Below are 101,628 nucleotides of genomic sequence, written 5' to 3' on the forward strand. Positions count from 1 at the left end.
CCCAGATAGTAAGGTTAGGAGCAGCAGTCAGACAGCAGGGATCCTAAACTTTTTAATTTTAGCTCATCCAATGGCACAGATTTGAGTCTCCTTCAGAATCATCATTGGAACCTGTTCGGAGCAGAGAGCTAGTCTATACTCCAGGACAGGTAAGTTGTGCTGCTATTTTTTAATAGTCATTTGGCAAAATTGTGATTTCTCGCATATGGGGTTGCCATGTTATCCTTAGTGCAACTCTTCAGGGATCTCTATTCCAGAATACAGTCATTTAGGCACCAAGGCGTATCCTGAGGACAGATCTAAACTGGAGAACTTCTGGTTTTAGCACTTAAACTCACTGGTGCACTTCTTACTGGCTCTGCATGCATTGATATTCCATCACGCACCTAGTCTCAAAGCACCAATGAAAAAAGCACTGGTTTCTACTACTAGATGTTTGGAATATGTCTTTCAATAAGTCCATTAGAGAAGTGATACTTGTGCATTTAAGTTTAGTGTTTAGCTTGCTGTATGATCCCATGAGGGTAGACACAGTTGTGAGTTTCCTGAGTTCAGGGGGCTATGTTGTACTGTTTAGCTGACGTGACTGCAAATCTCTTGGTAAGATTTCTATGTACCATTCCCTAATCTTTGGTAAAGGTTCAGAATGCAAGTGTAGGAATATATCTAAGGATATGAACAGATGGAACAGGCCAGCAGAGAATGATCTGAAATCCTTATGTGACTGCAAAGTCAACTCATTGCTCCAGAAATGTATTTTCTTCTCCTTTTAATGTTACGGGTTCACTTAGATTATAAATTCTTCAGGGCAGGGACCATCTTTTTGTTCTGTCTCTATAGAGTCTAGCACAATAGAATCCCTAGTTATGACCAGCCTCCCACATGCTATGGAAATAGTTAATGAGCAGAGTGGAAAGTGATTGATTTTTAAAGTATGTAGTTTCATAAGACTAAACTAAGTACACATTCACTCCAAGATAAAAGGAAATTTAGAGCCAAATGGTGCAAGATTAACACGTGTACAGAGGCAAAGAGATTGCACCTGTTCAATTCATCACTCGATGAACGAGCTCCATCTGGTGCACAGATAGGTTCATTGCGACCCTTCCTCAAAACCTACATCCAGTTCCTGCAGCTGTAGCCCACATGTCCGACAATACTTTCTGCTTAAAACTGAACCTCTTAAACCCAAATGTAATTTGGGCCCCAATCCTGCAAGCTGCTGTGCACGGCTGGACCCTTATACCATGCAGAGGCCTTCTGTGCAAAGCAGCTTGCAACCCCCCCAGAGCTGTTTGTAGGACCCCGGCCTTAATGAGCAGTAAGGGACAGAGGCTAGGATTTTAGGAACATGGCCAGAGCAGGGAGAGAAGAGGAACCTCAGAATTTGGAGCATCACTAAACAATGCATATGCATAAGAATTTGCTAAAGATGCAACACAGATTGCAGGATGCTGCTAGAAAGGTGTCGGTTTTGAGTGTATTAAGTGTGTGTACCGCCCTGTGGAATCTAACCATCGTGTGTATATATAACCCTCATTTGGAAAAAAACAAAACAAGACCAACAGAGTAGTAGAAACAAAGCAAATTCAGGTTTTCCACTGGTAAGTGACTTTTTAATTGAAAAACCACTTGTTGGAAATTGCAGAATCAAGTATTACAGCTTTGATGATATAAGAATAGTGTTTAGCTTGGACATACTGGTGGAGAATAGATAAACACTTTTCACATGATGTTTCTCCCTTTATATTAAACCCTTGGAACAAAGGCATTATGCAAATGTTACTTACGATACAGACAGCTTTTTCACATCCTATGTAGTGCAAGATGCTTCAATTTCATACAATATTTTAATCGTACACAAAATATGCAACACCACATTTTAGATGAAATATCAACATCTGACAGCAAGAAAACTCATTTAGCTAAAACAAAACAAAAAATAGCGAGTATTTATTAGACGTTGGAACACTGAGCTACCTGAATTGTCTTAATACGTGGGGGATCTACCCCATGGCATTGAGTGTAAACAGCATTTTGAAAGTTACAGTAAGTTTAAAAGGGGCTTTTCTAAATTAATATCTTAACATGGAAGGAAAATGGCACATTTCACAGAGCTATACTAGAGGCATAAATATCTTTTAATCACTGTGGGTAAATATCTATCCTTGGATCAGATGGGGGGGGGAAAACCCTCCTTTCCTGATCCTCAAGCTAAGAAATACTCAATGGACAGATTCTGATCTACAGAAATGCATGCTGCAGCTGAGAGTTTAGAATCTGCTGTTAAATGTATTGGGTCTCTTCTGATCACTACCCAAATAGCTAATTAAGCAACCACTCATTATTAGGTTCAGTATGCCCTGAATGTATGAGACCCAAGATCACATGCCTTCAAAGACCTGAGAAAGACAGGCATTTCTGTACACCACCACTCTTTGGAGGCAAGTTATTAATGTAATTTAAGGGAGAGTAGTGTGGCTAGCTAGGTCAAACCCATGAGGTAATACTCAATTCTAGCATTGTGGCCTTATTGGCCATTTAAATGCCTCCGATTATCTAGATCACTTTATTAGCGTTAATAATGTACAGGGGCACAGCGTGAGAGGTGTGAACGTTGTCTTGAAATAGTTTCACAGCAGTGGTCTTAGTGTTCTTTCTGAAATATCCATGCAGTGTTGTGAAAGATAAATTTTGAAAATATCTGATAAAGTACAATTCATTATTTTATAACCAGCTTGCATACCTTTTCCTATTTATACACCTATTATATACACCAACATATATAGGAATTCTTGCTAAAACAATTTTACCCTTACCACTTGCATGAAGATTTACCCTCCTTTTAAAGCTTATGATTGATTTGGACTGGAAGGCATTAAGCTTCAGCAAACACTATGATTTTATGTATAGTACAAATCATAATTACCCCACCCAGCCAGCAGGACTTCATTTGTCTAGGCTTTCAGCATTCCCTTTATTTCCTAAAGTCTACTGCAGGGGTAGTTTCTGTAACTGTAGCCTCAACATCCATAAGGCTCTGAATTATTCTGTGATTCAGTACTGTGCAGTTTGCACTAAAGATTATTCCCCGCCCCCAAAAGGCATGATGCCAAGTAATAAAAAAGGGGGGGGGGAGGGAGTGGGAAGAGGGAGAAAATAACAAAGGGACTTCCTATCTCAACAGCCCCATACAAAAAGGGGGGGGGGGGGAAACGTATCCTTATACCGCACCTCCACACCATTTAGTTTTGGTGAGGATGAGTGAGAGAAGAAAGGGCAGGAAGTATTATCCAGTGCAAGTGATGACCAGCTGCCATGAAGGTGGTCTGTAATCAATTGCTCTCACTGTTGAGAGAGAGCATAATTTCAAGGGCCCTGCTTTTCAGTGCATCAAAACCAAAATATCAGGCCCTGTAACACACATCACCTTGCTAACCCAACCAGAGAACAAGTGGCTGAATGGCAATGAGTGTCATCTGTACACAGGCCTTACAATATCACAGCAAGAGGTTCCAACCCTAGTTTAGCTGAATTTTAGCATCATCACATGAGTAGGACAAAGGGAGAGTCCTCATTACTTTTGTTTAAAAAGGCATTGGAGCTACAAAGATTAAGTGATCACTCGTGGCCGGGTGCTTTGTTTGGCTTTTACAAAGAATAAAGACCTGAAAAGTTTTGAAAAAGAAGTTCAGTGCAGAGAAAAGCAATAAGTCCTTTAAGTTTAAACAAGCTAATATGGGCTTTGGAATGTTTATTCCAAATGTCTTCTTATAAAAGGGGAGCCAAGAATTAAGTCAGCTCTCTTTTAAAAGGCCAAAGAGTACCAATCAGGTTATTTATGGGCTCTACTAGAGACATGGGGAAGAGGAAGAGAATCCAGTCTCTAGTGCAAATAACCACTTATTTACATAAGTGCACCCTCCCCCATACAGCGAATTCCAGCAATCTCAATATTGAGATATTCTAATCAAACATCCCCTATGCTAGGGGAGGTCGAGCAGTTTGTGTTGGGCATAGAGCTCCTCTGTGATTTTATAGACTTCACAGATATAGGGCAAAGCATCCCCCAGCATAGTCACCGCCTCTTCAGCTGTGCCCACATTCATGGTTTCAAGGAATGTATTTCGAGTGGGTAAGGCACAAAAAGCCACCCCGGCAGCCTTGCGAATAATCCAGGGATGATAGTTAGCCAAGGAAGCATTGTACGTCTCTGAGCAGATCACAGAGGTTTTGGAGTTGTCTTCGCCAGTCCTCAGTCCTTCCAAGAACATCTGCAGCCAGTGAAGGGCTCGGTGGAGGCGCAAGAAGGTTCTGCAACCTGAGTTAGGGTGCTTGGATCGCTGTTGGAGATCAACCAGGCCATTAGCCAGCTCATACTCCACCATGGATTGAACGGTCAAGTACTTTTCTCGCTGGTCACTATTACGGTAATTCTCTATGATCTCTATTTTGGTCACTGCGTCTTTAGAAATGAAGGAGAAAATTGTGCCCAGGCAGTTCAGAAACCTACAATCAAAACAAAAAATCAATTGTGTTATGTGACAGAGTAAGGGAGCTTGAGAAATGATGCTGAAATGGTGACCTTACTTAAGTGGTTAAGAGTTAGATCAGTCTTAATTTTATATCAGAAATTATTGGACAGACCAGAACTGGTAAACATAGATTGAACTTAAATCTAAAATGGAATATATGTAAGAATAAGGTGGTAGTCATTTTTATTTTTATTAAAGGTAATGTAGTAAATAACAGGAACAGGCTTACAAACAAGATAGTAGTGGAGTCAAGTGTCGGTAATATAAAGTAAAACTGGTTAACTACATAGAATGTAATATACTAACAGCCACTTTGTGCCTAGTACTAGTCACCTACCTTTTTCAGGGATGATCAAGAGGCAGTGTTTCAGTGTTAGGCTTGGAAGGATTAGATTTTTAGTGGTAGACATTGATAAACATTGATTTCACACAAACTGATGAAAAAATATTTTCATCAACAGTCAAAGTTTACGTATAGGCAAAGTAAGAAAAATGCTGCTTGAGAACTTTGAGTTTGATGTAAGGAGATTTACTTTGTTAAATTGCAATACCATATGTCAAAACAGTTATTGAGATTCAAAAGCTGAAACTTTGTCTATTGTCATTGAACTGTCTGACCCCCCCCCATAATTTTGTGCAACTGCAAAAATTTAAATTGATAAAATTTATTAGTTTGAAGCATATTTATCATAATTAAAAATATCAAAATTGAATTCTGTCATGCCTCATTATGCTTCACCTCTAGCTTAGATCACAAGAGCAGGGGCTGAGGCAAGTGGTTTGCATTAAACTCATGTAAAGTGTGTAGTATGGGGACATTAGAGAGACAAGGTAGGTAAGTTCATATCTTTTATTGGATCAACATCTGTTAGTGAGCAAGACATGCTTCTGGGCTACAATGAACTCCGAAGAAGTGGGCTGTAGTCCATGAAAGCTTATGCTCTAATAAATTTGTTAGTCTCTAAGGTGCCACAAATACTCCTGTTCTTCTTTCTTCAAGTTGGATGGAGCGTGAGGGCAGTTATCCTCAAAATGTGCCAAAGACGGGGACTATGCTCCCTAGGACAGTTACCTGACACTGGTTTTACAGTGCATTATAACATTTTCTTAACTATCAACCCACCTTTGTCCTGTGCCTGCAGTAGTGTTAATTTCCCACTTCTTTTTAAGTGGTCTCCTGCAGCCTGTGAGATCCTTATGCTTAACAATCTGCTCTCGCTGATACCTAACTGGGACACTGGTTGCCTCCTCCAGTAAGCGCTTGAAAGCTTTGCTCTGCCTACACCCCAACAACAGGCCAGTGCAGCGCTGGGGCTAGAGGCCAGGCTGGGCAGGGAGGCTCCTCACATGTCTCCTCCAGTACTTCCGGGAAGGGCGTGGCCCTCTGCCACGTGACCACAGACGCTAGCTATGGGCGGGGCAGCGAACCCAGACAGCGCCCCCAGCGGCCCACTCGCTATCTCCCCCGCTGCCCTTAAACAGCGGGGCGGGGCCTCGCGGGCGGCCGCTGAGGTCTCGGGCCGGCTGAGGCCAGTCACAGCCCACGAGCCCCCCCCCTCCCCTTACCGGACCAGGCCTTTCCAGCCCGCCAGGTACGGGTCCACGCGGACTTCCCGCTGCTCGCTGACGCAGGCCGTGAACGCCACCAGCACTTCCCGCAGGGAGAACGTCTCCGCCCCCGCCGCCATGTTGAACCGCTCGAGACTTCCCCGGCTCCCCTCAGCCAGTTGCTTCCGCTTTCCCGACTGCTGCCCCGCCCTCTCTCTCCGCAGCCAATCGACGCCCGACGCTCTTGCTCCAGCCATTCACCGTCTTCCTCTCCGGGCCCCACGTTGCCTTGGCCAATCGCAAGTAGGGAGACGGGTGGTGGTTGGGGAGGATGATAGTCGCTGCCCATTGGCTGGCGCTCGCTGTGGACGTGGTGAGAGGCTATACCTGCGTCACGTGATAGGGGAGTGACACCTCCTCCAAGTCAGGGGACGGTGCTTCGTTAGGGCTGTCGCGCATGCGCAGATATCACCGGGGGAGCGGGCCTGCCAGAAGTAATGGCAACGTGAGTCCGTTTGGGAGCCGCGAGCTGGGAGTGAGCGGGGCCCGTGCCCGGGGGAGGAGTTGGGGGGGTTCAGGGGGCGCCGTGCGGGGGAGGAGGGGAGTTGGGGGAGGGTCAGGGGGCGCCGTGCAGGGGGAGGGTCAGGGGGCGCCGTGCAGGGGGGGAGAAGGAGGAGGAGTTGGGGGGGTCAGGGGGTGCCGTGCGGTGGGGGGGGGAGGAGGAGGAGTTGGGGGGGTCAGGGGGCGCCGTGCGGTGGGGGGGAGTTGGGGGGGTCAGGGGGAGCTGTGCTCGGGAGAGGGGGAGTTGGGGGGGGTCAGGGGGAGCTGTGCTCGGGAGAGGGGGAGTTGGGGGGGTCAGGGGGAGCTGTGCTCGGGAGAGGGGGAGTTGGGGGGGTCAGGGGGCGCCGTGCTAGGGGGAGTTGGGGAGGGACAGGGGGCGCCGTGCTGGGGAGAGGGGGAGTTGGGGGGGGTTAGGGGGTGCTGTCCCGCGGGGTACGGTGTGTGTGTGTGTGTGGGTGAACGGGGGTGCCATGCTGCGGGTTAATTGGGACACTTTTGTTTTGATCATTTTTTCGGATCCCAACCTTTTAAAACTTAAACTGGTTTTTATATAAATAAAATTTTGTTCCTAAAAGTTATTTTGAAACAAAACAATCAGAACGTTATATTCTGGAAAAAAAAGAAGGATGTTTTTGTTATTTCAGGATATTTTGATTTTATTAAAACACTTCATTTGGTTTTTTTAAAAATGTCAAAAATGACAACTTTTTGTAAATATTTTGATTTTGACTTAAATAACGTTGTTTTGTTTTGAGGAAAATTTTCCCATCAGCAGTGGTGATAATGCAACCTCACAATTTCCCGTAATGATTTATAAAATAGGGACTGCTCTGGAATCCTCGAAGCAGAGCTAAAGAATGTACTAACTGCATTCAGACAATTTAAGGTGTTTTGTTATGTCCTGGCTTAGAAGTTAATTGAACTAAATTCATTCTCATCTTTGATCTAATAGCAATTTGCATTGGGAAAGGGATGCAGAGGATGACAGTCTTAATTTTTTTAAATTAACTCACACTGCAAAATCAAGGCTGTAATAGGGAGTTTGTCTGCAGTTTGTTAATAAATGAATGAACTTAGAGTCCAGAAGGCTGAAAACCTCACTCTATCTGGCAGGATCAGCCGCAGTCAGGCTTCCCACATACAGCCATGCCAATGTGCATCCCCTCTCACCTGGGCAGAAGCCCTCTAAGGACCAAGTCCATGGCCCAATCAGTCCTGGACTGAGCGACTATAAAACACTCTAATAATGTTAGGGTCAAGGAAACCAGTTTATGTTTTCGCAGAACCTAAGCCTTGACTATATTGGGAGCAGGCATGCATTTTTAGATGACACTAAGAATGTGCTGAGTTACCTGACCCTTTTCTTGTCTGTATTCTTGTCTCTCTCTAGGAAGCCATGGGGCCCCAGCTGAGCTCTTCTCTGTGATATTAGTAAATAAACAGATCAGTGGTTTGAAGAAAGGCTGGATCTTCTCTTGTTTTCAGTATCCAGTTATGGTATCTCTGAAATAGCCTGCTATACGGCTAAGGTTCAAAAAGTTCTTCTCGGCTTAAAATGCCTGAAATAAAAGTCACCCCCTTGGGTAAGTTCAAACCACAAGATGGAGCTGAAATAGATAGAAAAGTAGAAAAGGTTTGGATGCTGTGACAGAGCCCTAAAGGAATTAAAATTAGTTAGAAATAACTACAATATGCATAGCAAGAGATTCATGCTTCTTTCCACGTTTTAACATAGAATAGCTTGTTATGGTCTTATACTTGCACTTATGTGTTACTACGTTATATTTATGTAACTAGCATGCAGCATTCAGATTTGACTCCTCTCTTTAGGCGATCTTAATCTTGCTTTGCAAACGAGAAGACGGAAAGAGATGTTGCTAACCTTGCTTTCGGATGTTGAAAGGATTAATTCATTTATATTTATAAGCTGCCATATAGTGCAAAATATTATTATTTCCTCTTTTCCTTTTGAATTTGGCAAACACTGTTTTCCGACCACTCCAAAAGTGTTTTTACTGAAGCTGGATTATGCTGTGAGCCTCTTGTTTCCTGCGTGGTTTTGCTTCAGCATACATATTAGCACAACCTGTGCAGAATGTTAGCTTATTTAACATTGCTATAGGACCAGTGGGGGACATTGTTCTGTGGAGTACACACATTCAAAAATAGCTGCTGTTAGTTTGTATAGCTATGTTTCTGTGTGTAGTCTGCATACAGAGGATGTTCCTGAAAGATGATAGCAGTTTTAGTGATAAACTGTTCGATGGTATCTTCTTAAATATATCATCAGAAATGCTTTTTGCTAAGGTATGTCTTTTGGTCTGAAACTAACAAGCCAGGTGCTAAATGGAGAGCTTCACTTTTACCAAAAGATGAGACACTGTGGCATAGAGGAGTGACTATAGGAGAGGGTTTAGATTTCTAATCCAGCTCTGCCAATGATTTACTGTGTGCCATTGGGCAAGTAATTTCCTCTGTCTGAGTCTGAGTTTCCGCCTTTCTAAAATGAGGATAATGATACTTGCCTATTTAATAGGGGTGTTGAAGTTTATCTAGCCAGTGGTTTCCCAGAGCTTCAAATGTTTATATCCTTCTAAAGGTTTAAGAGGTTATATAGACGGGTGATGCAGCTGCCTTTGTTTGTCTCTTGCTCCAGGGGCTGGCCAGGATGTGGGCCGGAGCTGCATCCTTGTGTCTATTGCAGGGAAAAATGTCATGCTAGACTGCGGGATGCACATGGGCTATAATGATGATGTAAGTATGGCAGAAAGACCGAATGTTGGGTGCAGATTCTTTAAGGTTTATCTGCCCAGCCTTTTCCAGTATTGCTTCTGGTTCTGTGGGTGCCTTAGCTACCTAACCTACTTGGCCAGCTGTACCAAGCTTCATTTAGAAATTGTTTGAAGAATCCAGCACGTTTTGGTGCACTCTTAGGTGAAGGCTCACTTTCCTCTGAAACCTTAGGTATTAACCGCTGCTGGAGTTATAGTACCACACTTGATGGACCAATATCCCCTCTGGCAAATGCTGAGTTCCTGAGTCTTCCCCATATATGTTTGTGTTCTGTAGTTCCACCTCCCAGCCGGTGTGTGGGCTGCCTGAAAACCTTAAAAGAAGCTCAGCAGGGCAATGAGTGCTGCATTTCAGTGTCATTTCACTTTGTCGGGGGTTCTCAAACTTTTGTACTGATGACCCCTTTCACATACCAAGCCTCTGAGTGCAACCCCCCCCCCCAATTAAAAACACTTCTTGATATATTTAACACCATTATAAAGGCTGGAGGCAAAGCAGGGTTTGGAGTGGTGGCTGACAGCTCGTGACCCCCTGAGGGATCCCGACCCCAGTTTGAGAACCCCTGCTCTATGTAGCAGGAGGCTTCCTGTGTGCTTAAAACATAAAACCCATCATTAGTTTGGTACTGGGATGAGCTTTGTTACCAGCCAGTTGATTGATGATGGGACCCAAACCAAGACCTGCAGCATGTTTTCCCCCCGACTCTGTTGTTTTGGCTCACGATACCTGAATGTTGTTGGCGTCTAATAGAGAGAGGAGTGAGCTTAATTCTTATGTGCAGATAACAAAACTCGGAAAACACAGTACAGAGCGAACTATCAGCTTTAGCAGAACTCTATGAAGAGGTCTGAAACCTACAAATGAGAATTATGGTGAAGATAAAATGGATTAGCTATCTTTCTTCTCTGACGATAACTTAATTACTTATTTGCAATGTCGAAATAAACCCTCCCATTGGCAGTTTTCTCCTCCTCCTTCTTGGCACTCTCTGCATTCATGTCTTTTATGGGGTTTAGCCTGTAGCGATCCACCTTACTGGTGACGCCAGCATTCCCTGTTGTCCTGCTGGAGTTCTGCCCTGTAATAAGATCACAGTGCATTCCTAATGCGACATGGGTGGCTGACATTTGTTTTTAATGTCATGTTTTGAATTCAGTAACCAGCTTTGTTTAATATCTGATAACCTGCTTTTGTGTCTTTTAGAGACGCTTTCCTGATTTTTCATACATTACCCAGAATGGAAGACTGACTGACTTTCTAGACTGCGTAATCATCAGGTAAGAAAACTGCCTGCCATCTTATAATTCAGGTGCAGAAGGGGAAAGCACTGGAAAATAATTCTTCCACTTTCCCCTCCTACGTTAATAAACTAGTCACCCTTAATGGCTTGCAGTTCTATACTGCAAAGATTAGATTGCACTTCTGCTCCATGCAGGGATCTCTCTGTGTTTTACATGAGCTAATGCACAGTCACAAGATCTGTGTGTTAGGTGACGGCTATAAACATCTAGCTAAGTGCCTGTGGGTCATATCTTCCATTCTGGATGTTCCTTCACAGCCACTTTCATTTGGACCACTGCGGAGCTTTACCGTATTTCAGCGAAATGGTTGGCTATGATGGACCCATATACATGACGCACCCCACCAAGGCCATCTGCCCCATCCTGCTGGAGGATTACAGGAAAATTACTGTGGATAAGAAAGGGGAGACCAACTTCTTCACTTCCCAAATGATTAAAGATTGCATGAAAAAAGTGGTAGCTGTCCACCTTCACCAGACAATCCAGGTAATATGACTCACCCCGGGGAACTCTCAGAATAAATCAATTGGACTGTTGAAGAGGAGGGAACAGGGTCTTCCATTGCTACACTTCCGTAGTGCCTGAGATACAAAAAGGGGTTAAATGATGTGCCCAAGGTCAGACAGTGAGTCAGTGACAGAGCAGGGAAAGGCGCCCAGGAATCTTAATCTCCTCCCCTCATACTCCTGCCCTAGCTAAGAAGCATTTTCACTTTAAGCTTGTAAGATATTGTGTTTCTTGTCAGTTTCCCTTTGCAGCCAGCTATGTGCTCTAAGGAGCTTGATACAGAAGGAAAAGGACTAAACCTAGTCAATTTCCTCTGCAGCCCTTCCATGTATAAAGGGGGTGGAGGGTTGTTCCTCACCTAGCAAAGACCAAAAATAGGTGGAAAAAACAAAGTGCATATAAAAGGAAAAAGAAAAACAAGCAAGAGACCAGGGTGGAGAGGCAGAAACGAGAAAGCAGGGAGTCAGAGACACAATACAAAATAGGAAGAAGGTGAGACAAAGATTACCCAGGGTCCTTTTAGCGGCTGCTATGGAAGCATCTCAGGAGCTAGTGCATTTGTCTTTGGGGGTAATCAGATCCCTTATTTGTTCAGGGTAGTACTGCACTAGAAGTTGGTTCTGCCCTATGGTTTCCTCTAGCGGGAGTGTGACTTTTGGTATAGAGGGTGCTGCCTCTCAAACACAGGGGATGGGAAGAGGACAATTGTATTTGGGAAGGGATCAAAATTAGCAGTGAAGAAACAGAGTAATAAAATCAGCTGCCATCAGTGCTCATAATTCCCAATGCATGAATTCTCTTTAACCGCTGAGAGAGATGTCTAACATTGGCTATATGGTTTTGTCTCTGTAGGTAGATGATGAGCTGGAAATCAAGGCGTACTATGCTGGCCATGTGCTGGGAGCAGCCATGTTCCAGATTAAAGTTGGCTCTGAGTCTGTGGTCTATACTGTAAGTATACAGATAAATATTTATAGACCTATACATCTCCTTTGTATGGTATGTGTCCAGTTAGCGTTCAGGTAGTAAATGGGTTTTCTTTTCTTCCATTAGGGTGATTATAACATGACGCCAGACAGACACTTAGGGTAAGTAGGAAGCAGAGAAATTATGAATTTTAATGAGTGTGATCCATACATGGGAGATCTTAACCTGCAACTCCTGTTAATGTATGGGAGTTTATTACTGGTGATTCTTTGTTCTCGGATAAGAGACTCAGTCACTTAGTGCCTTCTCTGTTGACTAGATAAATGAAGTTTTCAATTATGGAACTAAATAGATTTAAAATAATTCCTCAAGATAGACTCTGAATGCACTTCTGCAGTATTCTTCTTCTCTCTGGTGTACGGTCATGTTAATCCCCTTTTTAAGACTGCACAATAATTGGGTTTAAATGTTCCATATATTTTCCTGTCATGGCATCTTTTATAGATGTTAGCCTTCTAACATAATTCAGATCAATGCTATACATTTGCAGTGAGCCATGTTTTCTTTTATTACTTGCAATAATAAATGTTCTATCAGTGCTAAAGGAGAAGGATATTAATGTGTATGAAAGATTTTAAATGTTGGTGATCTTTAATAAAATGTAACCTCTTAAATTAGTCTTCAGCAAGTAAATGAAAACTTGTGTCTCAAAAATCTGTAGTGTTAGTCTCCATATTGTGGACTGGATTCATTTAGCAAGAGACAGTTACAATGTGGTCCAATGAAGTTAAGATTCTTGGCTCTGCTCCTGACTTCCTGTGTGACCTTGAGCAAGTCACTGCACAGTGATCTGGACAAACTGGAGAAATGGTCTGAAGTAGATAGGATGAAATTGAATAAGGGCAAATGCAAAGTACTCCATTTAGGAAGGAACAATCAGTTGCACACACACAAAATGGGAAATGACTGCCTAGGAAGGAGTACTGCGGAAAGGGATCTGGGGGTCATAGTGGACCACAAGCTAAATGAGTCAGCAGTGTAACGCTGTTGCAAAAAAAGAACATCATTCTGGGATGTATTATCAGGAGTGTTGTAAGCAAGACATGAGAAGTAATTCTTCCGCTCTACTCCGCTGATTAGGCCTCAACTGGAGTATTGTGTCCAGTTCTGGGTGCCACATTTCAGGAAATGTGGACAAATTGGAGAGAGTCCAGAGAAGAGCAACAAAAATGATTAAAGGTCTAGAAAGCATGACCTATGAGGGAAGATTGAAAAAAATGGGTTTGTTTAGTCTGGAAAAGAGAAGACTGAGAAGGGACATGATAACAGTTTTCAAGTATGTAAAAGGTTGTTACAAGGAGGAGGGAGAAAAATTGTTTTTCTTAACCTCACAGGATAGGACAAGAAGCAATGGACTTAAATTGCAGCAAGGGAGGTTTAGATTGATCATTAGGAAAAACTTCTTAACTGTCAGGGTAGTTAATCGTTGGAGATTTTTAAGAGCAGGTTAGACAAACACCTGTCAGGAATGGTCTAGATAATACTTAGTCCTGCCATGAGTGCAGGGGACTGAACTAGATGATCCCTCAAGGTCCCTTCCAGTCCTATGATTCTGTGATTTCTGGGCCTCAGTTTTCCCATCTATAAAAGAAGGATAAGGAACATCATTATCCCTATATTAAAGTGCTATATATTATCTATTAGATGGTCTCTCTCTGTTTTGTTTTAGAGCTGCCTGGATTGATAAGTGTCGTCCGGATTTATTAATCAGCGAATCCACCTATGCCACAACTATCCGAGACTCCAAACGCTGCCGAGAGAGGGACTTCCTGAAGAAGGTCCATGAAAGTGTAGAGAGAGGAGGGAAGGTATGGTATGTGGCATAAGCTAATTGGAGCATTTTCCAGTCTGTAGAAAGCATGGGCATCCGGTGGGTCAGTAGGGCCGTATTATTGCTAATATTTGAGCTGACTTCTTACACAGCCTGATGACAGCTCTGTTGCTCCACCAAGCAAGTTGGTGGTTGGTTTTTATTGCTAACCTATGCTAGAAAGGGCAGGGTATTAAGTGTGTGCTTTTGTTTTTCTAGTGGAAGGGAAATGCCAAGGTTACAATCTTAACTCTCTGTAGTTCAAAGTTACAGAGAAAGTCGTGCCTGAGACACAGGCATATGCATTTTGTGCTCTAAACTAGTCTCTTAGTCATCTAAATTTAGAAACTGAGACTGTCAAAATCTTTACTCTTAACCAATAATTTCTAGTGCTCTCAGCTCAGTATTCCGTGCCCCACGATTAGACCCTTAGCAGATTTTTGCTGTAAAACCCCAAATATATGGAAAGTATTAACATACAAAGAGGTACCTACATCCCCTTCTGAAACACTTTACAAATGTTTGCATGCACTGCATGTAGCTTCCCCCTTTTATTTGTTCAGTTCTTTTCTAATAATGTCAATTTGAAATAAACAACTGGTCTTGTTATCTACATGACCACCAAAGCACATGGCACGTAGCGGTGCTTATAATGTCAATAACATCTTAATGCAATTTTTAACTATAGTTGGATTTTGTGGGTCGGCCTTAGGCACGTGTTTGTTTCTCGCTCATTCAGAATTTTGGTCATTGCCTCCCTCTGTTAATAAAAGACAACTTTCTGTAGCCAGTGAGAGTATTTTCCCAATAAAATGTGCCTTAGAGCAGTCCTACTTAAAGGTGGATGTTGTATCTGCATTATAACATAGTTTAGAGCCAGATCCCAATGGTCAAATCACTGGATTCTCAAATAATGGAACTATGCTGATTTGCATGAGGATGTGGCCCTTAGTTCCTGAAGTTTGGATTAAATTAATCGCTGATAAAATGGGAGGTGCAGTCTGTATGGCAATCGCATGTTTACAGTTTTAATGGTGTTGTCTTGGTTAAAAGGTACATTAGTTCATCCCTAGTGACTTTGGTCATATACTTAGTTCATTTATTGTTCTGTTCCCAGTGAGGGAGAAATCTGGAACTGCTTATGGAAGGGAAAAGTGAGTCCTCTGAGAACAGAGGTGGCATACACATAGATCTCCCACCTAGAGACTCATCTTAGAATTAGCTGATGATTTCTATGAAGTTGTCACTGAATCTGGAAAACCAATCCGTGTAATGTAAGGTCCTGCGAGTTGGCAGCAAGCATCAGTGAAGAGTTTGACAGCAGAAAATATTAGAGACATGAAACGACGTGTGTGAAAACTCTCCAAGGAGGCAGCTGTGTGTACGTTCTATGTTCGACTCTCACGCTCCTTGTCCCCTGGAGGGCTAAAAAAGTTACTGCTAGGACGTAACTGCTCCAGTGCGGCCTAGGCAGTCAAGATGAAAAGTGCTTGGCACAATATAATTTTCCATAGACAATGCCAGAAATGTGGTTTTGTTTTTATTTACAGTATTTTATTGGAAACTTCCTTGCAGTGCTAAACAGAACAATGTGATCCCCTAGGTCTCCATAAAGCATGTTCCCTGTTATATTGCGAGAATCCAGGGAGCCTAGGCTGTTGCTTTCCGTAAATGTGCAATGTCTCCTCTCCTTAAGAACAAATGATGAATAGGGAAATAAAAAGCAGCATCAGGAAGATCGGCCCTCTGTGGGGAGAGTTTGGAAAGGAGGGCACGTGGAGTTCATCTATAAAATGGAATGTGCACCCACTGTGAGCAAGTGCAGGTGTTTGTGGGCACCAGTGGGGCACATAATCTTTGCATGGTGTTTGGCAGTAGTATAGTCTAACTCTGCACTTTAATTGCAGGTTCTTATCCCGGTTTTTGCTCTGGGACGTGCCCAGGAACTCTGCATCTTACTGGAAACTTTCTGGTAAGAACAGCCTCAACTTTTCCATTTAAAACACGTATTTATTCCCCTCCCCTCCTACACTTAGTGCTCATTTTTTCCAGGATTCTGTGGTGTCTGTTTGTCATGCACAGTCTTATATTCATCTCTCTGCCTTGCTGACCTTCTGCCACCTCCCCTAACTGGCAACCCTGGTAGCCCTTGCCCACACGCACTGGAATCTTGCCCAGGGCTGGCTGCATCTGGTCCCAAGAAACAGCTGTCTCAGCTGTATTCCAGGTGCTCTGTGTCCTCGCTACTTTCTCTAACCACTGCCCCGCTCGATACCCATTAATGCAACATCGGAAACATCCGAATCCCTCGCGTCAACACCGAGACCGACGCAAACCTCCCCCCGCAATGTTGGGAAAAGCTGGATGGGAACTTTGTGGCTCGAGTTCAGCACTGACATCCACGAAGCCCAAATTCAGACAGACGCACGCCACAGACACAGATTAAGGAAACCGGCTGCCCTGCAAAGAATCTGGAATGTAAACCTCTTGAGTGCCTGTATCTGCCCATGCTGGCTAGTGTAGGATTGCTCCCTGTAGTATATTTTCTAGTGCTTTTGTCCCTCCACCACTTGGACACTACTCTAAAATATCTTGCTCTTTTGAGTCATGCCTCATCCTGTCCCCAGACACTCAGTCTAAATTTTCCCTTTCTTTATTTCATACCATCCCTCTGGCCTTGCAAAACTTTCTGTGTTCTGGATAAGAAACTTTTTTTGGATGGCCGAATAAAATATTGAGTCTTTTTCATGAACATTGTCATGGTAAGGATCAGAAAGGAGAGGCTGTGTCTGGGTTGGAACATGTACATGATGATCTAAAGCTGCCTTACTCTTAATTATACCCCATAGCTTCATGTTTAACATTCATCATTGGTTAGATAAGTCTGGACCAGCTGACAAGGAGAATTGGATTATCTAACATTAATGTGACATAGTGGTGATATTGACTTCCTATTTCCCCAGGTAAGTATATGCATGGAAATCTTAAGTCCCTAGAAAGCAACAGAGGGTCCTGTGGCACCTTTAAGACTACCAGAGGTATTGGGAGCATAAACTTTTGTGGGTAAGAACCTCACTTCTTCAGATCCAATACTTCTGTTAGTCTTAAAGGTGCCACAGGACCCTCTGTTGCTTTTTGCAGATTCAGACTAACATGGCTACCCCTCTGATACTTAAGTCCCTAGACTAATTCTTGAGCACACAAAGGGGAACGCCTGAGAGGTTTTTGCCAGGATTCCACTTAAGCAACCACAACTGACTGACTGACTCTTCTCTCGCCCCAAAGGGAAAGAATGAACTTGAAGGCCCCAATTTACTTCTCCATGGGACTGACTGAGAAGGCCAATCACTACTACAAGCTCTTCATCACATGGACTAATCAGAAGATCCGGAAAACTTTTGTCCAGAGAAACATGTTCGAATTCAAACACATCAAGGCATTTGACAGGGCTTTTGCCGATAACCCTGGGCCAATGGTACGTGGAGGTTAAGAACGTGATAGGATTGATGTGCACGGGTAGGAGCTGTTTTAGTGCTGTTTTTTGCCTGGCTTAAGGAAAGCGCACAATTTACATAATACCTGAGCTCCTTGCAATTGTCAATGTATTTTTCACAGCATCTCTCTGAGATAGTGAATTACTGTTATCCCCATTTTACAGATGGGGAAACTGAGGCCCAAAGAGATTAAGTAATTTGCCTAACGTCACATAGGAAGCCTGTGGCAGACCTGGGACTCTAAACCCAAATCCCTGTTGAATTACATTTTTTTTTTTTTGGCACTAATAAATCCAATCATATGCAGCAATAATGAAGCTTTTGTCTTAAACATAATAAAAGGAATAAACATATTACAAGAACTACCTTCCAGTGCATTAAAGTTAAAAAGTATTAGAAAATTAATCTAAAAATGGCGAATGTTAAATGCATTCCTCTGCATTGATCCAATCTATAGTTCTTATAACCAATCCCTTTAAATTAAACTCATGAAAGTGACCCTTTTAAAAAAAAAAATGTTGTTTTCTTGCTATTGATTTCGACAGATTCCTTTCTAGTTACCTCCCAGTAGATCACTCAGAAACTATCATGGTACTGCCGGCTAATCAAAACTCTTGAAGGGTTTATTAGGAAATGTGAATTTTGAAGTATTTTGTTTTATGGAAAATTATGGAGATCTTGTAAGGCACAGTTTGAAAAAATTTCCTCTGCCTCCCCCTTCTCTCTCTCCCCCCCCCCCCCCCCCAAGCCCCACAGCTGTAATGAGTCTAAACTGTACTGTATATTAATTGGTACTATATAGATTCATAGATGGAACTTCCCTGGTTCTATTCTTACGTGCTCTCTCCATAATCTGGGACACCTGTTTTCTAATCATTAGGAAAAATGAATCTGTGTGGCAGCTCCTAACACTCCTCTTTTGAAACCTAGGTTGTATTTGCAACCCCAGGTATGCTTCATGCCGGACAGTCCCTTCAGATCTTCAGGAAATGGGCAGGGAATGAAAAGAACATGGTAAGAAATTCTGTGACCTTGAATGATGCTTCATATTGATGTATGGGGCTACACTCCAGTTGTTTTAGAAATAAACTCTGCCTATATTGGCAGGAGAGTCTTTTGCATGCATCTTTCCTTTATCAGCTGTTATCTAAACGAGTCATCAGTTAGTAATAACCGCTGACTGACTGACCTTATTTAATTAAAGCATGATTTAAAAATGCTTTTTATGACTGGCACATTGCATTTGGATCAACGCTGGGCTCTGAAATTAGTGGCTGTTTAGCCATTGGCTTCACTTGGGCCAGGATTTGTCTCTGTTGGACAAGGACTCACCCTTTGTGTCTTTGGGGAACAGATGCAGCTTGATGGTTTAATTACTGTGCATGAACATGATGCATTCAGTTCTGATGGCATGTCTACATTCCAGACTTCAGTCGACCTATGTTAGATACCACATTGTGCTTCAATTAGGGGGAAAAAATTAGTATTAACTTCTTACATGCTGCTGTGATCCATGCGTGGGGACGCATTGGTCCATTTATTTCAGTGGGGCCGCCTTATCGAGTATCCACACAGGTCAACTTTTACAAAGGGAACACTGGCTATGAAAACCGTCGATGGTGAATAGCTGTGGAACTCTGAGCGTTTCGCAGAGTCACGCTCTGAAAGTTCAGCCTGCTCTGGTGGCCTTGATGGGATATTGATATCCTTATTGAGAGAGGGTTTGTGTACAAAGGCTGGCCGTGACCTTTGAAACCCATAAAGTGACATTCCTCAGGTTTGAGACTGGAACCACTTACTGAATATTTAGAAGGTCTTTTAAAGAAGCCTTACTTTCGAAGGAATCCCATGAAACTGACCAGGCCCTTATAGTCGGGGAGAGAGGGATTCCCTGAGGAATTGACATGGGTACAGTTCTGTTAGCTCAAGTTTTTGTGACTGTTAAAATGTTGCATTGTTGGCAGTAGACTCGGAAAGGATGAGTGGTGCAAGATTTTATGTTATGGAAATGTATTTTCAGCTGTGCTTATCTGTTCAAAGCTGTCTGTTTACCCATGACTAGTAATAACCCTTGTTTAGTAGCATGTGGATTTTAACAGAAGCCGCCTTTTTAATTTAATCTTAATGCTTGTGTCATACTCAGGTCTTTATCATGCAAGATGCTGAGGGGCATAATTGAACAGAATAGATTCAGTAGCTTCTAAACCAGGGGTCGGCAACCTTTCAGAAGTGGTGTGCCGAGTCTTCATTTATTCATTCTGATTTAAGGTTTCGCGTGCCAGTAATACATTTTAACGTTTTTAGAAGGTCTCTTTCTATAAGTCTATAATATATAACTAAACTACTGTTGTATGTAAAGTAAATAAGGTTTTTAAAATGTTTACGAAGCTTCATTTAAAATTAAAATGCAGAGCCCCCGGGACCGGTGGCCAGGATCCGGGCAGTGTGAGTGCCACTGAAAATCGGCTTGTGCGCCGCCTTCGGCACGTGTGCCATAGGTTGCCTACCCCTGTTCTAAACAAAGAGTTGTGGTAGACATGTCGGGAACCATGGAAACTTGCCATCAGCGTTATACAGGTGGATGTGCGGCTAGTTCTGTCCCAAGAGAACAACTTACTCTAGCTCCATTCAGTGTGCAAATGCTACATATTTGTCTGGATTCCTTCCAGGTCATTATGCCAGGTTACTGTGTGCAAGGAACTGTGGGTCATAAGATCCTGAGTGGACAGCGGAAGCTAGAAATGGAAGGAAGACAAATAGTAAGTTAATTTTGAAAGGGCACCGCTGACTTTCAGGGGACTTGCACATTGCACTGCCCTGTGTCGGTGAAAATCTCTCCCTGTGTTGATATACATTTTAGCCGAAGTGATTGAACTAGTTCCTTTGGTGGCACTGACAATGATTTGCATTCTGCTGCCATCCTTCCACATGTGGACCCACAACTACAGTCAGTGGGAGTTTGGCTACGTGGGCAATGGCTGAACAATTGCCCCATAAATCTCTTACCCTGCTGAAATCATTGTAGCTGGGGCCCAGAGACTTTAATGGATGTTTACTTCTATATGGAAAAGTACATAAATCACCTGTACCCCGTGAGGTAACTGTCACATAGATTCCTGCTGAAAGGGACATTGCAGCTGGTAATCAACATCCTTACAAGGTGATTTTCTTTGGGCAAAGCTGAGACAGGGGTCGCTTGCTGGAGGATTTGAAGTCTTTAAATCATGATTTGGGGACTTCAATAGCTGAGTCAAGGGAGAGAATTCTTTCAGGAGTGGGTGGGTCAGCTTTTGTGGCCCGCATCATGCGGGAGGTCAGACTAGATGATCATAATGGTTCCTTCTGACCTTAGAGTCTATGAGGAAGTGTATCCAGAATTATAAAGTCTGATCCTGCAAGATACTAACTGCTTTCCTTGTATGGTGCTGACTTTTGTCAACTGCCCCTGAAGTTAAGGATCTGGCTGTCTCAATTGTCCCACTTTCTGATGTAGGTGTCTTGCTCACTCCAGTTACACGCAGATGCTGAGAGCTCTGGTTTAGTTACTGCGTGGCTTGTAAGTTGTGAACAGGCAAAGCAAGTAGTGATGGGGGATGGTCTGTGTTTGCTTCTCCCCTTGGTCCCTGCAGCTGGAGGTGAAGATGCAGGTCGAATACATGTCCTTTAGTGCCCATGCTGATGCCAAGGGAATAATGCAGCTGATTCGCCAGGCCGAGCCACGCAGTGTTCTTCTGGTTCACGGGGAAGCAAAGAAGATGGAGTTCCTGAAGCAGAAAATTGAACAGGAATTTCGTATGTAAGGTGTTGGGCTCTGGAGGGTGGTGGGGAGGATTAGGAGTGGAAGGGGGAAGGATTAATTATTTTTATAGTTCATGTAGTTTGGCCAGGACGTTAAATCTAGTTGAATAACATGTTTTGATTGGCTCAAGTACTGAAAAGTCCCTGTGCTGGAAGCAAATGGGTAGGATGACTCTCCAGATGGCATGGTTTGCAGTGAGCCCCTGCTGCAGGTTTAATGATCTCTGGGGACCAGTCAGATGCAGTGTAGTCAAAGAAATGGAGAGTTATTGCATGTGTGCATGTATAAACAGGGAGTTAGTTCTGTAAGCTGTGCCTCTTGGACTCCTAAAACCAACGGAGACTGGTGGGGAAAAGTTCTTTCGTGTTTATAATTCTATACTACGGACTTAAGTTACAGTGAACAAGACTAGAGGAAAAATAAAAACCTTTTTTGAAAGCAGCTGACTTTAAGGCTAGGGGGAGAATGATCAATAAAGAGATCATTGTGTATCACTCTCGGGATGCTTATTCATTGGGTGCATTTTCCCAATAGTTTCAGGTGACTTTTGCATTAACTTGTTTTTATCATGGCTGTAAGTTCTGCTGCAGCCTGGGATCGTTTCAGCTCTCGCATACTCTCCAAGCCTCAGGTTGGGTGGGAGTTCCCCAAAGGAAGAAACACATGCTGCTACATGAAGTGTTGCTGGTGATTCAATAAGTAGCGTTGTTCCCTTTGTGGGAATCTGTGCTGTCTTCCACGGGAAAAGTAAAAAAAAAAATAAGGCCGTGGCTACTTGTGACTAACAATCCCATGGAATTTACCATGATTAGGGGTGTTAACTCTGGTCTCCTGGCAAGATTCAACTATACTGGTTATTTGAATTACTCTTTCAAGTTTCAGTTGACTATAATGTTCTTAGTCCTTGTCCCAAATTGTTGTAAAGGGTTGCTGTTAAACACCTGCCATGTTCCACTCTAGCCATGGGTGCAATGATAGTCCCCGTATAAAAAGTCCTTTGGGATTAGAAGCTGTATATGGATGTTTCTTCAGTATTGTTTGGCTTTTAATACAGATGTGAACTGTTACATGCCTGCAAATGGAGAAACCACTACATTGTTCACCAGCCCCAATATACCAGTGGACATTTCCCTTGGATTGTTGAAGAGAGAGAGTGCCATAGGTAATACACCAGTTAACAATGACTTTCCCCTTTCAGGTACTGCAATTCTAGTACATCTTATGTTTTTACTGCTGAATGTACAATTATGCATGGATTTGTGAGAAGGGGATGTTGTAGACACATTTATGTGATCTCCCATATAATGGAGCTTCATAACTAATCATTGGTTGAAAGAGGCTTCCAGTGGGATGACGTGGATTTCACCTGCCAATTTATCCTCATTCAGAGCATATTCACTGTTTTTTAAAAGCCCCATGCAGGAAAGTCACAGAGACACAGAATGGGGCTGCCCTGCTATTCATCACTAATGCACCCTGCAGAGAGATGACATGTCAGTTTGCTTAATGGATAAAAATGCATACTTCAGTGGGCCAGTTCCGCCCCCACTGGAATTACAAGATAACCTGGTTTTAACACCCCCCCCCCCCCCAAACTTCTATCTAAAGCAAGGAAGCGCCATGTGCTGCAAGATCGAGAAGAGAAAGTCAAAGTTGCTGAGAGTGATTTGCCTCATCGCCATGGAGTTGCTAACTGGTTTAAGTACATGGTTTGTAAAGGGTCTCTGCCCAGGTTATAAGACCATAGACTAGACCTACTGCATTTCAGTTGAGGGGCTGGCAGTTCAGACCCTCTTCTCACCATGGCCGTGCAGTCTGTTAGATCCTAAAGTGTTTTACTATGTTTGTATGAAAGATAAGCACAAGAACATTAATGACTTTGCCCTTCTTTTCTGTTGGTCCCACTCTAGGTCTTGTGCCGGATTCCAAGAAGCCAAAGCTCATGCATGGCACATTAATCATGAAGGATAACGTAAGTGAAAAGGAGATTACTCTAGTACAGGGATTCTCAAACTGGGGGTCGGGACCCCTCATGGGGTCACGAGGTTATTACATGGGTGGTCGCGAGCTGCCAGCCTCCACCCCAAACCCTGCTTCACCTCCAGCATTTACAATGGTGTTAAATTTATAAAAAAGGGTTTTTAATTCATAAGAAGGATCACGCTCAGAGACTTGCATGTGAAAGGGGTCACAGAGAATCTCGGTGTTGTGCTCAGTCCTACAGCTCAGCAGTGACCACTCTAAAGTGTTGTGAGGCTGTGAAGGAAATCCAGATGTATGAGAATTCCCAGCCTCTCAACTGCCAAGGTTGGTAGAGATCAGAGCAACCCAGAGGCGTGGCACTCTGTCTCTGGAAGAGGACACTGGAGCCATAGCTAACCACTCCACGGAGCCACTTCCAATCAAGTTCTGCTTTTTGTCATGCTCTTGACTCCTGCTGCCATACCGGATGCATTTACCGTCTGGTCCACGTCAAGAGAGCTTATCCTTCGCCTCATGGCTGTGGTCCAACTCACTCTCGTCATACAGGAGGGTTGTGCCAACTTTTATCCATAGAGCAGCTGTGCTTGAAGGCAGGTTTGGAAAATGGGGAATGTATAACAGATAGAGGTGTTTATATAAATAAATCTGTGTACACACATCTAGCTAGCTGCTGCTGGTGGTGGCATTGTCCACAGTGTGCTAGGCCATTTAAAAAGGCAGGGTCCATGACCCAAGAAACTCTGTGTGGTTGTCCTTTAGCTCTATAGAGAGCTACCTAATAATGAAAAAAGCACTCTGGAGCAATGTGAACGGCAGCCTGCGATTAATGGATTTCTCCCTTCCCTTGGCAGAGCTTCCGCTTAGTCTCTCCCGAGCAGGCACTGAAGGAACTGGGTCTTGGGGAGCATCAGCTGCGTTTTACCTGCCGAGTCCACATTCAGGATCCTCGCAAGGAGCACGAGATGGTGCTTCGAGTCTATAATCACCTTAAGGGGTAAGCGTGCCACAGGCTGTTTAACAGCTGCTGCTCCAAGGGTGGCCTTGCTGTTCCAAACCAGCTGTGTGTAGCTGGGGAATGTTAATAGGTGACAAAGATTCCAGGGACTAAAATGTAGATAATTCCGCTGGCCCAGCCCCTGAGGATTGGTTTATGCAGACGAATAGGAACCAGAATTTTTTACTTCAGGATTTTGCCTGTCCTTTTCAGACAGGTCAGAAATCAAGCCCTGTGGAACTATATGACTTTCTAATGATTAATATTCAAAGTCTTGCCTTTTTGTAAGTCCTGTTCTGCCCTCCTCAGCTGCTGGGTATTGGCTTACGCTCCAGCCAGGGAGTCTGTGAGGTGCAGGCGTTCTCTGTACTGATGCACCGTTTGTAGGAGCTAGGTCTGTGTAGTCAGATGCCCACTTGAGTACAGAACAGGACTGCATAATATACCTTCCATCTTCCTAGAGTCCTGAAAGATTATTCTGTTCAGCATCTCCCTGACGGATCTATCATGGTGGAGTCCATTCTGATCCAAGCCACAGCACAGTCAGAGGACCAAGGAACCAAAGTTTTGCTGGTGTCATGGACATACCAGGTAAGAATAAATGTCATGTCGAAGACACACATTCACAAAGTGATTCCGGTTAGCTCTGTTCTAACTTGGGCCTGTGGTGGGGGTTGCAGTTATAAGAATCCGTTTCCAGAGGAAGTGGGTTAGTGCAGCGAGGGAACAGAAAAGAGCTACTCCAGCTTTGAGTTTGTTTGAAAAGTCCCACATGAGCCACTTCGGCTAGGTCTGTGCGGCATGTGGGAGGTGTAACGCCATGCCCAAGCTGCCACCGACACAGCTGTTTTTAGTGCACTAGCTCACGCTGAGCTAGCATGATCGTCTGTCTGGGCTGGGAATCTCACCTCTCAGTTGCAGTGTAGACACCTCCTTAGAGCTTGTGGAAACAACGTCTTAGTACAGGGGCACTATAGATTTACACCCCAGCATGCCATGCCATGACTCGCTGGAGTCACCTCCTTTCCTTAAGCTTTCCCCCTAATAAAACTACCTTTCCAGGAGCACCATCTCCTGAGTCTACTCCCCCTGTGGGCACTGGAAACAAAATCATCAACCACCCTAAAATCGATGGCCTTACTTATTTTTGGCTATTTCTAGTATCCTGGCCCTAGTCAGGGTGGAGTACTGGTAGCAGAGGGAAGGTTGGAGCGGGGGTTTGTATGAACAATTTGAGGTGTGACTAGCATACATATCATCAACAGTCTCAAACTTGCTGACTAGCAAAAAGCTTGCCCTAGCAGAGTCACTCATGTTTAAGTTCAAGGATAGAGTTCTCTAGTGCCTAGGTTTTGTGGGTTTCCAAAGGCTTTTCTTTAGAGGGGAAATGTTTTCCTGAGAGCAAAGCAAAAATCAATAGTCCTTTCTTTGCTCTTAAGAAAAGAGACATCTGTTGTCTCAGGGCCCCCGTACTTTGTTACTGCCAAGTCTGCGATTTTGGAAGAATAAACTCCCATTTGTCAAACTATCAGAAATGGATTCAGGCCAAACAATTCTGAAACCGTACTAATTTTAGGGGGTTGGGGATCTGGATTTTTGGTTTAGTCCTGTCAAAAGAGCAGCCTTTGGTGTGCTGCCCTAAATGAGAGAGTGGAGTGGGGGTGTTGCCACCTGACCTATTTCTGATGTCTGTGTATAGGATGAAGAACTGGGCAGCTATCTTACCTCCCTATTGAAAAAGGGACTGCCACAAACTACAGCTTGAGTGACGCAGCAATGGGGAAAATGGAACTTCAGAAGCCTTCCAAGTTCACCTCTGTTTTTTATATTATCCAAAGCATGTAAATACTTAAGTTCTTTTTTTTAAATAAAGACAAGGTCTATTGTAAAATATCCTGCAGTAGAGAGTATTAAACTATTCAGACAAAATTTTGCTTTAGCAGCACTGCTATCCCCCACTGGCAAAGTCAGTCACAAATATCAATTACTGGGCAAGCTGTTTGTATCAAGTTACCTGGAGCAGCTTCGTCTGGTATTCCTTGTAGAGCAAGGTAAGAGATTTTCAAAGTCTCTCCATTCACATTTATTTTTGTAATATTAAAAAGAACATTCTGATGCCAGCACTTTGCTTTTTCCACATACGTAAGTACAGCACAGGACGATGCTCCTCTTAACAGCGTTTTAATTCACCCGGCCACCTTTTGAAGCTTGTGAACAAAATGATTCAATTATTTTGTTGCTTCTGCATTGAACGTAAGGTCAGCTGTCAACTTTAACAGTACAGAACACTGATAGGGGGTTAGAACTTAAAAATAGGCCTGAGGGATTAAAACTAAGCATAATATTTAAGCAGTTACTTATCCATTACCGCATATGCATACATGGCTGTGAACAATAGGAAGAACATCCCTCAGATATAAAGCAAAGCTAACTTTCACAGTGTTCAGCAAAGAAAGGGACAACACCGAGGTACTTGGCTATTCCCATTTTATAGATGGGCAGATATTCAATGTCCTGCAAAGCAACTGGATTAGAACCTAGCCCTCTGAGTCCCAGTCCTTTGTCTCAATAGCAGTTAAAGGATGCAGATGATGAAATGACTGTCAAGTAGTCGGTGTACCAAACCGTACTGGTGCAGGTCCATTAGTTTGGATCATTCATATATCATTTGTCAACTATTAATAAATCAAATATTTCATACTATACACAGACTGAAATTGTTCTTATTCTACAAAGATTTTAAATAGCAGAAAGCCAGTTGCTCCGTTTACTTTGGAAATTAGCCTATAATGTCACCACTTTCCAAACAAAGGATTTTTTTTTGTATTGCTTAATAAGTAACACTGAAGTGGAAATATTGCCATACATTCTTGACACTCTTCAGTTTTCAGAGCTGTTGATCCCAACTAAAGTCCTATTTATACACAACACAGGCATCTCTGCTAATGTGTTGTCTTTTATCTTCATGTAGTCTGCTGTGCCAACGCTTGCCAATTAACAGACTTTTGGAGGGGGCGAGGGTCGTAACAGACTCTAGTTTCCTAGGAAGTGGACTGACACCACCAACAAATTCAATTCATAGTCCCTGCCCTAAAGAGTATGTGTATACAGCACCTGATCTCACCTGAATCCTCCTCCTCCTCCAAGTTCGGGTGGATTTGAACCCGTAACCTAAGGGTGAATCACTTACTGACCTTGTTTTAAAAAAGGCAATTCATTCAATTGCTGTGTTGGTGGTCTTGTTGGCTTGCTTTTATAAGGATAGTCATTGAATTTTCTGTCACAAATGGTATAAACCTTGGTTTTGGATCTGAACTTGAGGCCGAGATGCCATGGCTTGCTGGAAGACGTGAAGTAGTATAGGATGGGGTTCAGGCAGCAGTTGAAACTGACCAGGGCCAAAGTGACCCGGCGCATTTTGTAAATTAAGTTGGTAAACAGGCAACTTTGGATGAGTTGGACCCTCATCAGGAAGTGGAGTAGGTGAGTGAGATGATAAGGAAGGAAGCACAGGATGGAGATGAGCAGGATCAGGTAGATGGTCCTCAAGGCCTTCTTCTTGTGAATGCTGCGTCTGGTGTGGGCGATCCGCTTGGCGATGAGAGGGTAGCTGATGAGGATGACGGCAAACGGGATGACAAAGCCAAACAGCAAGGCACAGACATTGTAGGGCATCATGCGATGGGTCCAGCTAGTCAGCGAGAAGTTCTCAAAGCATGCGGTCTTGTTCTCTGTGCCCTTGTTGTGAAGGGGCCCCCCAAGGATAAGCGGGATCATGATGCTTGCAGCAACGAGCCAAAAGACGGTGACCACTATCCTGTAGTGGGTGACTTTGATCCGGATGTAGGTGAAGGGGTGCAGCACGGCCACGTAACGATCCATGCAAATGCAGGTGAAGAAGGCAATGCTGACGTAGATGTTGATGTAGTACAAGGCCCCAGTGATCCTACAAGCCATGTCTCCAAAGATCCAATCGTTCTGGTTCAGGTGGTAATGGATTTTAAAGGGCAATATACAAACAAACAAGGTATCTGCTACAGCCAAGTTGATGAGGTAGATGTAGGAATGCGAGGTGTGCTTGACCTTGCAGGTCAAAAAGTAGAGAGCCAAGACATTTTCTAGCAGTCCCAGTACAAAGACAATGCTGTAGATGATAGTGAAGAGATGGTACTGGAAGTCTGCTTCCACACAACAATCAACTATGGTTGCATTCGAGTGTCCCCTGGCCATGGTACAGGAAGTGTTTGCCATGCTTTCTGCTGCAGGAGAACAAGTTCTGTGGGGAGAGCCTAGATTATCCTCTTTTTTCCAAAGCTGCAGGAGCTCTCTGTCCTGGGGTGAGAACTCGAGGTGTGGTGTTACATCAGCCAGCTCTGGTTAAAATGCAGCTAAAGCTTCTACGCTCGGTAAACCTAATAAGATAAAAATAAGCATTAGTGTAGTGGGGAAAGACTTTCCGTCACGTTACAATCAAAAATATCCCCTAAAACAGGAGACGGGTTGAGATTAAGCAGCTGCAGCCCCCAGCTCGTTTAAGAGGCAGCTGGAGGAGACCAGTTACAGGAGCAAGTATAGAATATGTAAAGGGGGGACATGTTTAACGTGCGATGGACTGAAGAGTTAAATACTGGACTGTCCTTCAAATGTAGCACGAGATGGTTCCTTGCAGTGAGCAGAGTGACCCCTATGTGAGTAGGACTTCAGTTATTGCAGGGGTCTGACAGGTTCGGTACCATTTACTGCCCTGGGCTTGTTTCACCAGCGTACTGACTGTGTGTAACTCCCTTTGCAACGGTTCTAAATGGCAGGCAGGGGAAAGTCTTCCAGTTAAAACGGATGAGGTTTGATTTAAAGCCCAGAGCCAAATCTAAGAACTTCGGGCTGGTGCCAGGCTATTTCCCATGAACGTGCTGCATGACTTTAGCGCAACATTATCAGAAGTGGCCCCTCGTTCTGCATGCCCAGCTTGGGACAGGTGTTCAGCACTGGTGGAAGCCAAGCCCCAGTTCTCTGAGATGAGGCATCCAAGTCTGAGCATTGGACTGGGCCTAGCAGCCCTGGCTTCTGTTCCAGGCAAGTCAAGTCACCTCTCTGTGCCTGTTGCCCCTCCTACCCTTTGTCTTAGACTGCAAGCTCTTCAGGGCAGGGGTTGTTTCTCATGACGTATCTGTACAGAGCCGAGCACTAGCTGCTACTGTAATACAAATAACCTCTTGAAACCATTGGGATACCACCTCCCCGAGGAGTGAGGGTTCATGCCGTGTTTGTAAAGTGCTGTGAGATCCTCTGGTGGGAGCCCCTAGGAAAGTAGATGTAACTATTCATTATACATTAAAGGGGCACAGTCAGTCTCCTCACACTTGTACTGTTGTCACAAGAAGTACCAAAGATTATTGTAACAGATGGGTGGGGGGGAATAGTTTCATTTTGGCACTACAGGGCGAAGAGCAAGTCTGACTACACAATCTGTTGGTAGGGGGAAGGGAAATAATTGCAAAACCACACTGTGGCCAACCATGCCTCTCAACTATGGTGTCCCAGGCAAGAGAATTTCACCAGAGCAGGATCTAAACGCGCAGCGACAACTCTGATTTGACCCTGTCCCTGACAAGAAAAAGAGCGACCGAGAAATTGCAGCAGGCCTAAAACAAACACACTGACTCATGCACACAAACGAGGAGGTTGCAGTGGTCTTAGATGGAGAATTAGATCCGAGGAGCAGCCAGGGTGATCTGAATAAATAAGAGTGATGTCTGAGTGGAGAGGATACTAGCAAATGAAGTAAGCGGTGGGGTTTTGAATAGGCTGTAGAATTTGTCAAGAGACAGTAATTTTACTGACCACTAACTGAATGACGTGGAACAGAGCAGACTGAGTCAGTCAGCAGCGATAGCACCACGTAGGAAAATACAGGTTTTTTCCATAAGTGACATTTTGCTGACCACACCAACCCACTCAAATCAAAGGAAAATCTCACGCTCTCCCTTCTCAAGCAGTCTTGGTGTGAGACTTGACTAGCCAAGGCACAAAATCTACTTGCCCGACATCACCATGATGAAAACAGAGACTAATATTCTAGTGGTCTGCTGAGAGTACAATCTTGCACAGCTGTGCTAAAGCCACCATCTAAGTAGGCATCAGAAACCAGGTCTGCCCCACTGAAAGAGGATGGCAGCCTTCTCAAGCCTCACAAAAAGGAAGTGAAATGTACGGCTGGAAGGGATCTCGAGAGGTCATCGAGTTCAGCCTGCTGGGCTGACTTGGTAAGACGGGTAACTCCATTTAGATGTTCCACTCCCTTACAGTGAACCTGCTTTGGATTAATTATGGCAAAACGAGGATAAGAGAGGGAAGAAAACTCTGAGGACATTCCATCATCAGCTCTTTACAAACAATTTAGCATCACAATACACATCGGAAGTAAATAAATTTAAGTATCTTCATTATACACCAGGGGGAAGAGGTAGTAGCAAAATGACTCTCCCCATGTCACAAAGCTAGGAGAAGCACCCAGTTCCCCAGATACTGTCAACTTCTCCCTATTGTAAATAAACTAAATTGTTTACTCATGGTTCTCCTATTACTCTAAGGCCCCCATTCCGCAAGTAAATCAGCGTGCAGGACCAGCGCCTACATTTCTTTAAAACCCCAATTCTTTCTGCTGTATTTATCAAGGCCATTTTACTTCCTGCATTTCAGCTCGGATAATAAATAATAATAATAAATTAATGGAGATCTCCCATCTCCTAGAACTGGAAGGGACCTTGAAAGGTCATTGAGTCCAGCCCCCTGCCTTCACTAGCAGGACCAAGTACTGATTTTTGCCCCAGATCCCTAAGTGGCCCCCTCAAGGATTGAACTCACAACCCTGGGTTTAGCAGGCCAATGCTCAAACCACTGAGCTATCCCTCCCCCACACCATTGTGAGATTCACTTGCCAAGCTCTCCAGGGTGGAAAATTTCTGGTTTGCAAACCCAGTAGTGAAGAGGAAAAGGTCTGTTGGATTGGAAAAGAAGTTTCCATTATTATTAATGGAAACGTTTCTGTTAGTCACAGGATAAATGCACATTTTTACAAAATTTGAATTTCAGATCACGTGATTTGTAAAGCACCAGAAATGCAAGTATTCCCAATGTCGGGGTGCAGCATCCTAGGCAGATTACAGCCAAGTGGAAGGAATTAGCAGCATAAGATATTTAAAGCCCACCCCCCTCCCCCCAAAAATAAGTTACTATGTCAGCTGGAGCTAGTAAGTTATTTTCACACATTTACCAGGGGTGTTGCAAACCTAATTCAGCCTGATCAGTTGGAGAGGGGCTTTCCAACTTGTATTAACATGTAAGCATTCCTTTAAAAAACCCAGACACTCACTGCCAGCTGCCCTCGTCCTGTGCCATGCGGCGTCTCATGACCAATCAAGAAAGGGAAGTAAAAGAAACAAACTCACCCACCAGCCCCAGGCCACTATCTCACGCGAAAAATGCAACGAACACGCTGGATCCTCTGAAGACGCTTCACAAAGCAGAGGCTTGATGCTGAGCTCTCCTGTCGAAAGTGTAGCACCAGAATGAAGTCACCTTGCAAAGCATATGGCAAAACCCTCCCACCTTGCTCTGCAGTGAGAAACCACAGGAAGTGCAGAGGTAGGCCAAGAGTTCCAGTTCATACTCGGACTCGGCCGGTAGGTGAACAGAACATTTCACATCATGCCCAGCGTGTCACGTGAAACTACAATGAGATGAGTTTCAGTTTTGCCAGCAAGTGAAAGGCACAGTCCCATGTTCATTCACAACTGCGACAGGCACCTGAGCTACTACGCAGCCCTAGGCCTCCCCCTTAGCTGATGCTTCCAAATCATGGGCCAGTACTTGACTTTAGCCTGAGCCTAAATCCGATTCATTTCACTTGTGATTTTATTTGTATTTTAACCAATGCTTTTCCTGGTAAGGAGAAATGGCAATGATGCGGCAAGGTTTAGGCCACTGGTTAACGCCTTTCCAGGGAAACAGCTGCCTAAATGTGATTGATCGTGTCCGATTTCCTGTGTGTCTGTATCTATGTGGAGCTCAGATACCCAGGTGAGTCCAAAGCAACATGAAAGCTGGTCCCTTAACTGTTCTGCAATACGTCCAGTCTCTACGGTAACGACAGGGTGAGTCCAGTGCTCCACAAGCAGATGCACGAAGCCGTTGTATAACATCAGTCGGCACTGCCCCTACTGAGATACCGACGTTCACCTTCCCGACTGTGTGAAAGGGATTGTGTGGCATTTTCCGGGGCTCCTGGGAACTGCCAGTGGCACTGTTAGTGCTAAGAATGCAGCTCCTGACTCACCCGTGTGCAACCAAAGAAAGTGAGTAGGAACCAACCCGCTATGTATGAAGGGAGAGAATAAAATGGAAAATTCTTACCTCTCCTTCAGTGGGTGGAAGAAGTGAGTCCACTGGTAAACCTGCTACCGGCAACAGTAAAGGGCTGAAATACTTCACCATCACCAGCTCACAACCCTGCCTGTCAGAGTTAATGCACACTGCACAATCTTGCAACTAAGTATTTTTCATTTGTCTGAACAGGTTACCGGGTATCTAGTCCAACCCCCCAGTAACAAAAAGCACCCTCCGACCCTTGAGGAGCTGACTGTAGGGCTCTGAACACCAGCTCTGCAGTCAAGGAGAGAGCTTGTCACAGGGTCTTAGAGTTCAGTCTCATTTCCTGTATATCACAAGCCGCCGCTACCCAGCAACCAAAAGGAAACCAACTATTACAGCCCCCTGGAACCTCGATTTTGTGCCACAGGCAGAGAATAGGAAGGACCAAGATGCACTGATGCCCAAAGTCGCCGCAAATGGCGGGGAAATGATTAAGTGAAATAGACCCTTATAATCTTGGCAGGTCACCTGCATCCACACACTGCAGAGGAAGGGGGGGGGGGAGGGGAAATAGCCACCCACAGTCACTGACAATTTGACCGTCTCAATAATTGCAACACAGGCACATGAGGACGAGGAGCTAATTCATAAAGTTGACATTAGGCACCTTCAATGTGCACCAAACATGATTTTTGCAGCAGGACCCGGCCAAGCACTAGTGTTTAACTGAGCGATATGTTCGCTTTCTTTTGGAAAAACCACAACAGACTGACGTTTGCACTAACCAAGCCATAAGACACCGCAAAGCTTTAGAAGTAGTAAAGCAAAAGGCAGAGCGAGATGATGTTATATAAGAATAACGCCTGCTTCAGTCTCTCTGCCTAAAACTTTTGCCACAAAGACGAACTGTTGCAGAATATGCACAGCAAAACAGGCCCCCCTCCAGCACACCTAGGTCTGGTTTTTAGCTCCCAGTGATGTCAATGCTCAACACCTCCCAGGTACTCCGCTGCCTGTGGCATGGGCCTTTGCAAACAGAGTCCCCCTCAAGGAAGGCTGGGGTTTTGGGGCCATTCACAAGCCAGGCCAATTAACACACAATATGATGCTGACTGTATCAGACCTAGTCATAAAATAGGCAAAACTTGAGGTTTAAGTGTCACAAAAAACAATCCTGTTTAATTAAAAAGTATCCGTGTTCTCCATCACGCTATTCACGTGTGCTTTGTGCATGATAAGCCTGCTCTCAGCCCCACGCATTAATAGCTGTAACACAGTTGCAGCAAAATGTCCTATTATCAAAAATAATTTGCTAGTCTCTAAGGTGCCACAAGTACTCCTCGTTCTTTTTGATAATCCTTGAGCGTGTCTATTGTTCTAGCAATTTTTTTCTTAAACAAATAGATCTTCTCTGGCTTTTGCAAATGAATAAAGGGCTATTATTACTTTTCCGCAATTTTCCATGTCTTGTCCACAACTCAGCTGCAATTATTTGACAATCATCCCGCAATTCAAGTTGGGCTTTCATGATACATACATAAACGACTGTCTCCTGCTGGTCTGCAAGACGACAGGGATTACAAAGAAGAGGGGTAAAGAGGAGACAAAGGTTTGCCTACTGTGGTCTGACCCCATTCTGCGTCTATGCCCAGGGGAAGTGACGCCCCTCCACACACACAGCTCCCTTCCCTGTATGTTGGTGGAGGCAGGAGGCGAGGGGAAGACAGTATGTGAGCGTGTAGCCAGTGGTGTGACCCAAGTAGATTAGAATCTACAAACCAACCAGCTGTCCGTCGCCCAGAATTACCAATCCTTCCAAGCCTCTGGGCACGTGGACAAATGACGTGGCAATGTCTCTAGCCACAATCAATGGGGTTTATTGAGACCCGGCCGCGTATCAGCATACAAAGCGAGTTCTGGAAATCTCTGCGACATGGCCCCCACCAACCGAGTTCTTTCAGGCACAGCTGCACGTCTCACAGGGCCGCTATTTTGCTGCGTTATCTTCTGTGTCCACGTCTGTGAGGAGAAAAAGGGAAAACATTGATGTGGAAAGAAAGAAAAACCCAGCCCCACCTGAAAGCACTTAAGTTTGTGTTTCTTCATTTCCTGCTTGGGCTCCGTCCCCACAAACGCGGGCAGATGGCTGGGTGGCTCGGCAGCCAGCACTTCTTGGGAGAAATGCCATTAGAACAGGCCAAAACTGCAGCGTTTTCAAGGCCCGCCTAAGAGCTCTGCTTTGTCTCCAAGCTGGTTGTGTGGCTCTTTGTTTCCCTGCTTCTTGTTCCCCGAGTCCTGCTCGGGCACCTCCAAGAAAAATCAAAGGAGGCCTCGTCTGCTGCTGTGGGGGATGAAACCTAACCCCAGTTTAACAGAGCCTTGGGGAGCCTTGATAGCTTTAGCAAGCCCTGGGTGCAACGGAGTGGTCCCAGGGAGGGCTGGTGGGGCTAGCTGAGATGGACGCTCTGTGTTTGTTAAGGCCCCTTCATACCAGCTCACCCCGGCCCTGGTGAATCGCTGGCTAATGAGGAGAGGAAGATTCTACCAGGAGCTGCAGAGAGAGGAAGTGGCTCTCACGGAGGGCACTCCAGGGAGATGGGGGCCCCAGAGAGAGCCTGTAGAAGGTGAACCTTTGACGTCCATTTGTCCCCACCCCACCTGTAGAAGGGAATTGAGTTTTGTTTATTCATTGCAGCTGCCATGTGCCTGGGGACAGCTCGGGGGTCCGAAGGCCTCTCTCTACGCAGCATAGGATCACCAGTTACACAAGCTTCTCCATATCGCCACCCACCATCATTTGTGTCCTCAACGCTGACCTGGCCAGGTAGGGCACAGTGCTGTGTAGCTGTCAGGACACCTGGGTTCTACTCCAGGCTTCTGCCTCGGAGCCCATGTGACTATGGGCAAGTCAGTTTTGCCTCTCCGTGCCTCAGTTTCCCCATCATTGGCAGTAATACACGTCTTTATAAAGGGCTGTGAGAGCGATGGATGAAGTAGCTCCAGTAGGTACTTGATTATTGTATCATTTCACAATGGTGGCTCACATCTGTCACTACGGCAACGCTCGCTAGGAAGTAATTCGATGCCCCCATCCTTCTCCCTTGGAGCGGATCGCTAATCTCATCAGAAGCAGGTACGCGTGTTTACGGCAAAGATTTCATTGATTCCCTTTAATGGGACACTAACACAGAGGCTGTATTCGATTTAGAAATAAGATCGTCTTTGCCCCATCAAGACATCACATTCTGCCTGCAATAAAATCGCTTTTATCGTTCAAGCCAGTTAATATCCTCCCTCCCTACAAGGGATATGAATTTTGGATTGTATGAATTCATAATCTTTTAGGAGAAACAAACTGGCTTTTTTTTTTTTTTTTAAACTTCCTTAAGCAGTACCCGAAATAAACAGCTTAAAACAGATACCACGTCTCCGATCACAGGGACCCCCTGGATTTCTGTCTCCTGTTCTGGACAGGTTAAGCAACAGGCCTTATCATTACGGGTTCTGTGCAAGAACAACCCAGTGAGAGGTGGGAATGAAGATGCGAGCAAATTCTGAGTATCTGGCTGGTGCCCACCACCCTTCTCAGCCCGCTATTAAACATTTAAAGAGGGTAGTAGCTCTACTCGTTACGTGCAAGAGACGAAGTCTCAAACCCTGGGTTCTGTTCCTGTCTCGGGGAGGGCAGGGGACCAGGTGCCAGAATTATTGGATCCTAGACTTCGCTCAGCCACTGATTTGCTCTGTGACCTCGGGCAAGTTGCTGCACCTCCTTTGCCTCAGTTTCCTCATCAAAACGGCCATAATACTCCCGTGGGTATAACGAGGCTTCATTAGTTCGTCTGTACTGACACAGCCCCGTTCATCCAAGAATCTCAAAGCCCTTTGCAAACTGTATGATGAATGTTTTACCAACGGAGAAAACTGACCAGGAAACGCACCCGTCCATGATGCCCCATTGCAACGAGCGCCCATTACGACTTCGGCACTCAGTGGAACGAATAATGGCGAAAATGGTTTTGATAGCAAGGCTGGGGCAGGTGACTGCTGCCTTCAGAGGCAGATCCGACTCCACTGAAGGAGTCTTGCGATGCTCGGGGTTCCCTCTGACTGGCACTACATGGATTCACTTACCAGCGTCGTCATACTCCACAGATTTCAGGAAGAGTCCAGCTGCTGGAGCCATGGTGTTCTGTGGATAAGCCAGCGAGTCTCTAATCTCTAATAGTTCCTTTATGTGATAAGGAGCCAGCCTGCCTTGGCCAACTGCTACCAGAGCCCCTGCCATCCTTCGTACCTGAAACAACAGAGAATCCGGCTTAGAAATACCGCCCCGTTGTTGCCCTTGTAAAAAGCAGACGTGAAAACCCATCTGATGCTTTCACTGTGACCCAGCAGGGCCCAGGGGCATGTAACGTTCCATAACTACGAGGGCCAGGGAATTAGCCTATGGAGCGATGCTTCACGCCCTGCAGTTCAAGGCAGCATGCCCGGTCCCTGTCACCCTGGGAGGAGTCCTGCCAACACACACTGGTTGAGAAGAAGTGGCCTGAGAGGGCCAAGCAAATTCCAGCACTGGTGACCGGTAAATTAAGCCCCTTGCTCAAAGGAAGGTCAGATAAACCAGACCCCGCAAGAACGCGTTGTCTGTCTGGGGCCTCTTCTGCAGGTATTTTTAGGGCCACCACTGGCTGTGGCATCTCCCTGCCAAGCCAGCTGCGGGAAGCTCCCATCACTCATCCCAGCTAACTCTGTCCCTCTGTCTGGACCCAAAGGGCTCTGGGTGTCTCCTGAGAGGGGCTGAGTGGGAATTAAGGGGACTCGGGCGCTTGGAGGAGATTCCAAGCTCCGTGGTCTATTCTATGCTGGGCTTCTTTACTGAGAGCCAACCCAGGGGCTCCATCACGGCACAAACCCGCTGGGAGTGTCTACACTGCAATGAAACACCTGCAGCTGCCCTGTGTCCGCTGACTTGGGCTCATGGGGCTGTAAAACTGCAGTGGAGATGTTCAGGGGCAAGCAGGAGCCCAGGGTCTGGGACCTCCCTCTCCCCCCATCACGGGGACTCAGAGCCCGGGCTCCAGCCTGAGTCCAAATGTCCACACTGCAATTTTGCAGCCCCACAGCCTACCCTCATGTGCCCGGGTCAGTCACGCCTGCTTTAGTGCGGTGTAGACGTACCCAAAGAGAACCAGGCCGAGACCCAGTCACCCCAAAGAGCCCTGACTCTCTGTCCATAATGTGGCAGCCTGGAGCTTCCACATCCCCCAGAAGCACCCCTTGGCCTTGCTCTTTTAACTCTCAGGGTCTGTCTACACTGCAACGCAACCCCAGGGATAGAGAACTCGAGTTGGCCGGCCCTTGGTTTGTTAACCTGGGACTTGAGCGTCTACACCCATTCGTAAGCCCAGGTTAGGAATCGTTGAAACCCAGCCTGGGGCTCCAGCATCTACATTGCATTATGCAGGTCTGAGTCCAGCCAGGCATATCCCAGACTTCCTAGCGCCCTCCCACAACGTGGCCACTCTTGCCCCTTGTTCATGGGGCCGTGCGGGAAAACTGGACTGCTCACGAAACTTGACCGTTCAGAGGACAAAGTCAGCCCATGGGATTGTGGGATACTCCCCGATCATGAGTCCGGGGGGGCTGTGTCTACACTGCAAAGCAATAGGGCTTGAATCTAGGCTTGGAGCCTCCACCCCCAAGGGGTCCTGGGACAGAGCCGTGTGTGTGCACGGAAGAGGGGTTAGGGGTGCAAACCCTGGACTTGCATTGCAGTGTAGACATGCCCTGAGACCCCGCCTTTGTGACACCCCCTCACGCATGGCCCCTACTCCCCCAATCCGCTGGTGAGCTCCAGCAGCTGCCCCCTATCTCCAGCCTGCAGGGGGCAGGGCATGGCCATGGTAGGTGGTAGCTCTGCTGTGATTTGCCTGCTCCATGAGTCTGCCCCGCTCAGCGGTGCCTGGGACTGCAGGCAGCAGTGACAGCGGCCACCAATAACACAAATCAGCACAGTGACCTCTAGTGGTCAAAGGAGGAGGGGTGAACTTCAGACAAAATTCCTGGGCCCTCTGCATTATATCATGAGAGCCTTCCTTGCAGTGATACTGAGAGTGCTGGAGACGCTGAAACTTTCTGCTACACAGCAACGCCGCCTCTAACTGGAGCGCACGCGTGGGCAGAGAGAGCTGAGCAGAGGCGAGGAACAGCAGCACCCACACATCCCTCTGTGGTAGGAAACTAACGAGCACGCGACAGAGCTGGGCTTTCAAACTCAAGTTATGCAACCAACCTGGTTTCCAGGCGGGGGAGACTCGGGGGCTCGTGTCGCTCTCAAAAAGCCAAAAACAAGTGAGTCAGACGAGGAAGAAATGCCCCCGCAGCCGGGAATTTGATATTTCAAACACCTCCTCTGATCTGCATAGAACACCTCCCCACTGCCACTTGCTACTTTCATCCACACCGAGAGGACTAGAGAGCTACATGGAGAAGCTTGCCCTCATGTCCATCACCTAAGCATCTAGGCTAACAGTTGTCCTTTCCCGCTCTGTTCCTGGAACCGAAGGTGCTGCATGGATGCCACTGGCACTTGCATCCGTCGGTGCCTCCTGTCCCAGGATGCCCCAAAGTCAGCAGCCTCCTACGCCAGAGGCACGGAGCATCTCTGCAGACAGGCCGTGCACGGACTGCTGCCTGACAATGCCCGCCTTGCAGCAGCTGCATCAACACGAGCAGCCACCGCCTGACAGCTCCTCCTCAAAAAGGGCACAGCTACCAACATGGAGGAGAAGCGAAGCTAAAAACTAGAGCACCAAAGATGCGAGTAGGAATGAGGTCTGCCTACAGGAGGCGCTGTCACTCGTTAAGAGAGAGGATCTGATAGAGCGTAAGCTCTTTGGGGCAGGACTGTCTTTTTCTTCCATGTTTGAACACGCTGGGGTTCTGGTCCATGAAGGCGGCTCATGGGCGCTATGGTAATACAAATAATTAATCATCACACTCATAGGTCCAACCCCTCAATCCCCTTAAGCCAGCTGTGATAGGGCTTGGGATGGCCTTTGGGTTCCATACGGCTGCTAGGAAGTGAAACCCATTGTTGTGTTTTTCAAGGCACTGACTGCCAAGCAGCTAGTTAGTTATAGACGGGAGCTGGACAGGCGTCACTGCTAGCAACCAAGCAGCAAAACCATCAGCAACAGCTGGGCCCGTATCCTCTCCAGGCAAAGCTCTGGTGGGGCAGGAGAGTGGGCACTGGCAGTGATCCTGTTCAAAGCACGCAGTGCAGCCGGAGAAAGGAGACGACGGGATTTCACAGCTCCCACAAGAGTTAATGCACAAAACGGAAACAGTCCACCCATTGGCACTAGCATCGCATCAGCCAGTGCCCCTTTTAAGGGGCGTGGGCAGAATCAAAGGGGGAGATGGGGCGGGGCGCTGACTCTGCCGGCGGGATGCTCAGTGCTTTCCGAACATCAGGCCCTTTGAAGGCACCTCAAAGTGGGCACCCCGGAAAGCCCCAGGTTGGCCTTTTCAAAGCCCTCTGCTCTGATCCCACAGGCAGGCCCTGCGGCTCCCCTCAGGCCGTAGGACATGGCAGTCCCCGCCCCAAAGAGCTCATGGTCTAAAAGACAAGCCGTAAGAGATGGACGAAATTAACAAGTGGGTGGTGCAAGAAGCCAGCCAGCAGCCGAGCTCTCAACAGGCCCAGGAGAATGTGAGCCTGAGTGAGTAGCCATGGGCCATAATCCCCATGGTTCAGTCAGCGGGTGCTGCGAGGGCTTCAGACCTTTGCCCCTTCTGGCTGCCTTTCCTAGCCCAGTGGGGACCTGGGGGGATGCAAGGCACTGTAGAAATGCTAGACGTTATTTAGCCTTTGCTCAGGGTCCCTGCCCTGCAGGTTGCATGGGGCAGAGAGCGCTGTTCGGCCTCTCACAGGAGGAGGACACTTCCATTTTGCTTTTATGCAAAAAGCACACTAAAAAGTTACTTGCTCCCTTTTATATTATTGGCAGCCTGTCCTCAGCCGTGTCGCTGTCTCCTCCCCAGCTACCAACCAGCTCCCCCACAGCCTTCCCCCGCATGACTCAAGGGGAAAATTATTCCAGCATCCATGCCACGAAAAGCTGCCTCGCCCTGCTTTCTGTGCTTGCTCCTGTCTCTGCGCTCTCTCCATTCCAGCCCAAGGCGTTAGCTTAGCCGTCTCAGAGACGAGTTTAAATACCTTGTCTCCCGTCACCCCCAAGAATCAGAGCAGGACTAACTGAGGTTTCACACACAAACTCTAATGCAGGTAGCTAAGTGTGTACAGGACTTTTGCACAAACCCTTAAAAACCAAGGTCCTGTCTGGCTATGAAAGACCCTAGGACATCTTTCATAAGAGCAGGGTTTGCCCTGGTGTCTGCCCACTCGCTGTCACACACGGTGCTCCCTGCCAACCCCGAGGTAGCTGCACTGCAGAGCACAGGGCTTCTGGCTGTGTGAACATATAGTTAGGGGAGCATTTGGGGATGAAAACTGCTAGAGCAATTGGAATTCTATCACAGTTAATAACTTTGCATCAGGAATTTCCAGCCATTAGGATCCTCCTTTTTTTGGTGACCTATAAAGGTAGAAATAAAATTATGCTGGCACCCTATTTATTTATTTAGCTTCTTTATGGTGCCACCCGATAATGAAAAACAGAAATATCAGGAATATCGAGTCTGATTTTGCTGGAGGAGCTGAAAACCTTGAGTTGGGACTTCCTCAGCCCTTAGCTGAAGGGGCAGGGGATGATTAAACTTTAACAAAAATGTCTTTTCTCCCAGATGTTTGGCAGGCGTTTGAGTTGTGGTAGGGCCTAGGAGCGTCTGTCACATTTCATCTAAAAGGATCCCTCTTCTCAATTGCTCTGGGTCCACTTTCTTGGGAGTTAAGATCCTATAATCCTTTAAGCTCCCCAATCACAGAATCTTAGAGGAACAGCAGAGTAGAAACAACCTGAACTGCTAAAACAAAAACTCAAAGCCCAGGCTCCTTCCTGCTCTTTATGCAGTTCATCATGCTGCAGCACCAAAGGACACAAGCACGTCCTGAAAGCCACCTTTTGGGGCTGCCTACTGCCTGACCCTCCTTCCCTCTTGCCATCTGAGCCAAAAAAACCCCAAACTCAGCATCTCCCTTCTGAGCAGGGCTGAAGAAAGCTCCTTTCTGCTTATAGCACTTCCAGAAACAGTCTGGCAGGCTCTGAGCTGGTACCTTTGCAGCATAGCTGCTCTCCCAGGAGCTCCGACTGATCTCATCAGAGGGATATAGGGCTGAGGGTGCTAGCTAGGCTGCCCGATCAACTCCCAGCCCTCCTCCTCCCTCGTATATCGATGAGCTTATTCCGAAACTAGACTTATCTCCTGGCCCCTGGAATACTTCATGTTTGCACTGCGGCTTTCCCGTTAGGCTGCAGTCAAGAAATGTCACTTTAAACTCCCACCACAAGCCTCGTTAGCGATCCATTTCTAGGGATACGGGCTGTTCTGCGGTCACTATCAAAGAGACCTGTCTAGTGGTTAGAGCTGGGGAAGATCTGGGATCAGCTCACTGGATGACTGTGGGCAAGTCAATTTGCCCTTGAGAAGTTTAATGTGCAAAGGGCTTGGAGATCCCCAGGAAAATAAAGGGAGAAAGAGGGGAGTGGGTTCCAAAATCAGGCAGCCAGCTCCTAACAGGGCCAACCAGCAGGAGAGAAGGTTCAGTGGGGGTCACTGACGTGATTGGGACTTCATCCATTGTGCTCACTGCCTGTGGGAACAGCCGCTCAAGCATTCCTAGAACTCTGCAATGCACAGAAGCCCCAACACCTAATTCCACCTGGCTCAGTGGCGACCGGCCTTTCAAGTTGGGCGTTGTGTTTGGTGAGGTCCCGCAAGACCCCTCCTTGACACTGCTGGAGCTTTGTGATTGTCTGACTAGTATCCCGGGCGCTGAGAGGAAAGCGACCATGCAGGCTCAGGGGAGACACCAGCTCACAACAGCCTTTGTGTCACACATCGCAGGGATGGGGAGTCCCATTGACATTTGGAGTTGGGCCACAGAACATGCTACTGGTGCAGCACTTGCTTGTGGTTGTAACTTGTATCCCACCCACTGCTATCTCATCCCCTCCCGTGGATTTCTCCAGATTTTCCACTAGCTGATTTTACCAGCAACCCAGGAGCGCAGACCGAATCTGTACGAGGGACTCAGATCAAACACACGGGTCCCAGCTGCCACGCTTACTTGTGCAAACAGCTGTTGTGCAAATGCACATCCACCTCCGTACGTGCAATCGGTTGTGCCCGCGCAGAAGGGAAGGCTGGGGCTAACATCGGAGTTCCATTTAGATTTGTTTTATTAGGCTACTTGTGCCCTTACAAGAAAAATGAAGAAACAAATGTCAAGCAAATCCGGCAGGGACCTAAGCACAACACTATAAAACAGGAGGAAACAATTATCCAGGCGGTTGCGTTTACAGTGGAGTAAACTCAGCTAATCGGGTTTGTCCTTGTTAAACCCACGCACAGGTCAAACGAGCGAGGAGTTATTTATATGAAGACAAAGCACCATCACTTTCCCACTAATGCCTTAATCCAATCAAAGCAGCCGGCTCCCAGTGCAGTTAGCAACTAGGGGGTTGGGTTCGGTCTCTAAATCTTCAGATTGATGGGCCAACCCAGCACGGATCTGTTTTATGGATCTTCCCTGCTCAAGCCAGCTAGGTCTTGTCCAGTTCTACCTGCTAAGATCCTACACTTCAGCATGGATAAAACAAGCCAGGTCTCACTGTGAAGAAACGACCCTTCTGGACACGCACTATTTTACATTTTCCCCACTAGAGGTCACTGCCTGCTGCGAGTCTAACTCCGATGCCTCAGTGTTTCATGTCTGCCTGCTTTAGAGGACGGCTGCCTCCGGGATCTGGGATAGCCACACGCCCCGCATCCTCATCAGCCCCACGGGGCCAACACATTACACGCCTCGTGACAATTCTCCTGGGCTGCCCCACCCTGCTTCCCTTGTCAAATGCATCCTGACTGCACCAGCGGGTAGGTCGGTGCACACAGTTCAAAGCTGAGCTGGGTTTCTGCAGGGATGTCTGCAGTAGATAGTTGGGCAGAGATGGCGCATGGGAGGCCCAGAACGTCACCGCCCGAGGCTGGGACCTCCTAATGCCTAAAACGCTCACTAGGAGGGAGACAGACAATCTCTCTCTCTTAATTGTCCTTCCCGGGAACAGAGAATGGGCCTACGTCCTTCCTATGCCCTGAAGGTCTCCCCCGTTTCGAGTCCACTGCTGCTCCGCCTCGGCCACTCAGTCGCTGGGCGCCCGCAGCCAGGGAGTTTAAGAAAACAAAGCTAGTCTGCCATAATGGAATCCAAAAGAGTTGCTTATCGCTCCCACAAAGAAGACCAAACTGCCGTCTCTCTGCTGCCAGAACGTGACCGTGGCGGAGACCCACCGACCAGCATTGCCAACTCTTTCCTAACAATGAGCTCCATTAAACTGAGGAGCAGCCTCTCCCGGGGGCGGGGGGGGGGGGGGGGGGGGGGGGAGGAGGAGGAGGGAAATGTGGTGAAAACCCCCCTCCTGAGTCATTTCCAAGCAGACAGGACAAAGCTAGAGAACAGGGCAGAGAAGGGAAGAATCTCCCTGAGAGAGGAACCACACGGCGTAATGGCGCTTTTCCAGCTCTCCTTTCTATAGTTCCACGTAGTATTTCATGATCCAAAACACAAGTGAAAACTCCTGCCTGTTGGCTCAGCATCATAGCACAGAGTGAGACTGCCTAGCTAGTGGCTGCAAGGATAAGGCAAGGTAGTTTGGGGGGAGGGATAGCTCAGTGGTTTGAGCATTGGCCTGCTAAACCCAGGGTTGTGAGTTCAATCCTTGAGGGGGCCACTTAGGGATCTGGGGCAAAATCAGTACTTGGTCCTGCTAGTGAAGGCAGGGGGCTGGACTCAATGACCTTTCGGGGTCCCTTCCAGTTCTAGGAGATAGGTATATCTCTCTCTATATTATTATTTAGAACTCCCACCCACATGGCCTGGAATCTCCAGTCACTTTAGGAGCAAACGTAGAGGTTCTGGTTCTACTGGTCCAAACACTGAAATAAGAACATCTGGGTTCTATTCCCGGCTCTGCTATGGATTCACTGCGTGGCCAGAGCAGTCACAGCGCCTCCTTGCCTCAGTTCCCCCATCTGTAAAATAGGGAAGACACCTCCCAAGGATGTAGTGAAGTTTGCTGAGTGCTTTGAGATCCTTGGGTGAAAGGGGCTGACGGCGGCTAGAGCTGTATCACCATCGCGGCACTCTACCATACCTGCCTGTAGAGGAATGATCTGCTCTTGAATTCTAGCTCCCAGAACTGCAGTCCCCTAGAAAAAGAAACAAAAGATCAGTTTTTAAAATGGTCTCTCTCAAGCCAGCCACCCGCAGCCCCAAGAGGGACCGTAAATCACTGGTCAATTACAGGCAGGCAGGAGAATCAATGTGAAGCCGTGAGTTTCCACTTCTGATGTAAAGAGCCCTCATTGATCCCCAACACTGAACAGGGACAGCTTCCTCCAGAACCCAGATTCTCCTGCGGGAACTACGCTGAACTTGCAAACGGTCAGTTATGCAGTGAGCAAAGCTGCACAGAGCACTGCCCAGCCCTCCACTCGCCTACAGCTAAACGGGCAAATTTCACAGTCCTGGAGTAAGAGAAACAGCATTGGCTGAAATAAAGGAGACACAAACCTTTGTCAGGGAAACGGCAGAGCAGACTGATGGGGGAAGCTGAAATGCTGCTTCTAAGACAGATGGCGCCAGAGCGAACAAGCAGCTCGGGGCTGCACAGGACATGCGTTGCACCATACCCAAGGCAAATTTCTCCCTCACCATCCCAGCTCGCTTCTTATGTGGAGCTTACAGGAAGTTTATACAGCAGCAGATGCGAGGGTCTGTTCTCTACCCAACCCACACACTGCTCTGTCAGTCACATTCTGGCTGGCCCTATGTAGGTGGGGATGGGAAGAGGCCAGGATGGTCCTTCCCTATTTGCCCAAATCGTTGAACCACCACATGCATCATGCGGCCCATAGAATCATAGAATCATAGATTATAGGACTGGAAGGGACCTCGAGAGGTCATCGAGTCCAGTCCCCTGCCCGCATGGCAGGACCAAATACTGTCTAGACCATCCCTGATAGACATTTATCTAACCTACTCTTAAATATCTCCAGAGACGGAGATTCCACAACCTCCCTAGGCAATTTATTCCAGTGTTTAACCACCCTGACAGTTAGGAACTTTTTCCTAATGTCCAACCTAGACCTCCCTTGCTGCAGTTTAAACCCATTGTTTCTGGTTCTATCCTTAGAGGCTAAGGTGAACAAGTTCTCTCCCTCCTCCTCATGACATCTGGCAGGTTCTCTCTGCCCGGCAACAGATTGGAAAGGGGGGCAGCTGCAGAGCTGGGGAGTAGCAGGGGGTGCAGCGGGTCTGGACGGAGCGGCATCAGCAGAGCCGTGGAATGGTAAAGGCACTGAGGGTCAGGACTGAGGGGAATCAGGACAGCTGCTGGGGGAGGTAGGATGGGCACGGCAGGGGATGCCAGGAGTCAGGATTCCAGGGCATCAGCAGAGCTGGGCTGGGGAAGTTTTGGTCACCCGCTGCTCTGCCATTCACCTGTTCGCTCTCAATGGCACCAAAACTCAAGCACATTAAGACAAGTCATCTTTGTGCCACCACTACCGCGCAGCGCTGAGCCTCAGTCTCTCCCTATATCTCACCATGACTTAAAAAAGAATCCCTTTAAACTAACGGGGAACGGGAACAAAAGACTAAAACAGGCTCCAGGAGAGGAGATTAAGGAGGAACAATTCCACTCTCAATCTTCTTAAGCCTTTGGCAGGAGAAGAGAGAATCAAACACACAGGCCCGGTTTCTGTGCTCCCTGGATGGCACTCACCACCGGGTTTCTGGTTACAGAGGAGAACATGCCCATAGCCCTTGCTCGCCTGGGGTCGGGGGGGAGAGGGGTTCAGATCACAGTTTTAGTGCAATCAATAATCTCTCCCGTCAGGGAAGTTTGGGTTTTTAAATTTTTTCTTAACTCCTTTTGGTCTCGATGCACTAAAGCGCCCCACGGATTCTCAACCCGTTCAAAACACTAAGTGCCGCTCTGGCCCCGAACAGAAGGAGCCGACAGACCTCAACCCTGCCCAGCAGCGCTCACCCTGCCCTTCCGCTCTGAGCTCCCCGAGACCAACCATGTAACTAGCACAGATACGGACATTGCTGCAGTCCAGGGAAAATCACATTTACCTGCACCTCCAATGAGCCAAAGGTTGCAGACGTTCCCTGAACAGGGCAGCTACAGGGGATCCTACTATCCATTATTATTATTATTGAATCGTGAGCTCACATGGGCTGCTGCCAGCATGGTGGAGGTTTCCAGGGCCTTGCCTCCACTAGGGATTTCAGCTGTTGGTGATCAGCCACAGGGACAGCTGTCCCGGCCTAGGCAGGCAATGCTACTTTGCAGTAGAGAAGCGGTCACCGCTTAAGGGCAGGGTAAGTGACGTGGGTGCAAATTGACTCTCCCCGTTGACAGTAGGGGCTGCAGCCCCGTCGGTCAGTGAAACGGGGCTGGAATCCCCGTTCATCTGACTTTGTCCTGGGGCAGCAACCTCCCTGTGTCAGGGCTAAGACTCCCCTCCCTTTTCTTCCCAGCCTGTGAACACCAGAGGGGTTGCCGATTTTACGTAGCTTTCGAGGAAGCAGATGCTGTCCTGGGGATTCTTTCGGGGGATTCTTTTCTTGCCATTTCAGCAATTCGCCCCTCACTGAATAGCACGACCCTAAAATGCCCAAGGACAAAGTAGGTCTGAGCCAGAGGGGAAGAGATGGCCAGGCACTCTCAGAAGGACTAAGCATTTACAGTACGGTCCGGTTGCTGGGGAGACGTGGTCAATTTCATGAGCACAGGTTTAAAACAAACACAAGGAAGTATTTCTTCACACAACTCACAGTTAACCTGTGGAACTCCTTGCCAGAGGATGCTGTGAAGGCCAAGACTATAACAGGGTTCAAAAAAGAACTAGATAAGTTCATGGAGGATAGGGTCCATCAGTGGCTATTAGCCAAGATGGGCAGGGATGGTGTCCCTAGCCTCTGTTTGCCAGAGACTGGGAATGGGCGACAGGGAATGGATCACTTGATGGTTACCTGTTCTGTGCATTCCCTCTGGGGCACCTGGCATTGGCCACTGTCAGAAGACAGGATACTGGGCTGGATGGACCTCTGGTCTGACCCAGTATGGCTGTTCTTATGTTCACTCATGTGATTGTCCCACCTGGGCAGGACAGCTCCGTGGTGACTATACATGGATGCAATGCCTTGGCCAAGTGGGCTGGGCGGTTCTGGGCTGCTCCGTGGGGATGATGTGTCTCAGCCTGGCTCGGAGGTGCTCCACACAGGTGCTGCCCACGGGCTAGGAGCTCCATACCAAGCAGGAAATCAACACTTTTTATTTGCGCCTGCTGGGTGGTCCCTGCTGATCCATTTAAAAGGCCAACCACCTCCTCAAGTTATTTCCAATTAAATTCTCAACAGCTGCATAGCCCAGTTTGCCAGCTCCCCCTCATTAAACCTCACCAGCCTCGCGCATGGCTCAACTGGGCTTTAACCAATCAAAAGCCACGCAGGACGCACATACCCAGGCAGGACACTGCCCCGATGAGCTGAGATCTAAATGGGGGCAAGCCAAGCGCAGACAGGATGCCGGGAACAGCAGGGGATGCTGCAGGTGCAGAGCTGTGGGAGTGCGCAGAACTGGATCAGCGGCGACTGCTACAGGCGGAGAACAAAGTGCCCTGGCAGAGCTGGGCGGAGACCCCCCAGCTGGAATGGCAAGGGAAGGATTTTTAGGTCAGGGTTCTGGACCCAGGCACATCTAGGTGGAGGAAACTTGCCCAACATCTGAGCTACCCAGAACTGCTGACCCTCCCTCCCCCCCCTCCCCCCCACACACCGAACCAATCTGTCTGCTACTTTCAGAAGCACTAAATTCACACAAAACCAGCCTCTTCTCCCACCGACATGAAGATTGCTTTTGGCGTTTGCTGCAATTATGCAGCTTCTGTTCAGGAGGCGGGGGGAGGGGAGTCATGAGGATCGTTTGGCTGATGTAACCCGAGCAGACATCTCCCAAGAGGAGGCACAAAACACACTCTTCTCCAGAAGATGCAAAATGGGCCTTAATTGAAGCACTATTATTTAAACAGCAGGCACTGCAGCCCTTATGCGCAATTTTACTCCAGGCATCTGTAAGTAATGGGGATCGGGGGTGGGGGGTTAGAGTCAATGGTTAATAATGACACCGCCGGGAGCTGATTTTTCCATGGCAGCCCAGTGCGGCTTTCTTGTTCTGGGATCCGTCGCATGACCTTGGTCCAAAGTTCACCTGGGAAACGAGCACGGCGGCTGCACTGACAGCGGCTCGCTCTGCAGCTAGCAATGAAGCAGTGCTGCCAGGAGTGAGGTACATTCAGAGGGGACACGGCAGAAGCATGCAACATAATGAATGGGATAAGGAGCATTGATCAGAAACCAGCATGACCCGTGTGTCACGATACACGGACAAGGGGACAGTCAAAGAACTTGAAAAGCGGCCACGTCGGACCTGATCAAAAGGAAAGATTTCCCCCGCATGATACATAATTAGCCGGTGGAACTCATTGCCACAAGATGTCACCGATGCCAAGAAGTTTAGCGGGTTTAAATGGGTAGGAGGCATTGATAGGAGTAACAAGACTAGCCAGAGTTAGAATAGTACATATGAAAACACACACCAGACAAGAGTTTTGGAAGGATAATTAGTAGTAGCAGTATTGCAACACCTAGGAGCCCTAGTCATGGATCCCATTTTGCTAGGCACTGTACAAACACAGAACAAAAAATAGCCCGTGTCCCACACAGCTTATCATCTACATATAAAACAATAGACAAAGGTAGATACAGACTGACAGGGGAGTACAAGAAAACCATGAGACGGTGTTGGTCAGCAGGACAGGCTGTGGTCTCTGCACACCAGCAGACTAACCACTGTCAAGTTTTGTGTAGGTGTCATGGAAAAGGAGGGTCTTAAGGAGGGTTCTGAAGGAGGCTAATTCATTAGTTTTGTGGATGTTTATGGGGAGCTCAACCCCAGCACAGGGGACAGCACAAAGGTGTTACATTTTCAAACAAGCAAGTGGGCAGTGGAGGCTGGGATCCTGGACCGACCGGCGGTGGGACAGCGAATGAGAGATGGGGAAAGGCCATGCAGGACCTTGAGAGCGAAAACAAGCAGCTAATATTTTTGGTATGCTAGAGAAGGGGGAGCCAGTGGAGGGTTGCAAAGAGAGGAGGTGACACGGTCAAAGCGACAGGCCAGGCAAACAATCTTTGCAGCAGCATTCTGAAGGGATCTGAGCGCGACAGGACTGCATTGGTCAAGGCCAGAGAAAAGGATGTTGCAGTAATTGAGGTGCAAGATGGGGAAAGCCCGGATAAAGCCTCCTGCTGTGTGGCAGAAGCTCTCACGTGTGTGGTTTGGGAGTAGACTTTCCTTGGGAGCAGCTGAGACCGTAACTGCCAATTGCAAGGTCTGGATCTTTGATGTAACTGGTACCGATCATGGCCAGAGACAGGATATTGGACTGGATGGAGCACCTGTCCGGCCCAAAGTTCCTAGCAGTTGTCTTTGAGGAAGCTCTCATCACCCCCTTAATAAAGTGGATGCACCGTGAGTGCTCCAGGCAGCGCTGCTGCATGTGTTGGGATAGACGGAGCCAGCCCTTCCTGCAGCTCCCTCCAGGACTGCTCAGTTGCACAAGCCAAGGTGCAGAGATGGACATTCTTCCGTACTGGGGTCAGCTGCTGAACCATGAAATGCATCCACAGCCAAATGTCGAGAAAGAATTTCTACCTGTCAAGAGAGCAGGGGATGCAGCCTCCCAGTAGACAGCCGACCAGGAGTCATCCGGAGACATTGTCTGGCTTGGGAGAGGTTTGTTTCAAAGAAGCTTATAAAAAAAAATAAATGTTTATTTCAAAAATATGTAAACCCCAACGAAGACAGAAAAATTCTAGAGTATTAGCATCACCAGCTTTCCATCTCATCGGCAGCTCTAACAAGTGCTAGAGACGTAAACATGGATTAGTTCAGTGACTGGATCCATCCCATTAGCTTGGGGTTTGCATCTTTAATGAGAGAGCTTTTCCCCCCAACTATTTAGCAGGTGTCTGAGTTAATTAGTTGTTGCTGAAACAACAGAGTTTTGAACATCAAAATCTCCCCTCTTTCCATTTAATCGGTTTTCAAATGCTTGGTGTCTGTGACTAGTTCCCCAATCATCGAAAGAGTCTTTCAGGGAAACAGAGTGGAAAAGAACTGAATTCATAATGTAACAAACACACCAGGTTGTTGGTTTTTTTTCCTTCCACAAACCTTTCAGATCTTTTCTCATTCACCAGGAAGCAGCAAAAATAAAGACGCACACGCCCATTTCTCCTACTCTTTGCAGGTCATCTTTAGGAAATGGTGCAACTGTCTGGAACACTGGAGGTCCACCAAACGTGGCCTTCCCTTCCACGTGCAACACCGCTTTGTTGTTATTCACCTTCCTTGGGATATAAACCCCACCAGCTTCCTGGCATCCACTCCTTAGCTGGGGTCAAATGTATTATTCCATAACTGTCCACTAGCTGGTGGGGGCTTCCTTCACCTTCTGCTGAAACTGCTGGTTCTGTCTGCTGAGCCAGGATACAGGACGAGATGGACTGTCTGATTCGGCCTGGCCATTCCTACCTCCCTGTGCAATTCCACAGAGCCTCACGGGGCTGGGAAGTGTGCATCAGATGCTGGAGACAGGAAGCGAGTGCTAGAGCCGGAGGGGAAATGGGGCATTTCTGTCCCTCCCCTCCCTATCGGCATTCACATTTTTGATGAAAAACATGGTCAACCTTTCAACCAACTGCAGCAAGTGGAAGGATTCCAGGGAGGGGGCAGGGATAGAGCCAAGGGAGGGTGGAGAAGAGGCGGGCACCGTTTGAACAGGCTGGGGAGAGGGAAGGGCCTGGCCAGGACGTAACAGGAAACGGCAGCGCCATGGGATTCGAGTCACGTTAATTTCAGCCTTTGCACTACGAAATCCCATCTGTCTCGTCGGGAAACACTGCCTCCGACACAGTCTCCCTTCTCTCTCGGGGGCACCCAGCCCTCGGTCTGCGCTGGTGGCTAACGCGGCTTTGCTTACTGGCAGAAAAAGGATGAAGAAAGCAGCTCTGACCCCTTGATCAGGCTCCTTCCCAAACAAGAACTGGCTTTAACCACCACCAGGGAGGCAGCTATTGCTAATTTACTGCAGGTTACATTTCTATTTCATTTATGCGTCTCAATACCCAGTGCAAAGGGCTGTTCAGAAACCAGTGCTGCAGGAAATTGCAAATGAAGAATCTCGTTACCTAATGAATTGGAGCCATTTAGTTAATAACATTTGCCAACATAAACCTGGAAGCAGAGCCAGGCTGCTCACTGCAGTTCCTTCAGCCACAGTTCAAACACAGTTAGCTGGGCATCAGATCACCAAGATAATGAATGTAAGGAGCCCCCAGCAGGTCAGATTTAACTCTCCCTCTTCCAAAAGAGACAGCTGGAGACTTGAACCCTGGTCCTAATGTTCCAGACCCATGTGCTTCTTCCACTTGAGCTAAAGGAGAACTCCCTCAGTTTGTCCTAACGGGTCTGTGAGGCCAACATCATTTATTCATATGCTCAAAGCCAGCATACGAGCTCCAGCACATCGGCAGCAGACAGGATGAACCCAGGAGTCTGACGCCCTCTGCTGGTGGGTGGCTCCATCCTGTTGTCCCAGCGGGAGAAACCGGGCTCCATGCCCATGTCACATGCTCAGTTGGCACTGGGGGTAGCAAGGCAGAGAGGGAATACGCCAGGGACAGCCACACCCCCCCCCCCAGGGCCGGTCAGGGCTCTTACATCAGCGCTGCATGCTCAGCCAACGAGCACGGACTGATGTGGGGAGATGCGTGTTCTGATGTTGTTACGGATCAGGTCTCAACAACCGAGGCTAAAAATAGACAGCACAGGGCAGGCAGAAAAGGGAGCCCAGGCAAAAGCGCCGGGGAACTGCCAAGATGCGTTCAGTGCAAGCCACCACTGAGCTGGTGAGGCAGCTAACGTGCAGCGAACACGCATCTGCCTCAGGGGTGAGGAACCAGTCCCGACAAAGGAAGGGCCGGTGGCTAATGCACTGGAGCGAGATTCAGGTTTTTCACCAATTCACGGATTCTGAGGGTCCATGGGATCCTCCAGCCTGACCCACTGCAGAGCACAGGCCAGAGACCTGCCCCAAAACAATCCCTAGAGCAGAGCTTTTAGAAACACATCCCAGCTTGAGTTAAAGACGGTCACTGATGGAGAATCCACCACAGGCCTTGGTAAATCGTTCCAATGGTTAATCACGCTCGCGGTTATGAACGTACGCCCTGTTTCCAGTCTGACTTTGTCTAGCTTCAACTTCCAGCCATTGGATTGGGTTCTACTTTCTCTGCTAGACTGAAGAGCCCGTTATTAAGTAGTTGTTCCCCACTTAGATACCTGTAGACTGTAATGAAGTCACCCCGTAACCTTCTCTTTGTTAAACTTAATAAATCAGGTTTTCTAACCCTTTAATCGTTCATCTCCAGACCACTTGGGCGGGTTGGAGTTGGTCCCCCAGCCACCTGGGCTCCTTCCTTTTAAGAGGGAGGAAACTTAGCAGAGCTAATTAAGCACTAGACACCTTAACTTACCAATGGGCTACTCGCCAATTAGGCGCTCGTCGAGATGAGCTGGAGTGGTAGAATCTGAACACAGGCATTGTCGTCTGCCGGCTTGGGGGCTTGCAGTTATTAACCAGATCAAGTGCCGTCTAGAGCAGAGGTTCTCAACCAGGGGTCCGGGGCCCCCTGGAGGGCCGCAAGCAGGTTTCAAGGGGTCCTCCAAGCATGGTCAGCATTAGACTTGCTAGGGCCCAGGGGCAGAAAGCCGAAGCCCCACTGCCTGGGGCTGAAGCCCGGGGCCCTGAGCCTCGTCACCGGGGGCTGAAACCGAAGCCTGAGCAATGTAGTCTCACAGGGGCCCCTGTGGCATGAGGACCCCGGCAACTGCCCTGCTTGCTATCCCCTAATGCTGGCCCTGGCTTTTATATACAAAAAGCCAGTTGTTGGGGCACAGGCGGGCTGCGGAGGTTTTATAGCATGTTGGGGGGGCCTCAGAAAGAAAAAGGTTGAGACCCCCTGGTCGATGCTGCTCATGCCGTGAGCCTCTTTTAAGGGAGAGACAATTATCAAGGTGCCGGAAACAGGCAGCATCCTGGTCAGCTCCCCGCCCCACAGCACTGCTTACTAATAACCCCAGACACAGGGAGTGCTGGAAGCAGGGGAAAGTTCCCCGCCTCTGGTTTTAATTTCCCGTCCTGGGAAAATGCAGAGGAGCCGGGTTTCAGTGGGGATATTCCATTACGGGGTCCGCGGCGAGGAGGGTTTTGTGCTTGGCTGGGAGGAGGGAATTCGAAACCAGCCAGATTGAATTGTGGGGGGTGGGGGGGAGACAGCAGGGCAGGCAGCACTGCTAGCAGACAAAACAAATCTCTTCCCCCTTAACCAACCCTCCGCAACGCTGGCTACAGGCGTCCCTGGGGCATTTGCAGATAAGGCTCCCTTGCTTTTCTCTAAGCTGCAGCTCACTATAAATCTGCCTCCTCCTCCCATGCCCCCTGTCCTCTGTCTCCATCCCCGCCCAGCGTTCAGCATCATTAAAAGGAATTTTTTATGGGTGTGATTTCTAATCGAATTTGCTAGACGTTACCTGACCAGGCTTCGGGATGAATTACTAACTGGAACCTCATGGCATTAGGTTGTTGCATGCTCTGTCTCGCCCCTCCCGGTTTCCTCCCCCCGCCCCAGAGAAAGCTGGGTTTTGCCAAGCTTTCAGGACCAGCATTTCTCTCTCTCTCTCTCTGAGCCTCTGGCAAAGCTACAGCACTCAGTGGTTTGTAGCGTCACTAGAGATCTTGGAGTGTAGCTACAAGGGGGTGGAAATTAGCGCGATTCACAGGAACAAAAGCAACCAGTGTATGAGGGAGAGGGGAATAAGCGATTCTGCAAGTGAGTTGGGCAAAGTGTGACTGTCTTTCCTGAACCCAAGAGGGACTGCAGCCAGGACAGGAGCTTACAGAACCGGGTCCCTGGGTTCTAACAAGATTTGGTCTTGCTGCTTGGCCAGGCCCACTGTGCATTGTAACTACGTGCCGCATCATCAGGGGGATTGTGCAGGACAGTGTGTTTGGCCCATGACCATTACAACATGGGTCCGCTGGCCTGGCAACATCTGGAGCGTAGATGGCAGGCCATTGGTGGCGTTATAACTGGGTTTGGAGTTGCAAGTGGTGGCCACCAGTTCTGGTGCAGAGCACGCCATGCCCTGCAATGCGCACTCCAGGAGAGCGTCCGCTTTACAGCGTGGACAGGCAATTCCGGGGCTAGGCGCCACTCCTTCTCCGGGTTACATTTCCAATTTCAATGGAACCTTTCCTCCTGCCTCTGCCTTGCTGACCTTCTGCCACCTCCCCTACCTGGCAACCCTGGTAGCCCTTGCCCACACTCTACTGGGATCTTGCCCAGGGCTGGCTGCATCTGGCCCCAAGCAACAGCTGTCACAGCTGTATTCCAAGTGCTCTATGTCCTCGCTGCTTTCTCTAACCACTGCCCCACTCTATACCCATTAATGCAACATCGGAAACATCCGAATCCCTCACGTCAACACCGAGACCGACGCGAACCTCCCCCCGCAATGTTGGGAAAAGCTGGATGGGAACTTTGTGGCCCAAGTTCAGCACTGACATCCACGAAGCCCAAATTCAGACAGACGCACGCCACAGACGCAGATTAAGGAAACCGGCTGCCCTGCAAAGAATCTGGAATGTAAACCTCTTGAGTGCCTGTTTCGGTCAGCAGTTAAACGGGGGTTTTGCAGGCAGGCAGTTGAATGTAATGCAAAAGGAAACACCGATCTTCCCGCGGGTTAGGGAAGGCCCTACGTATTTTGCAGAGCGGATGCACTGTGCATCTGCAGCAGAGGAGCTACTGCAGCTAGCAGAGTAGCTATTAGGTCCTTCATACACACGGCTGATCATTTGCATCAGCACCACTGACTGGATGCACTTAGTAACGGGCACAAGGAGCGATGTCCAGAACTCACGGGTCATCCGTGATCTCCCTCCAGCATCCAACCAGAACGAAAGGGCTTGTCCCATCTACCTGATTCATCACTTGTGCTTCACAGAGGAGACGAGTGCCAGTCCCAGTGGGGAGATGGGAATTCAGAACTTCTGGTCCACATCTCACAGCGCTACTAACTCTTCTCTGCAAACCCAGTTAGCCTGCAGGGCTGAACGATGCCACTTTGCATTAGAGTAGCTGCTGTCAAAAGTCTATCCAAATCCAGTGGCCAGCAGCCGACTGCAAATTAAACCAGCCCAGCTCACTGTGGTGGAAATCTTTGGTGTGGGTCTGGGAGTAGGTGGCATTTTCCCCCTAGAGATTCAGCAATGAACCAGTGCCCCAAACAGAGGCTGCTGGATGGCAGGAGGAGCAATCTTTCAGAGAAGATGTAAAACCGAAGTTGGGAGTGGTTGGGGTTTTTTTTGGTAATAGCTTTTAACCTCAGTGTCCTGGTTAAAACATAACACAGTTCCTACATGCCGCCTATTTAAACTCTTCTGTCATTTCAGCTAGAGATAGCGTTCAGCACCACTTCCACTCCTAAATTAAAGTGGAAAATTGCTGTGAGCTGTTTAACAGCTGCCATGTTCCACCCCAGAGATGGCTGCCTCTGAGCAATCCCTGCCTAGTTTGTATGCATGATTCCTAAGCTTGTAAAGAGCTTTAGGATCCTTTAGCGCAGCGGGTATAGGTTCTTATACACGTATGCACAATGGCTCACAACCAGAGCAATGACTACAACCTGAGATACACAGTATAAAACAAGGTGCAATTCAACTGCCTGCAGAGAAAGTGCTGACTCTGGGAACGCTCCCTGCTGGAAACAGGAAAAAAACCCTCTCCTAATACCCAGAGCAAACCCACAATGCGATTTCATCGGAGCTGACTGGGGAAAGTCATGTGGTCACCACCGACTTTGCAGAATGCTTTTCATCGTTCAGCAGTCCACACCGCGACTTCACATGCTGCTGGAAAGGCCAGAGCAAGCAAATCAGGAAACTGACGTGCACAGGGAATCCATCTGGAGCAGTCAGGAAGGCATGTAGCAGCAGACAGAGAGGCGTTCCCATACAGGGGCGAGAGTCGGGGGAAACGGCCAGATGGAGATTCTGGTTCAGACATTATTTAAGCAGGCATTCTTCTCCCTTGTCAAATCGTGCTGCTTGGATAGAAACAGCCGCTGCTATCAGCAACCTGGAGATCACTCGGATTCGAAAACCTTCGGGGATGATCACCAACGTTCCTTAAAGGGGATCCGACCAACGCTAGTTCTCCCAATGTTTCACGTAGGCTTGCAAACCCCATTTAATTCTTTATTGGTTGTCTTTGAATACTTTGTGCCTTTGCACCATCCCGTCACCCCAAAAGGCAGAAGATCCCGTGTTCACACCCAACCCTGTAACAACAAATCAATATCTGCAGCCCAACTCTTAGGAGCAGCCCTACAACAACAGACCAGTTCGAACCTTCCTCTCCTACAGCCCTAAAAACAAAACCCAGCATGCACGGCACTGCACTCAAGAGCAACCCTGTAACAACCAAAATGTTCACCCTGCCCTAAAGCATGATCCTACCACAACGAGCCAGTGCCCACGTGATGAAGGCAAAAATATTAGCTTATGAAATGGATACCAGCCTTGGAGTTCCAAAAGTTTTAGGGTTTCTAAGACTCATTGAAAACAGGATTTTAAAACCTCCAAAGGACACCTCGACACCATCCTACCAACATGGGGAGATTTTTGTTTTACGGTGGATCCAATCTGGTTCATTTCTGAAAAAAGCGGTTTTGTGGCAGACTCTACAAAGGGACAGGGACAGAGACAAAGCACTCTCCCGTCCATTACGTGTATAGAGAGGGTACATACGTAGCAGCACATTTATAGACTCCCACTGTGATCTCATAATTAATTACCCACCGGTATTTATCCATGCGACCAAGTGCTGCTGGAATTCACGTGATAGCGAATGGAAACTATCCAATGCACTGGGAATTCCCAAATGCCCCAGCTCCCCCATTCACCACCCCTCCCTCAATTCCTTCCTACTGCCACTCGGGATAACATTTACCTTTGCTAATCCCGACCTTTGTGTGCAGTGACTGTTAGTGCTCTATGGTCCGTTCCCACGCCCCTGCAAAATTATTACTAATGGCAGACTGGGCAGCTATGACGATTTGGACCATCTGTGCTTAGGCAGAAGGGGTCTGTGTGTGTGTGGAAAGCGTGGCTGCGAGAAATGCATCTGTGTTGTTCAGGCTGGTTCCCCATTGGTTTGGGCCTGTTCAGAACCTGCAGGCCTGTGGGGAAGGGCTCGGCTCTCTGGGAAGGTGAAAAGCTACCATGCGATCAAAGACAGAAGGGCAGAGTGGGGTTGAGGTCACCTGCTAGCACCGGAGGTCGGCGCACTAAAGGGTGCAGAACGCGGCATTAGGACACTCCATGGTGGGAGGATGCTTTTAAAGAAAAATCACTGATCACATCCTGCTGCAACATGTGCTTCTCCTTCCCCTCATTCAGTTCCCACCCCCAGACTCTGCTCCTGTCAGAAAACGTTAATATCCTACTGCTTCCCCATGCCATTACTTCCCCTCTATGTATGTGTTTTACATGCATACGCACTCTGCCCATATGCACTCTGCCCATACGCAATTTTAATCAGATTAAGGTCTTGATCCAGCAAAGCGTTTATGCACATGTTCTGAATCGAGGCTAATATATTTATTGCAGTCTCCCTTCATTTTATGCAGCACCACGGGCAAGGTTTCTTGGTCTCCTAGTTCTCCAAGTTCCCTGATCAATAACCTTGGACCCCAATTTAATGAGAAGGAAAACTGAGGGCCTGGCCACCCATTATGTGACACTAAGTATTTGGACACTTGCATTCAGTTCTTGTCATTGTTTTGCTGCATTGACTCATAGAATATCAAGGTTGGAAGGGACCTCAGGAGTTCATCTCGTCCAATCCCCGGCTCAAAGCAGGACCAACACCAACTAAATCATCCCAGCCAGGGCTTTGTCATGACCCTGGGCAAATTACTTCCCCCTCTCTGCCTCAGTTGTCCCATCTGAGCTCATAAAGGTGCTCAGGCCTATGATCTAGCTGATCTCTGAATTTTAGTTTTTTTCTAAAAAGAAGCATATAAAAAGCAGGGGGGAGGGATCGCTCAGTGGTTTGAGCACTGGCCTGCTAAACCCAGGGTTGTGAGTTCAATCCTTGAGGGGGCCATTAGGGATCTGGGACAAAAATCTGTCTGGGGATTGGTCCTGCTTTGAGCAGGGGGTTGGACTAGAGACCTCCTGAGGTCCCTTCCAACCCTGCTATTCTATGATTTTGATCAGGACTAGGCTGAAATCTTGCCACATACTGCTGGGGTCAAGGGCTGGAATTGCCTGTGAAATCTGACTTCCTAAATCGATGCAAGTGGCATCTCTGATGGCAAAGTCGAATAGGACTGAAGGATGAAACCAATAGCAGTCTATAGAAGTTGCTCTAAAAACCTATGGAGCTGAATGGAAAATGAGATTCTTTCTGAAAGTTTTCTGAGCCTTCTTATAGAATTTTATAGCAGGGATATAACTTAATAGAGAATTCTATCAGATGACTCAAACTTAGAGAAAGAATTTAACAGAGAACCAGATCCTATCAGACTTTTCCATAAGGGGGAACTTTCTTCTTCTTATTAATATCACACACAATTCTTCTTCTAAGCAGAACTCTGGTCTGGCTTTTCGCTTGGCAGAACCCAGCACCTCGCAACGAATAATACATGTTCAGTGAGAAACAGGTGATGGAAAATTACTCCCAAGGAAGCAGCAATGGGGCTAAGTTCCTGAACATGGCTGTAGCATTCAAGAGTGCTTTGTACTGACGGGACATTAACCTAACTTCCACTGTTGCCAGGCAACACGGAGTTTGATGGAGGGAGCCGTTTTAACAGCTGCCCTTTTACACAGACAAGTGGTCAATTCAGAAGCTCGGTTTTCGTGTGGAGGGGAAGAAAGAAGCAGGAAGAAAAGCTGCATTATTTGACTAAAAGATCATGGTTTATCATTCTCTGTATCCCACCCTCCCGAGTGAAAAAAATAAATAAACCTCTTAGATTAGTCTTAAAACCTATTTATATGCGGTTAGTGCAACCTCAAGCCTTTCTTTGCAAGCTGATTTCCTGCTGCCACTTCAGTAAAGAAATGCACACGCTGCAGTACACTGGCTGTCAGTCACAGGTTTGGGAAAGGTGCATACCCAGTTTCATAAGTGACAACTGTCTCACCGTGGGAACATCTGACAGATTCATTATAACCAGGAGATTAATACAAAGGATAAATCAAGCCAGAATTGTATTTATTCCCTACATCAGAAAAATAATGGTTTGGTTTAACAAGATTTTAATAATTAAGGCTGGGATTTTAAAAGGCATCTATGGGAATTAATCATCCAAATCCCATTGAAATCATGCACCTCTGAAAGCCCCAAGTCTGCATGCTCAGTAAATAAATAAATAAAACATTACATCGCTGTAAAAATGACTCGTTATAAAACAGCCGCCTTTGTGCATCACCAGAACATAGCAGAAATGCTCCTCCAACAACTAGTGTGATGCCGTTGATTCAGCTTGAAGGCTCTCTCAAGTTGCTTCACACGGATTTATGAAGCAAGATAAACTAGAAAATGCACATTCCCTTTCCAAACAATTTAAATCAACAGCGTTCTATTAAAATCGAACACACACAACCAAGCTGGACCACGTTAAAAATTCACAAATTGATAGATGAGTGACGAGAGAAAGATCTGCCAAGTCCACTGCTTTCCCCAGTAGTACTCTCCTTATCAGGCTATTGGGTTTTTTTTTCCTGAAGCTGGGCTCAGTGCAGGGAGATTTCACTCTGAATCAAAGAGCAACTGATGGGTTTCAAGAAACAGCCCTGGTACTAAAATGGGCCTGTCTACATTTATGATACTGGCACTGGAGTAGCTACACTGCTGCAGTCACTCCGTTGCAAACCCTAATCTAGACATTCTGCACTGATGAAAAGCAGGATGTACACCACGGTGGCCATTTACTGGAGTTGGCTGTACTAATCCAGAAGGGTCTAAATCACACTTCTCTTTCCCTGATGTGTCTGATCACTTAGGTTCCAGATCCCCCAGGCTCCACACATCCCATAAACACGGGCAATCATTTCCACACGCTAATGACTGGTTATACCATAACTTCACGATGGACAGGCAGGTGGCTTTGGATGGATTGTGCCAGTAAAGATATGCAATTCTGGCCCGCTCCTTTGGTTGCTGGACTATGAGCAATTTATTATTGAACAGTAAGATTGGAGAGGGAGCTCCCCTTCTTGCCCCATCACCACCTCTCCTTGGCTCCTTTTACCTGCCTTCTACCCTTTCCCCCAGCTCCTCCCTCCACCCTGGGGCAGACTGCAGGCCTGTTGGCTGAGGTGAGCCTGAAAACGTGCCAGCAGAGACGTGCAGAGAAGCCAGGCTGCACAAGCTGGATAAATGTGAGGCAGCACTGGCTAGTGCCTAGAGAAGAAACTCCAAGTCAGCCATTCCCAAGTTCCAGACCCAGCTCTGCCTAACTCGCCCTGGGTTTACCCCAGGCCAAAACACTGGACTGCCTCACTTTCCCCACTGGTAATTCTCACCTCCCAGCTGAGGCGCTGAGGGGATGGATTAGCTTCTGCGGCAAAGCCCTCCTTCAAGGCTAAGCATTACTAGCTACACAGAGCTGTGGGGTTTTTTAAGGACGAGAGCTCCGGTATCGTCAGGAGGACATGCCTTTAATGGGAAGATGACCTGACTTTTCACAGCGCCAACAGCTCTGCCAATGTCACCTCCTTGCCACTTCCCCCTCGGCAGAACGCAGCAGGATGGGGACACAGGTTTGGTTTTTTTGGGGGGGGAGTGTGGGGGGGAAGGGGGCCCAGATGCAAAGAGGTGTTTTAACTTCAGCTCCATCCAGCCCTGATGGAGGAAGGCTCTTTGTCTCCAGCCACAGCAGCCAATGAGTGACACAAGGAGGCTGCCGTGCACAAGAGGCCAGCTATCTCAGCAGTCTTCCCCCTTGCCATCAATGTCCAGGAACTACCTGGAAAGGCAGTTTATTCAGCTGCCCAGTGGAGTGTGGTGGCCAAGGGTCAGATCAGGTAGGTGCAGATTTACTACCAAGATCCTGCCTAGCTCGGATAACGTATGTGTGTATTCTCCCCCCAGTGGCCCAGCTCTATAAACACTGATCTCTTGGGGGAGGAGGGTTGTCTTTCCATCATGACCTACCACTTCTCTTCACATCATGATGTCCGCTTAATCTGGACACACATGCCAGAACAATTGATTTTTCACTTAGCCTAACAAGCCAGGCGATGCCTACCAGTGACCTGCTGTTCAGATCAGTGTGTGTTTAAAAAAAACCAACCACCACCTCTTGCACTTCTCTGGCATATTAACTCCCGATGAATCCAGGACCCCTTTGCAAATTGAATAGAGGGGAATCCCTTCTTCCTCACGATGAAATGCAGCTGCCTCTAGAGTGGAACGCATTAGCTAACAGTGCATCATAGTCTTGGAGAGGACAGGAGGCACACTTTACCTGACTGAGCCGTTCCCAGAGCTGGGGGTTGATGGAGGTAGAATTTAAAGATTTAAACTGGAACAGATCAGGACAACAAGGGCTAGAATTCCTACTTTGGGGCAAACATGCCAGGGAATGTTTAATGAACACAAGTAGTCACGGCCTCGGTCTTACACTCAACCCAAGAGTCTGGCAGTTCAGTGCCATGGTAGCAAGAGAGAGTGCCACCCGCTGAGACGCCAACACCAACCCAGAAACACCCTGTTTCTCCTCCCTGGGTCTCTCCTGTACGGATCACACCCAACTCCACCTCGCTTAGAGTGTCTGACCCGGGTGGGACAGCTACAGTCATTGCTCTTTTACTAGCCTATGAACATGGGTGCAAACATCTCCTTTTTCTTCTCTTTTCAAGACAGTTTAAGGCGTCTATTTTTTAAAACGTGGTTTATGGAACAAACACCAAATCTCTAGGCACTCTAAAGCTTGGATCTCAGCACCTGGCTGACCATGCCCAGTGGCCTAAAACAGATCACCCTGCCAGTGAGCCTACTATACTCATAAAGTGCCACCATGCCTACAAGGGTCACCACAAAGCTATGAGATGGCACGGGCCTCCCCCTTTAACTACCTCGCTTGCAAGCTGCAAGGCTGGACAGCTGGCAATGGAGGAGGGCGTGCACGCTGCAGCGATGTCTGCAGCTTACATCACACAGGATCAGTCCCTTTTTTTTGCTCCACAGAACCTTGGCCAAAGTCGGAGATGACGAAATCTGCATGTAACACTCGGAAAATCTCACCGACAGGTTTGGCTCAAGTGCCCCACTCTAAACCTAAGCGTGAGATGGAGTTGGCCGGGGCAGGTGTGGGGAGACACGCAATATGGCTAATTCACTAAATACTTAATGCAAGCAAGACTCATGCAGAAGTAATAACAATCCAGCACAGCTTTACGGAGACAACAAGGAATGGGCAGAGTGCTCCAGTTTCAATTCTTGACCTTAATGAGTGGTACATCACTGACCAGAAAGGAGAGGTTTTTAAGATGGCTTTGAGCCTTAAAAACTGAAGCCAATCCCCTGTAACCCAGGGGTTCTCCACCTTCTCAGCTGTATGGCAAGGAGAAGTTAGGGAAACGCTCCACCCAGTGAGAACAACGCATGTCCTTCCACTAGCAGAGCAGAGGATGCAAAGAGCCAGAGTCACGTTAAGTTTGATGGCTCCCGCCAACGGGGCATTCGATACTGACCAGGAGGGCAGGAATGACAACATGCCACTGCATCTGCCCGATCCACACTCCACAGTGGGACAGGCAGCCAGTGGGTCTATTCGGCTCGCTCGGCCGTGGGCTGCTGCTTTCAGTCCCCTTCGTTTCCAGTCTTAGGCTGCTGGCAAGGGGAGAGAAGAGTGGGCTATTGGCAAGCTGCAGTTCGTGGTCAGCTCAGCAGAAGCAGTGGCCGGTCAAGGTGTATGATCAACGAAGCGCCTGACAGGGCTGAGGGCTATGTGGGTTCTTACCTGTATTCATAGTGATGCGACATGAAGCCAGAAGAGGGTCGGATGTCTACCTGGGCCAGGGTTTTAATGGGAGATTTGAAAGGTTTTTCAGAGCTGACGGAGCGGAAGGTGCTGAAGTCATGGGTCCCTAGGAGGGAACCTGCTGCTTCCTGCATGGCAGGCACGTTCAAATGGCTGGAACAAAATGGAGAGAGATGCATCAGCGCAAGAAGGAAGGTCGTAGGGTGAGTCTGGAAGCACGGGAAGGTTCTGTACACCAATGTCTTTGCGGGGGTTAAAGATAATAAATTTCCAAGAAGGGTCCAAGTCCAAGCCCCAGATTCAGACACTCTAGAAAAAAGCTGGGAGGGGCGAGTAAAGGCTGGGGAACTCCCATATTGCAAATGACAAACCAAAAACTCTCTCTGGAGGATGAGGTTCTTATAAATTAAAATGGAAATTGCAGAGAAATTCACAACACAAGGACAATGACCTAAACCACGCCTTTGGAATAGCCTGCTACAACCAAGCCAACCAGAAGGTGCAACTGACTAGAGATGGAAGAGGAACTGACAGTAACAGCACAAGCTTAAGGCACTGCAAACTCTCAATGAACAGACAGGGTAAAGGGCAAAAAGTAGAACTAAGATTTCTAACTGCCATTCAGATTTAATAATCCAAAATGTTTAAAGAGGGTAGCTATTTTTTTAAGGTTTTTTTTGTGGCAAAAAATGGTGGGTTTGTTTTTGAGAGTCTGGACATGGAAATCACCAAAGGAAATGTCCATTTTTGCTTAAATGGTTTTTTTTTTTGGGGGGGGGGGGGGGGGGAAGGGGTTGTCAGAAAACCACAAAAATGGTGTGGGTTTTGGCTGAACATTTTCAGGTTTTCAATAAAAGCCCCCAAACTTTTGAAGAAAAACTTCAAAAATTTTTTCCATTTTTGTGGAAATTTTTCACAGGAACAAAAAACAAACAAACAAACAAAAAGTTATTTCCCAACTACCTCTAAAGGTGATACTGGGAATACAGAAAGGAATCTGGTTAGGGAATTTTAAACTGACAGTGTCCCTTTAAAATATATTTATGTATTTAGGGCTGATGCTGCTTTCCACTGAAATCAGTGGGAATTTTCTCTCTGGATTTTGTTAGAGTAAGGATCAATCCAATTAGTAAATTGCCTCCCATTCAGAGTTTGTTAGTCTGTCTTTACCCATTGTATGGTATTGTCCTTTGAGAAAATTAACTGCAACATCTGGACTAAATTAAATGTCATTTCACAAAGCTTGAGATTAGGGTTTATTGTGGGTGCAACATATAATTTTGCAGTTTTAAGCTGATTTTTCCCCTCCCCAGCCCACAAAAAAGAATCCACATATTTAACATTAGGACAATATAATTTTGATTTCTCTGCTGGGACCATCTGGGATTGTTATGCTGGTTTTATAAGAATACATGTAATGAAAAATGTCAAGTTATTCCATTAGTGGTGATAAAACTATTGTAACTGACTTTGAAGTTATAAAACTGTTTTATAATGTGATTGAAAAAACTCCAAAAAAAACCAATATTCTTGAATGTATATTTATTATAGCATACGCTGGTAAAAAAAGAATGAGGATAGCTTGACGTTGTTTTATTCTTTAACTCACAATTTATAATATCTTAAAGCTTGAAACCAACATCTTGTTTCTTTACTAAAATGTTTGTATCCTCCATTGCAGGTATGCTGCTATATTACTAAACGGTTGTTTCATAGGTACCAATCTGCAATAACTGGTTTGCTATTCCAAGATTGTTTATGAGCACTGGGTTATGCAGACTGGTTTGTTTTTGTAGGGTTGCACGTGAATGATTGGCACCTGCGTTCATTCATTATTTGAATACACAGTATTGTAGAATGTGATCAGGGAGAAGAATTATATGGATTTGCAAACAGGGGCAAGAAAAAAATCTTGAGCTGTCAATCTTGATGGGATGTAAAGAGCAGACTATCCATAACTTTAAAATCTGCAAGGTAATGGGTTTCTGCACATTTGTTTCTTGTTGGATAATTGCACCCTAGACTGTCAGAATTAACTTGCTGTACAGAAAAAAGTATTCATTTTAGATGCTTCTCACTCTCTACAGAGGATGCAAAAAGTTTGCTCCATTGCGAGTTTCTGGCTTGGCAGCACAGAGAACATCAGTCACAGATGCAGTCCTTTGTGACTCAGTCACTGCAAATATGCTATTAGCTGTAAGCAAGCAAAGCCACTGCAGTTACCCCAGATCTCACTGAGGAAAGAACTGACAGCCAGATTCACAGCGGTGGTAAGTCAGTGTGGTTCCAGTGACTTCATTCGACAAAACTGACTTACACCGGCTGGGGATCTGGTCTCACACCTGGAAATTAAGGGCTTGTCTACACAGGAACACTCAGGAAAGTGAATCCGAATTAACTAAAAGGTGTGAATGTAAAGTGTATTAGTTAAACCACATTAAACCCATTACCATATTAAATTATTCAGAATTAAAGTGGACTTAATTCCACTTAGTTTAACTCACTTTGAAACTTAAAAAACAAAAACAAACCGAAAAACATCTGCATAATCCAATAAGGGGGATTTACCTGAAGAGTTCTGTTAATTAAATAAACTTACTCTCCCTTGGGAGCCCAGCACAGATCCCTTTCAAACACCGGTATTTGGGAATAGTGAGAGCAGCCTGTCACCAGCCGATAAACATAGGTTCTTGACAATGCGGAGAAGCGTGCGTGGAAGTTATCAGACACCTGATAGGCACTCAGAATGCTGTCAGGAAAGAAGAGTTGAGATCCTCGTTAATCCACTGGTTTAAGCCTGGTCACCACCTGGATTGGAGACCTCCAGAATTAAACACACAACAGACTTCTCTAGGAAGCTCCTCTGATGATTCCCTGGTTACCACCCATCCCTTTGAGCTGATAAACCAATTCTTTAGCATGGAGCTTGGAGTCACTGTAGATTTGTGTTGACTAGGATAGAAAGGGAGACTGTATGCTTCAACTCAACCGGCTGGCACTTGGGTAAAGTCTACACACCCTGACTACCCACCCTAGAGTTTTAGACTGTGTTAGCTATCACTTCTAGCATACCTTTAAATCCCAGACAAGGGTAAGCCTGGGTCACTGTAGGTGGTATCTTTAGAATGAGACACAAAACTGAGGTTCTGACCCCTTGCAGTTATTAACAACCCCAGAGCTCTTTTTGCAAGAATAGGGAGGTAACCTTGGTGTCCTGACCTAGGTTCCAACCTGAATAATTAACTCCTGCCACCCTTAGTTCCCTTTCCATTTCAATTTCAACTGAACGTTGTATCTTAAACTAATGTGTTTCTGAGCACTGCTAAACAGCTGCTCCATTCTGCCTAAGCAGTAGATGTGGAATGCACGTTTGTGCACATCTAAATATGCATATAGATAAGTACTCACTCTCTCTCTCTCTCTCTCACACACACACACACACACACACAATCACTTAAGGGGAAAGTTTTGCATTAGTAAGACAAGCAGGAGTTTGCTCACGGTTTGCAGAAATGCTGTGGGATAAAATGTACTACACAAATACAAGATATTATATTACACTACATTATGGCCAGCATCAACCACAACGGGGCCACTACCTCTTCAGTGGCTGGTGCAAATGTCAAAGGAAGCATAGTGGTGTGTTTTTTTTGGGGGGTGGGAGGGGGGGGGTTGCAAGAAGTCACTATATACTTACCAGTTTCTTTGGTATCCCTAGCATGTTACACAAACATAGAACATCGTGATTAACTCTGTTGCTACTGATGTGGATTTAAAAATTAAATCTTTCTGCACTTTCCCACCTTGCAAGTACCACCATCATGGCTAGATCACATGAATGATGGCAAGAGAGCCATGCTCTCCCCCACCAGGTCCCTTCACAGCAGAGCTCTGCAACGAATGAATAAATCTTAGAGTTGATGGATTTCACCCCAGATTGATCACATCAGCACTAACTTTCATGCAAAGATTATAGCCGCGAGGTGAATCCTAAGTAACGATCGCTGTGTGGAAACTGGCCACACTGCTACCAATCAGTCGGGAATCAGTTTGGAATTGGGAAATCCACTGTGGGGGTGGCTGTGATGCAAGTGTGCAGGGCCATTAATTGCCTCCTGCTATGAAGGATTGTGACTGGGCAATGTGCAGGACATAATGGATAGTTTTGCAGCAACGGGGCTCCCTAACTGCAGTGGGGTGATAGATGGCACACATATCCCTATTTTGGCCCCAGAACACCTGGTGATGGAGCACACCAACAGAAAGAGCTACTTATGGTATTGCAAGTGCTGGGGGGATCACTGGGATCATTTCACCGACATCAACACAGGCTAGGCAAGGAAGGTGCATGATGCATGCATCTTTAGGAATACTGTACAGAAAGCTGCAAGCAAGGACGTTCTTTCCAGACCAGAGGATTACCATTGGGGATGTGGAAATGCCAATAGTGATCCTGGGAGACCCAGCCTACCCCTTGCTCCCATGGATCATGAAGCCGTACACCAGCCACCTCGACAGCAGCAAGGAGCGCTTCAACAAGAGGCTCAGCAGGTGCAGAATGACTGTTGAATGTGCTTTTGGCGGTTTGAAGGGTCGCTGGCGCTGTCTCCTCAGAAGGTTAGTCCTCAATGAGGACAATACGTCCATGGTCATAGCTGCCTGCTGTGCGCTTCATAATATCTGTGTCGCAAAGGGGGAGAAATTCCCCCAGGAGTGGAGCGTGGAGGTAGATCGGCTGTCTGCTAATTTTGAGCAGCCAGATACCAGGGCTATCAGAGGGGCTCAAAGGGGAGCTAGTCGGCTGAGGGAGGCTTTGAAGGAGCATTTAAACAATGAGCCACAGTAATGTGTGTTGCTGTCATGTGTTGAGCCTGGCACTGTTTTTCTGCACCTTGGTATGAACTTTGTAAGGTTTACTGTGTGCGCCTTATTATGAGAATGCAAATGCACCTATTGCTGTCGTTTGCGAATGTTAGCAGCAGCCACCATATGCTGGAGAATAATAAAAGTAAATTCAGTTTCCATAATAGATTTTTATTCCACACCCATGCAAACATACCTATGTAATGCTGAGTTAAGCTTCACACATACAGGGAAAAGTATCTTTAACGGGGAAGGAACAGGGAATTCACAAACACATACGCCAACGAGGCTCTCACTGCTGGGTTTATGAGTGGCTGCCATTGTGCACACTTTCCCGCAGGGCGGCGTGCCTGGGGTGCTGCTGCAGCCCTGGAAGATACATGGAATATGGGGGTGGGGGCAAGTGTGGGGAGGTCCTGGAATGCAGATCTCTATGGGCTGCAGCGGCGTTGAGCACAGATGTGCTCAGCCTGACGTTCAATCAGAGACTGCAGCATGTCTGTCTGCCCCTTCAGCACCGCTATCATCTCCTGCTGCCTGTTTTCCCTGTACACCCAATCCCTCTGCATTTTGTCATTGATTTCCACCCTGCAAGGCCTGCTCGCAATCCGAAGCACCAGAGGCTTGCAGGACCTCCTGGAACATGCCTTCCTTATTCCTCTTCTTTCTCCTCCTCATCTTGCCGAGCCGCTCCACCAGGATGCCTGAAGAGACCCTCAAGGCCACATCTGCAGTTGCTAAAGAAACAATGGACAGAGGTCCTATTTTCAGTGCACTTACACCCCTTGATCCAAACCAGTTACAATCACAACTTTCTCACTTTCCCTTCTGAGTCAGAGAGCAGGATGGCAGCTCCGGGAGGGTGGCACTGGGGTATCCGTACAAGCGCATAGGGCTGTTGTTCTGAATACTGGTACTGTTTTCCAAAGGCAGTGGTGATTGTAGCTGATCTCACTCCTGAATGCTGCAATGGTGCCTGCTGAAGTAACTGCTGAGTGCCGTGGCAAAGTGTCCTACCACGGGGAAAGAAACAAGGCAGCCCTCCCAAGAAACCTTCGGCAGAGGATTGCAGATTTACCTCCAGGAAAATTTGCTAAAGATCTCTATGGAGGATTCATGTGACATCCCAGCGTGCATAAACCAACTGTTCCACAGGGCCCCTTCTGCCTAGCTGTATAGGGGAATGAGAAGCAGATAGCAACTGGCCCTCTGTTGGTTATTTCACGACCTCCTCTAGCCTGATTAAAAAAGCAGTACGTGAGCAGCGGTGTCCCTGTGATATTGAAGCAAATGGAGTACTTACCAGAGCTTCCCTTCCCTGCATCAGGCTCACCAGAGCTAGACTGCTCAGGAGTCAAAAAGAGATCCTGGCTCCTCACGCCACCGGATCTCCCGGTCACCTGTCCCCCATCCACCTCCGCCTCCACTTCTTCATCCAGGCAAGTCATCCTTGGAGTTCATTCCGGTGGGCCAGTGACTCTAGCCCCCTCCCACCCACCCCCAAAAGTATCCACGGGGCTCTTGACTCTGCAGGTAGGGTTGCTGCCGAGGATGGCGTGCAGCTCCTTGTAGAAGTGGCATGTCTGCGACTCCGCACCAGAGCAACTATTTGCCTCCCTGACCTTCTGGTATGCCTGCCTCAGTGCCTTGATTTTTACGCAGCACTGCTGTGCGTCCCTGGTGTAGCCCTCCTCCTCCTCGCCCCGAGCGATCTGGCTGGAGATGTCGAACTTCCTACAACTAGAGCGGAGCTGTGACTGCACAGCTTCCCCTCCACACAGACCCAGGAGATCCACCTCCTCTGGGGTACTCCAGGCAGGGATGCGCGCGGTGAGCCGGCATGGTCAGCTGGGCAGTTGTTATGTTAGCTCTCCAAACCGAGCAAACGGGAAAAAGCCATTTCAAAACGTTCCCAGGGCGTTAAAAGGGGAGGGGCATACACCTGTGTACCTGGCTGCAGGGCAGCGGAGTTCAAAACGGTTACCAGAGCAGTCACAATGGGACACCTCCTGGAGGCCACTTAGGGAGACGTGAGCAACGCAGTGTCTACACCGACACGGTGTCACCTTAACTACGTCACCCTAAGCGCTATGCCTCTCACTGAGGTGGATTTTGTTTAGGTCAGCATAGCGAGCGAGGTTAAAGCGCCGGGAGGAGTATTGTAGTATAGACACCTCCACAGTTAGGTCAACGTAAGCTGCCTTACACCAGCCTAACTCTGTAGTGTAGACTGGGGCTCAAAGGTTTAGGGAGACCCAGAGCATGAGGTTGCATCCCTGACCATCTTGGCTAATAGTCATTGATGGACCTATGCTCCATGAACTTATCTAGTTCTTTTATGAATCCAGTTTTACTTTTGGCCTTCACAGTATCCCCTGGCAAGGAGTTCCACAGGTTGACTGCACCGTGAGGAAGAAATACTTCCTTTTGTTTGTTTTAAACCTGCCGCCTACTAATTTCATTGGGTGACCCCCCGGTTCGTGTGTTATGTGAAGGGGTAAACAGCATTTCCCTGGGGGTTGTAATGAGTTCACTCCCATGCTTACAGTCAGGCATGAGCTCGAGCGCCTTCCTGAATCGGGGCCCTGAATCGGGGCCCTTCCAGTCATGGCCCACCTGGATACCCAAGGAGCACACTCCTCACTAGCTCTTTCTAAAGGCTGTTACTCAGCTCATTGCAGCAGATGGAGACAGCAGGAAACTAGGTCACTCCCCCGCCCCCCCAAAGACAGACACGACTTTGCCGCAGTCGGGTGGAAATGCAGAGAGCACGTTGCTGCCTCTTCGACTGATTCTGCAGCCAGGAAGACGAGCACGTGGACTGCATTTAAGAGACCTCCAGGAAATCACAAGCTCTTGTGTATTGAGAGGAAGGGCATCTTGTGTATTGAGAGAAAGTTGCACCCGGCAAGGCAGTGGCAGAACCAGGCCAAGAAGGGCGCTAGGACAAAGTTGTCCCCGGAGCATCTCCATGGACTTCAGAGCCGTTACACCGGGGAGGAACTTGCCAGTTTCCTACGCTCCCTTGTTTTCTATTTTAATCCAGGTAGAGGAGCAACTGCCTGCCTCTGTGAGAAGCTGCCATGGCGACCATCAGATGGGGCCACCTTGGTTTAAAACAGAGGGGGGCCACAGATTATAGCGGGGGGAAGCAGGGATACGGCTCCTCCTACTCTCTCTGGCTTTGGGGAGCAGTTCCCATGCCCGTTAGCTCCCCCACTTCTTTCAATCTATTTAAGACACTGGAGGCAAGAGGTGATATCAGAGTGTTTCCCGCAAAGGATCCTTCGCCTTGGAACTCAAATCCCCGTCTTGGTCCAGCAGAGCACAGATCTGTTATCCTGCAGGGACAGGCCGAACTATATTGCCCCACAGGCTTTTGGAAGAGGCCGAGGTCATTACCCTCTTCTGGCAGGTGTGACTCTATCGAAGGTGGGCTGCCCCTCTGTGGAATGCAGGGGTCCTCGCTGTGCCAGGCACCCTTTGCATTAAGTACGGGGTGCTCTGAACCTGGCATCTGAGGAGCAAAGAGATCAACGGTCATTAAAAAACCCGGTGCCCATCAAGAGCAAATGTTTGAGCAACAAACTTATTTACAAATATTTTTCTTGTGCCCTGGGGACTTTTGCCAGCTGGAGTGCCCGCAGATCCTCTCCCCGATAGCTATGGAGTGGATCAGGAAGTGGGAAGGAGAGCGGAGCTGCAGGACTCAATGCAGTTTTCCAGTAACAAGCCTCATCTGACCCCAGTACCATAATTAAATGTTCCATTTATTCCCCCCCCCCCCACACACACACACACACACACTCTGCAAGTATGCGGTTCCCCTGGAGCTTTCCTTGTCAATGCTCATATGCTTATTAGGAAATAATCACCCTTGTATGCACTCCAATAGAGCAGCTCTTTCAGAGAAGAAATATATTTATGCTCACACGATTCTTCTGTGTACACATTATTTCCCGCCTCGCACACTCGGCGTAATGAGTGCTACAGTCCTTTTATAGCTGGGACTGTCTTTCCACAATGTAGTCCTCTAGGCCGCCTTCCTTGCTTCATTTCAGTCACTCCTAAGAGCCCATTTCAGCAGCACGGCCTGCAAAAATCATGCTAGGCACTGACAAAGTCGAGATTTCCAAAGGAATTTAGATCCCTTGGTTACCTCGGCTGGGATTTCTTCAGCGACATAAAAGATGGGAACCATCAAAACGCGTGTACATCTTGTAACCACAAAATCATAGACCTGTAACCCATCTCCTTTCCACCCCCACATCCTTCCAGCAGTGAGTTGTCTCCTCTCTACCAACTCTGTCTTTCAGACTGGGACTAGAGCTGGTTTGAAGGGCGGGGGGGCAGATGAATTTGTTTTTTCCCCAAAATATTCCAAAATTTCCAAACGTTTCAAGTGAGCCCTTCTCAGAAGCCTGCCTGGTACGTGCCGTCTACGACGCACCGAGCAAACTTGTGACTGATATGCAACACCCCACTGTTATTGCTTGTGTCTCTGACCCTGCAAATGGAACTATACATCCGCTTGGGAGCCCCGGTGAAGGGACTCTATGCAGGAGGTTGTCAGCGCAGGATCAGCACTGGGCCCAGTGCCTGGCGATGTTTGCCGGATACAGCGCTTAGTCATGATCGTTTCAGGCTAAAACTGCATGGTAAGAGAACGCCACCTACTGACAGGAACTGAATGATGACTATTAATCTGGATTACCGTAGCACCACCGAAAACCACCCCATTGTGCTAGGTGCTGTACAAACACAGAACAAAAGGACAGTCTCTGCCCCAGTGAGTCAACAGAGGGGGGAGCACAAGGAAACAATGAGGCATTATTGGGCTGTGGTTTCCGCACTCCAGCAGCCTAACCATTGTCAAGTTCTTTGGAGGCACCCAGGCAGAGAAGAGTTCTGAAAGTGATGAGGAGAAGCGTTGGCAGATGTTTATGGGACGCTCCTCCCACACCGGGGGGGGGGGGGAGGGAGAGGGGGAAGGGAGAGGCCAAATCCACTGGCCTAGTTTTTCAAGAGTAATTGGTGATCGGTAGCATCTCAGTTTGGGGGGGGGCCCACTTGAGATGCCATAAAACGACCTGATTTTCAAAGGGCAGGTGCTAAGCGCTGTCTGAAGACCAGGCCCTTTACCCCTCTCAAGTGGATGATACAAAAAAATCACTCGTTACTGTGAAACCCTTGGCTGTGTTCTCCTGTGCTCCGATTCAGAGAGGTACAGTACTACCTTCCACTGGGGATACAGAGGAAGCGAAAGCGATTCTTAAAGATCCCAACAGAATCTGTCTGGAAGCAATATTTTATTAGCAGGTCCTGCGACCACCAAATACTTGGCTTCCTTCGCTTTCATCTGACACTAATGTTTATTTTGCTAGGTCTGTCATTAATCTGGAAGCAAATAATAAGCAAATATGGAACTGAAACCAGAAACAAAGGAATACAAGTCAATTTTCCTGCCATCATTCCATCACTCTGACAAAACGCCAGCAAATATACGGCGGGGAGCCATCCTACAGTGGCTGGGGAGACGAGATGTCTTTAACAGATCTTCTCCATCTATGTGATGCATACTGGATCTGCGTGGGCGAGAGCCTTCAAATTGTGCTTTGCAGCCCTAAAGTAACGCAAGACTGAGTCGAGATGCGGCAGTTGCTAAGGGACTGCAACCAGACGAGCTTTGGGGGAATAACAGGATCATTAGGCATGTAAAATCCCTTTAAAGCAGATAATGCGCAAGGTACCACTGCCATAGGGATAGGAGCCACAGAACAAACACGATAATGCCCTTAGATCCTCCGAGTTTTTGCACAGGGGGCGCACAAGACTGGTGCACTCCGGTGCAAGGGTCAGCCAAGACTGTGGACAGGCACACACGAGAGTTAGAGGAGGAGGGGGGCAGAAAATTGGCCTATGCTGGTTCATCATTGCGATGAGTACTAAGCCACTCCCTACTTAGGCCTGACTGCTGGACTGGAGCAGCTTGGGGGTCCTGCAGCAAGATGGGATGGGGTCTCCTACGCTGCTCTCTGCAGCCAGGCTCAGGCTCCGCCCCAGCGTGGTTCATTTGCTTCAGAACTTTGTGTGGACTCTTTAGCAACAAAACAACAGACTGGACGTTCTGGGGAAGAAACCGATGTTAAGACCAGTCTGACCTAAACAGCACAGGCCAAAGACCGTCATCAAGCGATACCTGCATCCAACCCCATAACAAGACCCCAGATTGGTTTCCTGCTCTCCCACCACACAATGCGAGAACACACACCGTTGAGTCCGGCAGGGGGAGTAGCCGCTGACCTATTCTCTAGCATGCAGCAATGCGCTTGGATAGAGGGTGGATTTCAAACTCTCCTGCGATAGGTTAGGAATTCCTTGAGCATGTCTCCAGCTCCAGAGCGTGGGTTTTGGTGGAGCATCATCTGCTGCAGCCAGTTTTGTGGAGGGGGAAAGCTCAGATGAGAGATTAGACCCACCACATGGCATATGGGAGAGCTATACGGGAGGACATTACTGCTGATAATGCAGCCAGCCAGCCAGCATGGAATCTTGTTTCCCTTCCAAACTCTATCGACAATAATATGCTCTCACAAAGACCGTCCCTCCCCACCCCCTTCCCCGATCTCCACCACATGAAAGTGCTCAGTTTTCTGTTCAGCATTAGGAGGGAATTTTTTTCAGCAGAGTAATATTTACAGAGGGAGAGTGGCGGTTGCTGAGTCCGCTCCGGCTCATGCCCGTCACCAATTCCTTAATATGAAGCAGATGGACGGTTTTGAAAAGTACAGCCAGGGGAAGGAGGAGGAAGCAGCACCAACCCAAGCGCCTCTAAACCCGAACCCTCTAACCGGTCAGAGCGACACTAGCTCTAGTTAAAGACCAAATAAAGTGAGATTCCCCATCCTGTGGGTCAGTCATTACAACCGTACAGACCAATAGGCTATGCAGAAAGAGAAAAGCTTATCCCTTCCTTGGGATACGACTGCCAACTTTTCACTGGATGCTCTCTAGCCGGGATCTTCTGTCTAATGCCAATCTCAGTACACAAGACCATGAGCTTCTTTATGGGTTGGAAGGAATAAAACTCTGAGCTTTCATCACAATCATCAAAACCAGCCTCCCCGCTCCATCCAAAGCCCAGCACAGAAATCTAGAGACATGTTCATCACGTTTATTCCCACAGCATCCATAAACCCGTCGGGAGGAAAATAAATCCACAGTTTGAGATGTATTGATTATGAAGTACAGTTTGCCTCATAAAAAGGTTTGACAGGGAGATTGCTATCTGGCTTTCAAAGGCCTTGTAGTAGAAATGGAAGATCTGTCCCTTAGGCCTGGAACAGGGTTTGAACCTTAAACGTCCAGTGCTAGAAGCGTTGCCCCCTACTACTTGAGCTAAAGGGATTACTCCACTAGCTTGCAACTGCAGTAGGCTGTTATCCCCTTCAGCAGACCAGCCACTAGAGGGAGACAAAGGCCCACACTTCCTTAAAGTGCGTTAGACATTGGATAAATGGTTGTTCTGAATGGTGTCACTCTTCCCTCAGTACTGAACCAATACCCCAGCATGGCCATAGGGGTCACTGTGCCATATCATTCAGAGGAGACTGAAATCCTGACCACTCACGGTCATTAAAAATGTCATAGTACTTAAAAAAATAAATGGTATTCTGGCCAAACTCCATCTCAAGGAATTACATTCTGCTTCCCTAAATCCTCGCTATAGTTTCACAGAGGTATTGTGTTCTTTACTTCCTACCCCATAGTGTTGTGCTGTTAAACACAATGTTCCACCCCAGAGGTGGATGCATTTCCACTGTGGTGAAGTAATACCTATACATCCCCTTTCTCCCCCCACAGAGATGTTGTGGAAAGGGTGTTCGGATCCTCAGATCTCAAGGTGTTACAGAAATGTGAAGTACCGCGGTAAAATTCTGTGAGAACCTCTGGGTTTCCTTTGGTTAATAGTGGTGGTTATGGTAGCATAACTTCTGGCAGCCTGCTGGACTGAAAACCAATTCTTTCACCCTGCTGCCTTCATGCAACAGCTGGAGATGTTCTCGGAAACTCCATGCTCCCAAATTCAATTAACATATTGGCATCCTACATCTCATCACTCCCAGAGCTCTTATTTATAGCACATGTGAGGCCAAATTTCACCCTCTGATGCATGCAAAAAATTGTCATCGACCTCCAACACAGCCACATATATACACCAGAAGCATTTTTTGGTCCCCAGCTCCACTTCTCGATGCTTATCTCATTCGTCACTAAAGCAAAATGCTCTTCTTACATGTCCTCCCCCCCCCCATAATGATTAGCCATCAAACCAGACTATAATCACAAGGACCCTGTCAATTTACATACCATGATTTTAAAACCTTTACCTCTAACCCCCCAATTCGCTAGTTAGAGTCACAGGGGGAACACATCACTACAGGCTATTTCCTTATTGAATTCAGTCCCTCACCTACCCACCATGATGCACGCACTTACTGAGTTAGAACTGGACAACTGCCAACACCAAATTCGTTTTGCTAGAAAGAAAAATTGCATGGACTTTTGCAAACAAATTCAGAAAAGAACACTTTGCAATTCCGGAGCACCAAGCAAACATTAATGAAGCCTAAAACCACCCCCAATGAAGCCAACAGGAATTATTTGACAAGGGGAAATGGAGGCACGGGGAAGTTAAGTGACTTGCCCAAGTCACAATGAGTCAGTGGCAAAGCCAGGAATAGGATGCACAAATTATTGGGTTCAACACAGGATGAAGTAGATGAAATTCTGTGATATACAGGAGGTCAGACTAAATGGTCTAATGGTCCCTTCTGGCCTTCGTATCTGAGTTCTGACTTCCAAACCACTGCTCCAGCCACTAGACCACACAAGCAAGAAATCAAATATGGGGCCTCCACGTTTATACCCTGTTCCTTCCTACTATCAGGGTGATCAGAAGTTCTTTGACTTCCAAACTGGGTTAAGTTCTGAGACTGAAAATATAAGACCAAATTCTATTTTATGGCCTTTTTTAACCAAAGAGTCATCTGAAAACAAGCCCTCTCCTAGCGCTCAATACAGCTGCGTAGGCCATTTTCTATATGTGTTGTACAAGGTGAAAGCTATCGAGGGACAGTTCCCCACAGATGTTAAACACGTAACTTCAGCTGGCTTGTGAAACACTGGCTTCATGCGCTGGCCTCTGACTATGCATTCAAAGGCCACATGGTAACCACAGCCATTACCAATCCATCTGGCTGAGGGCATAAACAAGTGAAATTACAATGATGCATTTGCTGTTTGCAGTACAGCTGAGACCGATACAGGGGCCAGGCGGGTGGAAGTCAAACTTGATTTTATTGCTCCTTTTTACTTTGCACCGTAACCGTCAGTGAACACAAGTTCAACCCAAACCTCAAAACCACCACCACCAGGATTCTTTCCTGTATTTTAAGAGGGGCATCCGGACGTGGTGGCTCACATTTGTCAACGCTGGTTTATTATTGTGCTGGGCTGCACAACCTGGTTTGTTATTGTAGGGTTGCCTCTGAATGGTGAGATGGTGGCACTGAATTTTTTTTTTTAAATAATCATCACAGAAGCATTTGCTTTGAGGGAACTTAATGGACTTTGCAAACTAAGAAGAAACTAATTTTTTTGCACTTCAAGAGACATCATCAACTTGAAACAAAAATCACAATCCCCTCTGAAAAACTTTTACCTAAATATTTACACCTTAGATTACGCTAAACAAATGAGATCAGAAAATCTCTTTTTGTTTACTCCGCATTTGCCAGCATTTTATTGCCAGCTTCACTCCTTCCCGGGGACCAGTTGGGCTCCCTGTCCCAAGCCCCAGCACCGAGACATTATTCGCATGCACCTTGGTGGGTGAACTCCCTTTCCCAGGCACCATGAGAGGGCACCTCCAAAGAACAGCAGCAGCAGCAAAGCGAACACTGAAGAGGCAAAAGGAAGATGCATGGCCGGGGAGGTGGGAGCAGGCGTATGTTCAATGAGATCGCTCCTTAGCCTGCCCTAAAGACCCTTCTAAACATCAGTAAGGGAGCAGGAATCCCTCAGGAAATTAGTCAATTAAAAATAATAATTGAAGTTGATTGTCCCTTTAATAACAAGGCTCTTACAACACCTTCTCCCTCTGCATCTCCTCTGTCCGCGGAACCCAAATTCCGAGGACTGTACTTAATCGTTCCCATACAGATACCATGGCACTTGTTCAGACATAAGAGTGCACAGCTGGCGCCGAGACAGCTGCTGCAGATGCTGCTTCATTTATTCACTCAGTCGAGAGCCTTCAGACAAAAGGCCCCACTGTATTTAAATGCAAAGTAGCCTGGTCACCCGGCTCCGGAAACTGTGCAATAAGCCAGAGCCGGGATTGATCCTGAGAGGTGCCGAGCACCTGAATTCCAAGAGGGTTGCCCCGAGAGCTGCAGACACTCGGGTCCAGACCCTGGGAAAGCTTTCACGGTGCGTGGGTAGGACCCTGGCCACCATGGCAGCCAGCGTGGATTCACACGTGATCACCATGGCTGAATTTAGGAGAGTGGAGAACAGCTCCCAACCAGGAGGCACAGCGGGAAGGTCTCCCACGCTGATCCCTGTCATCCAGGGCTGTCACCACGCCTGTCCTGGGCGTCACTAATGGCAAAGCCATGCACTGCGTGCTGTCAAACGCTGCCATGGAGAACGCTCTGGAGATTGTGCCAAAGAGAACAAGAGCAGAGACAGAACTCTGGGGTCCCGGCCACTCAGCGAACCCTCCACCTTGTTCCGCCTGTCCACACACCGAGGGGTCTCATGGAACATGCATGGGGAGCAGCAGCTCGGCCTAACTCTGGCTGGATCCTGACTCAGTGCATGGACCTGAGCAAGTCACAAAGAGCCTAAGCATATTCGGGGTTAATTCCCACTGAAACCAATGGGCGTTTGGCACTGAACTGGCTTTGGTGCTTCTCAAACCCCACCAGACACCTAGCCGCATCTTTAGCGCCTAAACATCTTTGACAATGGGCCTAATTTTCAGAGTTGCTAAGCACCCACCACACCAGTTAAAGCCTGAGAGAGCTTTGGGGGATCGGGACCTTTAAACCAAGCTTCCTAATCTGTCTCACCGTTCACCCCCACTGTGATAAAAATGGCTGCCTCTTTGGGGTGCTGCAGAAATGGACTAGGCTGTGGGTGTCCTGTGCTTTAGGGGTGACCTTGCTGTGTGTATTGCTATTAAGGCTGTCTCAGCACCCTCACAAAAGGACATGACCCTGCGTGGTATTTCATACCCTGATTTGGGGATTCTCCCACACGGACTGGAGAAATCAAAGTGGCATTAAAAAAAAACAAAAAAATAAACCCTCAACAAATGACCACCCACACAAAAATCTCAGAGCCGGCACAATTTACAGCCAGGGTTGGCGCAGTCCCCCAATGTCGGACGACTGGATTTTCTATCCTGCAATGCTGAGATCAGATGCAACTGTGATGTCAGCCCCCAAATCCCAGGCCTTGCTGTGTCGGCATTTGGGTCGGGCCCTGCTATACAAAAGAGGAGATTAGGATTTAAAGCAAACAGGGAGGCTGGGGGGGGGAGGGGGGGAAGAGGCGCTTTACAATAATGTTGCTATGCTTAACAACAATCCTTTCACAGGGTCTGTTGGGGATTTGTTTTTTGTCCTGAGCCCGTTGGCTCTGGCAGGAAAGTATTTGCCTTCGTAAGCGTCCCTTTGTTTAATTTCACGCCAGCAGACAGCAGGTGGGTTGTGGCGACATGTGATGGAGCAGGCCACGTAAGCACCATGAATGGGCATCTTACATCAAGGATCTATCATTCAGGTCTCAGGCACTGACCCAACTACCTGCTTTCCTTAATGCCAATTTGGACTGTAAAGCACTTATGTAGATTATTATTTACGGTAGCGCCTACGGACCAGGCGAGATGGGGATCTCATGGTACTAGGTGCTGTACTAACAAAGAGATCATCCCAGCCCCCAAAGAGTTTACAGTCGAAATAGACAAGACAGATAGTGGGAATGGCATAGAGCTAGAGCATACAAGCAAAGTGATGGTTTGCAAACAGCATGTTGGTGCCCCAATTTGGGAGAAAGTGACAAAGAGTCCTCTGGCACCTTATAGACTAATACACGCATTGGAGCATAAGCTTTCGTGGGTGAATACCCACTTCGTCATGAAAGCTTATGCTCCAATACGTCGGTCAGTCTATAAGGTGCCACAGGACTCTTTGTCACAATTTGGAAGGGTTTTTTTTGGTTGTTTTTCACAAAGCATTCAAAACAATAAAAAAAAGATAGATGTAAACATCGCTCTTAGAGTTCACTCAATAATCACTGAAATGCATCCACCTCGGAGGAGGACTATAGCACTATTAACAGCTCACAGCAACAGCACACAACAGTTTAGGAAGGAAACAAAGGAACATTCAATCCACCCAATACTTTAGAAACACAGAAAATATACATACAATATAGCTCATGAATTGCTTATATAATAAATGTAACTTCCCGACAAAAGCTTTTGGTTTAATTATCATATTTTTCCCAGCAGCAAGGTCTGTGGGAGCAGGTGTTTCGACCTGGGTTTTGTCCAAACGAAGCTGATTTTATGAGAACTGCTTTTATGAAGAGCTAAATTCGACGACATGAGCAATCTGCAGCTTTCTGTGAAGTTACAGTCATAGCATCATTGGTTGACCATGCCCTGAATGTAGCAACTACAAGAGCCGGATCCCCTCATTTCAACCCTTAGAGGGTTCTCCACAAAGTACCATTATTGTGATATGATGAGACTGCCCGACTGCCAAACGGTACTGGAGGGACAGGGGAGACTGTGTGTATGTCTGTCTGTGTGTGTGTGGACACGGGTGGGGAGCTTGCAGAGATGTTTAAGACAGCCAGACCCATTCTGTGGATAAACATGAGGGAGCTCATCGCACCTTCGCCAGCAATCGCAGAGAAAGATTTTGTCCCTCCACCAAACTCACCTGATTGGTTCGGGCTTCAAGTGGTAATTGAGGGCGGAGACAATAACGCTTTCAGGGAAAGGCGGCTTCCCGACGCTTCTCTGGACGTCGAGGTGAGCGGAGTTGCAGAGGGCATGGACGCCGGTGTCTGTTCGGCTGGAGACGTAGAACTTGATGGGAGTGACGGGTCTGAGATTCTGTGCCGCCCGCTGCAATCCAACAGAAGGGACAGTGAGCAAGGGATTCGCAAGAAGGCATTACAACACAACGCCATGTTCTTCGGCTCTCCCACGTGCCCTCTCCTGCACCACGGCAATCAACGGGAGCAGAAGCGAGGCATGTTTATAGGCCTGGTCGCACTGAAGTGATCTGACCTTTGCTCTGGTAGAGCATCAATCGTACACATTTAACACGAGCATGTGCAGCAAACGGAACTTCCTGCATCTGTTCACCTGCTTCTTCCTTTGAAACTTCTTTTATACAGTTACACACCAGGGAAAAGAGAACTCCCCGCTCCAAGCCCTCTACACATTCACCATGACTCAGTGCTAAGTACTGGCCTCTGATCGTTTTGAGCAGGAAACAAAACCAGCCAGCTCTGTCACTGGCAAATATTTAATAATATTTTCCCGGTTCTCATCAAGGGATCCATTCTGCAAGGGGCTGGGGTCCATCATCTTTCAAGGACATCAACAGGAGTCCAATTCAGAGGCCTCAGCCCCTTGCAGAAAGTAGACCAGTGGGTGCTTTCGTTTCTTTGAGGCCAACAACAAAACAAAACCCAATTTTCAAACACGACGGGGTGATTTTGGGGGCCCAGTTTCAGACACTTTAAAGGGGCCTGATTTTCACACAGTACGGCACATTTGCCCTCTGAGAATCAGGCCCCTTTAAAAGACACCTTAGGCTGGACACCCAAAGATGGAGGCACTCAAAATCCCTAATCCCCACTGTAGATGTAGGCCGTTGCTTTTCATACAATTGTCATCAGGGAAGAAGGAATCACATACAACAGATGTTAGTCACAATGCTTAATGCACGACTGGAAGGTGCCCAGACACTGTGGTGACGAGGATGGTATAAAAACCTAGACAGAACAGAAGATAGAAGAGGAGGTTGGCTGGTTGTTTTGTAAAGGTTGGTTCTGCTTTGAGCAGGGGATTGGACTAGATGACCTCCTGAGGTCTCTTCCAACCCTAATATTTTTCTATGATTCTAAAGTGACTTCCCCTTTAGGGTGACCCAGATTCTAAATCCAGTTTTCCACCAAGATATGGCTGTCTCAGATTTTCCCTAGCCCTGGTCACTCTTTCCACATTGCCATATGGATTGACTGAGCAGAGATGACATTTAGCAGAGTGGCAGGTCAGGTGGGCAAATCCATTCCCCTTCTCGGTGACCCTTACTGAGGCAAGACAACCGTTTGCATTTTAAGTCACAGCTTAGACATGACATTTAGCCAATGCACCCAGCGTTTAAGTGCAACCCAGCAGCTTATCCTGTGATTGGTGAGTAACTGCATTTACAGTGATTTACCGCCTGTTCTCATTTGCGGACCCCTAAAACATTTCAAATGGAGGTGCAGACCCCTTTGGAAATCTTAGACATAGTCTGTGGACCATCAGCGGTCCGCAGACCAGAGGCTTTCTTACAATGCTATTGATCTTAGCCTGACTCTATGCACACACACTTAAAAGAACATGGAAGCCATTCACTCAAGAGACACATCAGCAGCACCTAGGGACCAATCCAACGCCCCTGCAGTTTTGACACCAGACTTTAGCAGGTGCAGGGTTCACCCTTTCATTTTCAGAGCAGACCCCCGCTGAATAAAATATCTCAAGCCAAAGATTCCTCCCACCCATAAAGGGAGCAATAGGCTTCCATCAATTATTAAGATCAGAGGAGGGGCCAGCAGATCAGACTAACAGTAACACAGCACCTAGCTCATGCATTTCATTAGTCTCAGGAATAGATGATATCGCCCAAGGATCAAGGCACTTCCCCATTAATACGCACATGTAGCATTGGAGCTGATGCAAGGACATACACGCAGGGATATGAGTGACGGGATAAACCCATATGGACTCAAGTCACATCCTTCTATTCATTGGTCACGTATGTTACTATGACACAGAATTGGGCTGCTCCTCGCTGTCCTAGTGAGAGTCATCTTAGCATTGATGCGATGTCCTGCTAACACGACTGGGACGTTAGTCACAGCAAGACTAAAATTAAAATGACTACGGGCAATATATTATTTATAGAGCGAGGGGACTGTATTTTACTAGTGCCACCATACCACCCTTGAATCACACCGCAGCTGTGAAGTGAGATGGGGGGGGTAGGAAAAGGGGGACGACGGGACGGGACAGTTAAAAATTACACCCAATAATACTAAAAATCACCATTTTTAAACCAAGGGTAGCGGAAGTACTTTAATATCTGCAAGGTTCTGCACCACAGCACAGCTTCCACAGTGAATTAAACACCTTTTGAAAGGGATTTCAGTTCCCATTCCCCACCACTCTCCTCCCCAACAGCTGTTCCCCCACCCCCCTTCCTTCTTTGCCCCATAACTAAGGGCTGGAAAAAACAAACAGGTGCGATATCTTTACTGCCCCCCTACTGGGAAAGTAAAGAAAAACCCCGATTAATGTGGTGTCCTCTAATGCAGCTAATTAGGCGTGTCTGCGCGCACGAGCTAGGACGAATTACGTTTTCTTAAAAACCCCAGAGAAGACAGGGCAGGTTTTATTTTAACACGTGAGTGGGTAGGAGCCTAGGGTTCACCAGGACTGACTTTACGCATTTTAAAACACAACTTGCCCCGTCTACACTCAAGTTTTCAAAGCACGTTCGCGATCTCATTGTGCAAGCACCCCTTTCAGCCTCATGTTCACCGGCCCCTAGGGAGAGACTAAGGCAGTTAGCCAGAGTGGTTAGGACGGAGAGAGATCAGAAAGATGGGCTGAAAAAGAAATAAAGGAGAAACCCAGATTAATGGCTAGCATTGGCTCTCACTCCCCGCCCCCTCCGTCCGCCCCCCCCAAGGAAAGCAAGCAGTGATCTTTATTAGATTTCAATTTGGTACCGAGAGTCAATAAAGTTTTAACCGCTCACTCGGAAATACCTTCCAGACTCCTGCTATTTCTAAGAGTCCAGAATCCTCTCTGCTAAAACGTACCATTATAAAGGATGGGGAGGAGCGCAACAATGTAACTGAACTGCAGGGGGAAGGCCTGGGAACCAGAACACACCCCACCCGAGCCTTTTCTTGGAGCTCACATGTGGTTACAATTAACATTGAAAAATCTTTATTTATTACCCTTTAGCAGAGAGGAGCAGACAGAAATTAAACAGTTTTCTTTAGCAGACCTTGACATGTGGCTCAGCGACTTATGGTAAAGCTGAGGTTGCATTTATAGAGCAAACTTGCAGGAAGACGTGTTTGGGTTTAGCAGATTTTGTCAGGCATAGGAGAAGCGCAGCAGATCCACCCTTGGGGAACAGGGCTAGAGCCTGGGAAACACCCTGCTTGGCTTGGTATGGATTTGTGTCTGTTTGGGCTCAGGACTCAGCGGGATCCCCACACCCACCCCATCCCTTCTCCAGCCCCTTTCAAGCCTGTGTCTGAACAGCACTGGAAGGTACTGCAGTGAGAGCCATGCGCTGAGGTTTGGATCTCACCCCTCTGCCTGGGAGAAAGTCTCTCTTTTTGGAGAATAGACTGGAAAAGCAGCGTGGACCGTAGGATCGATCCAAGCAGGGCTGGCTGACTGACTGGCACATGGGGAACAATGAACCCACAGAGAGCCACAACTGGACGATGGGGACAAAGAAAAGCTATTTGCACAGCTGCCTCCATCCAGCAGGCGTCCTTCCCATGCAGAACTCTCTGGAGAGGAAACTGAAGGATCTATGTGCTGAACATTCAAGGAATAACCAACAACAAAACCGGAGCTATTAAAAGCTATTTTCCCTCCAGCCCAGCGGCCACGTGGTCTTTAAGAGATATTACAAGTGACTCCTGCACCAGATTCCTTTTTAATAGCTCAGTGGAAGCACGTCCTAATTAATCTCCCCAATGCGGAGCATTGCTGAACTGCTGACCCCCGTTGCAAGCAACTCACAAATGACCCCTTCACTTATGAGAGTGTCCCATAATTGGACCATCCAGATGTCCTTTGAGCCTATATGCAGCTGGTGGTTTGTTTCCCCCTGATTCCCACAACGCTAATCTGCTAATATCACCCGTACTGAATTATGAAAAGATGCATTATTTACTCTTCAGTAATTTCAGGGAAAAGCCTGATGACAAAATAAAAACACTTTGGACCTGTACAGTGCTTTTCATCAGAGGAACTCACCCCGGCATTACTGATATTAATTAAGCCTCCCAAATACCTCCCCTGGGTATTATCTCAGAAATCCAAATGAGGAAACTGAGGCAGAAGGATTAAGCGACTTGCCCAAGGTCACCCAGCAAGTGGCTGGTACAGCTGGGACTAGAGTCTAGGATTGTGGGGTCTCCTAGTGTAACTCTGCTGACTTGAATGGACTTACTCCTGGTCACTCCAGTGCAAACGAGAGGAGGATCAGGCCTTAGAAGTCCCCAGGTGCTGGTTCTTAGCCCACATTGCATCCGAGTGTCCTCACTTTAGCAGATGTTCATTTCTGAGTGCTTTGCCATTTGATGGCTCGACACATGCTGGAGGTGCCTCATTTACCTAGATCCAGTCATCTTTCTATTGGACTTTGCTTTCTGGTGTGCAGTCTCTCCAGCCAACAGTATTCCTTGAGCTGGGATACACATCCAAGGGTTTCACTTTACCCTGAATTCCTGCCTACGCTGTGATGCATGAAAAGAACCATTTGCAGTTAGCTGGGCTGTTCTTCTCACAGGTCATTCGCTAAGCGTTTCCACATTTAGAACCGCATGAAAACGTCCACTCAAGTGCCAGAATGATATGGATCCACGTCCCATATTGCTATTATTCTTCTGGGGCCCATCCTCCCCTCAGTCCACACACCTGCGAACCGCAAGGATCCCATCTACTTCCACAGAAACTGGGTTCGGTCCTAACTTAGAAGCTCTGGCACAAGGGCCAAGGCTGAGCTGAGAGATTTGCAGAGGGAGGGAATAAAGTCCGGGGGGGGGGTGGGGGGGGGGAGGGGAGAAGCTCTGGAACCCTACCTGTAAATCCTTTTTGTTTTTTTGTTTTTTAAACAACAACGAACCTTGCACCGTTCAATGCAATCGTGTGCCTTGGAAACGCAAGAAAAATTCTCCAATTTCCCAATCCAACTCCCATTCAAATCAATGGGACTGACTTCAGTGGGAGCTGGGCCCTTAAAGTATCCTGAAGAGACAGGGAATAACAGGAATCCCCGGTAGGTCCAGCGGGATCCAGAGAAGAGGGACAGAGTCCTGCAGAGCCAGGGAAATCTCGACTCCTGTTTGAACACTGCCCGCAGAAGAGGAACCAGAGAGACATCACCTGCAGTGCTGCAGCCTATAGAAAGAGTTGGTTTTCAGCTCTCTGACCCAGGTCCAATTGCCCTTTAAAGGTTAAAACAGAAATTGAGGGTGGCTCTACACAGCCCATGAAAGCAAGCGCTCCCAGCCCGGCTTCAGAGACGGGCTAGCAGGACACGGCTCTGAAGTTGGGGCTCGGGCTGGGGCTCGTGCTCTGAAGCCTTCAGGGTAGGGTGGCAGTCTACGTACTTGGGGATGGGAGGGGCCGACTGACTACAGACACAAAGAAGGGAGGCCCAGTCCAATAAGTCTGAGAACCACTGAGCTGGGGAAGCAGTTAGAAAAACTCCATGGTAAACTTGTTACATGAGGTCTCTCAGCTCTATCCCGGACATCAGAGTCACCCAGCCACGATACCTGCCTAACTGCGATGCTTGACGTATTGAACCCACAGAGACAGCAGAAACTCTGGCTGCAGGGCCAAATTCTATCGGCGACAATGGTGCAGCTCTCCTGATTCCAGTGACGTTTCCCCTCAGTTTTACACTGGGGTAAGCCCAGGGCCGGCTCCAGGCACCAGCCCAGCAAGCAGGTGCTTGGGGCAGCCAAAGGAGAGGGGCGGCACGTCGGGATCTTCGGGGGCAATTCCGCGGCGGGTCCCTGACTCTCTCTCGGAGCGAAGGACCAGCCGCCGAATTGCCGCCAAAGACTGAAGCGGGGGCAGTAGAGCTGATCGCAATCGCGGCTTCTTTTTTTTTTTGCTTCTGCTTGGGGCGGCGAAAACCCTGGAGCCGGCCCTGGGTAAGCCCTGCAAAAACAACACTTCGCACCTCCCCTGGAGGCCCCTTCAGCGCGTTGCAAACTAATGACATCCCTGTGAGATCGGAGAATAGCATTCACCCCCCGGGGAACACACAGACGGTGAAGTGACCTGCCCAAAGCCAGACAGATAATGAATGGCAGCACCCTGAGAAAATCTGAGCTCCCTGAATCTTGCTGTGCGCTCTAACCACTGGACAACGCTTCCTCTCTGACTGTGCCGTATTAGAGAGAAGGGAAATGCATGCTTTCAAATGGGTTTTAAAGGTCAAAACAGAAGCACTAGGGCAAACTGCATGTGGAAGAGAATTCCATCAAGAAGGCACCAGATGTGCAGAGACCCCACGTGCTGCGCTGGCTCACAGCCGCCTACTGAGGCATGAGGGTACATTTTAAAATTAGTGGGCCTGATCCTCTTCTGGTATATATCAGCACAGCCTCATGGACTTAGACAGTGCTACACCGATTCACACCAGCCGAGGATCTGGCCTGGTACTCAGTGTGATGGATGCAAGTTCTTGCGGCAGCAAGGAGAGTACAGTAGAGACATTCACTAGGTCTAAAAGCCAGTCGCCCACATCGCTGGAGGAGCAATCCAACTCAAACAGGGACAACAGATGACTCATTCCTGTGTCTACCTTCTTTTCTTTGGAGTTTGTTCTGAAACAGCCTCACGCGGCCCTTGGCTGCTCTGATCCCCGCTCCCCCTTGCATGGGAAATAGTATCTGGATACAGCACAAAGCTGCTGGCCAAAGCAGAGCTTTGTGCAGGAAGATTTGTTCTGGGCAGCATTCATCAGCACACTCGGGAGACGATTCAAACCAAACAGCAAGCACCACACTGCACATAAATTCCGGGAGAAAAATACAACGAAGAAGCAACATACACCAGCTCAGGGCTGGGGGTTCTGTTTTCTTGGGGGTGTATAAATTGGATTTGGGTTTGTTGCATTTTAGAGGAGATCAAACTGGGTGCAGTTTACTAGCTGTAGCACTAAACGGGCTTGATTCTGCAAATCCTAACAGTGCTTCCTTATGCAAGTAATCCCACCCAAGTCCAGGTGCTCACTTGCATGAGTAACAGCTACTCATTTGAGTAAGGGGGTTAAAAGCTTCGATGCTGAAGGTTTGTCCCTCTGAATTGCATTTACAGTGGGGTTACCTGTGTGTAAGGGCTGCAGGATCGGATCCTATATATCTTGTCAATATTAATAAAGAAATAACAAGAGAAATGGCCAAGCCACAGTGTTCAGATCTAGATCCAAACTCTAGAAAAGTCGGGGGGGGGATGCTTAGATCTGGGTTCTAGGTTTGCTCCCGTCCCTAGAAATGATACGAGTTTTTAAGGGGTGCAGACTAAATAAATATTCACCAAGAAAGAAAGTTTTAATCTTCTGGGGGGAAAAAGCTAAACATATTAAATCATCCTCTATCTCTGTATGCTTAGTCCGCAAAACTGATCCATCTCTCTGCTCCATGCAGGTAGTCTCTGAACACGAACAAATCCGTGGCTACAGGATTGTCACTATGGTGCATGCCATGACCACTTGTGAACGTCATGGTGACAGCGGGGATAGACTCAAAAACTCCTGCTCCAAAGGACCAGTCCCCAGCTACTTGAGCTAAAGGAGAATCTTGGTTAGCAGTATAGGATCTATGGCGCACAGTTGAGCAGTTCTGATTCCATCCAGGAGAGGGCAGTCGTAAACATGTTTACACAAACATGCCTATGTGGTGCTCTCTAGGAGAGCACTTCACCACCATCCAGCCCCGAAGGAGTCTAAGGCACAGTTTGGCAACCTAGACCACATACGTGCAAACTGTAGGGCTCTAAGATAGCTCTCCCAATAAATGGGGCTAGTCTAGCTGAAGCCGCAGATGTTAGAATGTCCACCAGCTTGTGAGATTTTTTCCCCAGCCTCCTCCAGGTGGCTATCAAGAGCTATAACCATCCTCCGCAACAGCTCCAGAGGAGTCTTAGAATCACCCCGAGGTGGAGAACCAGGCTGCGCCACAATTGCCTCGTCTGGAGATGAGGAAGAGGATGCTGACGACACCAGGGGCTGGTCCAGTTCCTTCTCCTCTTGCAGCTGCTCATGAAAGGGAACCCAGCTCTGCTTGGTACCAACACTACGGTGCTTGTGGTGACCATTCTCCTGATGCCCAGCACATGGAGCCGGCTGAAATGGCTGCAGGGATGCTCTTGACTTGGGGGGGGACCCCAAGGTTCCCAAAGGGCCCAGCTATGCCTAGCCCAAAGGTCCCGCCTGTAAGCTTCCTGCTGGCGCTGGGGTGGAATCCAGGGCGGGCAGGTGGCATATCCCTCCTGATGGGACTGGCTAGGTTGGGTACACAGGAACCCACTTCAGAGTCCAATGAGCAGGAAGCTTCTTCTCGAGACCTCGGCAGCACCGTACCCATCAGTGCCAGAGAAGGAGGCTCAAACTCTGAAGAAAGGGCAGCCAAAGATATGATGTGTGGCTTTCCCCTAGACCAGGGATCGGCAACCTTTGGCACGTGGCCCATCAGAGAAAGCCGCTGGTGGGCCGGGGTGGTTTGTTTACCTGCAGCGTCCAGAGGTTCGGCCGATTGCAGCTCCCATTGGCCTGGGACGGCGAACCGCAGCCAGTGGGAGCTGCGATCAGCTGAACCTGCAGACGCTGCAGGTAAACAGACCGGCCCGGCCCGCCAGCAGCTTTCCCGGACGGGCCATGGGCCAAAGGTTGCCGATCCCTGCCCTAGACAGTATCGGCCTCACTGGTTCTCTAACAGCCACATCTGGTGGAGCTGCTCAGAGCGGAGGTGAAGGTGCTAGAGGAGGTATCTTGAGCACCGGTGCCAGGCAAGTTTCTTGAAGTGCTGGTGACGGTGGCTCTGGAAGGTTCAACAACTCTCTCAACGACTCCGGAGGAGACAGCCCCGGGTAGACACTCTGCGGCGCGAGGAGATGTTGATGAAGGTGCTTCAGGAGCCAGTCTCAACAGGCCCGCAGCAACTCCCTTACTTAGCAGTGTGCTCTGGGGACTGCCTCCTCTCTGAACACCCTCCCGAGTCTCTGGAAGAGCTCATCCTCCTCGAGTCTTTTGATGACGCCTCTTTATTGGTACCAGTGATGCTGATCTGCCTCTTCCTCCCAGTAGCACCAAAGGTGCAGTGCTGACGGACGCCAAGGTGCTCGGTACCTATAGCGAGGCAGAAGGCTCAGATGGAGGCCGAAGTGCTGATTCCATCAGCAAATATTTTAACCTGGTTGCTCTGCCTTTCAAGCACTTAAGGCGGCTGGGGTGAGGGTCACTACTACAAGAGTGGCAGGCATTGAAACCCGGAGAGCACAGCACTTCTCCAGTACCAGTCCTCAAGCTGGGTGCCAGAGCCACACAAAACAAGTTTTTACCCTAACAAACTAACTAGCTACTAAAGGACACTAACAATACCCGGGCACTAGATACAGGTATTGAGAAAAGACTTGCAGAAGCAAGGACAGGGAGCTCCAACAACCGTCACGGGCAGAAGGAACTGAAGGAGACCTGGGGTGGCTCAGCCCTTTATGCCTGCACCATGGGCATAAGACAGAAAAGGGCGCTTGGGCCACCCTGACCGGCCCTGCTAAGGGTAAAAACTCTCCGATAACCATGCACTGGAATGCACCAACACCGACAGTGGAACGGACACGTGCAATCGCTCGAAGAACATCATGTCCTTCGGAGTTCAAGGTTGCAAGAAGGTGGAGCAAAGGGGACAAATTCCTACAGACTCCAGAAGTTTTCCATTAATGTTCCTTTAAGACATCCCATGTGGTTCTCATAAATGCAACCCGACTCAGCAGTGCCCGACATCAATCCAACCACATGAAAGGAACGAGCATATCCATGAATTGGCCAGCGTGCAGCTGAGGAGATCAAAATGCCGATGCCATGAAATGACAATACCAAATATGTTGATCTAACTTTTTCTCCCCACCCCACCTATTTTTTTTTTTTTTTAATAAATTGCCCATTCTACCCATTCGCTTGTTAAAACAAAAAGTTGCTCACTCAAATGTTGCAAAACAACTGCTGACCTCATCCAATGCCCAAAGCCTGGGACAGGGAGGGAAAGCAGTGCTATGCTACGCAGAGGACAGGGTAAATGGGATACACGGCCTTTTGGACTCTCTGTCTTTCCAGCTCTGTGTAACATTCACGCAGCCTTCCAGATACATCTCTGGAGATGGGTGGGTGCTTTATAAATCAATGAGCAATACGAATAAATGTTGCAGAGATTAGGTGACTTGCTTAAGGTCATGCAGCAGGTGGGTGGCAAAGCGGAGCATAAAACCCGAGTCTCCCAAATCCCAGACCAGTGCCCCAGCCGTCGGACGGCTCTAACTACCACCACCAGAATTACAGACAGCCCTCAGCTACCACAGCAGCGAGTGCCGAATGAATGCCAACACAGGCCATCAAAAACAAGCATGGCAAATACACAGACGCAGAGTCTTCTAAGGACCATTGCACCAGTCAGTCAGAGTGACCGCGAGTGATGGCATCACACCAGGCATCGCACAGTCACGTTCCCAGAGCTGGCTCAGTCCTACACATCCATGACTCTCTGGGGCAGCCAGCCAGAAGGCCTGGGTGTCTGGGTGTGGGGAGGTCCAGATGCTGGGGGAGTGGGGTGGCAATCCTGGGGGGTGCAGCTGGTTGGGGCTCGGTGGGGTGGGGATCCAGGTGGCTCACTGGGGTGGTCCAAGTGCAGGGGGAGTGGGGCTCCTCAGTGGAGTTCTGGGTACAGCAGGTGTGAGGCTCAGCGTGAGGGTCTGGGTATGAGGGGGTTTGGATGAACGGCGGTTGGGGGAGACGCTCCCTGTACAGAGATCCCTCCCCATGCAGCTGAGGAGCAATGGGTGCAGGAAGTGGGGGGCCAGAGGAGTTTGCAGAGCTTCCTTCAGCTGGGGGGAAAATCTGGGTGTGGGTCTGACCTGGCCCTGTATACCGTTCAAGGGAAGAGGTAGGCCTGTCCTCCCCAGCCCAGCCGGGACTGGCAGCTGAGCCCGGCGCAGGGTAGGAGCCACCAGCTGGGTCTTCCCCAGTCCCGCCCCCTGCCCTCCAGCGATTTACCTCTCTGCCGGCTGCCGTGGGCACCCGAAACGTACTGCTGGGGAGGGTCGCATGACCACTCTTGTGGCTTCCCTTTGCTTTCCTATCAGAAAATCATTTTGGGGGGAGGAGGGGATACAAAGAAATCTGCGGGGAACATAAATTCTGCGCCTGCGTAATGGCGCATCATTCCCCCAGGAGTAATCTGACCCATCACTGACATGCAGGTGTCTCTGACAGCTCTGAAAAATGGCAGCTGTTTAAGAGCACATAGAAAGACAATACAACAGTTCGTCCAGAAAGCAAAGAATACTGCTTGTTAGCTGAAGCGGCAAGAGTAACGTTTTTTTTTAGGTAGGCATTACTTGTCCTGGTTAAGTTTGAGCTAGGTTATCAAGGTCTACAATTCTACCCGTGCAAAATGTGAAGAGTGATCTTTAATGGCCACAAGTCATTCTTTTCAGTGACCATAGACGTTTACTATTTCATCTTAAAAGGACAGCACCTCCAAAAGTGTATCACCACCTGACACCATGTTGGGGCACTGATTCGGTGCTAAGAGTTCACACCATCTATTGAACTGCACACAGCTCCCTCCTGCACACCCCTCCCAAACATACACACGCCTCCAAAGAGGAAAAGGAGAGCAAGCGCTAAGACTATGCCAGAGACATGCACACTGTCCTTAAAACCCAGAGGTGATAAGAAAACATGCTGCTCTAAGAATACTACGCTCAGATACTATGGGGAGGGAAGCTAGAATAAAACATATGGTTTAATCTCTGCTTCTGGCAAGCCTAAACCCAGCCCAGAAACATGCCAGAGGATAATCTTTCCAGAAGTAAAGCTTATGAGAACCATACATCATTTCTGTTGCTTCAGAAGTGACTAGAAACAGTGGTGTGAGTGTCTCATTCTGGATAGCAGTCAGCTGCAGCACAAGGTGCCTGGATTGTAACCTCTCTGACAGCTCAAATCTCATCTCTCACACAAACAGGCATGTGTTTCACTTTAGCTTATAACTTACCCCGACTGCAAGAAGTAAATTAAGACAGCAGAGTCTCCTTTTAATTACAGCCACTCGTGGGGACAGGGGAATCACTGGCAGTGTTCAGAGATGTGCCACTCAATACAGAATTGTAATTAACTTAGCATTACATTACAAAAATGCCTAGATGTGCAGAGCATTAATTCTGTAACCTGTACTAGTGACCCACTTTCTACTGGCTGACATAGGAACAGGTCTTTTTTCACTGCTACTGCACAGTTAGGGCCCAATCCTGTTAACAATTGATACAGAGAGAAGTCCTGACCACCGTGGGAAGTCTCCTGGAAGTTAATGGAATAACTCAGACGCTACTCACAGTGTTTGTAGGACCAAACCCATATCCAGTGTATTAAAGGGATACTTTCAGGTTAGAAATCATTTAAAAACCCCACAAGGTTTCTTTATATGTGTTCATAGTTATATCCGAGAGCATTAAAACCGGAGAGAACTTTTAATGGCAAATTTCCTTCTTCAGTTTTTGCATTTCTTGTCATCTTGACAATGAAAATGAACTAGCCAATTTCTCTCTTGTTTACATGCAGCGTTGCTGGAGCTGTGCTGATCCCAGGATATTAGAGAGACCAGGTGCGTGAGGTAAATCTTTTATTGGACTAACATCTGTTGATGCGAGAGATAAGCTTTTGCGTTTACAGAGCAAAGAACGCTACGTAAACTTCTCTCTTTCACCCATAGAAGTTGTACCAGAAAGAGATATTACCTCTCCCGCCTTGTCTCACTTTTGTTTACAGTTACTAGTCAGTTTCACCTCTGGGTGTCCCACACTAACACAATGCTGCAATGTTTGGATTGCAGTTCTGCAGGGGGATGTTTAGCTTAAAAAACAAAAACTGTTTCCACTGGAATTTTCAGAACCATTTCTACTGGTCTTAGGTTTCATGAAAAGTTCTTCTTACAAGCCAGCTTTTGGTTTAATTTTGGCCAGGCAGAGAAGAAGAATGTCTTATTGTTAAGGCCCTGTATTGAGACTCAGGGACCCTAAATTCAGTCCTACACTCTGCAACAGACTCCTTGTGTGACCATGGGCAGGTCTCAGAAACCCAGATTATCAGGTGTTTAGGAACCTAACTCCCATTGAAATCCATGAAGGTTAGGTACTTAAATACCTTTGAGGATTTGTTCCTTAATTTCTCTTGGCCTGAGCTTCCCATCTGTAAAATGGGGAAAACAACACTTCGGCACAGGTGTTTTGTGGGGATAAATTAATTAACATTTGCGAGGTACAGTGAGCGGAGCTATGTAAGTACACAGGCAGACACCCGGGATCGCCTTTAATCGCTCTACCAGGAAGACTCCAACTCAGTATCAAGTCTCTCTAATTTGAAGCTATTTGGTTTTGCTTGTGTAGAAACTGAGAGATTGTCACTGCCTGTCAATTAGTGAGAGGACAGAGGGTAAGACTCCAGCGCTAATTAAACATTTCTGATGGCTTTGCTTAGATAGGACAGTCATACGACCCTCTGGAGAGGAATGCACTTAAACAACATAAGCATGATTAGCAGAATTCCTCTACATCAGACAAAATTCCTGCACATTAGACAAGTGATCTAGGAACCAGATGTTCCCTTGGTACAGTTCCCAACAGAGATTACAGAAAAGTAATGGCTCAGTGAAAGTGCTGCCCCCTTTGAGACAATAATGACCATGAGGAACATACATTAAGATTAAACCAGTCATTCATGATTGCATCTCTGGGACAACAGGCTGACTACACCATTCTTATGAGTGTTTACATTAAAATTAAGCACAAATCATTAATTTTAATATACCATAGGAATAACTGAGATTTTGTTAATGGCAAACAGCTATTAAATACATGGCTTTGGAATGTGACACCAGTTTAACAAATGCATTTGCAGGCTTTGGAAATAACAATGCTTTGCATCCATACAAGGATCTGAGGAGGTTTTACAAACATCCAACTCTCATGCCCCTGGGAGGAAAGTATTTTAATACCTCTTTTATAGGTGGGGAAAACTGGGCACAGAAAAAGCTGGATGCCTACCACAGGGTCCTATAGTAAGCCAGGTTTTGTCTACACATAAACTTTCACCCATTTAGTTAAACTAGTTTAGCTAATCCGGCACTACACGAACACCAGTTTAACCAAACCGGTTTAAAATCAAATCTCAAGGTAAACCAGCACAACTCTGCATTTAGACAAGTGCCTGCCCATGCAGAGCAGCTTGCAGGACTGGCCCCCACATCCCCTCAAAAAACAAAGAAAAGGCATGAAAAACTTGTCCTGGATCAAATCCTTAACAACAATGCCACTGAACTGCTGGGTAACCTTGTGCAAGTCACTTCATCCCCCGTGCTTCAGTTTCCCCATCTTTAAAATGGGGGTAATAATATTGAACTCTTTTGTAAAGAGCTTTGAGATCTACAGACTAAAAGTGCTGTACGAGGAGCTAGGTATTATTATTATTATAAGTGGTCAGTACAAGAACAAGTGTTCCCCCTTATAATATCTGTGGTTTCACAATGCAACCTTAGCTTTTCGGTTTGTGTCAGTGCCACCCCAAGTACCTACCTCCAAGTAATTCTGGACACCGAGCACAGACTGATCAGCCAATGTCTCCATGACACCACTGCAGAGCAAAAGGAGGACAACAGTTATTAGCAATTGTCAGTGAATTCCAACCTTCAGCCAATGGCCGAACATCACACATAGGCTGGGCACCTGGGCGACAGCAAAATAAGGATCGTCAGCTTTTTTTGTCAAGTGACTGATGGTGATTGAGATCCAGGGAATTCTTTACATACAACTGATCTAAGGATTAAATGCTACCGTCCACTTCTGTGCGTGCGAGCAGAAAGCAGTACGAGTCGGCTGGCAGGCTGCAGGGGGGGAAGCCAGGAATAAAGGGTGCTGTCCCCCCGCAAAGAATGGGGTTTGCTTTTTCGGATCAGGGAGGACGAGGCTCTCCTTGTTATTAACCATGTCAAGATTCGGGGGAATTCGAGGAGCTGATAGCATTCACTGGCATGGCTCACCCCTCCGCTGCATGGGCCTGACCCAAAACCCAATACAAGAGGAAGGATGGTTCAATGGTTAAAGCACTGGGCTAGGACTCGGGGTCAAGTCCGTCCTCCACCACAGACTTCCTGCGTGACCTTGGGCGTCGTTAAGGGTACGCCTACACAGCCCATGGCACCGAGCCGGGGTCGACAGACTGGGGCTTGCACTATTTGTGCTACAAACTGCTGTGTGGACATTGCAGCTGGAGCTCGAGCTCTGAAGCGGGGGGGGAGGGCCACGGGCTTCATAACCTGAGCTCCAGCCCGAGCCACAGCACTGCCTCCCCTGGCCATTTTTAGCGTAGTAGCGTAAGCCTGAGTTTGTCGACCCAGGCTCGGGGGCTGGCGGCCGCGGGCTGCACAGACATACCCCGAGGGAGAGATTTAGATGCCTAAAGACGCTTTTGAAAATCCCATTAGGTACCTACCTGCATCTTTAGGCACCTAAATACCCTTAAAAATGTTGACCCTTGGCCTCTCTGTGCCTCACTTTTCCCTCTATTAACTGGGTATAAAAATATTTCCCTACCTCACAGAGATGTTGAGAGGACAAATGCATTCAATACTGTCAAGTGCTCCATGACACTTATACTACAGCTATGGGGTCCTGACAAGTAATGTAGATAGATTGCCATGGACTTTGGATCAGGCACCAATACTGTACATAGAAGTAAAATTATATATACACGTTTTCCTACCACTACACGCTGCTAATTTAGACAGGCTCTCATTTAGCAAAGCAATTACGCACATGCATCACCTTAAGCACATGCTTATGTCCCATTAACTTCAAGGGCTGGTAAGTGTTGTACTGTATTGAGGCCACACAAATAGGAATCAAAGTTTTACAAAGACTTCTTAACAATTCACAAAGCATGGAGTTTGCGGCTTTCCAGCTATAGTAATTGTCCCATTAATAATAATGGCCTAATCTGATTATAGGCAAAGAATAATATTTAAGCAGCAGATGCAGACACAAATCTATGACTATGGTTTCAACAACAGATGACATTTGCATATCTTATTTCAGTTATTCCTTCTCTATTCTGCTTGCATTGTCTGCCTAATAGAATGTCTCGCCGAGAGTTAAAGAGACTCACTCGAGTGGAAAAAAAAGAAAAGCAAAATAATGCAATCTCAGCTGTCAAAATGGATTACGTGGCATATCCAACGTTCAAACTCTCCCTGCAAAAATTAAATGGCCCTTTTACTGCATCTAAAGACAAGTTTATCTGCCTTGGTTCTCTCTGCATCATTCAAGGATGAAGGGAAACGGTCACATACAGCACTTGGCATTTTTAAACACTTTTCTTTATTTATTTTACTTTGCAAAAAGGTTTGTGACTGCAGAAAACACAATCCATCCTTTTCTCCTCGTTCCCTAGCCAGGCCTCCATCCTCCCACCTACATAGGAACTGCCACACCAAGGATCTCTCCTTAGCTACTGAGATTTCCTCCTCTTTGGTCTTCCTGCTTTTCTCCCTTGCTCCCCCATCCCGTCCATGCAAAATACTGCCAAAAGTCACCTTCCTTCCTCCCACAATGTTCTGATCACATCACTCCCTTCTCCGAAGTACATCCCCAATTTTCCCTCTAGCCTTCCATATCAAGTTCAGCATTAACGATAATGACAACCCCACTGAAGTCCTGGGGACGATTTGCACAAGGTAAAGGCTTTCAGGATAACGTCCCAACCCCGCTGACGCTATGGCAAGCAAGCAGTGTGACTGACTGTACCGTCACCCGCGCAAACATGCGCATTTGCGGGACTGGAGCTTCAGATCAGAAACGTCTCGAGGCAGGGACCTTGTGCAGCACTGCGAAAACCGAGCACGGCAAGAAATAACTCTACTCATTCCAACAGTCGCTGACCTGCATGTGAGTGATTTTGATTCTCACATTAGAGACAAAGTAGAAACGACAGGCTGAAAGTTATAGACATTGAGGCCTTGTCTACACTAGAAAGGATTTGCCTGTAGCCAATACTGGCAACAGAGTTTGTTTATAGTATATACCAGTTCCCCAAACAAAAATTAGCCATAACTACACCTACACTGGAGCTTTTGCTGGTACAGCTCTTATTTTCACACTCCTATGCAACAAAGCTACACCCGCAAAAACTCTGAAGCCAAGTTACTCTGCTATAAGTCCCAGTCTACAAACTTCAGAGGGGTAGCCGTGTTAACCTGTACCCACAAAAACAACAAGGAGTCTGCTGGCACCTTAAAAACTAACAGATTTATTTGGGCATAAGCTTTCGTGGGTAAACCCCTCACTTCTTCAGATGCAATCTACAAACTGTTCTTCGGGGTGCAGAGATCAGCCCCCATGGAACCGCTCGCTGGATCAGGGCCTCAGCCTGAAATACCTCCATCAATTCAAATGGAATTACTTTGCATTTACACCAGTTTGAGATCAGAATCTGGCTCTTTTTTCTATCCTCCAAGGGACCTGTGTCATCGTTCAGTCCCCCATCACTCCAGGTAGGGCTTTGAGGGAGGAGAGAACCAGGACAAAATCTCCCCCACCCCAAACGATTTGACCTAGTTCAAATTTCTAATCCCCAGTAGATGTATTCCTGCTCTCCTCCCCTTCCCTATGCATTCAATAATGTGATTAATAGTTACCAAAAAGACAATGAGTTATTTACCTTCAAGAGTGGTGTGTAATTTCTGTGCCTCCCACCCCTTTATGGTGACCAGATAGAAAGTGTGAAAAATTAGGACACAAATTGCGGGAGGGATAGCTCAGTGGTTTGCGCATTGGCCTGCTAAACCCAAAGTCGTGAGTTCAATCCTTGAGGGGGGGCCATTTAGGGATCTGAGGTAAAATAAGTACTTGGTCCTGCTAGTGAAGGCAGGGGGCTGGACTCGATGACCTTTCAGGGTCCCGTCCAGTTCTATGAGATAGGTCTATCTCCCAGGGGTTATAGTTGCCTATATAAAACAAATCCCCTACTATTAGGACATCTGGTCACCCTACACCCCCACCCTATGAATGTATAGATCACGGGCTTGTTTTACCAACACCACAGTACGGGAGGATAACCACCACTACGGCACCTACCTATATTTAGTCCCAAAGTACTGAAAGAAAACCAAGTACCGAGTTTTGGGAGAACTCATCTCTGTTTGCAAAGGCTCCCCTTTAAAAGCTCGGCTTTCGGGTCAGGCTCGCGCAGAAGATACTGTTACATCTTCCCCCTCTGGATTTTAGCAACCCGGACCTGCTCCTCATTGTCTCTGCTTGGAAATAACCCCCGCCCCGCTTTGCACGGAAAACTGCGAGGTCAGAGCAAACCCCCTCTCCGCCCAGGACCCATGCCCGACCCAGCGTGGAGCTGCCGGGGGATCCGATTTCAGTTTCGGCAACCAGCCTTCCCATAGGCCCCTTGCAGGGCAGCTCCTACAGCTGCCTCCTCTCCCGGGGCCACCCAGCAATGAATTTTCTCCCCTCGCCTAGGTTTCCCGTCTTGTTTCCCCTCCCAGGACGCGGGGCAGCTCGCCCCTGGCTGTCTCGCCAAACCACGCGCCCCTTCCAGGGTGGATTTTCATCCATGCATTTTGCAGGCAGCGACCAGGGGCGCCACATCGGTGCACATGTTCAGGAGATAGAAAGCTTTCAGGGGCCTAAAGAGGTTGGTGTCGCTGCTGCTTGCAACTTTGGCAAGCCCTAGCCACCCACAGAGCAAGAGGAGGAGCCGAGACTTAGTTGCAATCAGCTCCAGGGAGTGAGGAAAAGTGTTGCCTTTGGTATAAAACGTGTTAATGGCTTTGTGATTTACAGAAGAAAAAAAAATTTTTTTTAAGGTCTAGCGAGGTTTAGACTTTAAAGGGTCTATCTCGTCTGCTGCAGCTTTTGTGCCTTGAAAAATGCTCCCTTTGGGTTTCAGAGTAGCAGCCGTGTTAGTCTGTATCCGCAAAAAGAAGAACAGGAGTACTTGTGGCACCTTAGAGACTAACACATTTATTAGAGCATAAGCTTTCGTGGACTACAGCCCACTTCTTCGGATGCTCCCTTTGGGGAAACAGTTGTGGGTTTGTTTTTTGTTTTTAACCAAAATGTTTCCCCGCGGTTTGCACGCCAGGCAGCTGCAGGGGGGACTTGAAAATGGAATTGACTAGACACTGAAGTAACCCAAGGGGAAACTGACTAGTCTGTATCAACATGGCCCCA

At 47.5% G+C, this 101,628-nt stretch overlaps 3 protein-coding genes across 12 annotated transcripts; 1 reads left to right on the forward strand and 2 right to left on the reverse strand.

Moving 5' to 3' along the window:
* Positions 1–1,588: 1,588 nt before the first annotated feature.
* Positions 1,589–6,340, reverse strand: CPTP (ceramide-1-phosphate transfer protein). The gene is made up of 2 exons (XM_005292907.4): positions 6,102–6,340; positions 1,589–4,509 (listed from the first exon to the last, which is right to left on the reverse strand). The coding sequence occupies exons 1-2, from the start codon at positions 6,338–6,340 to the stop codon at positions 3,987–3,989; spliced, it is 762 nt and encodes a 253-aa protein (XP_005292964.2). The 3' UTR covers positions 1,589–3,986.
* Positions 6,317–26,205, forward strand: INTS11 (integrator complex subunit 11). Of its 3 annotated transcripts, none has more exons than XM_065574792.1 (18): positions 6,317–6,456; positions 8,035–8,227; positions 9,301–9,398; positions 10,641–10,714; positions 10,996–11,224; positions 12,098–12,196; positions 12,299–12,333; positions 13,902–14,040; positions 15,950–16,014; positions 17,328–17,517; positions 18,467–18,550; positions 20,206–20,295; positions 21,166–21,328; positions 22,390–22,497; positions 23,246–23,307; positions 24,170–24,312; positions 24,774–24,903; positions 26,012–26,205. In XM_065574792.1, the coding sequence occupies exons 2-18, from the start codon at positions 8,200–8,202 to the stop codon at positions 26,075–26,077; spliced, it is 1,803 nt and encodes a 600-aa protein (XP_065430864.1). In that variant the 5' UTR covers positions 6,317–6,456; positions 8,035–8,199; the 3' UTR covers positions 26,078–26,205. The 3 variants fall into 3 exon arrangements, 2 of the variants coding, with proteins under 2 accessions (XP_065430864.1, XP_065430863.1); XR_010594195.1 differs by having other exon boundaries at positions 6,439–6,588; positions 21,166–21,332; XM_065574791.1 differs by having other exon boundaries at positions 6,439–6,588.
* Positions 26,115–100,836, reverse strand: PUSL1 (pseudouridine synthase like 1). Of its 8 annotated transcripts, none has more exons than XR_010594197.1 (9): positions 100,519–100,836; positions 96,964–97,021; positions 82,010–82,197; positions 66,727–66,876; positions 64,107–64,280; positions 45,021–45,075; positions 36,817–36,979; positions 34,466–34,701; positions 26,115–28,724 (listed from the first exon to the last, which is right to left on the reverse strand). XR_010594197.1 is itself a non-coding variant. In XM_065574793.1 (9 exons), exons 1-8 carry the CDS (start codon positions 100,575–100,577, stop codon positions 34,670–34,672), a joined length of 879 nt encoding a protein of 292 aa, XP_065430865.1. In that variant the 5' UTR covers positions 100,578–100,834; the 3' UTR covers positions 26,115–28,724; positions 34,631–34,669. The 8 variants fall into 8 exon arrangements, 3 of the variants coding, with proteins under 3 accessions (XP_065430865.1, XP_042708797.2, XP_008165503.2); XR_010594196.1 differs by having other exon boundaries at positions 34,462–34,701; XR_010594200.1 differs by having other exon boundaries at positions 100,558–100,783.
* Between the last annotated feature and the right edge of the window lie 792 nt (positions 100,837–101,628).

The sequence above is a fragment of the Chrysemys picta genome, chromosome 21 (assembly GCF_011386835.1).
Source record: "Chrysemys picta bellii isolate R12L10 chromosome 21, ASM1138683v2, whole genome shotgun sequence".
NCBI classification, from domain to species: domain Eukaryota; kingdom Metazoa; phylum Chordata; order Testudines; family Emydidae; genus Chrysemys; species Chrysemys picta.

Bases quoted from the DNA above. Each gene is read 5' to 3' on its own strand.
- CPTP (XM_005292907.4), bottom strand. From the start codon at position 6,340: ATGGCTGGAGCAAGAGCGTCGGGCGTCGATTGGCTGCGGAGAGAGAGG. The intron at 4,510-6,101 runs GTAAGGGGAGGG...TTTTGATTGTAG, and splicing joins GGCTGGAAAGGCCTGGTCCG to GTTTCTGAACTGCCTGGGCA.
- INTS11 (XM_065574792.1), top strand. From the start codon at position 8,200: ATGCCTGAAATAAAAGTCACCCCCTTGG. The intron at 10,715-10,995 runs GTAAGAAAACTG...GTTCCTTCACAG, and splicing joins CTAGACTGCGTAATCATCAG to CCACTTTCATTTGGACCACT. The intron at 24,313-24,773 runs GTAAGCGTGCCA...CCATCTTCCTAG, and splicing joins GTCTATAATCACCTTAAGGG to AGTCCTGAAAGATTATTCTG.
- PUSL1 (XM_042852863.2), bottom strand. From the start codon at position 28,563: ATGGCAAACACTTCCTGTACCATGGCCAGGGGACACTCGAATGCAACC.